At 33.9% G+C, this 138,998-nt stretch overlaps 11 protein-coding genes across 11 annotated transcripts in view; 4 read left to right on the top strand and 7 right to left on the bottom strand.

Moving 5' to 3' along the window:
- Positions 1-6,524: 6,524 nt before the first annotated feature.
- LOC133173184 (A-kinase anchor protein 7-like) lies at positions 6,525-26,360 on the bottom strand. Its single transcript, XM_061308134.1, has 4 exons — positions 26,273-26,360; positions 7,114-7,256; positions 6,927-7,031; positions 6,525-6,791 (listed from the first exon to the last, which is right to left on the bottom strand). Exons 2-4 carry the CDS (start codon positions 7,241-7,243, stop codon positions 6,643-6,645), a joined length of 384 nt encoding a protein of 127 aa, XP_061164118.1. The 5' UTR covers positions 7,244-7,256; positions 26,273-26,360; the 3' UTR covers positions 6,525-6,642.
- A 9,155-nt stretch (positions 26,361-35,515) lies between these two features.
- On the bottom strand, positions 35,516-47,354 carry LOC133173183 (A-kinase anchor protein 7-like). Its single transcript, XM_061308133.1, has 5 exons — positions 47,218-47,354; positions 44,658-44,794; positions 44,400-44,557; positions 36,572-36,685; positions 35,516-35,949 (listed from the first exon to the last, which is right to left on the bottom strand). Exons 1-5 carry the CDS (start codon positions 47,272-47,274, stop codon positions 35,774-35,776), a joined length of 642 nt encoding a protein of 213 aa, XP_061164117.1. The 5' UTR covers positions 47,275-47,354; the 3' UTR covers positions 35,516-35,773.
- Positions 47,355-67,674: 20,320 nt separating this feature from the next.
- On the bottom strand, positions 67,675-78,688 carry LOC133173182 (A-kinase anchor protein 7-like). The gene is made up of 6 exons (XM_061308132.1): positions 78,408-78,688; positions 77,213-77,331; positions 70,599-70,735; positions 69,545-69,702; positions 69,339-69,452; positions 67,675-68,545 (listed from the first exon to the last, which is right to left on the bottom strand). Exons 1-6 carry the CDS (start codon positions 78,673-78,675, stop codon positions 68,370-68,372), a joined length of 972 nt encoding a protein of 323 aa, XP_061164116.1. The 5' UTR covers positions 78,676-78,688; the 3' UTR covers positions 67,675-68,369.
- On the top strand, positions 74,689-76,784 carry LOC133173805 (putative tyramine receptor 2). Its single transcript, XM_061308850.1, has 2 exons — positions 74,689-74,756; positions 75,252-76,784. The coding sequence occupies exon 2, from the start codon at positions 75,265-75,267 to the stop codon at positions 76,732-76,734; it is 1,470 nt and encodes a 489-aa protein (XP_061164834.1). The 5' UTR covers positions 74,689-74,756; positions 75,252-75,264; the 3' UTR covers positions 76,735-76,784.
- Positions 78,689-78,983: 295 nt separating the features above from the next.
- On the top strand, positions 78,984-88,944 carry LOC133172987 (cyclin-dependent kinase 7-like). Its single transcript, XM_061307855.1, has 11 exons — positions 78,984-79,064; positions 79,188-79,247; positions 80,761-80,862; positions 82,566-82,640; positions 83,427-83,537; positions 83,794-83,912; positions 84,113-84,212; positions 86,357-86,443; positions 86,926-87,075; positions 87,912-88,047; positions 88,143-88,944. The coding sequence occupies exons 1-11, from the start codon at positions 79,008-79,010 to the stop codon at positions 88,169-88,171; spliced, it is 1,026 nt and encodes a 341-aa protein (XP_061163839.1). The 5' UTR covers positions 78,984-79,007; the 3' UTR covers positions 88,172-88,944.
- A 2,350-nt stretch (positions 88,945-91,294) lies between these two features.
- On the bottom strand, positions 91,295-93,410 carry LOC133172986 (uncharacterized). The gene is made up of 4 exons (XM_061307854.1): positions 93,086-93,410; positions 92,783-92,998; positions 92,401-92,532; positions 91,295-92,277 (listed from the first exon to the last, which is right to left on the bottom strand). The coding sequence occupies exons 1-4, from the start codon at positions 93,375-93,377 to the stop codon at positions 91,790-91,792; spliced, it is 1,128 nt and encodes a 375-aa protein (XP_061163838.1). The 5' UTR covers positions 93,378-93,410; the 3' UTR covers positions 91,295-91,789.
- A 2,673-nt stretch (positions 93,411-96,083) lies between these two features.
- Positions 96,084-99,864, bottom strand: LOC133173828 (6-phosphogluconolactonase-like). The gene is made up of 5 exons (XM_061308878.1): positions 99,738-99,864; positions 98,043-98,246; positions 97,203-97,345; positions 96,758-96,898; positions 96,084-96,538 (listed from the first exon to the last, which is right to left on the bottom strand). Exons 1-5 carry the CDS (start codon positions 99,862-99,864, stop codon positions 96,413-96,415), a joined length of 741 nt encoding a protein of 246 aa, XP_061164862.1. The 3' UTR covers positions 96,084-96,412.
- Positions 99,865-100,044: 180 nt separating this feature from the next.
- LOC133173827 (parafibromin-like) lies at positions 100,045-108,213 on the top strand. Its single transcript, XM_061308877.1, has 14 exons — positions 100,045-100,207; positions 100,353-100,458; positions 100,700-100,832; positions 101,650-101,705; positions 101,893-101,978; positions 102,177-102,402; positions 102,726-102,821; positions 103,018-103,090; positions 103,393-103,572; positions 105,286-105,373; positions 106,193-106,330; positions 106,648-106,739; positions 107,054-107,195; positions 107,938-108,213. Exons 1-14 carry the CDS (start codon positions 100,077-100,079, stop codon positions 107,972-107,974), a joined length of 1,584 nt encoding a protein of 527 aa, XP_061164861.1. The 5' UTR covers positions 100,045-100,076; the 3' UTR covers positions 107,975-108,213.
- Positions 108,214-110,861: 2,648 nt separating this feature from the next.
- LOC133173803 (xaa-Pro aminopeptidase 3-like) lies at positions 110,862-118,288 on the bottom strand. Its single transcript, XM_061308848.1, has 7 exons — positions 118,186-118,288; positions 116,773-117,518; positions 116,028-116,124; positions 115,710-115,844; positions 114,880-115,064; positions 112,297-112,417; positions 110,862-111,125 (listed from the first exon to the last, which is right to left on the bottom strand). The coding sequence occupies exons 1-7, from the start codon at positions 118,196-118,198 to the stop codon at positions 110,872-110,874; spliced, it is 1,551 nt and encodes a 516-aa protein (XP_061164832.1). The 5' UTR covers positions 118,199-118,288; the 3' UTR covers positions 110,862-110,871.
- A 1,797-nt stretch (positions 118,289-120,085) lies between these two features.
- Positions 120,086-130,154, top strand: LOC133173804 (hsc70-interacting protein-like). Its single transcript, XM_061308849.1, has 13 exons — positions 120,086-120,147; positions 121,458-121,593; positions 121,680-121,728; positions 121,819-121,906; positions 122,574-122,711; positions 122,830-122,914; positions 123,020-123,130; positions 123,354-123,456; positions 124,377-124,493; positions 127,840-128,053; positions 128,662-128,717; positions 128,849-128,989; positions 129,484-130,154. Exons 2-13 carry the CDS (start codon positions 121,472-121,474, stop codon positions 129,487-129,489), a joined length of 1,230 nt encoding a protein of 409 aa, XP_061164833.1. The 5' UTR covers positions 120,086-120,147; positions 121,458-121,471; the 3' UTR covers positions 129,490-130,154.
- Positions 130,155-131,350: 1,196 nt separating this feature from the next.
- LOC133173521 (uncharacterized) overlaps positions 131,351-138,998 on the bottom strand; it is a 17,242-nt gene continuing 9,594 nt past the window's right edge. Inside the window, exon 4 of the mRNA XM_061308505.1 lies at positions 131,351-134,490. Within this exon, the coding sequence (XP_061164489.1) occupies positions 131,413-134,490 (3,078 nt within the window). The 3' untranslated portion in view covers positions 131,351-131,412. The remainder of the gene's footprint in view (positions 134,491-138,998) is intronic.

Here is a 138,998-nt window from a genome sequence, read left to right as displayed (position 1 = left end):
AAAACTATTTTCTTCATTATTCTAAAATAGAATAAAACAAGATGTGTTTGTGAAACACTGATGCTCCCGTATGGCAACTTATAGCAAAGGTTAAACTTTCTCAAATGCAAATCAAATATGTTGATACCCAACGTAAGGTCTTGTCTCGAGGAATAAACCTGTGAAATATGAAAGGCCTAGCAGCAACCATTGAATAGATATGGAAAAGATTAAAGTTTTTTTTCAAAAGTATGTCAAACATCAAGGTCAAGGTCAAATGGTCAAAATCAATGGTGCGAAAGGAAAGGCCTTCTCCCAAGAAATACACAGGTGAAATATGAAAGCCGCAGCACCAATCGTTCAAAAGTTATGGCCAAGGTTAAAGTTTTCCAAAAGTAGTTCAAACTCCAAGATCAAGTCAAAGGGTCAAAGCTGTTGGTATCCAAAGAAAGGTCTTGTCTCAAGAAATACATATGTGAAGTATGAAAGCCCTACCACCAACCGTTCAAAAGTTATGGCCAAGGTTAGAGTTTGGTAAAATTTTGCAAAACTGGGTCAAACTCCAAGGTCAAGGTCAAAAGGTCGTATATGGTGGTACCCAAGGAAAGGTCTTGTCATAGTGAACACTCATGTCAAATATTAAAGCCTTACCCTTGACAGCGCAATAGTTATGAGCTAGGTTAAAGTTGGCTACAGACAGACAGGACAAAAAACAATATACCCCGGGATCTTCCGATCCAGGGCATAAATATAAATAATATTTAAAGTTGATTTGAGACTAGTACATATCACATCTCGTCTTATCCAATAATCCTTTGCACCTCATTTGTGGTGTTACAGTTTGAACGTTTTTATTCAGATATGAGACAGTAAAAGCAAGCTTACATGCCATAACTGATATTGTAGCTGAATTAATGCAGAAGAATATTAAAAAAAAATCTACTGCATTTTCTCTAAAAGCGAAAATGACTTTAAAAAAATGGGTCATGCTCCATGTAAATGGGGTTAAATACTTTTAATTTTGATTATACTATGGGGTCGACTTTTAAACAGAAATAAGTGCCTGTTATATATTGCCCTGAACTAGTGTAGATCCAAAAATCCAATAAGGAAATCCTCTCGAGATGGCATCTTCAGAGTGCGGGTTCTGACATTTTTGACTTTCTGTTCTAGTTATTATGCCTCTTACAGATGAATGCAATTTTCACTTTAGTCTGAAAGAGCGCATCATAGCTCCGGGGCCTGTAATAGACACACTGTGCACTTTGAGAGCGTTTTCTTTCAAATTTCAGTAATTTTGTTTTTAATTGCTTTTCTCTCTAGGCGATTTCGATCGATCAGTTGTTAATTTAAAGTAAAAACAATATATATACAGGCGCGGACGCCGGAATTTTTTCCAGGGGGGGGGGGGGGGGGGGGGAGGAGGTCCATCCAAGTCAAAAAAATTCCAATCCAGAAATTTCTTGACAAGCAAGAAGGCAAAACAAAAACAAAAACCGAACACAACAAAAAAAACAAACAAACAAAGAAACCAAAAAAAAAAAAACAAAAACAAAACAAAAACAAAAAAAAAAACAAACCAAAAAACAAAAACAAAACGAAACAAAAAAAAAACACAAAACAAAAAACGTTAACCCCTTTCCTAGACGTATCAAACCTAAAAAAAAAAAAAAAAAAAAAAAAAAAAAAACCCGGAAAGTCCATTTCCAAACGTAAAAAATACCTACATGTATAAATACCTATTTCGTGGTGATGGTGGCGGGGTCCATGTTTTTTAGGTGGGTCCAAAGTCATTTCTTATTTGCTTCAGTATATACTTTTAATGACTTTGCAAATTCCAAGGGGGGGGTCAGGACCCACCCACCCCGACCCCCTCTAGATCCGCGCTTGATGTATACTCTCAATTCTGCCTATATATTTTACTTACCACAGGTGACATTTAAAGATCAAGTTGATGTACACTAGATTGCATAGAGATACATGTTTAATGTATTGTACTGCATATATCTTATAAAAATGGTGCAAACAAATACAAGTGAAATGCGTTTTCATGGAAACTATAACTGTGTTTTATTGTCTTTCCCCGTGAATCAATCTAATGAAAAATAATGGAAACAGCGGTAATATTCCTTTGAATGACTGAACTACCTGTATTCATTACCTGTGTAGTTGGTGATTCCCATTATAACGATCTTATTCTTCCTGATAACGATGGCCATATCAAACAATTTACATTTTCTCGTCAAAAATGGCTCACTCGGGTATGTTTTCATTAACTCTAGTTTCTTTTATTGAATACGTGGTAAATATTAATTGATATTTAATTGATATTAATTGGATTAAAACAAAAATAAAATGCAAAAGTCGCAAATGCAAAAAAAGTCGACTGAAGTAGAAAAACCTAAACACAAAATAAAGAACAAAGAAAGCAGGCGGATTTATTAATTTATTAAGTATAACCTAAATTATATTTTTGTCAGTTGGTTGTCAGACACCTTTGGGGGCAGTTTCAGACTGCCTATTAGACGTAGAGTTTGTCACACCAAAATCAAAGGTAATACATGTATATGACATTTGTGAAATGTGAAAGAAATTTTAGTTCATATCTCTTTGGATGTTTTTAGAAAGGCATAGTAAACCAGTGTAAAATATGACCATTCTTCTTTAGTCTCAACTGTTGCCTTTATCTGTCATCTTTATTTCCATTCCTACCCCTTTCTTCCTTGGAATAACTTTACAGACGAAAAATTACAATTATTCAAATTAATTATTCAAAAATGTCTTACAATGACCCTCACTCTCAATCAACTTTTCTGGATCCATCACTTAATCATATTTTTATGTGTAAAGATGAATAATCTTATATTTCCTGTCTTTAATCAATGTTTCCGAATGCAAATAAGAAGTTCGTATTCTCAACAGTACCTTAACATGTTTTTAAAATGGTTTCGTTTCTTTCTTTCATCTTTTTAAAAATTTAAACTTTTTAATTTAACATTTCTGTTTCAATCTGATGCGTTTGTATAAAGTTTGATTAAGAGGCGTTTAAATTAACGTTAACTATTACTGTAAGGACTTTATCTTTTGAAAAAATCTATACAATCTTATTGTTAATTTAGAACATGCCCCAGAAGCAATAGTAAATGGACTGGCTACAGCGGAAGTAATTAACACTTTTTTTAAAAAACAAAATCAAAGTTTAAACTTAACTATTCATTTGCAAGAAAGAAAGTCAAATTATGCCCGAAAAAAAGAACGGAATTTGAAGACTTATAAATGATATTGCTAAAAGTAAATTTCAAAAGATCTCTAGCAGTAAATATGGATCACGCAAAAGATCCCTTTGCCAATGATATACCTCACGGTTGATTAGCTCGCTAATTGAACATTTAAACATTTAAACCGTGAAGTGACCATCCTCTGACATGCCTCCGTGGAAATTTATGCGTGTTAATGTGTAGTTCTATTTGTAAGACATTAATCAGTATAGGATTATACCAGTAAATCCTTGTCAGATCTTAGAATGTCCCCTAGAAAAGTCCAAAAACTGTCATCTATATAGTTATTATATACAGATTAACTTACAAGGAATATTCTTCTGTGATGAATTACGGAACAAAATAGATCATTCTGCCAGTTCTATTCTTCGTTATACTACAAGATTACTTTTCAAGTATTGCCTGAACAGGATTTTTTTTCTATTTGTGAAAGAATATATTCAACATACTTTAAGCTGCCTGAGTCTTTATTCCTGGAAAACTTTTAACCCAAAACATAGAGTATATGTCACCTTTATTTAAACGTTTTCTATCGTAAAATAGCCGAAGTCATGGAATTGATATTATCTGGTTAAAAGAAATACTTCAAAATAAATGAGCTTTACACAGTACCCAGATCTGCTTTAAAAGGTCTCTAAAAGAAAATCAACTGACTTGTTAACAAATACATTGCAAAGCTTGTAAATATTGTTTACAAGAAAAGGTGTACTGCAGTGTCATTTAATAATTTCCGAACTATAGTGCTTTTGCTCTGATTTTAGATATTTTGTGAATATCTAAATTTTTATTAAAGCATGATTGCATGACATGCTTTTTCTTTTTAATTAAATAATGATGTAGACTTTAGTCAATTTTAATTAACACTTTCCGTCGACTGTAAATATTGGCCCTGCTCATGGACTCATGTACCAACAGTAAGAGCGTCTACTGATTTTCAAGAAAATACATTAAAACAACTCGCCTCTCTCCAGGTTTTACCCAGGATAAGACTGCTACTGCCAAAAACCTAAATCAGGATAATTATCCTCATTCACCTTGCACTGACGCTTTATTGAACTTTCAAAATTCTTGATATGAAATATATTTAATAACAAAATAATAATTTAATAATTCAATGCGCATTAACAAATTGTTTCTGTTATTAGAAATATTTGTGAGGGTGGCCAAATTGACAAAATTAAATTTTATTTGACAGAAATGTCGATGTTCACAGACATGCTAAATGCTGCGCTTTTAGGGAAAATGGATGTCGTGGTTTTAATTTGGAAGCGACTGAAGGCCCAGAGTGGGTGCATTAAAATTATTAATATGGCATGTAAAACAATACGAGGTTACGTGATAAATATTCCAAATGAGAGAGAGAGAGAATAAATTTAGGAAATTTTTGACAAGAATCCATTTCACTTCTGTTTTTCTCAGCAAGACTAACACTCTTTAAAAAACAACAAACAGTCTTAGTCTACAACAAACAGTCTTAGTCTACAATGACCTTTTTTTCAAATCTTATTTAATTGATCCAGATGAATCGATCAACAAATATATCAGATTTGTCGCAGACTTATGAATTTTTTATGTAGTAAAATGTCAAGGTGGGGGATCAAATTAAATACATGCCGGAAAATAACTTCATAATTCAACAATAATATTTCCTCCTCCTTTTTTTCAAATCACGTACACAATTCATCAAAGTTCTCCGTCATCTTAGGATATTGTGGTTCCCAGAATAAATTGGTTCATGGTTATAAAATGGTTTTACAAGCAGATAATGACCCTAAGAAACTTTTATTTGATTTCGATACGGAAGGGAGCTTCATAACGTCTTTGTATAGTAATTGCTCCGATCAACAAGTAACATATACACAGTTATAGAAATCTGTGTCGTTCATTTCACCTCATTTACCGTACCTAGCGGATTGATTCTATTTCCGTTCTCTGAGAAATAAAATGTCGGGGGTGAAAAAAGAAATAATTGTTAATTCTCATCTGGAAAAAAATCCCGGACGTCGACAGGATAAATTGAACAAAAATTTAATTTAAGATCTTGTTTCATGTCACAATCCACTAAATAAAAATGGAAGGAATTCTATTAGGAAAGAGATTGTCAAAATGATTTTTAAAAAATCCCACGTCAATATCGGCATGAATTACTTTTGGGCATATTATTCATAAATAGGTGTGTTCATTTGAAAATGTTTTACAATAAGAAAAAATAGACAGTTTGCCAGCAATTAGATTTTGATATTAGAGCTCTTTTTGTGTGTTATCGCCTGGGATTTTTCCCCTCCAAGACCTAAAAAACGCACAATGTCATGTTCAAGATGTATTAATTTAAAAAGATTCAATGCGTGGAAAACATTTTTAAACATTCCATACCATTATGTTCCGATTCCTGTCCTTTAAAGTTTTGCACACAATAGATGGTATTTCCCTCAACATATTTTTGTGATCGGCTGCAACCGTTAAAAAACTTTTCTTTATGTGTAGAAGAATAGTAGTACTCATTTGTATGATAGTATAGCATGATTTATAGGAATATAAACATTATATAGTGAATATTCAATTAATATTAATTCCAGTTTGAAATGTACAAAGTAGAAACACGTTCTTCAATTCTTTTCCAAAATTTGCATATAGAATTGTTCTTGTTGTGCGGGCATCATTTAGTTATTTTATACGTGTATTATCTCAATCAGTATAATATACACGTAGCTACTTTGCTCTACATTTAATCCCTATAAATTAACATGGATAGGATACATGTATTATATCATTTTGTTGATTGGTCGATTTTTTACATATCCTACACAAGCCTTAATTGTTTACAAAGATAATCTGTCAAATTGTAACTGCATAAAGACTGTTTTATGTGCTATGCTTATCCAACACAAATTCTACATGAAATATGAGGATAACGAACAGTATTCAATCTCGAAAGTCCAATGAAACGATACAAATTTGGAGAAGAGCAAACACGGACCTCAGAATTTAGAGGTGGGATGTAATAACATGTATTAACTTTATTTGAACTTAGCAGAACAAGAAGATTATAAGTTGGTTTAAAATGGTTTAATTTTAATGATGAGTTCTTTCCTAAGTCTTTCTGTAATTCTAATTTTCATTATTTTTGCACACATTTGGAGATACACACGTATCATTCTTCGATGCTCTGTGAGACATGGATTTAATTTTTTCGTATCACAAAAATATAACTAATTGTGATAAGAAAAATAGATAAGATCCTTAACATAAAAGCATACTAGTGTCAAGTTAAGTTAGTGTGTTAGTGTGGACAGAATGCTAAAAATTTATTGTCTTGGATACTAGAAGTTACGTTATAAAACACAAATCAATTTGTAAATCAATGATCTTCTGTGTCTCCAAACATCTAGAAATAGATTTCGTGTTCTACATGATAATACCCGGACTCTGACTTTGGTTTGGCCATAGAACAAAGCTGGATGCTTTTGGCGTCCTGTTGTCCAAAATAAGCAGATGTCTTCTCCTGATAGTACGATGGCTCGATTCGATTTATGCCTGGACAAACAATTTTAATTATCATTAACTTTTTTTTTTTTTTTCAAAATTTACAATTATTCCAAAATATCACTTATTTACAAAGCATAAACACAACTTTCCTGACGGAACAAAATGGAGGTTAATACAGTATACCTCGTTCCCGACTCCTTGCCGTAATCTTGCAGATAGTTACATGAGGGTTGAATCTTTCATCTGTGACTAAAAAACCACATCTCTGGAACGATTCTCTTAAATCTTCTACAAAAAAATCCCTAACGATTGGGATAATGGTTTAAAACCTATCACATTTTAGAGCTTTGAATCTGAAACATACACTTACCCACGAGGTCATTCAATCTTTGATTGTCTGTTACTGCAGCGTAAACAACTTGGTCCTCAAAGTTTCCCATTGTTGAAACGGTTAAAGTAAGTGGCGAAAAATTCCTCAATTTATCTTGAAACCTGTTCATAGCTCTTTTTGCTCTACGTAAAAAAGTTTAATTGTGTGTGTGTGAGAGAGAGAGAGAGAGAGAGAGAGAGAGAGAGAGAGAGAGAGAGAAGAGAGAGGACTTTCTTTAAAAAGTCGTTTAAAATTGAATCTATTCATAATTCTTACTCTAAGACCCTCCTTTCATTCTCTAGGTGGTATAGCCCCAGTGTTACATGACGAGTCTCTAAATTCTCCATCGTATGGGACAAGTTCATTTTCTTCTCTAAAATGTAGCTCTGTATCCCCTGGATATTCTGTTTTATCTTGAAAGAATGACATTCAAAACATAAAATATTGTAGTACCCTGGTGTCAAAATCATAAGTTATATCTTCAAATTTCAGGAAACGCAGTGCTATACGTTTTGTCAATTTAGGTTTTATTCTGAATCATGGTTAATGGAGCATCCAAAGCAAAATATTCTTTATAAGTGGTTTTGTCTTTCCAATGATGTTCAGTGTAATGCATATTACGTTGAAAAGTCCACAGCTCATTCATCTGTTAAACTGGGTACAATCAATTTTAAAACAGGAGGATACTGACAATTATTGTGATATTTTAGGGGCTTCAACTTTCTCATTTAAAGTCAGTATTTTGCAAATTCTATGGTCGTTATAATGACATTCTTTGTTAAGGTATGTCACTCATTAGCTTTTGAGAGGTCAGAACCTTAACTTCAAAATTATTCATTACTATTATTATTTATCACGCGAACCATTTATTTCGCTTTGAATTTGTATAGAATAATTCCTTAGTCGCGAAAATTAATTATCGCTGATTGATTTTAAACTGACGAATCGCGAAATAAAAGATGACGCGAATAATAGTTGGTTTAGAATATTTGAATTAAGCAATGCAAATTATGCAATATTCAATTTAAAAACTTTTACAAAATTATAGAGAAACAAGATTTTTGTATTCATATGAAGCAGAATTTGTTCAAAATCTTTTAATTGAAAAGAAGAAAACACTTGCTGTGGCTTTCAACTGGACATTTAGATATATCGACGACGTATTGTCAATTAAAGCTATATATGGCGTATCTGAGCTAAAAAATAAAAATACGAGATTGAATGTACATAAACATGATACATGTAATTTACGTTCAAATTAAAATTTTCACGGATTTTGAACTTTTTTGAATAACCTCATGTTTCCATAGTTAAATTGACTTTTAACTGTCTGTTATATCAATGCAGAGTCGGTAAATAAATCGGTTATTGTTTTAATTTTCTAATATCTTTGAAATGCGATTGATTTGAATTGTGCAATTTACAGGAAAGTCTAATCTTTATATAAAGAAATAAAACAAATAGAGAGATCTTTTAAATTTTAGTTAGTCTGAACTTATAAAAAATACGCCATATATGACTTTAACAATGGTTATTTCCATTCTTATGTCGACACGAAATATCACGGTGAGCTTGAGATAAAAGATAACACAGAGTCTGACACATCTGTTTCATATTTGAATATTTTATTAGAAAAAGACGTTAATGATAATCTAACAACAAAGCTCAATGATAAACGTGATGACTTTAACTTTTCAATCGTACAACTTCCCTTACTTATGCAACAATATACCCTTATCACCTGCATACGGGGTATATCTCTCTCAGTTGATTCGATACGCCAGAGCATGCTCTACGTATGAACAATTTCTAAAACGAGGTAAGTTATTGACAAACAAGTTGATGAAACAAGAATATCAGCTGTCTCGTTTAAAGTCATCATTTCGTAAGTTCTATGGTCGATACAATGACCTTGTCAGCAAATACAATCTATAATTAAGTCAAATGCTAACTGACTTTTTCATACTACTTGTTATGCCATTATTTACACACTGAATTGTCAACGGATTTTTCCGTTATTTTCCAGTGATGACAAGGAGCACACGGCGGGTGTGACCGGTCGGCAAGGGATGCTCACTCCTCCATGACACCTGATTCCACCTCTGAAGTTTTAGAGGTCCGTGTTTGCTCTGCTCTTATTTTGTAATGTTTAATGGACTTTTGAGCTCGAATTCTGTTCGTTATCTCCACATATTCCATTTACGGGGGAGTATTTCTTGTTGTGGAAGGATATTTAGAAGAAAATTCTTTAAATCTACACATTTGTTTGATTTATGATCTTGGAAGTAGCCCTGCATATTTATACTATATTTATACTAGGAGAATTTTTTTTTGTAATTAAATGCTAGGAATGAGAAATATAGGTTTCAATCAATACTTTTAAAACAAGTTTTACACATTCAGTTAACAGACTTTACCAAAAAATGAAGATATATTCAAGAAGTCAAGATAGAATTTACATTTTTTTTGCCTGAAAATCGAATATTTTGACCAATATCTCAAAATTTACATCACTGTTCTCAACTTTTTCTTTCGTTATTTTGAATTACACGATACATTCAATCGATTAACATTAAAGCTTGATATAAGAAAATATTTTTATTGATTGATTATATTTAGATTTTTAATACCCCAAATATGATATTTTTAGTGCTGAAAGGTCACACAATAATTTACGCGTATTAATTTGGAGAATTTTTAAAATAATAAATGTTTTCAAACTACTTTACATGAAATAAGATTATATTTATTGCTATGATTACATATGGTAAAATACGTTAAAGGTTAAAGTGATTATCCTAAATGTTTTAATTTAAGCGCAAAAAGGTCAAATTAATTGCAGTAAAATGATCACTGATCCCCAATTGTCTTTGGGATTTTGAGTCATGTTATATGAGCAGTTATCTAAGGTAAACTTTTCAAAAAATCCTTGATATATGCTAACATTTTCACAAAAAATCTTTTCCTTACATTCCCTAGTAAAGTGATACTCCCCAATATGACAAGCTTTTAAATGCATAGTAAAGTCAAGAAGTATTAAGGTATTTGGAAAAAAAAAACTGCAATCTGGATGAAATCTTTGAAATGAATTATTTAATCTATTATTAATGCTGTTGTTGAGTTAACCACAACAAATTTCAGCTCGTCGCTTTACAATTATGACAAATAAATCGCGGAAAATATAAAGAATTGCAGCACTTATCATACAATGGGCGTTGAAAATATGTTTACACTGAATTTAGAATTTTAACTTGGTTATGTCTTTCCGACACTGAAATTTAAAGTTGATCTAAATAGTGCAAGTATGTTTACTAAAAGCAAATGACTGCCACTTCACATGACCAGTCTAGATAGAAAATCTCATCATCCTCAATATGCAGTTTTTATATCCGATATTAGAAAAGTCCTAAAACAATCGCCCATTTTGATTAAAATTGTATATTAATCACAAAAACACCGATATTTCCATTTTGCAACTTTGAACTGTACTGCGTTTCTTAAAGATGAATTATGACGAAAACATATATTAATCAGGTTCAAAAGTCCAATTAAACAATACAAATAATGAGCAGATCCATCACATACCTCTGAAAACAGAGGTGGGATCAGGTGCCATGGAGGAGAGAGCATTCCCTGTCGACAGGTCACGCTCGCCGTGTGGCCCGTCATGATCGGTTAAACAGATAAATCCATACACAGATCAGTGTGAAAATAATGGCCTAACAATTTGTATGAAAGACGTCAGTCTACATTCGACTTCACGACAGATTGTATTTGCTAACAAGGTCAAAGTGCTTTAGACTAGAGTTTTGATGCTACTGAGTTATAAATGCAGAAACCTAAAACGGATAACAATTTATCGAATTGCTCATATTCGACAAGATTAAATGCCAGCATTCTTAACATTTTTGATATTTTATGCATATGTGAATTAAGTTTAATATAGCCTTTTGTAGCTGAAAAGTATGAATCGAATTCCTTCTGCGATGTGAAAATATAACGAAAAACATCAATTTGAGATGGTATGGAGTTGGCAGTATTAGATTTATTGCCTGCCATATGTATCTCTACCCAGGACTCAAATTGTTCTTTTCTCTTTAATATTCACGAAAATATTAACAGCAATGAAGGAGAAACTTTGAGTAGTGTACAAAAACATTTTTGAAAAGAGGTGTTAATAAAATATGTATACAATTTAAAAATCCTCAACTGACCTCAAGACGTTTAAGAAATTTTAAAATCACAAAATTTTACCAAAACCAATAGCATCAAAACGAACGACTTTTCAACACTATATATAACTATTCCCCACGATAATTGAAAGATGAGGTTTTTGGCATCATCGACAACTGCTTCTTAAATAAAATATAGCTTGTAAATCTGCATACCTTGTCACTAGTCATCTTCAAACTTATTTTGTTGAAAATCATTCTGATTCTAAACACAAGTACTCCGAGGTTGATATTTAAAAGGTGCTTGAGTCTCTCATTGACAGTATGTAGGTTTTGGAGACCAGGTCTTCCAATCTGTTAGAATTCCCAGGGGTATTATTGTGCCCCATTATATAAACTTTTTGTATCCATATGAAGGAAAATATTCTTTCAAGAAGCACAGGCGCAGAGCCTTGAATTTTGTCTAGGGGGGGTGTCTACATCACCTCTAACAGATGTCAGAGAAAAAACAAAATAAAAACCCCCACACAATCAACTTCATCAAACTTGAGAAACCTATTTCGTTGTGTGTGTATTGGGGGGGGGGATAGAAAACACTTTCCAAAGTCTACATTTTTTCAGATTTAAATTTCATTACCAAATTCTTTTCAATATCACTTTTAAAACGTTGAAAACAAATCATTATTCCTTTTGCTTAACAAATGAGAAAGTTTTTTTTTTGAAGAAAGTCCACATAGATACCCCTTTCATCATTATGTCATATTTTTAGGTATTTAAGCAGAAGAAAAGTATTGCAGTTTAACAATTTTTACTACATTTTCAACAGTGAAATACTGTAATTTTTTTTTAAGGAGAGTAATATTTTGCTTGAAATAATATCAAAGTGACATTTTGAGACAGTGTGAATAAATATCAAAAGTGTTGCAAAACTGTAGATTTTCCTACCAGTCACGAATACCAGCCAGGTCTGTTCTAAGGCATGTTATGATAGAGAGAGAGGAAATAAACCATCTTGACAGAGACTAAAACTGCTTAAATTCTCCAAATATGTTGTCGAAATCCATGTTTACAATGTTTTCAATCTTATAATCACTAAAGCTATGAGGTCTCAACTTTGTCGTCACAGCCTATGGCACTGTGTTACAAAAAGACAGAGGCAAAGGGAAAAATCAAAGAACATATAATAAACAGAAAATTCAATGTTTTGTAGTTGAATATGGAAGTTATCTCACTGGTGAGACAGGACTTTTTGATAATTTAACTCGTGCTTCGCACTCGTGAAAATATAAAAAATCCTGTTGCACTCCCGAAATACAAAATATTGAATATTCTCTATTTACTAAACTCGATATTTTGTCCATTTACATTTAAATTTTGATTGTCATCAACAATCGAAATAAACAAGATAAGTTTACTGAATTCCGAATTTTGAATAATTATCTGGATTAAGGGAGACCTTAATTATACAGGATACTTTCCTTTACAGGGGAATGTTTACTACCGGTATATAGTAAAGCTTACAGGAGGAAGGTTTGCTTTATAGCAATTATTCCGAGGGGGGGGGCTTTACTTTTTATCGGGGGTGATAAAAGAATTAGAAATACTTCACGAACAATATGTTATGGTTCCAGCAGATCTACGCAAGGCTTGTTGCAATATCGTCTTTGTTTGTAAGGTCTTTATTATAACTGTATTTTAGAAGAACTTGGTTTAAATTCTATGTTTTGAAATCCAAATTATACTCACAGTTCACTTTATAAGGATGAAATTCTTCAAAATCACATTTAGACCGTTCACGGTAGCTCAGTAGGTACAGCGCTCGCTCCGTGATCGGGAGGTCGTGAGTTCGAATCTCGGCCGCGACTGACCTAAGTCGATAAAAAAAATTGGTAGTAACTGTTTCTTCGCTATGCACTCGGCACTTTGAAGTGAAAGTTGCGGTCCTTCGAATGAGACCTTAAAAACCGAGGCCCCGTGTCAAGGCAGGCGTTGGCACGATAAAGATCCCTCATTGCTCAATGGCCCTGAGTGCCGAGTAAAAGTCAAAATTTGAAGCTTTTCACCGGTATATCGTGACGTCTCTATATGAGTAAAAATTTCTCAAATGGGACGTAAAGCAACATACAATCAATCAATCAAAATCACATTTCAGTGTTTAATACTTTTAACATTCTAGTCAAACAAGGTGAGTTTGATCTACCCTACTGGATTACTAGACTTCTTAAAAATCCTTACAAACAAAGATACATTGCCGGGTCCAGCAAATCTCTATCAAGCCCCTATATGTACTCCTTACAAAATATTAACCGTTGTAAAGACATTTCAGACGCACTGTGGTACAGCATATCCTATAAGTGGTATAAATCAGATGTGGATTCTAAAAAACAAACTCCAAAGAACATTTTTAGAAAATTTAAAATCATTTTTTCTAAAGTCAATAGCATCAAAACGTACTTTTCTACACTTTATGCACCATTCCTCACGATAAATAAAAAACTAGGCTTTATTATATCATAGACAACTGCGTCTTCAATAAAAACGGAACTCGGAAATTTCATATCTTGTGATTGGTCATCAACAAAATTACTTTGTTAAAAAACATTCTGATTTTATACAAAATAACTCTGAAGTTGATAATAAAAGGATGCTGGAGTTCCTCATTGACAACATTTGTGAAGTCTTCGCTGGCCAGGCCTTTAAAAAACTGATGCAATTCCGATGGCCACTAATTGTGCTCCTTTATTAGTCGATCTGTTTTCTTATTTCTAGAATTTAAGCAGAATTTATTTTTTAAAAACTTCTACATGAGAAGAGAACACTTGCTGTGGACTTCAACTCAACATTTTGATATATCGACGACGTGTTATCAATTAGCAATAGATACTTACTTTCATATGTGAATTCGATATATCCCAGTGAACTTAAAACAAGCTAATTCAGAAATTTGTGTCACCCACTTAGGGAAAAAAGAAGAGCATGCGCAGTTCGAGGGGGGGGTCACACTGCCCTGTTGCAAATAACGACCACTATTGAAATAATTATTTCAATAGTGGTTGAGAGTGCATTTCAAAACCAAACACAGGTTGTAACCACTATTGAAAGTACGTTCACTATTGAAGTAATTATTTCAATAGTGGTTGAAAGTGCATTTCAAAACCAAACCCATGTTGCAACCACTAATGAAATAACATTCACTATTGAAACAATGATTTCAACAGAGGTTTTGAATGCATTTCAAAACCTAAACCAAGTTGCAACCACTATTGAAGTAATGTTCACTATTGTTCACTATTGAAATATTGAATTCAAAAGTGATTGAAATAATGATTTCGATACCAACACCACATTGCAAGCCTTCTTGAAATTTCTCCAAAATTGAAAATATATTTATATATATGGATGAATTGTTCATTACGTTTTCCAACATCATAAATTAATTTACTGAGTTTAAAATATGATGTGTAAATTTATGTTTTCCTTTCTTTTTTAGAAATTACCATTAATACACGGACATTTTTGATTTAACTGACGTACTTAAATTCAAAAAAAGTATGCAAATGTTATTAATAAGCAAACTTCCGCTAAATCTGGCCGACTCGGTGAAAATCAAAAGGCATTTAATCAATATATGCAAGTTTTAAGTAATTTTGTTATATAGAGTTCGGCTTCGCCATTAATTTGGAAAGGAAAGGATCATAAATACCGATAGTTGTAGAAATTAGAGTACCTACATTAAAAAGAACAAAGAAGACTGATATCTATGTGTACAAACTGTCTGATGAAAATATGGTTATTTTTAATAAAAAGAATAAAGAATAGAACTAAGCTCTCCCTTCATGGGCTTGCCTACACTACAAATATGAATAATCCAACGTCTACTCATTAAGACAGTAAAAAACAAAACGTAAAGGGAAGTCAGTATACGCATTATTTCAATAGTGGATATTATTTCAGTAGTGGTCAGACGTATAAAACCGCTGTTGAAATAATGTCAGCTATTGAAATAATTATTTCATTAGTGATCGTTATTTCAACAGTGGTTGCATTAATACTACCGCTATTGAAATAATATCTACTATTGAAATAACTTTTTCAATAGTGGTCGTTATTTCAGTAGTGGTAGCAACAATGCATACGCCATTGAAATAACGATAACTACTGAAATAATTATCTCAGTAGTGGATATTATTTCAATAACGGTTTTAAACGTGCACCCACTATTGAAATTATAACCTCTTATGTTATAACACTTATACTTAGTTTTCCCAAAAAGTTGATTTTAATGTACTGATGAGTAGAAACTTTGGATTTACTATCCATATTAGTAGTGAAGGCAAGCCCATGAATATAAGCGAGAAATTACTTCTATTCTATATCATTTTGATTAAAAAAAACCATATTTTCATCAGAAAGTTTGTACACATATTAGATATCACATAGATGTCTCCTTTCTTCTTTTTAATGTAGATATTCTAATTTTTACAACTATCTGTTTTTATTATCTTTTACTTTCCCCAATTAATACCAAAGATGAACCTTATATACAGTGTAACAAAATTACTTAAAATTACTAGATCAGTTAAATCACAGATATCCGTGTATTAATAGTATTTCTAGACAGAAATTAAAACATAAAATTACATATCATATTTTAAACTCAATAGATTTATTTATTGTATTGGAAAACATAATGAAGAATCTATCCTTATATTTTTTTCCAATAATGAGGTTATTTCAATGAGGCTTGCAATATGTTTCTGATATTGAAATCATTGTCAGCAACTCTTGAAATAATTATTTCAATCACTATTGAAAATAATTGAAATCATTATTTCAATCACGATTGTAATCTTTATTTCCATAGTGACCATTATTTCAATAGTAGTTGCAACCTGGTTTAGGTTTTGAGATGCATTTAAAACCTTTATTGAAATCATTGTTTCAATAGTGAACGTTATTGCATTAGTGGTTGAAACCTGTAATTGATTTTGAAATGCACTTTCAACCACTATTGAAATAATTATTTCAATAGTGAACGTTATTTCAATAGTGGTTGCAACCTGTGATTGGTTTTGAAATGCACTCTCAACCACTATTGAAATAATTATTTCAATAGTGAACGTTATTTCAATAGTGGATGCAACACTGCCCCCGTATTTGTAGAATTATTAAATGTATACATGTATAATGAAGCAAATTAAAAAAAGCCAATATGGATATAAAGATTTGATTGCTTATTCTTTAATATGTGTGTAGAAGATTCTTTTTAATATACTATATACAGAATATTTATCACACTGTAATACTGTTTTTATGAGTTTGTACACGCCAGACATCATAACATTTTCATTTCACATGTTGAATAGTATCATTTAGTAAATCCAAAAAAAAAAAAAAATAAAATAAAAAAAATAAAAAAAAAAGAGAATCTTTCGGGGATTGAACCCGGGCCTCTCGTTTGCTAAGCGAGCAACATACCACTAGACCATTGAGGCACTTGATCATACAATATATTAAATGCAAACATTAAGTCATATATAATGTTTATATTCACGTTTGATATTGTCAAAATTTTACACAACAAATGTTGTCTAATTTAGCCTTTGCTAAACAGTTCTAATAGATGTAATTAGAATATAATGTCCGGCGACAACCTGTATTATACGTAAAAACTCTCGACATGCCCCTGTGCTAAAAATAGTGTCAAGCGACTTTTAATACAAAAAATATAAATTAAAAAAACGGGGCGGGGCACTTTGAGAGGGGCAAGAGAGGCCATAGGGAGTTATGGTATAAAATTTCATTGCAAAAGCTCAAAAGCTTCTTGAGATATCGCCCGGAAACGAAAGTGTTACACACAGATGGGATGTATGAATTTACGACCTTGAACAGGTTGGGCACAGTTCCTTTTTCGGGGAAGTATTACTATAAAACGGGATTATTCCTCTTTTCAGTAATAAAAAGCATTACTGTATACGGGAATTTTCACTCGTTTACTCACTATTCTCGTGGTTGCTTTGTATAAAAGATTAAGTGCAAAAATATTTTCATATCCTCTAAATATTTATAGTCTATTAAGTGTATGTATGCTCAAAACTACAATATTTATCGCTGCAAAAAGCTGAAAATGAGTGATGAAATATTTCTACGATATAAATTTCTTATGGAAGCTTACCTGTGTTAAAATTGTGAGATTAAATACGTTCAGCATTTGCTAACTCGTTCATGAAGTTATTCGTTCTAATTTAATTTTATATCATTTCTTTTTAAGACATCGTTAAAATAATTTAATACACTGCTTCTTTTAAAGATGAAAATGATTATTTGAAATATTGAATTTTAAAAGATAGTCATTCAAAGATGATTTTAGAATGAATGCCCTTATAAGATTCCATACTTTTCGTATCAATTATCAACAGGGAAAATTAATGTAAAAGTCGTGGGTCGCTGCTGCACGTGAGTTTAAATTCCTATGCATGTTCAAAAGATGTCACCTCCATGAAACCAAGCTATGAAATTTTCCGTATTTGAACAACTAATAATATACTTATAAGGGAATTATTCACATCCGTTTGAAGAATACTCATGATGTCGTACGATTATATCTCATCTTACTCCTGTCTGCAGCACTAAAGGACCGATTTTTTTTGTCAGCGAGGTTGGTTTAATAAAGTTTAAACACATCACATCGTATTTTTCATGCACTTTTTATTTAATAAACGGATTTGGGGCATTATTTCAAAAAAATGACGAAAATTCCCGTATACAGTAATGCTTTTTATTAGAGATTGTTCTATCTGACGTATCCGTATACGTATCCGTATCCGTATACGTATCGAGGTGAGAGAGGCATCTCGATCCCGATGATTTAACCGTTGGGTAACACTTCCATCGTTTCTTGTTTTATTTTAACCTCATTCATTGGAAAATAAGATATATAGTAATATTTCTACTAAAACGTATCAAGTTGCTGTTCACACCTATCATTTTATGGAAGGATTAAAAAAAAAATAAAATTAGTAAAAAAGTAAGAATATTTTTATAAATTTGTTTAAAAATAAAAAAAAGGTTAAAAAAGGTACTTCCCCCTTCTCTCTCTCTCTCTCTCTCTCTCTCTCTCTCTCTCTCTCTCTCTCTCTCTCTCAATATCAGGATATATTATTGTTTCATTCTCGAAGTTACCTTTACCAGTACAAGACATATTCCCCATAATGCATACAGTCAACGCTCGTTATCTCAAACTTGACTGGACCAATTCAAACTTCGATATATCCAAGGATTTGAGTTAACAAAGTTTAAATGTACGAGGTGTCAGAGATCAAACATTCTAGATGAGTATAAATTTGTCTACATCAAGCAGACACTTAAAATTGATTAACAAAGTGGAGAAGGGGGAAGCTGGGCCAAGGCATGGAGAAACCAAAAAATACCAAGTCACCTTTGCAAAACTTTGACAAAAAAAGATGTAGAAATTAATCAAACCTTTAAAAAACCTATTACTGGGTATGTGTGTGTGTGGGGGGGGGGGCAATTTTCTTCTAAACGCTTGTAGATATTGAGCTGATTTTTGGTATGTGGCTTTACCTTGATTAGTTAAAGATCAAGTTTGCATTTCCTCCCGCTTCATTAATTTTTGACGGAATTATGGCATTTTCAATTTTAAACGGGAACGGAACCAGATTACACTTGCCGGTAGGGGACTTGTATTGCTAATGCAATACTCTCAGAATGCTTGTTGAAATTAAGATGACTGTAGTTCTTTGTGTACAAGAGGGATCAAAACTCTGAAAAAATGCTGACATTTTATCAATTAAATGTTTTGTATAAATTTTATTCTTTATTCTGTGTTTTTTATTTTTCTGCTACGTTGAAGAGCCTCTTCTCTTCAATTCTTTAAACTGCGTGTTGAATTGACTCACACTTTTGGGCCAAAATGCATAAATAAATAAATAAAAATAAATGAATAAATAAATAAAAATCAGCTAGATGGACAAGGTAGCATAGAAGAAATAGATATGTCTATTGTTTTGGCATTTTTTAGCCTAGTGTTCTTTTCTTTCTTATAAAAAGAGAGTTAAGATAATAAATACCCTATTCTGAAACAGTTTCTATATCAAACCATGAATTATAATACACATGTACGACAACAAGAGAACTAAAAGGAAAAATCAAATTTAACAATTGCATTTTCATTTCATTACCTATTTTTTTTGTCGACATGAAGTCTTTTCAAGTTTATACTGCTGACAGGACAAAATATAAAGCAAAATCAAGCCGTATGAGAATAGGCACGAAAGTAGCAATTTCAACTCGGGAGGGGAAGGGGAGACATACAGGTATTTGTCAATTAGTTCATTGAAAAAAGAATGAAGAAAGTCAACAGACGCTATGAAAGTATATGCTTAAAAATGCCAGTTCCCCCCCCCCCCCCCGAGAAGGGGGGGGGATGAACTGGCATTTTTAAGCATATACTGGTAAGGGTCTGGAAGCTAATTCTCTTCAGAAAACGGCTACACGGTTTTATTGATTGTATGGATACAACGTCCTTTGCATTTTACTGTGTGTGTGTGTGTGAGCTGGCGGGGGTGGGGGTTAATTTTATGTCATCTAATGTAAATTACAGAATCAATCAATAAAATGTCCTGATGTTAAAGGAGAGAGAGAGGGGGATCCCGATAAATGTTTTTAAACAAAATTGCAATTAAAGTTTTAAATAATATAATGAAAACAAATACATCTATTTTTTAAGAAATTTTCCAGCGAAATGATAGACGTTTACAGCAGCTTAATACATTTTATATTAGAAAAAAAACCCATATGCTATTCTTAAATGAATGGGGCTGCTTTAAAACCAAACAAATAACGATGGAAATTATAGTAATAGTTTAGACATCGGGATCGAGATGCCTCTCTCACCTCGATACGTATACGGATACGGATACTTATACGGATACGTCAGAAAGAACAATCTCTATTACTGAAAAGAGGAATAATCCCATTTTATAGTAATACTTCCCCGAAAAAGGAACTGTGCCCAACCTGTTGAACTTTGACCTTTTGACCTCAAAATCAATAGGGGTCTTCCTTAGGCCACAGGGAGTTGTTGTGTAAAATTTCATTGCAAAAGCTCAAAGGATTCTCGAGATATCGCGCGGAAACGAAAGTGTTAAAACCAGACAGAATTTATGAATTTATGACCTTGACCTTTGATCTTTTGACCTCAAAATCGATAGGGGTCTTCTTTAGGCCATAGGGAGTTGCTGTGCAAAATATCATTGCGAAAGTTCAAAGGGTTCTTGAGATATCGCGCGGAAACGAAACAGACAGACAGAAATACAGACGGACGGACGGACGGACAGACAGACCCAAATTAATTTTCCCCACTTTCAGTAAAAGCAGGGGACAATAAAAGACACCACAAATTCTGCCACACATGTTTCATATTTGGATGTTTTACTGACAAAAGACGAAAAGGGCCAACTAACAACTTAATTGTATGACAAACGGCATAACTTCAACTTTTACATCATCAACTTTTCTTATGTAGTAATATTCCGCTATAACCTGAATATGGTGTTAACGTCTCCTAACTTATTCGATACTCAAGAGCATGTTCTGAGTACGGTCAAATTTAAAACCGAGACAGGCTACTGACAGATAATTTGATGTTACCGGGATTTCAACAACCTAGTTTAAAGACAGTATTTCGTAATATCTGTGGACTCTATAAAGACCTTAATTGTTAACAAATGTAACCTATCATTGGGTTGTACTTTGGCTGACCAGTTTCAAACCAATTTTTAGGCCTTTGTTTTTTTTTTCTTTTTAGCAAAGAGGAAGAGTCGTTATGTGTCATTATCGGCCCTGTTATTGAATAATTATGATCAGGATTTTTTCACAGGATGTCTATAATGCATATTCCCTAAAACAGTTTAAATTTATCCGATACCATTTCTAGTTTTTCGTCAGGAGCCTCTTAAAAATGGCATAATTGTTCACAAAAGACGTACTTACGGGCATGACATCACGATGTAATTTTACGTTATCCATATTTGCTATAGACAACTATCAAATATTTTACGTTTTAAATCTGTTAATATTTTCGAATAACTTAATTTTTTTTACATTAACCAAATTACATTATTTACTTTCTGTAGTTTTAATATCATTATTTTGAAATTATTTGTTACGATATCTAAGCTGAAATATTAATGGAATAAATACATAAAATTTTTAAAGAGAAAAACTGTCAAAAGTTAATTCCCTTGATATAATTTTTTTTAAAGTCTTTATTACAATAACAACAAGAGAGTTTCTTTACACATTCCAGCAATTACACAAAATAATTTTATCTAAAAAAAAAATTAACTGTTCCAAAGATTACAATTTTGCATAGTAGAGGTCTACATAGATTCATGGTCAATAACAGAAAATCAGAGCCAATTACAATCTGGTTACGATGTTTCTACGATTATGAAGGATTTAACGCGTTTACATTTGGATACTCGTACGAATGACTACGATACATATACACGATATTCCGACGACTAATGACGATTTCATACGAACATACATGTTATGAAATGCATATAGAATATATAGAGTTGTTTGAAATTATTAAACATAATATTAAAGTTAGTTGATCATGGTAATAGCTACAGTGTGGACCGTGTGCTGCGATTAAACACGAACAAGGAAGGTATTAGTATCTTACGACTATCTCAACGATAAACACTAAACTGTTGCGATTTTTGAATTCGTACTAAATCGTGACTGTGTGGTAGGGCTTAAACTAGATCTATACTAGGTGCGGATACAAACCAGGCTCCAGGCAACCACCCCCTTTAAAGAAAAAAAAATCTAGGTATAGTTTACTGTCATACTTTGATGACATAAAGTGAAATAACAGTCATTTTCATGTCAAAATAAAACTATTCTTTGGATATTACGGCGAATTAACGCATGACCCCCCACAGGACACTTTTCTTGACCTAGCTGCTAGGAAATAAGAGGTATTAAGAGCTTTTGCCATCTCGTAGCACACCCTCTAACGCAATATCCTGGATCCGCAACTGATACTAGCACATGTGCTACCTCTATTTAAAAAAGATGACCCATCAGTGACTTCAAATTATAGACCTGTATCTCTTTTGAGTTGTGTGAGTAAAATATTTGAAAGAGTGATTTTTAAACATGTATATAATTTTTTTCATACAAATAATTTGTTCTACAAATATCTGGCAGGTTTTTTGCCTGGTCACTCAACTGTGTATCAACTTTTAGAGAAAATCATACTATTGTAAAAAGCATTGATGAAGGGAAACATTGTTGTATGGTTTTTTTGCGCTCTATCTAAAACTTTTGATAGAGTTTGGCATAGGGGATTGATTTATAAACTGAAAATGTATGGTATCTCAGGTAATATGTTAGAATGGTTGGAAAGCTACCTTATCAATAGAAAACAAAAAGTCATGTATAAAAATTTATTTTCTTCCGTGAAAAATGTGCATGCTGGGGTTCCCCAGGGCTCAGTCCTAGGTCCTCTCTTATTTCTGATATACGTGAATGATGTTGCCGAAAATATGATATCTGTTTGCAGACTATTTGCAGACGATAACTTCTACAAGAAAGCTCAAGTGACGTGCGCCTTATTGAACATAACCTAAACCATGATTTAAAAATTCTGGATGAGTGGTCCAAAAAATGGCTATTAAAATTTAATCCAAGTAAAACAAAAGTAGTGTTTTTCAGCTTAAAAAATACAAATCAATTACCTGCATTATTTTTTTGGGAACTGTCAGCTAGAATATGTAACACAACATAAACATCTTCGTGTTATTTTCTCATCTAAGTTAGGCTGGACTGATTACATTGATAGTATTGTCAGTAAAAGCTACAAAAAACTTGGACTTCTCAAGAAACTTAAATTTTCAGTGTCTATAGAGATACTTTACCCAAAATTTACGTTTCCTTTATTCGACCACAACATGAGTATGCATCTGAAGTTTGGTCAGGCTGTTCGTTTGCAGATATTGAAAAACTTGAAAAGGTTCAGTTGAGCGCTGCAAGAATTGTGACAGGTCTGTCAGTATTAGCGTCAAGAAACTCGTTGTATGTTGAAACAGGATGGGAACCTCTTATAATAAGAAGGGACAAAGCTAAACTTTTAACAATGTTTAAAATCCACAATAACCTAGTACCTGGTTATTTAAAAAATATAGTACCAGTAGTTAGAAACAGTGTTTTAAATTACAATACTCGTAATTCAAGTAATTATTTTTTTACCGAAGTGCAGGCTTGAATTACTAAAAAAGTCATTTGTCTCTGATACTATTCGTAAATGGAATTCATTGAGTAATGGAACAAGGGGAATAACTTCAATGGGAATTTTTAAAAGAAAATTGAATAATAATAATGACAAGCCTCCCAAGTATCTGTCATAAGGCAAAGGGTATTTGAACATTTTACATACAAGAATAAGGCACAATTGTATTTTAAATCATGACTTGTATAGATGTAACATTATAACGAATCCAAATTGTTCTTATGGATATAAGGAGGATAGTCATCATTATTTCTTTGTGTGTAGAAAATATCTTGAAGTTGACGTTTAATGTTGAATGCATTACTTGTAATTAATAATGTAAAAATGTTAAATGTGCATAAACTGTTATGGGGAGATGAATCATCTTTGCAGGAAAATGAAAAAAATATTTGGTATTGTTCAAAAATTTATTCAGGATACTGGTCGTTTCAAATAACACTGACGTGTACTTGTATTTACTACCTTTTGAAACTATTTTAATATGGTTATTGACGTCATTATAATCATTATTATATCAATTGATATTCCTCAGCAATAATAACTATTGTCTTTGTTCTTCTACGTTCATGTATAATATTGTAAAATTGTAAATCTTTGTAAATGTTGTATGGCTATTAAGATTTTATGTATGGGAGAGGACTATCTAAGTTCTAGAACTTGTGTCCAATCAATTTGACACATTGTCAATAAAATATGTTCAAAACAAAAACTAATACGGTATCAGTCCTTTTTGTAACTCATATCGATATTTACACAAAGGTATATCAATTATGAATAGCTTGAGATAAAAGATACCACAGAGTCTGACACATCTGTTTCATATTTGAATATTTTATTAGATAAAGGCGTTAATGGAAATCTAACAACAAAGCTTTACAATAACGTGATGACTTTAACTTTTCAATCGTCAACTTTCCTTACTTATGCAGCAATATACCCTTATCACCTGCATACGGGGTTTATATCTCTCAATTGATTCGATATGCCAGAGCATGCTCTACGTATGAACAATTTCTAAAGCGAGATAAGTTATTGTCAAACAAGTTGATGAAACAAGAATATCAGCAGTCTCGTTTAAATTCATCATTTCGTAAGTTCTATGGTCGATACAATGACCTTGTCAGCAAATATAATATATCATTAAGTCGAATGCTGACTGACGTTTTTCATACTAATTGTTAGACCATTATTTACACACTGAATTGTCGTAGATTTTTCCGTTATTTCCCGATAACGACAAGGGGCACACGGCGGGTGTGACCGATCGGCAGAGGATGCTCACTCCTCCATGGCACCTGATCCCACCTCTGATGTCGTAGAGGTCCGTGTTTGCTCTGCTCCTATTTTGTAATGTTTAACTGACTTTTTGAGTTCGGATACAGTTCGTTATCTCCACATATTTCATAATATGTTTTTTTTCAACCAAACACATTTTTTCTGATATTTTGAAACGAATCTATATGAAATTGCTTTAACTAATATGAAACAATAAAACTGAATTATATAATTAATTTATCATTTTCTGCATAAAAGAAATTCTATTTGTAAGAGATCTTAAATGGACCATACATGATAAAATCAAGATAAAATGATAAAATCAATCAAAATGTGACACTAGTGAAAAGAACCTTTTATATTTTTTTTCATTGAAATGATTTGTAACCAGCTTGACCTGTTAAGTCCACGCCTTAGATCTGTACCGCATAACTTTAAGTGACCAAATGATCAAGAGTATAGTGAAAAATAAGACCTCAATTGATGGAGGAAACAGCAAACACTGGATTCTATGTTCGTTAAAACACTGCTGTTTCCACTTTTTTAAAGCAGAACGTGTATTGAAAGAAAATGCCTGTGTTCACTTACTTTTTATCATTCGTATATTTGCCTTCTTCACATTGTACATGATAGGCTAAAAAGACCTTATACATGTATAAATACAACACTGTCTTCCAACATGTTAAATTAAAGATATATATTTTTTAAATTTCATATCCAGGAATAAAAGCATAGAGGCAAAACCGTACATTTTCACGGGGGGGGGGGGGGGGGCACTATCAACTAATAAAAATTCCTTGACGGGCAAATAAAAAAGTTTTTAAAAAAAGGTCAACATGCATTCAATCTCTTATCTGTTCAGCACTCATCAATTGATCACGGGTATACAAAGAGCAACAATAAGGGGACGGAGGAGTTAGCATCCTCTGACGATTTGTCACACCCGCCGAGTGGTCATTGTCATGATAGGGCAAACGGAAAGGAAAAATCCGTAGACAATTCAGTGTTTCTGGTCATTAAAACGTTTGATTGAATAGAAAAAAAATCATAATTACAATTCTATATTTAATGAAAAATGTGACGATAACGAACAGCGATCGATTAAAAATAATCTGCAAACAATACAAAACTGTAAACAGGACACGCACCCCCGAAAATTCCAGAGAACGGATCAAGTGCCGAGGAGTTAGCATACTCTTTTGCCCTGTCACACCTGCTGTGAGCCTTATATATTGATCAAGAAGACGAAACATTCCGTAGTCAAAGAATGAAATAAAAACATATAAATTAAAGAATAAAAATCTTATCTGTAAAGGTGATGATGTGTTATCTTTTTTTTCTAAAAATAAAATAAAAAAATTTAAAAATATTTATGCCAGTAACAAACCTTTCTGTCGGTTACTTGAATTGCCAGAAAATAATTTGGACGTTGCCTCTTTTCCATATTTACAATGTCTAATTCAATATGTGAATCTTTTGAAATAGTCTAAACTGACTGTTTGAGCAGGACTGGAAGTTTTAGTTTTGTTTGAAACAAGATTACGTAACTGAAAACTAGCCAATGAAATCCATTTTCCAACATACAGTGTTGACAGAACGAAAACAAAAATAGTTTGCGTGGTTTCCAGGAAGATGAAAACAAAATTTTTAAAAAGCCTTGTCATGGCTTGAATAAGTACTTAAGGACGACAGCGTGCTCAAAATCTTTTCCCTGAAGCTGTAATTGAAATAGCTCTGGAAAAAGTCAACTGAATACTATGTAATTTTGTATAATTTAATTTTGTTTGTATTATAACCTCTGATTGGTTAATATCCAAAAAGGAACACAAATTATTTCTGTATAACCTGGTTTGGTATGGGGACACACACCCCTGACAACCAGCTGAATCATATGTATCCATACAATCCTCTCATTTCCAGTCCTCGGGATTCATGGAAAATTCCAGATAAATGAATGTACCAAACAATAATTCGATCTTACCACGTGTAAACAAACAACAAGGCTGCTAGGCCTATGTATCAGTTTTTACCTCCCCTCGCTTCCCATCACTTCCGGTACTTCCGTTACTACGGTTGTATTATTGAGCGGCAAATTTGAACTAATAAAAAGCAACGAAATTTTACACCCATAGTTATTTGATGATTTTAAAATTAAATTATAAGGAATGACTCTAATTCTTGGCCAAATTATTCGCGTATAACCTGGTTTGGGTCAGTTTACGCTGTTTTATAATCCGCTTCGAGGATTATAAAGCGTAAACTGACCCAAACCAGGTTATACGCGAATAATTTGGTCAAGAATTAGAGTCATTCCTAAAATAACTAAAAAAAAAAGTCAACTCTTGCTGCTTGTGGAAGAAAACCTGTCAACTTTAGAATTATTTTCATTGTCTGATGCTATGATTAGAGTAATGGTTCAAGGGCTTTATTTGATAATATCTTGCTAAATGATCATGTTCAAAGTCGCTTTCAAAAAAACTTTTTTTTTCAAATTTCAAATCCGATTAATACTTGCCATATGATATCCTTAAATGTATTCTTATAGTGGTCCACTGGATTTTTTTATCTTCAATTTACTCGTTTGACTTCCTTTTCATCAACTTTCTTAAAACAACAGGAAAGAAATTGCCAATCGAATCTAAGATAATGATTAGACAAAAAAAAAAAGACTTATCTTGTATCAAGGTTAAAATATTATTAGTTACAAGCTTAAAGAAAGCTTAGGAGGACCGACTTCGTTGGCGATGTAACAAACATTACATAATTATTTACCCGCCAATGAAATCACTTTTCGATAGAAGAAAATATAAAATAGTGAGTTCTGATTCCATAGACGGAAAACATATTCATAGCTAAAAGTTACTATACATTTGTACTTTTAAGAATGCCAGCTTTAATAGGTCCACTCTAAGTCATCTTGAAGACCCACTTGGCCAATAATAGATTGCATATGTCATGAATCAAATCATTTTATATCAGACTTGTCAGTACCTGTTATAATAAAAACAGGTAAAGATAACGAACAAGGATCGATCTCTAAAATCCTAGAAACATTGATCAGGTAAAGAAGGAGAAGATCAGGTAAATGTAATCTGAATCAGTGATATAGATCTTTGAAGGAATTCTGAATTTAAGAATTATTACTGATCTTTTACAGTACTAATGTCTTTTAGAAAAGTTAATAGGTTGGATCGATAATTTTTTTGTGACCAAAAATTGATATGTCATAAGGGGAAGCATCAATACTTTGTGTTTATCATACCTCATTAGAATTTTTCATTTTCTTTAGAAATGAAAGTTGCAATTTGGTATTTTGAATTTTAATTTCTTCATAATTCTTACTCTGAGACCCTCCTTTCATTCTTTTGCGAACAAAAAGAAAAAGAGAGAGAACGAACCTTTTTCTTAGTTACTTTTCGGATTATAACTTGCAGGAGAATAACTTGATAGTTGCTCTCTTTCCATCTTTTTAACGTCTACTGATTATGTAATTCCTTTCACAATGGTCTTAACCTTTTTCTTGTTGAACAGGGGCTGTTTTACTAAAGAACTTACGACTAAGACCAAAAAATTAAGTTGATTGTAATATTTTACAAAATTAATGATGTTGTTTAAAATTGTAGCGTAAAATTATCTTTGTACCTTTTTTTAAAAAGAATAAAACCATTTTCAATTTGATGTAAATCAGAAAGTTATCAGCAGAATTAAATTTGGTCTTAGTCGTTAGTTCTTTTGTAAAACGGGCCCCAGGTCTCGAATTCCTTAGTTTTGTTGGAATCAAAATTACGTCATTAAAATTTACCAATGAAATACATTTTAAAACATAGAATATGAATAGAGCAAAAGCAATATGACTTGTAAATGAAAGTTAACTATCAAATATTTGGAAACACTTTTTTCTCAGATGTTCATCTACTCAATAAAATGATAAAAGTTATTCAGGGGTATATTTGATATCATCTTGCATCATCAACAATTTTAAAAGCCAATTTCGAAAAACTGTTTAAAAGTTATAATTCAATTGGTATTAGCAATATAATTTCCTTAAATGTGTTCATAGTAGTGTCTCCACTAGTCTTGTTTACCTTCAATCACGTTACCTGTAAACTCAATTTTCCGAAAACAGGAGGAACAATATTGTCCATGGAATCTCGGTGATCGATAAGACATAGTATTATATATTACCCAATAAAGGTGCTATTTAAGCTTTCATATATTTACTTTGAGAATATTAACAAGGACAAAATTTACAATGAATAAATACACTTACAGTTATGTAATAGAATGCAGGAACCTATATTTATAAAAGGATAGATACGCATTGCTCAAATAATGTAATATAAAGGAAAACGTTTGCAAAAGTATATGCATATCTCGCCAAAGAAATCATTTTTAAAGGGGAAAAAATGTTCGAATTCCAGTTTCTCTCACAAATGACAACTTAAACGTATCCACTCAAATAATAATGATGATAATAATATTACTCTCTCAAACTTAATTCACCAATAAAAGATTGCATATATAGTGCAAATATATATTATCTTACACTTGTCATTAATAGTTGCAAAAGAAACCACCACCTATCATACATTTTTCGAATGACAAAAATGGACCTGTGATGTAGGTAGGTTGTATCCTCTAGACAATATTACATAAAAGGAAAAGTTTACTGTGATTTACAACATAATATTGCATATTTACAAAATCTACAAATTGGTTGTTTAGTACCAGTCAGTATACTTCAGTTAATTCCATGTACAGCTTCTTTCTAGGTTTGGTTCACGTTTTTGATATCTCGGAGCAATACAGTTTTCTTTGTGTTTACTAGCTTGCGACCGCCAAAGATATCGTTCAACTTCTCTTTCCTCTTTGTCAATTAGATCAAGTATAAACAAGTTTCCCAACATTACAAGGGTGTGACATTACAAGGGTTTGTATACTAGTAAGATGTATCTCAATAGTCAGGCCAATATACCCGGTAGAAGTTGAATGTTTTTAGTACTTGGGAGTAATTTGCTCTAAATCAATGTCAAATGTGAAGATAACAAACAGTGATCAATCCTATAGATTCAGAAAACAAAACGAATCGTGAACAGGGCAAAAACACGGACCCCTAGAAACAACGGGTGGGATCAGATACCGAAAGATACCGACATGTCACACCCACCTATGTATTTATCAGGCAGACGGAGAATTTCGTAGTCAAAATAATTATAAAAACAATAACCTAAAAAATGGATTGAAGCATGGCAGACAAAATGTGACCCAAAGATAGGTTGTATTTACAAACAAGATCATTATAAGGACCGTAGAATTTGCAAAAAAGCTTACTTTAGACTGGTCGCTGAAACACTCGTAACATTAACTTATTTGTTAGTAGCTGGTTATATAAAGTGAAAGTGTAGAAAAATCCATACGTTTTGCATGTTTTGATGTCATAGACTTTTGAAATATTTTGTGATTTTAAATTTTTAAAAAAGTTCTTTGGAGTTTTTGTGAATCTACATTTGATTTACCACTTCTTGATTGTGCTGTAGTACTACGTATGAAGTTTCGCCTTTTACAGCAGTTAATATTTTTTTGAGTAATAATGAGTATTTGATGGACCCGGAAATGTATCATTGTTTGTTAGAATTTTTATGAGTTTAGGAATCCAGTACTGGAAGGGTAAATCAAACTCCTCGTTGTTGACCAGAATGCTAAACATGCTTAGATTATATTACAATACGAATGTATACAACAAGACATCCCTCAGACGTCGCCTTTAACATATTTTCTGGATGAGTGATGAAGTACGTTATATGAAGGAGAAGGTCTTGACACTCCACAAGAACGGATAAAGCGTTTTAGCTATATATTTTAAAATCGCATTAGAAAATTATAGGATGAAATGCAAACAATCTATACTTCCTTTTTCAGTAGACAAGAAGTCAGAAAAGAATTACTCAGTAGTAAGGCTACATGAAAATAACGACTTGGTTCTAGCTGACAAAGCTTGTAATAACTATATCATATTTATTGTAAGGATCATTATTACAGTTTAGAAGAACTCAGTTTTCATTCCACATCTTGTAATCCAACCAAAAGTCACAGTTCCCTTTCATTGGTCATCTACAAACTTATTTTGTAAACAATCATTCTGATTCTACATATAAGTACATGTACAAGTACTCTGAAGTTGACCTAAAAAGATGCTGGAGTTCCCATTGACAATATCTATGTAGCTTCTGGAAATCAAGTCTTCAAACAATCTGATGGAGTTTCCAATTGGCACTAATTGCACTTCTTTATAAGCCAACCTGATTTTATATTCTTAGAAGCAGAAATAATTTAAGAACTTTTACATGAGAAGACACTTGCTGTAGCCTTTAACCCAACAGTTACATAAATGAAGTTTTATCAACTAATAATGAATACCTCCATTCATTATTCGACTCGATATATCCCAGTGAACTCGAAATAAAAGACACCACAGAGTCTGCCATATCTGTTTCATACTGGATGTTTACGGACTATAGACAGCTGATTAATAATTAAAGTGTATGACAAACGAGATGACTTCACTTAACCCCACCCCCTCCTCAACTTCCATTATTTATATAGTGATATACACTATCATCTGCATATGGTATTTAGGTCTCCCAAATAATTCGATACACAAGAGTATGCTCTGAGTACGATCAATTTTTAAACTGAAGCAGGCTACTGACAAAATATTTGATATTACACAGGTTTCAAAACAATCTCTTTTGTAGCCAGTATTTTATAAATTCGATGGTCGTTATAATGACCTTGCTAGCAAATACAACCTATTATTTGGTTGTATTTTGACTGATATATTTCATACCAATTAATAGGCCTTTGTTTTTATACTAAATTTGACTCATATTAATTCAAATTATTGAGCTGAAGTTATCTTTAAAATAGATAGGAATAAATATAAAAATTGAACAACAAAACAAAAATGCAAGAGTGTCTATGCCTCTTCAAGTTATGTGCCCTTTTTTGGAGAGAATGTCTGCAGGAAAAAAATCCCAAGATAGACTAGGTTTTGACACTGTCAATGCATATATATATACAGCACACGTTATCTGACGCTATTTATAATATCCTCTCTTTAAAGTAAGACACTCTGTCACAGATTGTCGAGCGGATTTATCTTTTAATTAATTAAAATACAACTCAAATGCGTTTGTTTACAATTTACATGTTTAATTAATGATGATACTATATACAAATGTCATTGTTGTTGTTTGTCGTAATTTCCCGTCTCGCCGCTGGCTTTTCCACCTCACAGGCTGGAGGATGGACTCTAGGTTCCAAAGCTGGCTGGCCTATCTACTACACGCCATGGGCGGACTTTAGGCACTAGGTGGCCTCACTGTTGTACAAAAACTCTGACATATGGATGGAACCTCAGAAAAACTGGACCATTACACTGCTAAAAATAATATCACACCAGAGCAAGCACTGCCATGAATCACAAGGGTACATACATGTAAAAAACAAAGATATAAGAGGAGATAAAGGCGTCCTCCTCTCTGGACTGCCGCGTCCAAACTAAATTACACGGACTGGCGGGTTTTAAAGCTGAACACGACTCGTAAATAGGCATACGCCATTTTCGATATTACTATCTAAGATATCAGCACCAGGGTATACTCTTCGCATTCGTTACACCTGACTGCTTTATTGTCACGGGGATCGGCGTGAAATGGCGACTCGTGTTCGTGCTGGTTATCTTGCATTACTTTTGCTTACATTTTATTGCAGTTACGTATATTTGTGTTTGTTTGTTTGTATACTGCACTGACCTGTGCAACTGTTGTAAATCTCTTTGGTATCTTACTATCCTGCATTAGACAGTTATTGTTGTCGCTACCAAGTCCTGTATAGCATACGTCCGTCTACACCGGTGACAATTGATTACACTGAACAGTGACCAAGTGAGCGGCTCTATATATAGGGGCCCTCAGATATAGCGATAGTCCAATCGAAAATGGCGGACAGATTCTTTTTACGAAGTGTGTTCAGCTTTAAGGTCTGAACTGAGGTTCAGTGAAGGATATGTACAGTAATAACACATTTAAAACGAAGGGGTTCCCCACGGGATATTTACATGAAATTTAAAATACATTACCAAAAGTATGTTAGGATGATTTTAATGTGACACTCTCAAACTTATCAATGAAAAGTTCTCTAATTATAACCATAATTAAAAAGATTCAGTGGGATCGAAACTTAATTTGCTGAATTATCTTTTCTTTATCTAAACTGACGTTCTTTATCTCTCGAATGTTCTGTTTTATTTAATAAAAAGGATAAAAAGACAACATGGACGACTTATGTATCAATCTGCTTAAAGGTGCTTAGACACAGATTTGAAGTTAATATTTTCTCAAATTTTCTGTATAATATCACGACTTATATATTGCAATAGCATTTCACACGAAAATATAATTAAAAACTTATTTTATCTGGAAATTATTGGAACTACGAATTCCTGGACGCGTTTGATTAACACATCCTTGCACTTTCACAAATTTTATCTTTATCCATAACATTTAAGAAAAGAAGCGATTTTGTTGTGTATTAATGAAAAACATTACATCTATAATCCAGAAAATTCAGAGTAGAAATGTGCGAAAGCAAACCCCCTCACTAATATCGTCAGCCCGTGCTCAGTATTGTGTACAGAGTTTAACAAATTGAATACACCCGTGAAACATAAACTGTTTTTGTAAACAGGGCACGAGCTCTGTTATTGTTAATGTTTACGATTCACATGTGTGTTCAATTGTTAAAGTCTGCACACACCACTGAGCACGGACTCACAATACTGTGAGTGGGTTTTGCTTTCGAACATTTCTACTCTGAATTTTCTGGATTATAGTTTTAATATTTTTCATTAATACACAACAAAATCGCCACTTTTCTTAAGTATTAAGAATAAAATTAAAATTTGTGAAAGTGCAAGGGTGTGTCAATCAAACGCGTTCAGAAATTTGAAGTTTCAATAACTACGAGATGAAATAAGATTTTTATTATATTTTAGTATGAAATGCTATAGCAACATATAAGTCATGAAATTTTACAGAAAAATTTGAGAAAATATTAACTTCAAATATTTGTCCAAGCACCTTTAAGATAAATATCAATCCCTTTTAAAAACGAATTGGACTTTAAAGAGGGGCATAACCACAGTTTTGGTCAAAAAATTATTTTGTCAATTTTCTGTGGCCTTTACTCACCAAAAAGCGAGCATAATCGTATGTGTTCATTCATACGTTATTTGAGGAAACCAGTCTATTTATCGTGCGGAGACAATGCCATTGCCCCACCAAAAATAAGAATAATAAGCTTTTTTTCATTATGTATATAGCATCTAATTAATTAATTCTTTATACAAAAATATCAATTCAAGTCAGTAGTATATAATTTATAGAGCTTAGGAATTTTGCTAATGAACACACACACACACACACACACAGAGAGAGAGAGAGAGAGAGAGAGAGAGAGAAACCTCTTTGTCGGTTACTTGAATTGCCAGAAAATAATTTGGACTTTGCTCCTCTGCCATATTCACAACGTCTTGTTCAATACGTGAAGCTTGAACAGCCCTTTGACATAGTATGAACTGACTTGTTAAGCAGGACTGGAATGTTTATTTGGAAAAAATTACGTAATTGGAAACTGTCCAATGAAATCCATTTATAAAAAGCGCGAAAGAAAAACTGGTGTTTGTGGATTCCACGAAGTGATATGATTTGTAAATAATTTTTTTTTGTCAAGAATTACAAATATAATATCTCTACTCAGTCGTTTCACTGTAGAGTGATGTCAATTTAAAACACTTTCTTCTTAACACCTATTTGGGTAGTGGAAGATAGCAAATGCATTTAGACTTTTATGTTCAAGCCTTGCCATGGCAGCTTCTATTTAGATATCTCTAGGGGGATCATTTTTTTTTTTACTTTTTGTGGAACAAGAAAATGCTCTTCTTTTACATTATGTAGAACTACAAACATAATATTTTCTTGCTAGAAAAAAACACGCATTATCAAATTTGGAAACTATTTTTCTCATGATTTGATTAACGTATATTTCAAAATAATTTAAGAAAACTGTTTAAAATTTTATATCTGATAAGTATTAACAATACGCTTTTCGGAAATGTTTTCTAAAAGTGACTCTACTTGAATTGTCACCTGCAGGTTACTTTTAAAACTTCCTTCTATTTTCAGAAAATAGAACCAATGAAATCCAACAAGCAATGTACAGAAAACGAAACCAAAAATACTGTGTGAATTCCAGATATTTACAAGTTACCTACAACACTGTCTTTCATCAACGTTCCGAAAACAACTGGCCAGAAAGAAGTGTTAATCTTAGAAAACCAGAAGAAATTTAAAAAAATTATACCCAATAAACTCACATTTAAAAAAAATCTTTATTTACTTTTAGAAAAAGACAACGGAAAGATTCACAGTGACTAATTCCCTTTTTATATATAGCAAAAAAAAAAACAAAAAAACACACAAACAAAAAAACAAACAAACAAAAACAAAACAAAAAACAGAAAAACGACTCAAATGGATTTTTGACTGTCAAATTTAAAAGGAAGTCAGCGTGAATTTTTTGACATTCAATTTTTGTTCTAATAGAATAAAGTTAATATGGATATTCAAATGGTTTGTGAAAAAAATATTTTCTGTATTTTGTTGTCGACATACTTATAAGAAGCAATTCCATTCTTAAATGGCAGTTTATAAAATGCTTGAAGCAAAGCGACGGGAAACCATCCGTACTCTTCAAAGCGACAGGAAACCATCCGTACTCTTCAAAGTGACGGGGAACCATCCGTACTCTTCAAACAGTAGTGCGTATATCAGTTAACTTTCGTGTCGTCAGAAGACTGGAATTTGATTTCATGTTCTACATGATAGTACCCAGATTCTGACTTTGGTTCGTCCATAGAACAAAGCTGGATACCTTCAACTGTCTGTCTTCCAAAGTAGACGGTCTTCTTCTCTTCATAATGCGTTGGCTCAATTCTCTTTATACCTGATCAAAATAGTTCCATATCCATTTACTTCCAGTTTAATAAAAAAAATTGTTCATAATAAATCAGTGTTTGATAAAGAGCCAAAGCAGACCTGTCAATGGAATAGCCAACTCAAGAATTTCAAATGAAATCACCCTTTTCTATGAGATATATACCTTCTCAATTCAACCTGAACAACACCAACGTATTTAATATACACGTAATTTGTGGATGAGTGTTTATATTTTCAGAGGTACATATTTATCATACAACAATCGTCTTACATGCACTAATTCATGACGGTTTAGAGAATCAGTAAAAAATAAAACAGATAGAAGTGAATCTGAAAATTCAATGAAATATTTTAGAACTGCCTTTTCCGGATATACTTTCAAAGCATAAGGTGCATATTAGGATATTTCATATCTATCAGGAATTATTGACGTCATTAATAGTTTTAAATATCATTATTGTGTAATATGAGTTTACTCAAGTTTAAACTAGGGTCATATAACAAAATACTGGTAAAAAAAAAATGTAGATAAGAAGGTCTCTATAGTAGGCGAAAATGCCTATCAATGCGCTATGGCTCTTTAAAGGACAAGTTTCCTGATATTTTTTTATATAATGAAATATACACACCCAATTTTCGAAGTTTGGGCATGTTCTTGGACATCTTGCTAATTGTAATGTGAGGCGTGTATCGGTTATCTGCGGTAGAAAATCCATTTGTCTCAAGAGATTTCCTTACATCTTCTACAAGACGAAACATTCCAAGTTTTAAGGAGAAACAGTTGGTCTACGTACAGTGGCTGCAACGTTATTGTTGACAACTTACACGAACGATCACGTTACACGAACGATTACGCACGATTAACGCACGATTAAACCTGTTACACGAACGATCCTTCACGCACACGATTCTACACGTTACACGATCTTACACGATTGCTAACGCAAACGCACGATTCTTCACCCAAAATGGGTAAAAATATTTAGGAATGGATATTTTCAAAACGAAATAAGACTTAAGAGTTGTTTTAGATTGCAAATAATCATTGATGCAATTCATCAACTTTGGAAAACTGAAAAAATATTCAAAATGGATATTTTTAAACTATCTAAGACACATGTAAGACTTATTTGTTATTTTAGATTACAAAAGAAATATTCATGAAATTCTCCGACTTGGTAAAGACGTAATTTACGATCGATTGCTACATGTTCTATGAGATAATATACATGTAGGTGCATGGGCTGTGAGTTTTGATTCAATTAGGTGTTATGATATGCAGTTAGGGGGACGCAGTACAGTTAAGGCTACACATGAAGATAATATGGTAATGAGGTCATAATGAGGTTTGACGTCATGACAGTTGCTCCGCCCTAATAGATCTATATGATATGAGGAAATAGAGCTCAAAAAAGCTTTTTAATGATGATTGCGAGAATTTGTAATGAATGTCTGTATTTTCATGTTTAAATAAATAAACATTTGTGATTTTCTCTTATATAGTAACAACACGTCTTGAAATAATTCTCTTTTTATTGTGTCGTTTGGCTGCATTCGGCTTCAGCCAAGCGCTTGCACTCGGTGACACGGAATGTTGTTTACATCTTAAAACGTGGCGACAGCAGCTGAGATATGCAGTGGATAAATGCAACAATCAGGCAATCATTAAAGAGAATAGGGATAAAATAAGAGACCCAGGCCTTGTTTATCTTTTTGATGAGAAGATGATGACGTTATTTTGGGAAATCATGGAAAACTGAGACGATCCGCACTACCCTAGCCCTAGGTCCCTTTCTCAAGTTTCTGTTCATTAAGGTGTGTATGCGCATAGGTATTAACATGTAGACATACTATTCTTTACATCGATGTAAAATAACCGTGAACATGTACAGATGTATTATTACAGTCCGTCACAAAATGTAATGAAGTGCCTTGTATGTATGCCCCCCCCCCCCCCCCACACACACACACACAAACACATACATGACGAAAGTTGCACACTTTTAAAACATGCAATGATGTTGTCCTTTGGCATACATGTACAAACATGTTACATAATATAAGCACAGCATGTCATGATATCAAATTATAATTTAGATGCAGTCACACTTACAATGTATTTGTGAAATCAAACTGCACAGTGTACAATGTATACATGTGGCAGTGCACTGTACATACAAGAGTATAAGACCCTATAAATTTTAATTTATACCTCTGGCAATCAAAAATATGTGAATTTTAAGATTTCAGTTTTTACCAGTGCTTCATATTTTAAATTCATCCGTAGAACTTTTATCTATCTGTATCACTAGGCTGTAAATTTGTAGAATTTCTACATTAATGAAAATAAAATATTTGAATTTTCATTTGTCTGACTACATATATATTAAGTCAGTCTTACATGTATAACCGTTTATATGTATAATTCTTTAATCATTGTAGCTGTCACAGAACTGGTTAGAACTGGCATTTACATCAGCCTGAACTATCAAAAGTAGATGCCTCAATTTCTCCACTGGGTATGATCACACTAAAGCATTTCACATTAATTTTATAGTATGTCAGTGTCATTTTTTTTTTTTAAATTTTGTACAGGTGAAAGAATTAAATGTTATCTCTAGTATATTCATTTTTTTTTTTACTTAAATTAAGCATAGCTACCAATTCTATGTTTGCAAATGTCATAGGTTTCAATTTCCCAGAAAAGTTTTGTAAAAAAAAGTTTGTTTCCATTTATTTTATGAATTTCAGAAAAATATAGTATAGAATGGTTTGTATTGCACAATGCAATGTCATTTCATTCTACAATTGTAATCATTATGTATTTCACTCATTACATATCTGTTGTGTTGTAGCTACTCCCAATCAATTTGAACAATTCATTCAGACAGGAAGTGTTTCCCCCAATAAAACAAAAAGGTATGCTCCATATTAGCTATAAACCATACTGTACCATATTCCTAGCAAGATTATTGAAATGTTTTGATAATAAAAAAAAAACAGTAGTTACAAATATATACATGTATATCCTTTCCATGTTACTCAATGCATTGTTTTGAGTATCATTTTTTGAAAACACCAATGAACTTTCCATAATGGTATTTCATTTTGTTTTCAGAATTAATTTCATCCAGAAGAACTGTTTGAACTGTGGACTGTTTGAAATATTTTGCACCTGCCCAGAAATCCCTTCACAGCCTGCCTTTGAATTTGAAAAGCTGTTTTTAATTAAATAAATTTTCTAGATAAATAATACTTTGAATTTTTAACAGTACAATGGTCTGAAAGTTTGAAGGCTGTTAAGACTTGAATATCTTTACTTGCATATATTCTGACAGGCGAGATTTAAGAGAAAAAAAATTATCAATACCATCCAGCAAATATTTGTATTATTGTGATTTTGGATGAAATATTTGGTAAAACCCATGAGCTTCTAGTGACTTCAGCCGCTCTCTGCGTACATTTCACTTCCATTCTGGCTACGCGCCTGTCTGTGTTTTTTGGGTACCAACAAGATCTAAATTTCAGCATGTATATTGTGTTCACCTGTTCTTTAACGGATGTATCTGTTTCTTGATTACAAAGTTTTAAGTATGATTATCTTGTTTGCGCATGGATTGATAATAACTCAAACAAAACAAAAAAATGAGACTAAAGCCCCCCCCCCCCCTTTCCCCTAATGTGATTGTGCTACAATTGTTACATTAAAGTTTTGCAATTTAAGAAATTCAAAACTATCTATAACAATCTCACTTCATCTTTAAATTTTAATTACGGACTTTTGATTTGTTCCAATCAGATCCCCTATGAAAGCGAGTAGCTCAGTAGCCACAGACCTGATCCCCGAAGTTTCATCGAATGTGTAAAAACCAGTGTGAGACAATACCCAAATAAGTAAAACCTGATGTAAACACTGTTTAATAATTTATTTTTAACATGCAAATAAGGTATATGGTATCAAAGGAGCCAGAGGCAAACTGGTGTGGGGGGGGGGGGGTGTTAGATCTGTAGAAAGGAAAACAGGTTATTAAATACAGGAGTACATGTAAGCACCCCAATCCCTTCCTCCTGTTCTTAAAACTTTTAACGTAATCTGGAATCCCTAAACAGTTGAAGGTTTGATAACTAAAATATTCACATAAGTAAAAAAAAAAACAAAAACAAAAACACTAAGTTCTGTTGGAGATATTTTTTTTCTGTGTGTCTACTGGGGATGAATAAATGTTTTATCATTGATAGGAGTTGTCTATTTTTTTTATTACAAATGATTGAATCTTACAATGTTCAATATTGTTAACCATGGGCATTTTCCAATTGATTTACATGATGGATGTTGCGGCAAATTTTAGGCCTATTGTTGGCGAACGGAGGAAATGCGGTAGGTATCAAATACGTCTTGTGTAGCGTATAAAAGAACGAAGATATACAAAACAAAGTAAAGTCACGGATTATTTTTTATGCATACCGTTTTGAGTTAGTGAAATAAAGCCCAGCACAGTCCGTAGGTATTATTTGTTTAAAATTTGCGAGGTACACAAACTCTATAAAGTACCACAGAGTTATCTCCCATGCTGGGTCAATGATGCGTTTGAAAACTATATTTAGAATGAATGTGTTAAGATTTCAATTTTTAATCAAAAAGTGCAAGGGCAAGGCGACAACCCAAGAGGTAGGTTTTTATTTTAAATTCTTTATTTTACTGTATAGTTTTTAAAAAGTGATGCTCATTTCTTTGTAATTCATTAGGCAATTTAAAATTTCCGATTAAATGATGAAAAATACCCTATTTTGGAATACTGGTGTTTGTTTTCAATGAATAACTTAAATATCTCAGAAATCTGACTGAATGAGCATTGGTTTTTCGATAGGACAGATACCAAGGGACACAATGAAACATTGTGCAGTTCAAATATTGTTTGCCTTGCCCTTGCACTTTTTGGTTAAATTTGACATTTCATATTTTGACCTAAAATCGGAGCTCACGTGACTGTAGAGGGTCACATGATGACAAAACATAGGTAATCAGAGATTACAGAGCTCACCTCAACGAATGTTGTCTTTAAGTAAGGTAAAGTCCCACACTAAACTAATAATCTAGGAGTGTGCATCCCTAGATGCAGCATTTATGCAATTTTGGTCTGATAGGGCTTGCAGTTACTTGGGAATAGACTTATCTGAAAACTTAAAACTAGTCACTCATCCAGAAAATGTAAGTCAAATCCAGCATCCGAAGCAAGTTTTGAGATTGTTCGTCCCTTGATGCATCATCAATGCAAGTTTGGTTCAGATAGGCCTTATAGTTACTTGGAAATGAGATCTGCTCCAAAAACCTTAACCTGGTCACTCATCCGAAAAATGTAACTCAGATCCAGCATCCGAAGCAAATCCAGTAGTGTGCATCCTTAGATGTATCATCCATGCAAATTTGGTCAATATAGGGTATATAGTTACTTGGAAATGACATCTGCTCTAAAAACTTTAACCTGGTCACTCATCCATAAAATATAGGTCAGATTCAGCATCCGAAGCAAATCCAGTAGTGTACATCCTTAGATGTATCATCCATGCAAGTTTAGTCAATATAGGGCTTGCAGTTACTTGGAAATGAGATCTGCTCCAAAAACTTCAACCTGGTTACTCATCCGTAAAATATAGGTCAGATCCAGCATCCGAAGCAAGTCCAGTAGTGTACATCCTTAGATGTATCATCCATGCAAGTTTGGTCAATATAGGGTTTATAGATACTTGGAAATGACATCTGCTCCAAAAACTTTAATCTAGTCACTCATCCCGGAAATGTAGGTCAGATCCAGCATCCGAAGCAAGTTCAGTAGTGTGCATCCTTAGAAGTATCATCCATGCAAGTTTGGTCAATATAGGGCTTATAGTTACTTGGAAATGAGATCTACTCCAAAAACTTTAACCTAGTCACTCATCCAGAAAATGTAGGTCAGATCCAGCATCCGAAGCAAGTCCAGTAGTGTACATCCTTAGATGTATAATCCATGCAAGTTTGGTCAATATAGGGTTTATAGATACTTGGAAATGACATCTGCTCTAAAAACTTTAACCTGGTCACTCATCCATAAAATATAGGTCAGATTCAGCATCCGAAGCAAGTCCAGTAGTGTGCATCCTTAGATGTATCATCCATGCAAGTTTGGTCAGTATAGGGCTTATAGTTACTTGGAAATGACATCTGCTCCAAAAACCTTAACCTGGTCACTCATCCAGAAAATATAGGTCAGATCCAGCATCCGAAGCAAGTCCAGTAGTGTGCATCCTTAGATGTATCATCCATGCAAGTTTGGTCAATATAGGGTTTATAGTTACTTGGAAATGAAATCTACTCCAAAAACTTTAACCTAGTCACTCATCCGGAAAATGTAGGTCAGATCCAGCATCCGAAGCAAGTTCAGTAGTGTGCATCCTTAGATGTATCATCCATGCAAGTTTGGTCAATATAGGGCTTATAGTTACTTGGAAATGAGACCTGCTCCAAAAACTTTAACCTGCTCCAAAAACTTTAACCTGCTCCAAAAACATTAACCTGGTCATTCTTTAGCTGAAATTGCAGCATCTGAAACCTTGACTGGTACAATAAAACACACTAGAAGCATCCTCCATGCATCTCTGACTAATATAGGCTATAGAAGTACTTGAAAAGAAAACTGCTCCAAAAACCTTAACCTGGGACGCCGACGCCGACACCGACGCCGAGGGTATTACATAAGCTCCCCCAACTTCGTTGAGGTGAGCTAAAAATACCGATGTGAAAAGCGATGGACAAACTCTTCATAAAGCCATTAAGATATTTTGGATAGAGTTTCATACTAGAAAATAAGACGGTTGAACTTTAAGTGTCTCGTTTTTGGTGCCTTTTTATAGAAAATGTTGCCTTAACTGTACTGCGGAAAAGATTTTAAAAAAATGGCATAAAAATGAATTAAAATTATATCCATCTATCCATTGGTAAATCTCTAAAATCAGTAATTAATTTACAATTCATTCATTTACAGAAATTATAAAAATAGAGTATCAGGGATGAACACTGATAAGAGTATGTGATAAATATGAAATGTTTATTATAGTTCCATACATACAATGGGTGTTATTTCTATTTAATTGTTTGATATTCATTGTTGTGACATGTCGAGGAAATTCGAACTTGGTGTTTCTGCACGTTTACTGTTTAAATGCATATTTTATTAACTAATTTAAACGTTAATCATATTCATTGTAATACTTATTTACCTCTGCTTCCATGAGCATGTATATTTTTGTAGAAAACCACATCTTGTATCCAATACTGTGAAATCGTATGTTTTGACTTTACCGGGAAATCCCATGTTTTTATATTGCAATTCCGATCCCGATCTCGACATAATTTGTATTAAGGATTTCGTATTTATTCTGTACTTTGACTCGAGTACTATTTTTAGGTTACAATGTTATATATTCTAAATAAATATTATCGTATTTTTATTACCATTTGAATGATACCAGTTGTGTATTGTAAATATATAGGTATTGCTATGACCTAGTTACCTAGATACACTTGTTTACATACTTTTTTTTTTTTTTTTTTTAAATCTAAAATAGATATATAAGTACGGCAGCCGTTAAGGGTGTACACAATTGTTGAAAGGTATTTTTTACTTCTGTTTTTTAGTGATTAGAGGTTTAAATTATATTGTAAAATTGTAGAAAGGTGTTTTAACGAATGTTATAGTGACCAGGGATTTTAATTATATTGTAAATATTTTTAAAAGGTAACTAGGATAAATTAAACTTGTAAATATTATATTTAATATTTTATGATCTAAATAAATAGTTCATATTAATTGATATAATATCTGTGTCTTTTCTTACGTTTTTGAATTTAAATAACAAATTCAGCAAACGCAACAGAGTAACCCCGGTATTCATGTCGGTAACATTCGCCGACTAAATAATTATGTCAGTATTAAGAATTACTCATTATTTTTGTAAACTTAAGATATACATTTTTGGTGTATTGATATAAAAATTATCTTGACTAAAATGAGCTGTAAATGTAATGTTCAGAGAAAAATTGTGAAACATTTTAAATTCGTTTATCATTAAATGTTATGATATTTTAAGAAAGTACAATATTGAACGACTTACTATATTGCTTATTTACTAACGATAATTACGTCGTTCAATTATGCAAATCGCGCTTCATTTCTTTAAAACAGACAAGCGAAATGCTTGTTTAAAAAATTACATTCCGATAAAAACTTACAAAACGAAATTTGCACGTTTCTTACCGCACGATCACGCACGATTAAAACCGCAAACGATTGAGCCTGATACACGCACGATCTCTCATGCACGTTTCACGAACGATTCTACACGATTGGTTTGTCAACAATAACGTTGCAGTCACTGTATAACAGAATTCTATACACCTGATTATTTTCAATATGTACTCACTAACGAGGTTGTTAAGGTCTTTTAGTCCTTTATCCTCTGTCACTGATGCGAACAAAACTTTGTGATTAAAGTGTCCCACATCAGAAACATTCAAACTTGGTGGAGTAAAATCGGAAATCTTTAATTCACTGTGAAATCTGTCCAAAGCTTTTGCTGCCCTGCATATATATTTTTAGTTGAGAGAGAGAGAGAGAGAGAAAGAGATAGATTCATTTTGTTTGGTCACTTTACTTTTTTGCAGAGGGTAAAACATCTTACTGTGCGACCCTTTCCTGGTCCTCTAAGTGGTAAACCCCCAGGGTCAAATGGAGGCTCTCTATCTCCACCATCGCATGAGAAAGGTTTTTTTCTTTTTCTAATATGAAGTTTTGTATCTCTCGAACGTTCTGTTTTATCTAAAGATGAGGGAAAAAAATGAATTCTTGGGTATCATTCTGCTTAAGACATTTAGATATATCGACGACGTATTGTCAATTAACAATGGTTATTTCCATTCTTATGTAAATACGATATATCCCGGTGAGCTTTAGATAAAAGATACTACAGAGTCTGACACATCTGTTTCATATTTAGATATTTTACTAGAAAAAGACGTTAATGGTAATCTAACAACCAAGCTTTATGATAAACGTGATGACTTTAACTTTTCAATCGTCAAATTTCCTTACTTATGCAGCAATATACCTTCATCATCTGCATCGATCGTGCCTACGCCTGCCGTGACACGGGGCCTCGGTTTTCAAGGTCTCATCCGAGGGACCCTAAACTTTCACTTCAAAGTGCCGAGCGCTTGGCGAAGGAACAATTGCTACCTACTTTTTTTTTTTATCCGGGGTTCGAATCCACACCTTCCGATCACGGAGTGAGCGCTCTACTGTATGAGCTACCGTGACGATCACAATTTTGGAAGAGGAACCATTGCTCTCATAGCCATGCACTTAGTTCATCGGTGTTAAACCCAGGAGCAGAGAAGATTTTCAGAGAATTAATGCATTTTCACTATATTATCATTAGAGCCCTGCCCTAACACCGGAACCCCTGACCCAGGAGCCACGAAATTTACAATTTTAAAAGAGGCACCCTTTCATCCCAACTATGCATTTAGTTTGTTTGCATAATACCAAAGAGGAGAGGAGAAGACTTTCAAAGCAATAATTCATTTTCAGTATATAATAGATAAGCCTCCCTCCCCATGGAACCTCTGACCCAGGGGCCACATCTTTCAAATTTTGAAAGAGGCGCCCTTGCTCACCATAACTATGAATTTAATTCATCGGCTTAATACCTAACATCAGAACCTCTGACCAAGGTGCCATGAAATTCACAAGTTAGGTAGAGGGCTCAATGCTTATTACAATCATGCTAGCAGTTTGACTGCTTGATGTCCAGGAGTAAAGAAGATTGCATTAATTTGATGGTTTTATCATAACAAAAACTGCATTAAAAAAAAAAAAAAAACTTTGGAATTTATAACCTCGGGGGAAGGCATAATTTTATAAAATTAATGTTGAACCATTTGCATAATGTAAAGATTATGCAAATGGTTCAACATAAATTTTATTATGTGCAAATAAAAATGAAAGAGTGGTTGAGGATGAAAAATATCAATTTCAATTTAGACCATAATTGAAAGTCACTATTGCAAATTTTGAAGAAATATTAAAATATGTAGGGCATGTACGGGGGTATAAATGTAGCTCAGTTATACACTTCCGACCCGTGATCAGCTGGATTGTGAATCTCTCTGGTTGCATTTATACAGGTAAGATATTTGTAAAATGGGTAAAATTTTCAGATGGCTCAATTTTGTTTGCAGGTTAATATATTTATAATTTAATAAGTAATGTTTATTATAATGTCTATCATATTGTGTATTGTGTATCTTTAGTGATTGTAAATATCATGGATTGTTAATTTGTTAAGTGGTCAGCTGGATTGCGACTCTTTCTGATTGCATTTATACAGGTTGGGCAACAGGGCCACTCCCCATAACCTGTGACGCGCTATGGACAGGAAGTAAATTAATCCTTGGAAGAGTAAATTAAAAATGGAGCATCATTTCGAGAAATAAAGGAACATAAATAAACTAACGAACGGGTCAAACTGGTTAAGACCAGGGGGTTAAAGGAGTGGTCCTTCTTGGTTTCAAAACCTCTCCGAGCAAAAAGCGTACAACGATCCTGGAGTTGGCAATCAGATCATTCAGTAACCAGATAAATAATATGAGCGAAAAACAGTTCTCATAATAAGCAGTAAACTACCAGTTTTTTTTAAATCCTCAGGCCCCAGGGGGACAGGGGCGATGAATTTAAAAATTTTTATTCCTTAACCCATAGATGCTATATACCAGAATAGGTTGAAATTGGTTCAGCCCGTTCAGAGAGGAAGCTGAAAATGTAAAAATTTAACACACGACGCACGACGACGGACGAAAAGAGATAGCAAAACGAATTGGATTTTAGGGGGGGGGGGGTAGACACAGTTTTGGTCAAGAAATTATTTGGTCAATTTTCTTTGGCCTAGGATCACGGAGGAAAAGTGAGTAGAATCGTATAGTTGTCAAATCAAATGTTATCGCATTCACTAGTCTACTTATCGTATACAAACAATACAATGTCATTGTCCTACCAAAAATATGAATAATTAGCCTTCTACTTTATGTAAATAGTGACCAAATATTTAATTCTTCAATTTTAATTCCAGTCAATTTTATATGTAATTTACAATTAGAGAGCTTAGAAATACTGCTAATGAATGTGGATCGTAAAACACACAGAGAGAGAGAGAGAGAGAGAGAAAGAGAGAGAGAGAATCAAACCTCTATGTCGGTTACTTGAATTGCCAGAAAATAATTTGGACTTTGTGCCTTTTCCATCTTTACAACGTCTTGCGTGAGCAATCCTTTGACAAAATATGAACTGACCGGTTAAGAACGACTGGAATTTCAACGAAATTACCTAACTGGAAACTGGCCAATGAAATCTATTATATCCAACTGCAATATAGAAAAAGCGAAAGATTACATGAAGTACGAAAGCCTATTAGGATCATTCTGTGGGTAAAAAAAATTATAAGGCATAATAACGTCTTTTCAAGAGGCGTATAAACACAAAAAGGCGTAAAAACGCGAAGTAATAAGGCATTATAACGCCAATAAAGGTGTAGTGACGCAAAAAAGGCTTTATAACCCTTTTAACTTCCTATGATAACACATTTTAAAAAGGCGTAACTACGCCTTTTAAAAGGCGTTATAACGCGAAGTGAAAAAGGCGTAATAATGCTAAAAATGCGTTATTACGCCTTTCGACATTTTTGGAAATGAGGCAGTCTCCCAGAGAATTGATTAGCCAAACAACAGCAGCAACAAACATTTAGTTTATGACACCCACCCCCCTTTCCACCATTTAAACTGTTGATTATTTCAAATGCTTAATTGCTTGTGAAAGCTTTATCGTTAAATCTCAAAAACAAAATAAAATACCCCCTCCCCCCCAAAATAATAGTTTGTCAATAATTACAATTGCATGTTACAAGTATTTAAAAGAGCAATATACATTCTACATATAACGTAAATTGAATTTTTAGTACCATTAAAGCATATACCGTAAGATGCATACAATCTATGCCTAAGCAATAATTTTAAAGGGAAAAATTATGTTCACAATTTAATATTTCTTGCAGGCAATAAAAATGGGAATGACTTCAATTTCGACCTGTTTCTTTGCACCCAACATCCACAGCCGTCTTTTCTAACCTGATGTGTTAGCCCCCCCCCCCCCTTCTCTCTTTCTCTGAATACAGTGCCAATTCTCCGGAACTATACTTCTTACGAATAAATGATATTTGCCCTCTTATATTATAAATGTTTAGTACGGTATACAATTTAGGTGTATATAGCTATTTTTCAGTTGACGATACACTATCAGTTCAAACAAGCAGCAAAATACAAACTTTAAGAACAAACAGTTTTGTTTCAGATCCACGTTACGAATGGTAACGTAAAAGGCTTGCACTTAAAACTGTACAATATTAACCAATTGCTCAAAATGGAAACATTCAATTATTAAACCACAATTCTACTATTCTTCTTGTGAATATTATGTCAATTCAGTTTTCAAATCACATGGATGCAAAAGATATTAAGTAGAACATTTTCAGCGTTGTACTTCCGTTTACACCTCCGTTTACATCTACATGTTTGTTCCAGAAAAAAAATGCCATCCTAAGAAACAGCGTATTTCTCAGTTTTTAAATAATAAAGATTTACTCTCGAATCTGTTAAACAGCTTTAGAATTTAATTTTAATTTATTTTAAAACATGGTAACGTAAATATTTTTATGAGCTTTATAGTATCTTTTAATGTTGTTGTTTAATTATTCCACTGTTAATTAAAGGCTTATTCTACTTTTTGGTTTTAGGTCAATTTGATCCATAGAAAACAGTGTTGTTCTCTTACTTAGTTTGTGAATAAATACTAACACGTAAATATCAATGAATTTTTTAACCACTGGACTTATAATAAAACGGGGGCTATATTTGATAATTACAGATAAACAGTGACTTTTGTACCATTCCATATTATAGCATAAATGTTCTTGATGTTAAAAGTTACAACTTAACCCTATTGCGTCATTTCAACAAACCTTCAAGTCTTTTTAAGTTTCCAAATGAGAAAGTATTAGCTTTGCGGCGACATCAAAAATTGATAAATATATTAAAATTTTAAAAATTTGTGACACACATACAGTACATGTATGTGTGAAGGGTGTGATGTTCAGATAATATATATAGCTCAAATGTAGGACAATGTTACTAAGAAATAGACCTTAAATGATTTCAAGCTTCTTCTATGTTTAAAATAAAAACTACACAATGATCGGCGATAGTAACGTAAATATCGATTTCTTCTATAAAATGTGATTTTCTCCTAAGACAATCGTTCAAGTTAAAACAAACAATTGTTGTATTTTAATCAACAACCAACAATGGTTCATACAGGGTGTTTCAACAAACATGTCCCAACTTTGGTTGTCTATATTTTTGAACAATGAGAAAATATTTACAAACAACAGCTGTATTTTATAGCATGTTTTCCCTCAATTTACAATATAAGCACAATATACTATAACGCCATATTTATTTATTTAAAGTATTGATAACATCATCAAAGTCAGGAATTCAGCTTTTTTTAAGGAGAACGATACAAGAGATCACTATATTGATACTGGTAAACTGCTCTATGCAATCGGAAAATCCCAATACTAGTGCATGGGGTTAAGAAAAAGAAATACCCAGAAGAGAAGTATCTTTCTAGGAAACAGATTTTTAGATTATGTTCAAATTTGAGTAATATGGGACTTCAGAGACAAAATGAGGCTGATGACAGAGAAATGCAACAACCACTAGGAAGATTTTATAAATGACGTTAAATCGAAAACTGCCTCTTATATCCATGTTTTAAAAGGCTTGTCTTACAAATGAATGATCAAGCTTTATTTGAACTGTAAACTGCCCCGACCCAGGTTATACAGCGTAAATTGGGTAGCTATTAAATCCATTCCTTATTTATCAAGTATAGCCTCCTTTTTTTATTATAAGTCCAGTGGTTAAAAAAATCATTGATATTTACGTGTTAGTATTTATTCACAAATTAAGTAAGAGGACAACACTGTTTTCTATGGATCTAATGGCCTACACTCAAGCACAAGAATTGGCTTTAATTAACAGTGGAATAATTAATCAACAACATTAAAAGATACGATAAAGCTCATAAAAAATATTTACCGTATTTCGTTACCATGTTTTAAAGTAAATTAAAATGGCGTTTATCTCCATTCAGAACAATCGTTTATGCCCGATCGATCAAGTATTTTTTCTGTCCTATAAAATATTTAAAGGAAAGAAACCTTTAAAAAAAATAATAAATGACAAACACGCATTTTTTAAAAGTCGCACAGAATCTAGTAGGAATGTTGTGAACTTCGTAATGGCGTACGGTGTCGCATAATTTACGTTCCGGGTAACTTAGCGTTCCGGCCGGAACGCTAAATACCTATAATATTGGTTCCGGGCTATAATAAACGTTCCGGCCCGCGTAAGTTTGGTTCCGGCCATAATAAACGTTCCGGGCATCCAAGCACCCTTTTAAAAACTTTATTTATAATTAATATTTACAAATAATTTGGATTTTTTCTTTCTCTTAACGGGTTATACGATGCAGCAGGATTTACACGTATATCGATTTAGAAGAAGTCCCAATATACGGTCTTAATACATGTACCAATACTATAATCCATGGAATTATACGTAATTATGTTGTTTCTTTGTAAACAAAAGAACGCGAAGGTGTGAAACTTGTTTACATTGATATACCCCGTCATGTTGTTTTATGGCTCCCTTCTATCGATACAATGTGCATTCATGCGAATCGCTGTATGTCACTTCCGCAATTTTAAATGAGTTTTAGGCAAAGGGCACCCCGATCAGCTGGTAATGCTAATAGATGAATTATATTTAGGATTAAAAAAAATTATTGGATAATATTTTGATATCTTTATATATATTTTTTCAAACACCCATTGCTTTTTTGTAAAGCCAACTATATAATTAAATCACATTACGTGAATGAACATAATAGGAGATGTGTGGGCGACGGACTTGCAAAGGTGTGAATAGACATTAATTTCAGCGGGAAATTTATAAAGTATTAAATATGAAGAAAAGCAATTTCCTGTAATAATTCAGTAAAAAATTTTGTGGATTTTTTTTTCTCGGATAAAATTTATTTTTTAAACAGTCAATGTAATGCCAGCAAAATATGACGAACTTTAAAATTTCTAAGATCCCGATTCTAGCAAAGGTTTCAAGGTCACGGCTAAAAACTATTGAATAAAACTCAGCTCATTTTTATTTATACAGGTAAGTACACTTATCAGCATTTGTAATAATAACTCTGAAGAGGAAATGTAATACAGATTTGTATTTTACAATCCTGAGAAATTAATAGTATTGTTAAGCCTGCGCAAAATCCTACCCCCCAAACACCCCCCCCCACCCCCCAACAGGGGGCAGAAAACTTAGCCCGACTGGCTAACGGAAGAGGCATAGATATAATTATATTTTACTTAACAATTTGCTGAATGCAAGTATGTATTTTAATTTCCGCTTTAATGTCACATTTTTCGCAAAAACTTCCATTTTTCCCCGCTAAAATTTTATATACCATGTATTCAGAACTCAGTTTTCAAAAGGCATATCTGAATGATATATATAAATAAACGAAGTTTCAAAACAATAATTATTTGGGAAGAAGAAGAGATTATTCTGTAATTCTGTTAGAACATGTTTTCCGCTATAGAATGCAGTGGAAAATGGAAAATATCCCCCTCCCCCCGTGAAACTAAAATGCGGCGTGTAATTTTCGTCAGTTTAAAACTGCACAGCTCCATTTCAAGTTAGACGAATTAGGCTTTCATCTTATAATCTTGAAAATGAGACAGGGCGTCATAATAAAATACTTAGGGAGAGTGGAATGTGTAGAATGTGTTCAAGTGAACATGCGTGGATCTAAAAATATTTCATGGGGGGGGGGGATGTTGAAGATGAAATGAGAGTTGTTATAACTACGAACGAAAACTTTAACTGGGAGGGGGCAGTGGTGAAGTAGAGGATGAATACCATTTTGTTTTAAATTGCCTGCATTTTGAAAAGCTTCTATAAAAATATGTCGAGAAGTATTACTGACAGAAGTCGTCTTTTTTTCAAATTTGTACAATTATTAAGTACTCACAAGGTCCATGATCTCTGTAATTTTGGGACATATATCCATTATGCCTTTAAGTTGAGAAAAAGTTTTTTCTTATATCATATGGTAATTCTCCATGATATAATTATATATTACGATTGAGTCATCTATAAAAACTACCATACAATGCCATTGTGTATTATTTTGCATTGTTTGTTATTGTTGAAATGCGATAAGATATATGTCTAAAGCAATTGATAATAATATATTTTTAAGGCTAAAATTGAAAGATTATGTGTCAAAGAAGGGTTACATACTCACATTAAATACTGGAATTGTTTTAGATTAATAGTTAAAAAAAAGTTCAAACGCTTTAACGTAAACACATCAGGTAAAGTGAGTCGTAATAAAAAACAAAATGCGTTTGTGAAACACTGATGCTCCTGTACGGCAGTCTTTTGTGAAGGGTAAAGTCTCTAAAGTGCAAGTTAAACTCTAAGGTCAAGGTCAAGAGATCAAAAATGTTGTTTTCCAAAAAAGGACCTGTATCAATGAAAATACCTGTGAAATATGAAAGCCCAAGAACCAACCGTTCAAAAGTTATATATGGCCAAGGTTATAGTTTTTAAAAAGTGGGTCAAACTCAAAGGGTCAAAATCAATGATACCCAGGGAAAGGACCCGTCACATGAAATATACATGTGAAATATAAAAGCCCTAGGATCAAATGTCAAAAGTTATGGCCAAGGTTAAATTAAAGTTAATTCTTTTTAATAGTTCAAGCTCCAAGGTCAAGGTCAAAATTGTTGGTATCCTAGAGAAAGTCTTGTCACTAGAAATACACCTGTGAAATTAAAATTACATATACTCTGGCTATTGTAACCTGGAACGTCTATTATAACCGTTAACTTGGTCCCGGGTTATTTTATCTTTGTTATAAAGAGGGAGAAAATGAACAGGTAACAAATAACTTTGAAATTACTCTTATATAAATATTGCATATAGTTGAATGCACCCCAAGAAAACCATTGTCAATCGAGGCGCAGCCGAGGTTGACAATGGTTTTCGAAAGGTGAAAATTTTAAATGTTAAACGCAACTACATGCAATATTTATTATATTATACTGAATTTTTATACAAATACATGTACACATAACGGTGTTGCATGTGCGTGGCTGCATCATTCAGCGGGTAATCGTGTTTTTTAACAAAATAATGTTTCTCGACGAATCAGTTTTAACTATTTTACATGAAAGTATAATATCAGAAATTGTAGCCCGGAACATTATTTGTGGTTCCGGGCTACTTCATCTTCGTAATAAAGTGGAAAAGAAACAACCTAGTAACAAAAGATGTTTGAAAACACACAGCAATTGTAACCAACGTTAATTATGACCATAATTTTAGTTCCGGGCTACTTTATCTTCGTAATAAAGTGGAAAAGAAACAACCTAGTAACAAAGATATTTGAAAATACTCTCAGCACGTCCAACCCAGAAAGTTAATTATGACCATAAGTTTGGTTCCGGGCTACTTTATCTTCGTAATAAAGTGGAGAAGAAACAACCCAGTAACAAAGATATTTGAAAATACTCTCAGCAATTCTTACCCGGAACGTTAATTATGACCATAATTTTAGTTCCGGGCTACTTCATCTTTGTAATAAAGTGGAAAAGTAACAACCTAGTAGCAAAGATATTTGAAAATACTCTCAGCACTTCCAACCCAGAAAGTTAATTATGACCATAAATTTGGTTCCGGGCTACTTTACCTTCGTAATGAAGTGGGAAAAAAACAACCCAGTAACAAAGATATTTGAAAATACTCTCAGCAATTCTAACCCAGAACGTTAATTATGACCATAATTTTAGTTCCGGGCTACTTTATCTTTGTAATAAAGTGAAAAAGAAACAGCCTAGTAACAAAAGATGATTGAAAATATATAGCAATTGTTACCCGGAAGTAGTATAAGAAGCCTGGTCCGCTGGGTGTTTTGGGTCCGGATAGCCTCGCTGGCTGGGTCTTTTGGGTCCGGGTCATTTAGATCCCAAAGGGGCGAAAGATCCGCCCCCCAGATCCTGGATAGGCGGGTCAATTGAGTGCACTTTTTTGCCCCCCCCTCCGATCCTGGATAGGGGGGTCAACTGAGTGCACCCCCCCCCAGATCCTGGATAGGGGGGTCAACCTAGTACACTAGGGGGATATAGGGATATAGGAATTTAGTACACACCCCAAAGGCAAGACATTACTTTTGTACTACGTCTTGGTATTGATTCAAATCTGTCATTATGACGTCATGGCAATCACAGCAGCAAGCCTGTGTAAGCTATTTTCTGAAAACCAATACACACATTGAGTATAAAAAAAATTATAACACAGTAAAATTGGAATGATTTACTCAAATTATACATAATTTTACTTTTTCTTCTGTAGTTTCAGTGGCTGCTGCTTCTTCTCTGTCTGGGTGTTAAGGTTTTTCCTCTTGTTGTTCACAGTAATGGGGATTTTTCCCTGGTCTGCCTCCATTCCTAGATTACGAATCTCATTCCTCATCTCTTCTCTAAACTCACGAAGCTCATGCATCACCACTTCTCTAAACATACGCATATCATTATCAATTTCCTGCATTATCGTGGTCATGTCTTCTAAGATATCACATATCAAACTTCTTTCGTTAACTCCAATAAGATTCTGTGTCTCTGGTAAGGTTGCAGGTGGATTCATGGAATTTTCCTCTGCCATCTTAAACGTCTGTCTAGTACCAAGTGTTAACTGAAGACTGATCCTTATACTCCCGGCTCTGCTTTATATACCCTTGGGGGAAATCGTGTGCAAAAATATGTTTTACTTACGTTTTTTTGTACGTCTTGTGTTCGTCTTGGCAGCGATTCAAATCTTTATTGTGACGTCATGCCATTCATTCACAGCCTCTCCAGCTACATGTTTTGACACACCAAAAACCAACATGGTTTGTACAATGAAAAATAGTAACACTGAATCTTTTAAGTTTTAATATACGCCATTTATTAAATCATTTCACTGGTTTATTTAATAGATACTGGGTATAGACTTGGAACTCTGGTAAGTTTGACTTACTTTTCTTTACATTTTCTATGAAAGTCATCTATGCATTTAGCCATGATTACTGTGTATTTCTTAATGTGACCTGATGCTTTAACATTCATGTAAACACTGCCATGTTTGTTTAAAATATACTAGGGGTCCTCAATAATGTTCATATTAATTCATTTGGCATGGAAATAAGAAGTAATGATATAATCTCATAATTCCTGATTTTGGTATGCATTAACCATGATCACTGTGTATTTCTTAATGTGACCTGATGTTTTTTAACATTAATATAAACACTGCCGTGTTTGTCTAAAATATACTAGGAGTCCTCAAAATGTTCATAACATAAGTCCTTTGGCGTGAAAATAAGAAGTTATGATATAATCTCATAATTCCTTATGTTGGACCAACATTCTAAATATTCTTGTGAGCAGGGTCATAGTATCTTACAAAATCCAGACTGTAGTCAATAAATTGGTATGAATAATGCAATTTATAATAATTGTGTACATGCTTTTACCAAAAAAAGTGACATTCTCAGTTGTTTTATCATATCTCTATGAAACTTTAATCACAGTGACCTAATATTAATCACTCAGAGCATATTTTGCCTCTTATGCAATTATATCTTATTTTATATAGATCTGTTTAATTAAACATGCATAATTTCTTGTTTTATGTGTCACTCATACTTGAAAGTTTCATACTATCAGAAAATCATATTTTCAATACTTTGATTTGACTACACCTTAAGTTATATCCATACTCCAGTGTCTGACAGTATGTGAAGGATAAAAAGGAGAGCAGATTATGAATGTATGAATACACTGTACAGATGATGTTTATCAGTTGAACAGGTATACAGAAAGCAGTGGATGACAGTTCAAATATCCAACCTAAAAAAAAAACCCAGAAAGTAACACCAGATAATCTGTCTTAACATATTTTCTAACTTAAAAGCTTGACTGCACATAGAATATCATGCTTTATTATATTTTTAAAGTCTTCAGATTTTATATCAAAAGAAAATCTTTTAAAGTAACAGAACTATACCAAGGAAAACAAGATGTGTTTGAGAAATACAAATGCCTAAGTGTGACACCATTGTAATGGGTTAATTTATCTGACAGGATGTTGTCCAGATGACCTTGTGTTAGGGTCATGACTCAACCTCTGGTGTGTTTGAGAAACATAATTGTCCCGAGCATGGCCCACATTAATGAGAAGTAATGAGAAAATTTTGATATTGACCTTGTCAAAATGACCTTGTGTCATGACACACCCTCTGTTCATAATATATAACTTTGTAAACTTCTAATATTTGTTTATAACAAAGATATGGACTAAGACAAAAATTTCACACTGCCATTTGTTTTGACTTTGACTTTGTGAAAAATGACCTTGGGCCTACATCATAACACATAAACTGATTGTAATATACCTTTGTGTCCATAGTGAGTTTCCAATGTTTTTTTATTACAAAATTATGTGTTCTGACAAAAAGTTCATAGGTCTATTTGCTGTGACTTTGACCTTGTTAAATGACCTTTGGTCAAGATAATGATGCACACTCTGGTCATCCTTTGTGTCAGGTCTGAAGTCTCCTTGTTGTTTACTTCAAAAGATTTGGCCAAGGTACTAGTTCAAATAACCAAAGAGACAGGATGAAAACAATATATTGACAGATCTTAGATCTTAGGAGCATACAAATTAAGTGATGTAAGGAGACATAATACAGGGATAAATTACTAGATAATTGATGAAAAAGAACCAAAAAAAAAAAATCATAGAAATGTTACTAAAGGGTACCTTTTATGAAAAAAAAAATGTCATGCTCTTAAGTTCTTTTAACACATAAAACATAAGAAAGTTCACCGCAGTCCCCATGCACTCATAAGAAGATCCTTGGCAGCAGAAACACCAACAATTTCTAATTCCATGCAATTAGATCATCTTACACCAGCTTTAAGGTTAAAACCTTCAGCCTATAATCTGAGTAATTTTTTTAATAGATTGTGGGCTTGTTATATAAAAAGGTGAGGGGGAAAATTTCATTTTCAAACATGAGTCTGGAGAAGACAGAAGGATTAATCATGGAACCCAGAACTCAACTCTTGGAAGACATTAAAGTTCATTATGAGAACAAACATAAAGAAGATCCAGGCAATTATTATATTGCCAAATTTAAAAAGGACCGATTTAGAAGAGCCACTAATTGGATATTTGATTTAACTGGGTGCCACCATGGGATATAGATCAAATCATTAGAAGTGATTATTAATACCAGATCTTACAAAAAGAAATGCATCCAGAAACGGGAAAACTTCATCATGTGAGAGGATTCAAATGAAACACTGGACCCATGAGAGATACATGTATAAAAACATTCATGGCCTAACCTATTTTGATATGTCTCACAGCACACCAGAATTGGAAAGAACACTTTACATGCAAGGTGATCATTATGAAGAATATAGGACTTTGAAACCTGAGAAGAGAAACTGAAGAGAGAATTAATTCCAAGAGATTGTAGATTTACCTGAATAAATCCATTAAAATTGAGCTTGTTGTTTGTCTAGACTGTGAATCGCTGCCAAGAATGATGTCATCATACAAGGCTAGAAAAGGTATATAAACCAGAGTTGAGAGTATAGGATCAGTGTTTTAGTCAGACTCAGCACTTCAAACTAGACAGAGGTTAAGATGACAGAAGCAATGTCGAATCCTGTTCCACCACAGAAGGTAGGAGAACTTGGTTATGCTATACAGGACACAAGGGATCCTATTGGGCTCTATCAGATGCAAGAGGCCATGAACAAAGAGGACTTTGGTATTCTAACCACCTTGGATGGAATTATTAACAGTATCCATGTGTTAACCACCACCTTGGATGGAATTATTAACACCCTGTATGACCCGTTTAGAGAGGTGGTGACTAATGAGATTTGTAATCTAAGTGAGAAAATGGATAGGATGGAGGCGAAAATGAGTAGCATCCAAGTGAGAGGCCCTTACAAGAAAAAAGAAGACACAGAAGTTAAGAAAAAGCCTAAACAGAGTGACATTAAAGAAGTAGAAAATAAAAAAAGTCCAGGAAAACAAGATTAAACAACAGGACAAAAACCTGATTCCAACCACTGTGAGGGAAAATCATAACAATGAGAATAAGAAGCAGCCACTGAAACTCCAGTAGAAAAAGTAATTATGTACATTTTTTAATTTGAATAAATCATCTTAAAACTTTTCTGTGTTATTGTTTTTTCGGTTTTCAGAAAATAGAGAGAGAGAAGCTGGCTGGCTGTATGAATGACACATGAGGTCACAATGGGTATACTTGAATCGCTGCCAAGTTTTTTGTATGTATTGCCTGTGTATACTGAAGACGCACAAACGTAGATCAAACGTCTTGTTTAATACTAGATTCAAAGCACTAGTTTGACCCCCCTATATCCACCAGATGTACTAGCTTGACCCCCCTATCCAGGATCTTGGGGGTGCACTCAGTTGACCCCCCTATCCAGGATCGGGGGGGGGGGCAAAAAAGTGCACTCAATTGACCCGCCTATCCAGGATCGGGGGGGGCGGATCTTTCGCCCCTGCGGGATCTAAATGACCCGGACCCAAAAGACCCAGCCAGCGAGGCTATCCGGACCCAAAGCACCCAGCGGACCAGGCTTCTTATACTACTCCCGGAACGTTAATTATGACCATAATTTTAGTTCCGGGCTACTTTATCTTCGTAATAAAGTGGAAAAGAAACAACCTAGTAACAAAGATATTTGAAAATACTCTCAGCACTTCCAACCCAGAAAGTTAATTATGACCATAAGTTTGGTTCCGGGCTACTTTATCTTTGTAATAAAGTGGAAAAGAAACAACCTAGTAACAAAGATACATGTATTTGAAAATACTCTCAGCAATTGTAACCCGGAACGTTAATTATGACCATAATTTTAGTTCCGGGCTACTTCATCTTCGTTATAAAATGGAAAAGAAACAACCTAGTACATGTAACAAATATGTTTGAAAATACTCTCCGCAATTGTAACCCGGAACGTTAATTCTGACAATAATTATGGTTCCGGACTATTTTATCTTCGTAATAAAGTGAAACAGAAACAACTTAGTTACAAAAAAGTCTGAATTTATTTTACTATTATCTTTTTATAAGGTGGAATACAATGAACAGGAAACAAAAATGTTTGATATTAGTCTCAGAAATTGTAACCTGGAATGATAATTATTTTTAATTAAAAAAAAAATTAATTTACAATTTTACATTTTTGCAGATGCTATAATTTAGACTCCTCCCTTTTTTTGGAAGGGGGGGGGGGGCTCAGATAATTAACCATGCAACAATTTTCTTTTTTATTTTTGGAGCTGTTATAACCTCCTTTTTTTCAAATTTGGGGGAGGGGGCTGAGATTTAAAAAAAATGGAGGGGTGTTACATTATTGCCGCTTGCCTTTTGCCTACATGTATATATGTATTTTGAATTTTTTTTCTCCACAAATTTTGATATTCATTAAACATAATGGTATGTATAAAACGATTAAGTTTTAAAGTGTCATAAAAATTGTCATTTTTTTTTTATTGTGTTTTATGTATAAAAAACACCAAGGAATAAAAGTTATTTCCCAAATATCTTAAGGGGTGGGTGGGTAGGATATGCATCGAAGTTACAGAAAAGTCCATTTCAAGGCCTTTAAAACATAAAAAAAAAATCATTTAAAATTTGCTAAAACCTTGATTTTACTAAAATATTTGAGCTAATTCAGTTTACCTCACTGCTATTTTCACAATCAACATTGCTGGTCTTTACTTTTCATATTTCAACCTTGTTTTTTTTTTCTTCCTACGGTCTTTAAAAAACAAGAACAACATAATTTTCATTAATTACTTGTGTTTGTTCATTCTAAGGGAATAAACCATATCGTTATGTTTTCATGTTTGTTTCATTGCAGAATAAACCACATATTCCTGAAATAGCCATTGTTAATTTATCACAAAACTATATAACTATCTTCATCAGTGAATTATATTTTTTATGTTTGTTTATTTCTAATGGAATATAAATCATATTTTCATGCCAAGTGATAATATCTATGAGGAATGGAAGCCATGTATTCGAGGCTCGACATAGTGGAATTTGCAACACTTGTAATATCATTTAAACAGAGAATGCATCTCTGTAAATACATATACCATTTTGTATTTAATTCTTTACATTATCAGATTATAAAATTAAAATTTACTGATCACATTTATCTTTGACATTATGCTTCTTTCTAGGCTTTTGTAATCTCAGTCTAGTTTATCTTCTGTCCTCTTGACCCTGTAAATACCGGGTCTGCGTGCATTCAAGCGAGAAATTCACACCTGACATGCACTAAATAAACAAAGGGACTTAATTTGTATGCATTAGATAAACAAAGCCTTTCTTGCGACCAAATTTTATTCGGTGTATATGTACCAGAAAGCGTATTTCACGATCTTTACTTGGACTATTTAATTCATTTATTTTTAAAAATGGCTGTACAAAAAGGCATGACGCCTTATAAAAGGAACATTGCGCCACGTGAGAATGGCATGCCGCTGCACCATGCTTAATCCTCAAGGAAAAAACTACTTCTATGATTCAGTGTAGAATGAATTCTGGCAGATAATAATTGAGAAATACCGCGATTCGAAGATTGCAGCCATGGCCGGAACCAAACTTACAGTAAAATCCGGAACCAATATTATGATTTTAAGGTTCCGGCCGGAACGCGAAGTATCCGGAACGTAAATTATGCGACAACGGCGCCACTGAAGATGTGTCATTTGTAGTACATGATATTCACTGCTGGAACAGATAGAAGACACACAGGATTTATGTAATTAATTAAAATAATAAGGAAGAAGAATTTAAAATTCCCATATTTATAAATGTTTACGAAGTTAAACTTTAGTAATTCGTTCTATTTAGTCGAAGTCCCGAGTTGTCAATGGCTTCGTCTTCGGTGACCTCTCTCCAATTGTCGGCATATTTTCTGGTTATTTCTCTCTGCTAGACGTTCATACATAAAAGATTGATCGCCCAAAACCAAAGGAATATAATTGATGTCAAAATTTCTACCGGTCATATTGTGTATTCTATTTAAAAATCTATTCAATATATTTTTTCTTACGATAAGCTTTACGAGTTCTATTGACCATTGACACCTATGACGTTTCAGTACCACGTGACCCCTATCTAATTAGTGGAGATTTTTACTTCAAGGACCCTATATTACGGGCGTTTATCGTCTAATTACGGCCGTTTTCAACATTATTTCACAATTAAACGATAATTATATGTTTCAAGAATATAATAGTGTTTCATTTTTAAGAAATTTAGATACGTGATAAAAACCCTTTAAGCTGTTTGAACAGATTTGCAGGTGAAGCTTTATTATTTAAAAACTGAAAAAAACTGAGAAATACACTGTTTCTTACAATGGTATTTTTTGGAACAAAAGTGCAGAGATGCAAATGGAAGTGCAAAGGTGAAATTTTTTTTACTGAATATCTTTTTCATCCGTTTGATTTAAAAATTGAATTGACATAATATTATTCACAGGTAGAATTATGGTTTAATAATTGAATGTTTCCTTTAGAGCAATTGGTTAACTTTGTACTGTTTTCAGTGCAAAACTTAAACGTTATCATTCGTAACGTAAATCTGTAAAAAAAAAAAAAAAAAAAAAAAAAAAAAAAAAAAAAAAAACTGTTCTTGAAGTTTGCATTCTCTTGCTTGTTTGAACTGAAAGTGTATCGTCAACTGAAAAATGGCTATACACTTAAATTGTTTACCATACTAAACATTTAAATGTATAATATAAGAGGGCAAAGTTTTAAATTTCATCATGCCCATTAAATTTTACATTAAAAAAGGACAATTTAATTTGAATCGTTATTAGACAAAGTGTTTGTTAAAGGTGCATAGACACAGATTTAAAGTTTATATTTTCTCAAATTTTCTGTATAATATCACAACTTATATGTTGCTATAGCATTTCACACGAAAATAAAATTAAAAACTTATTTAATCTGGAATTTATTGAAACTACGAATTTCGGGAGGCGTTTGTTAACACATCCTTACACTTTCACAATTTTTAACTTTATCCTTAATACTTAAGAAAAGTAGCAATTTTGTTGTGTATTAATGAATAATATTACATCTATAATCCAGAAAATTCAGAGTAAAAATGTGCGAAAGCAAAACCCACCTCACTTAAGTATTGTCAGTCCGTGCTCAATGTTATGTAGTTGTGTACAGAGTTTAACAAATTGAATACACCCGTGAAACGTAAACTGTTTTTGTAAACTGTTGTTGTTAATGTTTACGTTTCACCGGGTGTGTTCAATTGTTAAACTCTGCACACACCACTGAGCACGGACTGACAATACTGGTGAGAGGATTTTGCTTTCTACATTTCTACTCTGAAATTTCTGCTTTACAGTTTTAATATTTTTCATTAATAAACAACAAAATTGCTACTTTTCTAAAGTAATAAGGATAAAGTTAAAATTTGTGAAAGTGCAAGGATGTGTCTATCAAACGCGTCCAGAAATTCAAAGTTTCAATAACATCCAGATAAAATAAGATTTTTATCAAATTTTCGTATGAAATGCTATAGCAACATATAAGTCATGAAATTATGAAGAAAATTTGAGTAAATATTAACTTCAAATCTGTGTCCAAGCACCTTTAATGAAATTGCATATCTCCCAGAAAGAATTGGTAAAATAATATGATGGTGTCATTCAACGCCTATGAATTGTAATCATATATCAATTATAATATAATTATTTATAACTTTATAATGATATTATTTGTAATGATAATATATATTATAATCTAAATTCAATAATTAAATTAAAAATGCTTCTTGAATAGGGTTGAATCGATTAAGCGTTGAAGAACACAGAGGGAAGAGACAAGCTCCCGACAGGTCAGTATTACGTTACATCTCCATATCATTATTCGTAGGAAATATAGTTCCAGAGAATTGGCACTGTATTTAGAGGGGGTGGGGTAGGGTGGGGGGGGGGTTATTCTACTTATTCCCACTTTTTGAAAATCAGGTAGGAAAAGGTAAGATTTTATGTGGGAATAGGTGGAATTTTTGTGTAAACAAATAATTAACTGTATAAACATGTAATTACCGTATAAACAGTGATTATTAAAAACCTGTTGGAATAGAGGACAGGTAAATTGGCTTTTTATATAAATTAGACTTTTTACTAATAATTTTAAAGAAATATTGGAGGTTTTTAAGCGAATTAAATCATATTTTTCCTGATAATCCATTTTTAAATGCATTTTTTTTCATATATCTTTTTTTATGTTCAAAATTCAAGATATTAAAGTGTTTTTTAAACACGATTTTTATTTTCTAAAATATATTTAATTGAAATAAATCATTTTATCATAAATCTATTTATTTTCTGTCTTAAAATGTACAAAATACAGGTAAATCTTAGATTGGATGTAATTGGTCTAATTATTATAAAAACAAATTAACTAGTATCTAAACATCTATTGTTATTTGCAAGTGGGAATAGGTGGAACTGAGATTTTTAAAAAGTGGGAATAGGTAGAAGACACCGTGGGGGGTTACCACGTCAAGTAAAAACAAAAAGACGGCCGTGGATGTTGGGTGCCAAGAAAACGGGTCAAAATTGAATTCATTCCCATTTTTATTGTTTGTAAGAAATATTAAATTATGAACCTACTTTTTCCCATTACATTTGTTGCATAGGCATAGGTGGTATTAAAAAATTCAATTTACTTTATATGTAGAAGGTATATTGCTCCATAAAAATACTTGTAACATGCAATTGTAATTATCAACAAACTAGTATTTGGGAGGAGGGGTATTTTTTGTTTTGTTTTGCAATTTCATGTTTCAAATTCACGAAATATTAAATTATGAACCTACTTTTTCCCATTACATTTGTTGCATAGGCATAGGTGGTATTAAAAAATTCAATTTACTTTATATGTAGAAGGTATATTGCTCCATAAAAATACTTGTAACATGCAATTGTAATTATCAACAAACTAGTATTTGGGAGGGGGGGGGGTATTTTTTGTTTTGTTTTTGAATCTTTCGATAAAGCTTTCACAAGCAATTAAGCATTTGAAATAATCAACAAATTAAATAGTAGAAAGGGGGGGGTGTCATAAATTCAATGTTTTCTCTTAGATATATCAAACCTTGACTTTGCAATTCGATCCTTTGTCAAGAGTACAGAAAGGTAAATTTACAAAATTCATGAATTTGAAATATTATATTTTTTTTCCCCGAAGAGACATTTATTTTTGTTTGTTATCTATATATGTGGGATATTTACGTGACATTAAACAAACACTTCGCAATTAGGTAATCTTAACTTATAATCAGATTTGAAACTGTTGTTAAAATAAAAAGAAAATAATTTCCTTGAAATAAAAATTATGTCTTTTTGTTTTTACTAATAACCGAATTAAGGACTCTGCATCCCTTTTACAAATGTACTTAAGCTGTTTCATAAATGTTTATAGTTAACAAAATTTGGTGTGGGTTGTCTTAATTATGTAATATTTTTAAAATTTCTTTCATTTCTAGTTTTATATTCATTTTCAATCCACCTCAGCTACTCTAGAACACACGGTGCTACTGATTGACCCAGAAGACAAATAATTTCAACTTCGGAATAGTTTGAAATTTATATATTTACATTTCCAATGTCTTTGTCCGAGATAAAATTACAAATTGTAAAAATACTTTATTTTTACATAAATCTACTGGTTCATCGATAGGCGCGGTTAAAAAAAAATCACGTGCGGGGCGGGACAAATAGAGACAGAAGCGGGGCTATTAGCACGGGAATTTGCAGAATCAGGAGCATGTAAATATAAGGAATAACTGTCAGATTTTTTGGATTCATGACGATGATCAATCGATTGGCTTGCGTGATAATTTTATCACGCAAGCCACTCGATTGATCACATCATGAATCCAAAAAATAAGACAGTTATTCCTTAAATAAATCAGAATTTTCTGTCAAGTGTTTTTAAAGAAATATAAAGGGACAAATATTTGATTTCTGTTTGGTATATGTATGTGTGTGTCGGGGGGGGGGGATCTTGGAATTAAATAAGAAAGTTTTCTTTTAGTTTGGAAACCCCTCCCTGTAACTTGTGTTTGTTTGTCTATTTTTCAGAGAAAGCAAAACTAAAAAAAAAAAAAGTAACCCCTTGTCATCCTAGAAATAAATATATTTTGTCATGTGAAGGCATGATTTTTGACAACATCCCTCCCCCTTCTAGAATCAAATGGCCGTCCCCCGAAAAAATAATCTCTGCCTTCTATTACTTTTACGTGTCCTTAGAATTATAAGCTAAAAAAATCATATAAAGATGAATTTCAAACAACGTGTATTTGTGAATTGAAATTATTTGTCTTTTGGATCATACATTCACACAGGTTTGAAAACAGCTCAGGTGGATTGAAAATGAATTTCAAACTAGCATTTCAATCCAATGTTTTCTTGGACGTCCGTGTCGAATTGTACCCGCCCATTTTATTGTCTATATCATTAAACATTTTGACTGAAACAGATGGAAATGACGTAAGCTGCATATTTCCAATTTTGCCAGTTAATGTTCTGCGGTCTTAATAACTACATACTTTCATGTTTCAAATTCACAAAATATTTTGACTTTTCCACAGGCCGATTTGGCACTATAAATTGAGAATGCGTGACGAGTCAGGTGCTCTTACCATTGAGTTTCCCAGACCGATATACACCACCCAAACCATAACATTCATCCCTCCTTAAATTGTCTTCGCCCTGGAAGACACAACTCAAATACTTAAGCCCCTGTCAGGAATTTCACCTGCAAGTCCAGGTATGGTCAACGCACCAAAAAACAGAAAATGTATGGTTGGACCGGGAGTCGAACCCGGGACCCATGCAGGTCAACTACTGAGCTATCATGGCTGATAGCCACAGCATGAATGTTGTGTTGCGTGTTGATTTTCTTTTCTTAAAACATGATATGCTTAAGAAATAAACAACAATGTTAAAAAGTTCTGTGGGAAATGAACTTGGTTGGTCACGTGATCAAATCCCGTGAAGCCAGAAGGGCTTCTCAGAAGATTTGATCACGTACCAACCAAGTTCATTTCCCAGTGAACTTTTTAACATTCAGGGATCTACATTAACAGTTGTCCGATTGCCCGGGACAAGTAAATTCTCAGTTCGGGCAAGTGAAATTGTCGACGTACCTGTCCGATCGGGCAAATGAATGTTTCTCATACAAATGTACATATTTATTTAGTTTACATTAATTTATAAATAAAACAATAAATTGAACACTTGATTTCCGCCACGCACCTGACTGACAATGTTTTTGCATTCGAAATTCCTTGGTAGCGTTTCTGGATTATACCGCTCATTTAAAAATCGGGTTCGTTATTTTCTTTCATAGTAAATACGCTCTACCTCTGACAAAATTTTGTTAACTTCTTATAGGAAATTAGATTATTTATTCAAGCACAGAATATAAGTACAGTGTAACATGATGTATCCTGATCAAGATAAAGTGCATGTTTCGTAGCATCTTCCTTAAGCATTGCTTCACAGTTATCTCTGAAAATCACGAATCACAAAAGGATCCTACCGAAAATAATTTTTAAAAATAAGAATTTTATTAAAAGGAAACGGAGGGTTATTGTTGCATGCCAGTGTGAGTTAACAAGTTAAATTTTCAAGTACAGCGGTATACATTTCTGTACAAATGCACCATGCATCGACATTTTTTTCAGGTAGCTCAACTTGCCAAATTGACAGTAGTGTATTTGGTCACATTTTTTTTCTTATCATAATTATTTACATTAATTAATAATTTTCTTCTCAAGTTCTTTCCTAGTTTTGGGCAACCAAGTTTAGCATTCGGACAAGTCAAGTCAAAATTTGAGATCACTTGCCCGAAGGGCAAGTGAATCTGAAAGTTAATGTCTATTCCTGACATTGTTGTTTATTACTTTTGAGACGAATTTTCTGAAAAGAAGTGCATTTATTACACGAACAGCCCGCCGTATTGCTATGTTGTGACGCTCAATGACCTATTTGTTGAACGAAAAAAACATATATGTTTCAATAATTTTATCTTTTTCATCGCTTTAACGGTTAGAAGTTCCGAAACCAATGTCACCGGGACAGAAATATGTAGACAAGATATCATCTCGCTGCGTGATTCGGTCACGCCATGACCTCTGATTTTCTCTTCAACAGGTTTATCTAAGAAAAATATTTGCAAATGTAAATAAAATCAAATGACCTGTTTGATCTTGAAAGGAACATACAGATTTAACAAGTAAATGTTGTCTTTTTATTTTTTGAGTTTTGTCTTATTCAGTTACAAATATCGAGATTAATAAGGTTATCAAATGCACCTCAGATTTATTATGAATTACATAAAGTATTAATTAGAATCACTGTCACAGTTACTTTCCTTTTTTTAATGCTACGTTCTAGTCAAAAGAGACGGCGGAGATGTCTAGAAATTAAAACATGTCTTTAAGTTATTACCAATGTCATAGGGTTTTTTTTTTTGGGGGGGGGGGTTAGGTCCTTTGGGGGATGTGCATAGAAAATACTTTGTCACTACATACGATGTTCGAATATCTGGCGCTATTTCTAATACCTAATCTCCGGAGTGTTACATTCTCTAACCATCCGTTGAAGAACCCCTTAATCAATTTCATAATTAAAAGGATTTAACTGTGTTGATCGTAAATTCGCTGATTTGTCAAAAGAACACTTGGATTTAAACAAATCCGTTAAACACTTTCAGCAATTTTTGTCGACCTACAGATCTTTGGAAGCAATTTCACACGTACTTGGCAATTTAAGACTGCTGAAAACAGAGTGACTGGAAAACATCCATAATCACAGAAGAGCAATTCGAAAGGAACACATGGATCTGAACTTCCCTTGAAACAATTTTCTGTATTTGGGTGTCGACATACTTAAAAGATTAAAGAAGCAATTCCATTCTCAAATGCCAGTTTGTAAACTGCTTGAAGCAAAGCCACTGCAAACCATCCGTACTCTCTTAAAAGAGATATAAGTATATCAGTTATCTTCCGTGTCATTAGACAGCTGGAATTTGATTTCATGTTCTACGTGATAGTACCCAGATTCTGACTTTGGTTCGTCCATAGAACAAAGCTGGATACTTTCAATTGTCTGTCTTCCAAAGTAGACGGTCTTCTTCTCTTCATAATGCGTTGGCTCAATTCTCTTTATACCTGATCAAAATAATTCCATATCCATTTACTTCCAGTTTGATCAAAATTTATTTATAATAAATCATAATAATAATCAATGTTTGATAAATAGCCATAGTTGTCTTGCAATCAGCCAACTCAAGAATTTAAAAGGAAATCACCCTTTTCTATCAAATACATACCTTCTCAATTCAATTTGAAGAAAGTCAAACAAGAGCCGCAGAGACCACAATGCTCACCTGAGCCACTATGGCTCTTCATTCTTAACAAGAATGGACAGTTTTTTTTTCAAAAAGAATGAGCACATACAGGAAACTTAATGAATTGTTTGAGGAGTTTCCCTAAACAATAAGGTATAGAATTGACAACATAAACAAAAGGTTTACATCACAATCATGTTTTAAATAACATTATAGAGTATAATATGAGTTTACACATGTATAAACTGAGAAAATAACAACATATTGGTTAAGGTACATCAATACTCTGATAAGAGAGATAACTCTTAATGACATAAATGTTTATTATGTCATGTTGAAATGTCTTTTCTGTCCAATTTTGCACTACAAGGCATGCTATAATTGTTTGTATTTTACTTAAAAAATACATTTCTTTTGGAAAATCATAAGAGTTAAAGGAACATTTTCTATGAGTGAGCAGAGGGTTTATGAACCTTAAATAACAAAATATGAGTTAAATAATGTAGATAAAAAAGCACATCTATAGTAGGCTAAAATGCCTATCAATGCACTATGGCTCTTTAAAGGACAAGTTACCTGATAATTTTCACAATTATACAATGAAATATACACACCTAATTTTCTAAGTTTGGGCATGTTCTTGGACATCTTGCTGATTGTAATGTGAGGCGTGTATCGGTTATCTGCGGTAGAAAATCCATCTGTCTCAAGAGATTTCCTTACATCTTCTACAAGACGAAACATTTCAAGTTTTTGGGAGAAACAGTTGGTCTACGTATAAGAGAATTCTTTAACCCTGATTTTTTCAATGTGTACTCACTAACGAGAGTGTTGAGGTCTTCTAGTCCTTTGTCTTCTGTCACTGATGCAAACAAAACTTTGTGCTTAAAGTGTCCCACATCAGAAACATTTAAACTTGGTGGCGTAAAATTGGAAATCTTCAGTTTACTGTGAAATCTGTCCAAAGCTTCTACTGCCCTGTGAATAAAATTCTTAGTTGAGAGAGAGAGATTCATTTTATTTGGTCACTTTACTTTTTCTGGAGTATTAAGGTATTCAATGTATAAAGAAGGGATTTTGAACAACTTTGAATTGTTTTAAACTAGTTAAAAATACATTGCTAGATAACGATGAAAGTGAAATGAGCCAAATTCACAGGACTGATAACAAATAAGAAGCTGATCATTTTGAACCTGAAAAGTTTTTGAAGAGTTATCTTCCCTTGATGAAAAGAAGAAAATTTTAATTTTGTCAAAATATCTTTGGTAAATGATTCATTTTATTTCATATTTTAATAAAGAGAGGGTCTATGCATATTTTCACCAAGAGATATGTATAAAATTCACATTACTTTTTACAATATCTTAATAAAACATGCGCTGCCCATAGACGTCAATGTAAAATTTAAGGTGCAATTAATTGGACAGTAGTTAAAATTTTGTAAATTCCTTTGGTGGGGTATGTTTATTTCATAACACCTTCAAAATGTTGCCATGATTAATCATTTCGGACCATACATTTATTAGGCCAAAATAAAAAATACCTTTGTTTCCCATAACGCGACCGACCCAATTAAATCCCGCCGACTGAAAAGTTTTTTTTCAAGAAGATTATTCAAATATTTTTTTTTTTAAAGTTTATCAACTTTTATAAAGTACAATTTCATGAAAACCCGTTCTTATCAGAAATTCAGAATGTATTTTCAAAGCTGCTGTCAGACAAAAAAATTATTTACCTACCTACCTACCCAACTTCAAATTTAAGGGTCGGGTTAGGGGAAACAAAGATATTTTTAATGATGGCCTTAGGTACAAAATATGGTCGTTATACATTGAATACCTTAAACATCTATTAGTAGAGAGTATTTATCTTACTGCGCGACCCTGTCCTGATCCTCTAGGTGGTATACCCCCAGTGTGAGATGGAGACTCTCTGTCTTCACCATCGCGTGAGAAAGGTTCTTTTCTTTTTCTAAAATGACCTTCTGTATCTCTCGGACGTTCTGTTTTATCTAAAGAATACAGATAAATAATATGAATACATTATTCTTAATTATCAAGAAAAATAACAATTCTTTTCAAATATCAGCACATAATGTCAAAGTATCAACATTTAATGTCAAAGTATCAACATTTAATGTCAAAGTATCAGCATATAATGATGAAACATCATCACAACATGAATATTATCCGTTCCATATGAATCCAGGATTCCAATTAAGAAAATGGGGAGCCCTAAACTTTTTAAATGTTTAAGGAGAGATAAACACTTTTTTTTCCAAAAATCATGAAAGAAACTCCCGAAGTCGACGTTAGAGAGAAGAGTGAACGGAAAGAGGCAAGTTGACGACCACGCTAACAAACCAACCCTGTTTTCTGCAGACCAGGAAAATCAGCTGATGGGTCACATTTTAGATATGGCTACCTGTGGATTGGGATTGACAATTGAAGACATTTGTACAACTGCACACGTCATGGGAGTAACTTTGAAAATTATTAACCATCCTTTCAGTAAAATCAAAGCAAAAGCAGGATATTATTGGTATGAGGAGTTCATGCATCCTCATGCATACCTTGCCATTAGAAAGCCTGACGGACTCTCAGCAGCACGAGGAATTATGTTAAACAAGCATGTCGTGACGTCCTACTTCCAATTGCTAGAAAATACAATAAATATAGGTTGAAGTATTTGACAGAGATTCTCTAATTTACAATGTTGATGGTAGTGGAATTAAAGAAAGAAAAAATAGAACATCTGAGCAAGAGTCTACTGATGTTGAAATTGATGTTGATGCAGGCCTGACGTCTAGTTCTGTTGTTCGTACAGTTCCATGTGCATCGGGCGGTCCTTTAGAACTAGTCTTCTAAAGGTCCCTTCGTTCGAAAAGAAGAGAAAGTCATCTACAAATAAAAAAATCTCGAAGAATCGCATCAGCACGATGTCTTATAGCAGTTGATGTGATAAAGGAAATTGAACACAAAGAAAACGAAAAGGAACAAAAGAGAATCGAGAAGGAAAAACCATAAGTAATTGCGAGACATAAAGAAGATGAAAAACAAAAAGAGAAGGAACTCAAAGAAGTCGGGAAAAAGAAAAACCAAGGGAAACGTAGGCAAGGAGTATGGAGAAGACTTCTGCAACTATTGTCATGGATATTACTATGACGACGAATCTGACGACGAAAACTGGGTGAAATGCTCTGATAAGGGTTGTTTTGTAATTTATGGTTTCATGAGTCTTGAACTGGTTGTTTTGGAAAAGGGATTGATACATTCAAATGTGATGAGCGAAAAAATGTTTAATTGTAAATGAACTGAATGTTTGTTCAATGGAGTATTACAAATTAATAATTTTATCTGATAAATATTCTGTGTAGAATGAAATAGAGATTTGTATTCAGCTTTTGTAACGAAATCTTATGAATTGTGGAAGTTGCGTAGCAGAACAGAATGTGACTACTTATTTTGCAATACTGTAGCAATATTTCAGAACTGAGCTTTTATCATCTTTGAAAATGATATTTGTCTGTTTGATTGTTAAGAAAGTAAATTATAAAGTCTACTTCAGTCTGATTATCAAAAATAGCAATCGCGCAATGTTGTTGAAGAGTTGTCCAAGTAACCCCAGCATATAGGGGTAATTAAGTCCATTTGAACGAGATATAAATTTTGTTTAATTTTATCCTATGAAACAAAACTTGCACAACGGTTTTCTAACACAAATATACAATATTGTTTATATGAAATATGAAAAATCACATCTTATTTTTGAGAAGTTTGGAATTTTTATGAAAAATGTCCCATTTACCCCAATTTCCCCTACTATTTATTATATTAGAAATGTACATTATATATGAGAGAGTGAACACTTTATAATGCTTGACAGCGACATGAATTTGAGAGTGCTCTCTTAAGTTTTATAAAATCGAAGTAAATAACTCACAAAGCACATAACAACAAAACGATTTTGGCCAACAAACACTCTCTTATGGGGAAAACTGCACTGCAAGCTCCACGAAAGATATTCACTTTGCGCATGATTGTGATAAGAACTTGAATTTCTTACAACCATGCAGTCCTGGTGACGCAAGTCATAACCTATTTATTATCAAACTGTCGGTCTATTCTTTATTCAACATCACCAAAGCGTGTACTTGACCATGTGTACACAATCATGCAAGGAGATCTCTTTAATCCCAGTATTATTAGCATTTATGCATCCTACCGGAAATCGACTCCGACTTTACAACACTTCTGTGCCCTTCTGCACACGGTACCCGTTACACCAACCTTGACCTGTTTTAACACTTTACAAAACAAAAGGAAGAAAAGATAGAAAGAAAGGAAATTAAATAAACTGTAAATGTAATCTGAATCTGAGATAAATATCTTTGAGGGAAATCCGTCCTTTTAAAATTTATAAATGAGCTCCTGTGGTGTCTTTTAGACAGTGTTACAGGTTGGATTTATAATTTTTGTTCGTTTCCTGACACTGACGGAATATTGTAGTTCAAATTTCTTCACAGGGAGTAATTTACAATAAATTCAAGATGTTTCAAAAACTTTTATCGATCATGTTGATAGAGTCAACTTTTTTCCTCATTCTATTACATTTTTCTGATGTTGTAAAGGGAAAATCCAGAAATGCGTTATCTCTTCTTAAACCTCCTCCCATCCCCAATAACATCTAAATAACATAAGAATTTGTCCAGATACAAATTACGCTCCAATACATCGTCAAATCAGGACAATGACCCATAACTACCACTTTTAATTCAGAAATCATTATATAGTTAGTGACGGGGTACGAGAGCAACGTATGATTTGTTTGGACCTGAAGGTGAAAAAGTTGCCCAAGGCCATAGGCAAGGGCAACATTTTCACTTTCAGGTCCAACAAATTGCAACAGGTTGCCCGAATCCCAGTCTATAACTGTTTTGTTAACTTATACTCTTCGCTTAAGATATCGACATAATACAATTTATTAAAACACTAATTTGAAATTTGAAGACTTCTGAACAGATTTAGTCAATATATAAGCAATAACATTATAAGCAACATTTTGCTTTAACAATAAAAATGAAACAATAACAAAGAATGAAAAAAAAATAATTACAAAATTATTATATATCACAGAAATTATTTATCACAAAACATAAATTTCGGCTGTCGGAGAAAACTATGACGCCATCATTCAAATAGCATACAATATATTCTTGCAGCTGTAAACTTGGGCTATTTCCGTGTCGCCGATATTGAACAACTACTAATTACCTGTGACGTAACCGTGACGTTGCGGTCTAAGAATTCTTATTTTGGACTAATAGACCGGTCAACATCGAAATTGTTAGACCGATGCAAAAAACATTTAGTTTGTTGGACTTTTTATTGGTAATAAATATATAAATATTTAAGAGGGTATAACAATAGTTTTTATTGTCTTTTAGATGCGACAAGAATCGTGCTTGCTACTGTGATAACACACTATTATTAAAACTTATATCAGTTGGTGATAACGCTATTTTTTACACGACTTTGTCCGGTCCGTAATTTTGACCTATTTATAGCGGATAAACCAAAGGGGGTATTTCTGAAAATATCAAGGTCTTATTGTTGACTTCATTTGAAAATGTTATCCCATTTACGTCAGTGTTTAAAGGTCCCAAGGACGTATTTAAAATTCTGCAAAATTGTTTCTATGGAGGCAGTGCCACCTGTTTACTCAATTTTCCAGCCCAAAAACAAACACTGTATGAATTAAGATTATAAAAAACTTTCGAAAATGGAAAAACTTTCGAAATCGAAATTTTCAAATTGCATTTAATTAAATGCGTGTGACACATTTTAGATATCAAAATAAGCATAAATTTTAAAACGATGCTCAGTAAAGAGCGGAAGTGACTGCGCTGAGTTAATCTCTACGACTTCTGGTCGTCTTTAACTACGACCTACTTATGGACATGTGAAGCTGACATTATATAAAGCCTGATGCACTGTCCTGTCGTCTGCATACTCTCCGAGATCTGGCAAAAGGTTAGATTTGTTTTGTTAATTAATTTAGTCCAATGTTTTAAATATGTTTGTATATTCCTTGATGAGAAAACTTACGAAGTTCAGAGATAGAATTATTATACTTAAATGCTCTGTATGTAAAATGCTTGAATCATAATATTGACAGAGAGGGATCACAACATCCTAATGAAAATTCTTATTTTTTTAATGTATATGTTTTTTATAAGGAAAAAATCAAAGAAATTTGGGATTAAGACAAATTATATGCAACCATTTTTAGTGCGATATGTATTAGCAGTAACAATTTTTTTAAATACGAATTTAGTTTGATTTACTGATGTTCAGAGTCATAAACCGTGCATATAACTCCATATGCTCGCTAAGTGACGTCAATCCTACATTAGCATGATTAGGTTGACTTTTTAATTCAAGATGCTTGAGTCAATGTTAAATTGAATTTTAAAATGTGTCTTTAAATGACCATGTTCACATTTGTCTCTTGTGTCTTAATTTCAGATTACACATTACAATGAACATTACTGTTAATTCGTCGATGTGGACAAGAGCAGTTTCAAGGATCGGTATCCTGAACAATGATTCACTAAGTATGCCGGAGGACTCTGTCGATATATTGCAGTCGGAGCTCTTGCCGTCCCTTATTTATGTCTCGTGCCTCCTTCCAATTGGGGTCACCGGGAATGCCCTCGCCTGTTGTGTGTATTACAAGAAATGGAGGAAGAAACGCAAAGTTTCTACGCTGTTTATTCTGACTTTGGCCTTAACTGATTTAATTAACTGCTTGGCCACTATGCCGTTTGAGATTGCATTACTGTTGAATCCTTTATATTTTGATTTCCCAATTCTCTGTAAGATCTCTCGATGGATGACATATTTCCTAAACTGTTTCTCCACGCTGACCCTCCTGGGTATTGCCTTTGACCGACTGTTTGGTATAAGGTACACGTTTAAAAAAGCTCCATTTGGAATAAAACGCTGCAAGATATACCTTGCATGTTCATTGTTGATTGCTATGTTAACCACTTGGCCAGCATTAATTCTGTTCGGAACATCCACAATGGTTCATCACGATACTCCCTCCAAAACTTGTCTCATTGACGATGAATATGCTTCAAACAAAATGGCCATCAAACCTTTCTGGCATGGAATTTACCTTATTGTGTCTATCTTTGTCGTAGACAGCATTTTGATCATCATCTACAGTTTGATTGGATGCACGATCTACAAAAGGCGAATCGGCCCATCCGGTCTACGAAGAAGCGGCAGATTCGCTTCGTCATTTTCATTCAAGAGGTGTTCGATAGACTCGTGTTCTTGTAATTCAAAGAACAATTTTAACTGCCCCAGCTGTAGACAAAAGGCAAAGTGTGCATTGACAGACATAGATGAAATTCTCGAGGACGATGTATTCGTTAATACTGCTACAGGTCCGCACACAAAAAGTAACTCCAGCTCAACTGAATTCTTTAGCAACAGCTGCAGTAGTAACAATGGCCGATCCAGCAGATATAGCGGACGATTTTCACCAAAACGAACGTCGCCAGTAAAATCACAGCAATCCTTCCGCTTTAGCACAGGATCTCCAGAGAAACCTTTAAGGTTTTCTTCAATAAAGAGTTCATTGTCTAGTCAATCTTCCAGGAGGAATCTGAGGTTCGAATCGTTTTCAAATGAAAGCTTGAGATTCGGGCCGCGGTCCAGAACGAGGAAGACGTTACTGATGCTGGGCGTGGTGACGGCAGTGTACATATTGACGTTTCTCCCCTACTGTGTGATTGTTATACTTAGATATACATCCCCAGGACTGTATTTAACAATGAACTTGGTACAGAAAAATCTCTACCAATTGTTTATTAGATCTTACATGCTTAGCATGTCTACAAATTCTATAATATATAGCTTTGTGAACAATCATTTTAGGCAAGAATGTTATTTAGTGATAAAATCACTATTTTATATGTATCGTAAAAACCATGACTAGATCAAATGTGTACATTGTATTTTATTATGTAACAGTAAACCAATAAAGAATCTTATAAAAAAATCTTTGAAAATTTAATAAGAAACATCAGGACAACAGTAGACATGAAACATACAAGTATTTCCCTACTGTGTAGGTTTAAGTTTATTCCCAACATTGTCCCCCTGGGATAGATGGGGACACAATAGGGTGTCAAGGAGTATACATTTTATAGGAAAAAACTAAAAAAAAAAAACTTCTCAGAAATAAACTTAGAAAATGATATATATAACAGTACTTCTTTGTGACTTGGCACAATATTATAGCACTTTATGTCATAGAGAAAGATACTACAGCAAATATAAGCTTAAGATTAATACTGTCACAATTATATCTGTATAGTGTTAACACCATACACTGCTCTCACCCCCCTCCCCCCCTCCCCTTTCCAATCAACTTACACATGAGACACAAACACACTTTACTGAACATTACAAACCTCTTCCTCTGTGACCTGAACTGCTAGGAAGTAATTTGGAGCTGGCTTCTTTTCTTTCTTTCTCTTTTTCTCTCTCTGCTCCTCTTGATTTGTTTCTGTTTTCTTCTCTCTTTTTCTCTCTATAGACATGTAAGAAAAAACTCAGTAGATGAAGGATTTCATCTCATATGAAGAAAAAAGATAGTTAAGGTCTCCAAAAATTAAATGAGTAAGTACATGGATCTACTACAATCAATAAAATCTTCACAAAACAGCATGAAAGAAGAAAAATATCTACAGGTACCTGTACTAGTATGTGTTTAAATAAAATTTTACATTTAGTGATGATAGAACATTAAGGAACTCTTAGATCTGGCAGTTTTCACTATAATTGTTATTTATAACAAAATCAGTTTTAAACGTCTGGACTGTTTCCTTTTTTTAAGTTTTAAATTAATACATACACTGAACTGAGTATTCACATTTACTGAAGGTCAAGACAGTTAAACATCCTTTAGTGCTCACACAGGATGGTATGTATTTTACACATTTTACAGACAATGCAGGATGTTCCGTCATTTTTGGCAAAGAAAATATTTAAAACTGATAGTTTAAATTGAAAATATCATAAACAGCAGCCTAATTTGTGGGGGTTTATGGAGTTATATACATACATGTACAATAGAGCACGTGATAATTCATGCATTAACAGAGCAGGGGATGTAGCAAAATTCTTCGGGGTACAGCTCTACATTGTTTTTGTATTAAACACATTTGAACCTTAAAATGTTCAATTTCAAAATTTTTAAAAGATTTTTGTCTTTGCCTACTGTAACATTAGCGTTATGGTTTTATATTTTAGTCTTTGAACAAAGACTAAAATATAAAACCATAATGCTACAGTTCTGCAGCTACTGCTGCAGTTGACCTATAAATTTTAAAATACATGTACTGAAATGATGCCAATATTGATAAAGGATCATGATGATGTTTCTATTGGAAAATTGACATACTGAAACATTTAGAAAGAACATTTAAACAAAACGCCAATGAAAATGAAACTTTGGATACAAAGATGGTAATTATGAAAAAACTGAAATAAACTCACCGAGCTAAAAAGATTCAAGAACTCATTTATTACCATACGATATTTCATAGAAAAATATTGTAAATTGACCCTGATCATTAAAAAAGAGCCAATTTTTAATTATCATACTTTTTTCTGCATGCTCAGAATTATTCTTTTCTATATCTTCTTTATCGTGTGAATGCAGTGAAGCATATTTTGTAACACGATTTGTCAGCTGTTGGCTCAAAATTCGGGGTTTCTTATCACAAAATTTCCTCTTTTGTAGGTTCAACATGACGTGACATTTGCTTAGCGAATATTGAGTTTGATTTTTCTTCACTACATTGCAAAAAGGAGATAACACAGGCGAAAAAGCAATGAAGAATGGGAAAAGTATATTTCCCATTTTCATCATGTTTGTTTACAATTTCCAGCTGACATATTTTTACGTTTTGATAACTCGTACCAGAACATCTATGATCAATTGTGTTATTAAATGGTCCTTAATTTCTCAATTCATCACTATTAGATACAAATAACTAGAATCTTTATTTTTTATAAGTTTTCTGAGATTCATATCAATAAAAGAAACCTTATTCTGCACGAATGAAATATAGCCGAATTTTAAAAGTTAAAGTTATTTGCAGGAACTTGCAATGTCATAGTGATAAATGTGTTTTTAAGGTTTCTAAGTAAATTCTAGCATTTAAAGTGTCATTTACACATTGATTTTTTTTATTTTCCAAAATGATGGAAGACAAGTCCCGGCGGTATGAAAAAATAGAATTTTTAGGCGAAGGACAGGTTTGTTAAACAATATTGTGCTTGTTACTGGGTAATATGTTTAAATTGTACTCTAACTGAAATTAAAACATGGTGATAATTTAAAAAAATGTTTTTATACAGTATGTTTGTGTTATATTCTAGTTTGCAACAGTCTACAAAGCAAAGGATTTGAAAACTGGGAGTATTGTAGCAGTCAAAAAGGTATCAGTACAAGTTTCATTTTTTTGGTTAGTAATTTGGTTTCTAAAGTTAATAATTATTTTTATTATATACCCAACTGTTTGTCACTCAGTTTTACTGTTGAATTTACGCAATCACGAGACGATGTGATCCGACGTTCCGGATCACCACACTGTGGTTTTCTGAATCCATATCACCCCTCTCTGAAACTGATGACGTAGTACACAGATAAATGACGTTTTTATTCTCGCGCATCAAAAAGTTCCTTGACAAAATGGTTTGTTTAATGGATAAAAGTTATGTAATTGATCCAAAAAGTTTTTCTTTTATCATATTTTGCTAGTTGTAGAGGGGTATATAATAAATTATCATTATAACAGTAACTTGATCCGAAGAGCCGTATCACGTCTTGTTGACAGGCGCAGATCATCAGATCAAACTCGACGCTTCGCGTCTCGTTTGATCTGATGATCCGCGCCTGTCAACTTGACGTGATACGGCTCTTCGGATCAAGTTACTGTTATTATACATATATTACATGGCTTCGAGGGCAACATACCAGAATATTTGCCCCCGAGGTGACAGGAAAGCCCTGGAGTGTTATGTCGCCCGATGCCGAAGGCAGAGGGCGACATAACACTCCAGGGCTTTCCTGTTACCGAGGGGCAAATATTCTGGTATTGTTGCCCGAGAAGTCATGTAATATATGGTATATAACATTTTTAAAAAAACCAAAATCGGACATATGTATTGAAGACTATGGACCTGTGTAAATATCTGGAAAAAACATGCAAATTGTTTTTTAAATAGTTGATTGGTGGGTACCAATAGTTTCGATAATAAGGCTAAGGAACATTAACACTATTGTTGTTAAAATGATAACGGGGGACGGCTGAAAGTTATGAAGGCTGATTTCTCTTCCTCTATAAATAATTCCGAAATATTCCGTCTTGTTTCATTGTAGAATGTTTTCAGCACGCTGACACTTGTGCTTATAACTTTTGTTGTATTTACGGAATTTTTCTCCTCAATCAAACTATCTAGTTCCTCTGAATTTAAATGAACATAAAAAACGTAGACGTTTTCCAGACATTTTCATTTTCGCGGAACTGTTTATGTTTGCTTAGCAACTGCCTCTGTGAATTTCGAACCCGATTTAATTAATATGCAGAATGATTACACGCGAGGGAATATAACGGTGTTCGGGAGGGCAACATAACTGTTTCCGGTGTAATATAACTATATCCGGCGTGATTCAGCAGTTTTTCAGGGCATATGGATAAAAATATCATATTTGTGATATAATGGGAAAACTTCTTCAAAAATGTTATATAATAATATATATAGATCACAGGTATGGTTTATAAATATGTATACCTATTGATATGTTAAAAAAGTACTTTTTTAACATATCAATAGGTATACATATTTATAAACCAAGACCCAAGTACCTGTGATTTAGATGTCTCTACAATTTGTACATGCATCACTTGAGTGAAAAATATTCGAATGCAATGTAAAACCTTTTTTTCAGATTAAAGTTGGCACAAGAGCTGAAGCTGCTGATGGAATAAACAGAACTGCCTTACGAGAAATCAAATTATTACAGGATCTTCATCACAAACACATTATTGGGGTAGAGGGGTCTTCAAGAAATTAGAGAAATCAAATTATTATATACCCAACTGTTTGTCACTCAGTTTTACAGTTGAATTTATCATTATAACAGTAACTTGATCCGAAGAGCCGTATCACGTCTCGTTGACAGGCGCGGATCATCAGATCAAACTCGACGCTTCGCGTCTCGTTTGATCTGATGATCCGCGCCTGTCAACTTGACGTGATACGGCTCTTTGGATCAAGTTACTGTTATAATAATATATATTTATTACAAGATCTGCCTTCCAAGAAATCAAATTATTCGAATGCGGGTGGTTTCGCCCTGATTACCTGTTCGCTCTGAGTGGTTTCACACTGTTTCCCTGTTCACCCTGAGTGGTTTGCCCCGAGTGGTTTTCTTATAACTAACAGTGTGCTTGATGTTTATTTAAGTAAAAGTTGTTTGATTAATGAGTGTTTAGATAAGATTAATATAATTATTGAGCACTTCAATTAAATTCAGTTATGAGTTACCGATCAATACTAATAAATATTTCCAGTCCGATTTTCACGACAGATCTATGATACACACTTTTCTTTTTAAAAAAAATCACGAACACAGGGAAAAAAGAACTTAATTCATCTGTGTTAAAATATGCAAAATACATGCTTAGTTTAAGCGTTTCAATTTTATTCCAACAATCTCCATCTTTTTTTTCAAATTTTGATCTAAGTAGATTTACTTCATTATAAAAACGTAAATCAAATTGGTGTGCCGTCTAGATCGCTTTAAATATATACAATAAAAACCCACAAATACGCAAAAACCACAAACATAAACATTGAAGATTTGTTATAGCAAACTGCCAAAATACACACGTGGAAAAATTTTAATAACAGGTAACAGATATAATCGGGGCGAAACCACTCGCTGTGAAACCACTCAGAGCGAACATGTAATCGGGGCGAACTCATCCGTTACAAATTATTCCAAGATTTTCATCACAAACACATTTTAGCGTAAAGCTGTACAAAAACCCAACAGGTTATTTTGATAGTAAGAATATTTTAAACATGAAAATCTGCCCTCTGATTAAAAAGTCATATAGCTGCAGAGACTGTCTCTCTGATTCTCAACCAGAGAGCTACAGATCCAAACAATGTAAAAACCTTCCATTTACGCTGCTGCCTTTTTTGTTGCTTGCTTCGGGTATTATTTCTTGTATTATTATGCATTCCCCTGCCAAAAGCATGGTATTCTTTGATTAACCACATATTTAACTAATAATCTTGTTACTTTATTTACCTATCAATGGTTCCAAACAGCCCTTTATGACTTTTGAATGTAAATTTTAAAAATTTGCATTCCAGCATTTGGATCTGTAGCAGAAGCTCTCTGGTTTGTCTGTCTGAATTTTCTCAACCAGAGAGCTACAGTTTCTGCAGCTATAAGTCATATGACAAAAAAAAACAACAAAAAAACGCACATGTACCTCCTTTTGTGATGGATAAAAATTACTGTTCATAAACAACGTACACCTGTATGTAATATTATATTGATTTGAATTTACTGACATAAATAGGAATAGTTAACAAGTAGTGTAACCTTATCATGCTTATGAGAATACATTTATACTCATTTTTTTCATATTCTTAGCAAAGTGTACATGAAAGTATTTCTACATGTAGATTTTTGATGTATATAACATTATGTTAATGTTCTTATGTTTACTTTCTCAGCTGCAAGATGTATTTGGATTGGGACATCGGTCCAATGTCAACCTGGTGTTTGACTTTATGGAAACAGATCTGGAGGTAATTTTTGTGTTTGGTTCAATATGCATTGTATAGCTCACCTCAAGGAAGTCAAGGTTATACTTTACTCACAGCGTTGGCATCAGCATTAATGCAGACATTCCAGTCAAAGTTTTAGGAGCAGGTCCATTCACAAGTAATTATAAGCTTTATGGTGACCAAACTTGTGTGGTTGATGCATGTAGGGATGTGCACAACCAGACTTGCTTCGAATGCTAGATTTGACCTACATTGTCTGATTTTCTGGTTGAATGACCAGTTTAATTCTTATGATCAGGTCCAATCCCAAGAAACTGAGCCTTAAGGTGACAAAACTGTATCCCTGATGCACCTATGATTGCACACTACCAGACTTGCTTTGGATGCTGAATTTGACTTTCATTTTCTGGATGACTGAAGGACCAGATTAAAGTCTTTCAGGCAGGTCTATTCCCAAGTTACTAAACACCCTTTGGTGACTAAACTTGTATAGGTGATATTTGTATGAATGCACACTACAAGACTTGCTTCAGATACTGGATCTAACATACATTTTTTGTATGACTGAACAGGTTTAAGATTTTGAAGCAGGTTCATTTACAAGTAACTAAGCCCTATGGTGACCAAAATTGCATGGATGATGCTTCTAGAGATGCACACTACTAGAGTATTTTTTAGTGTGAGATTTTGCTTTCACCGAAAGATAACCTTTGTTGAGGTGAGCTTTGTAATCTTTGCTTGTTTTTACTCCTGTATTGAGTCAAATGATAGTCACCTGGTGACAATAAACACTTTTCTCTCTCTCAGATTATAATTAAAGACCAGAACATCGTAATGACCCCGGGCCATGTGAAGTCATACATACTACAGACTCTCTTAGGACTGGAATATCTACATGTACAATTTATCCTGCATAGGGTAGATCAATCTTTTTATATGGCTAATATTTCTTAAAAAATCCCTAAAATGGGTAGACTCATTTATACCATACTAATTTTTATGATATTCATGATTGATTATCATGTGTAATTTCAGTATAAGTACGCAGTGTGTTTATGTCAATACATGTACATGTTTACCATTTTTGTCATAATCCCAAAGTAATATAACTCTCTCTTAAAACAGTAAAATAATATACTGGTATGAGGATAAAAATATTTCAAATCTACTGTAGGATTTGAAGCCAAACAATTTACTGATCAATGACCAGGGGGTGTTAAAGATAGGAGATTTTGGATTAGCCAAATTTTTTGGATCACCAACAAGAGTGTACACACATCAAGTGGTTACCAGGTACAACGTTCAGTAAAATTCTATTGAAAAGAAAGAGATTTCAAAACTTTACTATTTTGAATGCTTAAAAATTTTACACTTTTGCTTCAAATATTGAACTACATGTTTGTATTTAAGTGAAAATTTTAATTCAATCTATTTGAATTGCATGCATTTTCAAACTACAGTGTTCATGTAATTAAAATTGACCGCTATTATAGGTGGTACAGGTGTCCTGAGCTTTTATTTGGTGCACGACAGTATGGGACTGGAGTAGATATATGGGCCGTTGGATGTATTCTGGCAGAATTACTTCTGAGAGTAAGTTTTCAGAAGTTGTGGGTTCTGCATTTTTGCAGTGTATGTAAATGTTTGAAGATGTGATAGACAATATAGAAATTTATCTGAAATTTGCCCAGATTGTGCAGATTATTTTTTATGCCCCCATAATCAAAGATTCGGGGACATATATTTTTTACTCTGTGCGTCTGTCTGTCTGCCTGTGTGTCCGTCTGTCCGTCCATTTGTCTGCAAAACTTTAACCTTGCCCATAACTTTTGATTGGTTAAAGCTATGGCAATCATATTTCACATGTGTATTTCTTGTGACAAGACCTTTCCTTGGGTACCAACATTTTTGACCTCTTGACTTTGACCTTAAAGTTTGGCCTACTTTTGCAAAATTTTTCTGAACTTTAACTTTGGCCATAACTTTTGAACGGTTGGTGCTAGCACTTTCATACTTCACATGTATATTCCTTGTGACAAGATCTTCCCTTGGGAACCAAGACTTTTGACCCTTTGACCTTGACCTTGGAGTTTGGCCTACTTTTGAAAACTTTAAACTTGGCCATAACTTTTTGAATGTTATGGGTGCTATAATTTTTACATTTCACATGTATATTTCTTGTTACAAGGCCTTCCCTTGGATACCAACTGTTTTGACCTTTTGTCCTTGACCTTGAAGTTTGACCTACTTTTGAAAAACTAAAAACTTGACCGCAACTTTTGAACAGTTAGTGCTATGGCTTTCATATTTCACAGGTGTATTCCTTGTGACAAGAACTTCCCTGGTGCACCATTAATTATGACCCTTTGACCTTGACCTTGGAGTTTGTCCTACTGTTGAAAACCCCCAGCCATACCTATTGAACAGTTGGTGCTAGGGCTTTTTAATATTTCACAGATTTATTCCTTGTGACAAGATCTTTCTCTTTGGGTACCAACAATTTTGATCTCTTGACCTTGGAGATTGACATGCATTTGAGAAACTTTAACATTTGCCATAACCTGCCATACGTTGGCATCAGCGTTTCATAAACGCATCTTGTTTCTTTATACATTTTAATTTTAAGGTATACAAGCTGCTGTTAAATAATTCTTTTGTATAAGGGGAAAAAATACCCAAGTGTTTATCTATTTAGGAGAAAAAATAGAAGTCTGCACAAAAAATTAGACCTCAAAGCCATCTGTATTCATAGAATGCAGGTGTAGGTGCAGAAATTAATTGTGAATATTATTTCTCATGAATATTCATGAATCAGAAGTACCTGTATGTATAATTTTCTGCAGATGTGAGGGGAGCATATGCTGTTCAATGTAAATGTGTAATTCTACCTTTATCTGTATTGTAGATATACATGTACCAGTAAATGTTTGAAGGCATGATTCATTGTTTGATGAAGGAATCATATTTAAATACATGTCATGCAATCCAGGGTAGATAATTAAGACATACTCAACAAAAATGGCATGATTTTTCTAGCACAAATAAATATTGGGTAAAGGAGATTCAAGGTCATCCAAACAAAGTGTCACACCCATGTCAGGGGAATTGTTTAAATTCATTTTTTAAAGTTTTCAAATATTCTACTTTATTATATACCCAACTTTTTGTCACTCAGTTTTACTGTTGAATTTATGCAATCATGTGACTGTGTGATCCGACGTTCCAGATCACCACACAGTGGTTTTCTGAATCCATATCACCCCTCTCTGAAACTGATGACGTAGTACACAGATAAATGATGTTTTTATTCTCACGCATCAAAAAGTTCCTTGACAAAATGGTTTGTTTAATATATGAAAAGTATGTAGTTGATCCAAAAAGTTTCCTTTTATTATATTTTGCTAGTTGTAGAGGGGTATATAATAAATTTATCATTATAACAGTAACTTGATCCCAAGAGCCGTATCACGTCTCATTGACAGGCGCAGGTCATCAGATAAAACGATAAAAAGAGACGCTTCAGTCACTGGATCTGACAGAAATATTAAAACATACAAAAACTTCCTTAGGCATTGTACTTATAATTTAACATTTTATTTAATGCCCATGAACATTTTATTTATCATGTTTATGCCAGTACATGTATTTACAAAAGAATACATTTTGTTCTCACACATTATGTACAATAAAGACCTCATGTTTGACAGAAAATGTAATTTCTGTGCAATAAATTCTAGGTGCCATTTTTGCCAGGAGAATCAGACTTGGATCAGCTTAGTAAAATATTTCGAGCACTTGGTACACCCACAGAAAAAGACTGGCCGGTAAGTCATTTGTAGGTCCCTTAGTGTATGTAACTATTTACTACATGTAGATCTTCTGTACATCCTTTAGCATTTGTAACTACAGTAAAACACTGTTACAGCAAAAACACGAATGATGAATTCATGTTTACAGTGAAGTGATTTATTCCTTGTAGTTTTAAAACATATACTTAATGGATATAATGAATTAAATTTAAATTTATAAAAAAAAAATGCTAATCCCTGGAACTTTGCTATAAACCTGTTTTACCTAAATATAATCTGCACTTACTAATTCAACAATTAGCATCTCCCTTACACTATACCGTGGTCTGTAGAGCATAGAGAATATTTGTCAGCTGTGTGAGTAGTCATAAGATATGTTATACATATATGACCTTTATAAAAAGTCCCTCACATGAGTGCTCCAATGTACAAGCTGTAGATCCCTTTTGTTAGCAGCTCTGATTCCTAAACTTTATATGCTTTTTTTTTTTCCACAGAAAATCAAAGCATTACCAGACTTTCTCCAGTTTAAGTCATTCCCTGCCATTCCATTAAAGGAGATATTTATAGCAGCCTCAGATGATCTTCTTGAAGTGTTGTCCGCAATGCTGAAAATGGACCCCTTACAGCGCTGCACATCAACTCAGGTGTGACCACTTCCTAGCCTTCATTTCTTTTTGTTCTTTTCTTAATTTTTAGCTCTTCTGGTCAGAAACCAGTAGAGCTTATGCATTAGTAAGGTGTCTGTTGTCCGTCCGTCTGTCTAGCTGTCCGTCTGTGAACAATTTTTCAATTGCTACTCCTCCTATAGATTTACTTGGTACACAAGTAGACTATACTAAGATACATAATTCTCTTTTCAGTTTTTGATTATGACAAACAGTGTTGCCATGGTTACTAAAAATAGAAATATCTGTGTAATTTCTTCTCCCCCAGTTTAAATCCAATTTCAGTCAGAATTGATACACAAGTAGACTGACTATACTTAGATAAATAATTCTATTTATTGGTTTTTGATTAAATCAATCAATGTTGCCATATGTTAGTATGAATAGAAATTTCTGTGAAATTCTTTCAAAGCATCACTCCTCTTACAGTTTGGTCAGACTTCAGTAAGACTTGGTACACAAGTTGACTATACTTTTATATTATGAGTACAAATCAGTAGAGCTACTGTCTTGTCAGAGAATTCTGGTTTTAATTTTCTTATTGCCTTTCATTGAAACCATTCATCACTGGATACACTTTACTAGGAAATAAACAGCAGTGAAGTTGGAGGATTTTTATACATGCATAATTGTATATAATTATTCAAGAGACAATGCTGTGATTTGCTAAACTAATTATTGCCTAGACTAAGAGAGTAACACACATTTCAGTTTTATTGTAAAAAGAAATTGGCAAATTGACAAATGCAGTCTTTTCTATTAAAAGATTATTGTGTAGTGTAGTCATTACTGATATCAAGAATTTTGTTATGCAGGCTTTACAAATGGAGTACTTCAGCAACAAGCCTGGCCCCACCCCTGGTCCCCAGCTCCCCCGGCCTGGCAGTAACAAAATTGTCCCTCAGAAAGAGGAAAGCATGTCTTTAAAAAGGAAAATACAAGAACAGGGAGGTAGGGATCTGAAAATAGGAAACATTGTACATATGTTTACTTACTGTGTTTAATGCTTACGTTTAAAATGTCCCTTTACTTTTTACTTTGTACAGGTGGACTTATAAAAAAACTACAGTTTTAGTAGGACTTCTTGAAGAACTCAGTGAAAGGAAGAATTTATATCTAAACCTGTGAGAAACACCTCAGTGCTTATCACAAGAGTTATACATACCTGTATGAGGCTTTCAGTGGAATTCGAATACAATCTAGTAAACGAGTGAAATGTCTTTCATATTCACATGTTAACTCATACAACATCTTCCAACTCAGGAACTTGGAGAAACTGTCCATATTTGTGAAATGTACATTCTGATATGCCTAAGTAAAATGTTACACAATGTGATGCTTACAAAATGATCAGTTGGTGCTGTGTGCCTGAGGAACACTACGTGTTTGAGTGTTTGCTGAACTGTTTTGGAAAAATGTGAAAAAGTTTTTCTTGTTTGAGTTTTTAACTGTAGTGGAGAACGTGAAGAAGTTGACAGGTGTTTGTTTGAGTGTTTGTTGAACTGTAGTGGAAAATGTGATGAAGTTGACAGGTGTTTGACTGTTTGTTTGCTGAACTGTAGTGAGAATGTGATGAAGCCTACAGGTGCTTGTTTCAGTGTTTGCTGAAATGTGGTGGAAATATGTGAAGAAGTGTTTGTTTGCTGAACTGTAGTGGAGGATGTGATGACGTTGACAGGTGCTTGTTTTGTTATCAGTGTTAGGACTACAAGTACACAGTGATGTGTTAGGACTAGGAGTCCACAGTGATGTGATAGGACTAGGATGCTGTGATGCCATCATTTGTCTGCCAGCAGATTGTTGTTGTGTTCATTTTTGTGTACTATTAAAGTACAATTTATAATAGCATTAATTGTTTGGATTTTTAGCTCACGTCAACGAAGTTAGGGTGAGCTTATGTAATACCCTCTATGTCGGCATCCAAGGTTTGGATCAGATTTCTTTTCAAGCACTTCTATGCCTTACATTAATCAGAGATGCATGGAAGATGCTTCTAGTATGTTTCATTGTACCAGTCAAGGTTTCAGATGCTGCAATTTCAGCTGAAGAATGAACAGGTTAATGTTTTTGGAGCAGGTTAAAGATGTTGGAGCAGGCTCATTTTCAAGTAACTATAAACCCTATTTTGACCAAACTTGCATGAATGATACATCTAAGGATATACACTTCAGACTTGCTTCAGATGCTGAATCTGACCTACATTTCCTGAAGAGTGACCAGGTTAAAGGTTTTGGAGCAGGTTTCATTTCTAAGTAACTATAAGACTTCTATTGACCAAACTTGCATGGATAATACATCTAAGGATGCACATTACCAGGCTTGCTTTGGATGCAGGATCTGACTTAGGTTTTCTGAATGAGTGACCGGGTAAAGTTTTTTGGAGCAGGTTCATTCTAAAGTTATATTGACCAAACTTGTATGGATAATACATCTAAGGATGCACACTATTGGATTTGCTTTGGATGCTGAATTTGACCTACATTTTCCAGATGAGTGACCAGGTTTAAGTTTTTGTAGCAGTTTCTTTCTAAAGTGACTATAAACCCGATGCTAATTAACTTTGCACTGTGGATACATATATTGATGCACACTACCAGAGTTGCTTTGGATGCAGGATTTGACTTATATTTTCCAGATGAGTGAACAGGTCTGACTAATAAACTATTAGGCCTATCTGAACTTAACTCTCATGGGTGTTGCATCAAGTGATGCACACTACCAGAGTTGCTTCAGATGCTGGATGTGACTTACAAATTTTCAAATGAACAAAGGTGGATCCAGCCCCCAAAAGGCAAAGTCCCACGCAAGGGGAGATAATCAAGAAAAGACAAAAATAGGGTGGGGTGATTAAAAAAATCTTCTTCTCAAGAACCACTGGGCCAAAAAAGCTGAAACTTATGTGGAAGCATCCTGGGATAGTGTAGATTTTCAATTGTTAAAATCATGACCCCCGGGGGTAGGGCGGGGCCACAATAGGGAATCCAAGTTTTACATTGAAATATATAGGAAAAAATCTTTAATAATCATCTTCTCAAGAACCACTGAACCAGAAAAGCTGAAACTTATGTGGAAGCATCTTTGGGTAGTAAAGATTCTAAACTGTTCAAATCATGACCCCCAGGGGTAGGGCGGGGCCACAATAGGTATTACAAGGGGGAAATCTGGTAAAGAACAGCATGGCCAAAGTTACTCAGGTGAGCGATGTGGCCCATGGGCCTCTTGTTATATATATAGAACTCCTAAAATCAAGGAAAAAAACATCTCTTTTTTTGTAAGAATTTATCAGGTCCCCCCAGACCCCCACCAGGGCTTTGCCCTAGACCCATTGGGGGCTTCAGTGTAGCCCACAGATCCCCTGCCTTCTACTGTGCCCCCTCCCCTATTATGAAATTCCTGGATCGACCACTGATGAGTGACCAAGTTAGTTTTTGGAGCAGGTCCAATACCAAGAAACTATAAGGCTATCTGAACCAAACTTGCATGGATGATGCATCCAAGGATGAACACTCTCAAACTTCAGATGCTGGATTTGACTTACATTTTCTGGATGAGTGACTAGTTTAATGTTTTTAGATAAGTCCAGTCTCAAGTAACTGCAAACCCAAATTTGCATAAATGTTGAAGACCAATGCACAAAGATGTGTTGTATCCTTTTGTAGTCAATGAAGTATTGAATTATTGTTTTTTGATAGACAATCTCATAACTGCAATGATGTATGCAACAAATTGAGTATCGCATGTTATAAAAATTTGATTGCACACACCTTTGCAGTTATGAGACTACATCTTTCAAGAAATAATAATAAGCATTAATAATTCAATGCAGAGACTTCACATTTTAAACTCTCTGCCTGTTTGCCAGATGTGATTTATATTTCATTTAAATCTCTGTACATGTATTATCCTTTGGGTAAGTTACAATTAATGGAAGAGCTATTGCATCAGCTACAACTGTTACACTGTTCAATGCGAGTCTGAATTTTGATTTTTGCTTATGATGTTCCACTTGCACAGCTTTTGTTTGTTGATGTCAAAGTAAAACTCATACACCTTTTGATCCCGTCATCCTTGTTATGGTGTTTTGAGTAAAATGTATGTAGAATATAAATGTGTACTAGTAATGTTGGATTTCATTTACATCATACAATGTATACCAGTAACACTTTGAAATAATTGAAGATATTCTTTTATTTTAGAAATGCCAGAATTTGTTCAGCAAAATTCTTTTTTTTTTTATGTAGTCTATTATTGCACTAACAGATTCATAATTTCATAATAGTAGCCCCCTCCCTATCCTGGAGGCCATGATTTGAGTCGTTAAATTTACATAACAGGATGAACTTTGTACATTTACATATATGTATTTATAAGACTCTCTCATTTATTGGAGGTAATATACTAGTACTTTTCTAAGTCCCTCTGTAAAATATGTAATAAAACTTTACTGAAATCCCAAGTAAACATAATAGATAACAAATAGATGGGAGAGAACAAGAAAGAAGTACACTGGCATATGTTATATTGTAAAGAATGTGCATGTTCACAATGAAGGACATTTATAGTGTGTGAAATGTGAATATTGCACTTTATATTCCCTCAATTCAATCACTTCTACATAAATAACAACAATGTCCATCATGTACCAGTGAACAAAATTAATCATAGGCATTTTAAGGTTTATAATACTGTATTGCTAAAAATTCTCTGTTCCCAACAGCATGAGATCATTTGAGGGAAAGAATTCTTGACTGACGATGGGAAACCTTCCTACACAGGACTTAAGTGAACCGGAATAAACTTCCCATTTTTCCCGAGATAAATTTCTGAAGTTTGAATGCACTTGTTCTAGTTTTCTTGGTTCAATATCTATCCCTGAACAAAACAGTCTATAATGAAGCACCATCCAAATGATGATAACAGATGTTATGTGCAGACATTTATCCTGGAAAAGTGGTAGAAGCACACTGCACAGAAACACATCATTTACTGCATCATACATAAGAATTCTGAAGTCACTAGAACTGATGATAATATGAGGAATCAAATGATTTCTAAGGCTTGGACGATGGTTCTTTTGAATTAATGAAAACACAATTGTCTCGGCAACACTCTTATCCACCACTGACTGAGTACTGGTAATGTGGACTCCTGTTCCCTGAGAACCATCCTCTTCACTATTCACTGTAAATAAAGACAAAATGAATACATGTATTTAAAAGCCTTTCAATCACTAAATGATCTTACATGTAGGTTTAGTATGCATATTTTCATGAATTGCTTCTCTCCTTCAGTTCATATCATTACCTCTGGTTTTCTTCATGGTAGGCCTAGATTCTATTGCCACTGGATTAGTAATGGTTGCAATACATTCTGGTTCAACACTCTCAAAAGATGGAAACATAATATCAACAAATCCATGCCACACTGCCTCATGGCCTGAAAATAATGAAAAAATCCTAAATAACTGGTATATGTGTAGTGATAAGAATTTAGAAAATTTTAGTCTAATGGACTACAGTCTAACATAAAACAGTGTCTGAAATTGAATAAGGTATCTTGTGGTAAAAATAAGTAGGGATGCCCTGTATATGAAACAAGTGCCAGGTGAGTTATACAATGTTTTCATCTTGCCATTCTCAGTTCATTTTGATCATTATACAGTTTGTCAACTGCCTAGAACACAAACCTATCCCTGTGTTCCCAAACTTTGCTATTTTCATACAATGGTCCAGTTGGCAACTACATCTTTCTTTCCCATTAACTTTGGAATTGATGACACAGGACTGTCCAGGAGCAAGCCTCCCCAGAAGGTGTTCCCCGAGTGCAACTGTCATCTCTACATCAGAAACCTCACCATTCTGAAGCTGATCCAGAATGCTACTTAGACTTTTTTCGTGTAACTCTAAAAATTAAAGTATTGTTGTTTTCACATTCATTTAAACAAAACGCATAATAAGAATTACTTGTCTCTTAGGGATAAAAGTCTTACCTTTCTCGTTTACAAATGAATTTAACACAGATAATGCTGCCTTGTGTTGTCTGTCAAGGCTTTCAAAAGACTGGTTTCCATCCTTTACCTCATTTATAAACTCTATTCCACGTCTAAATATGTTATTAAAATTTTTGACTAACATGACTCTTCTCTCATCTGTAACGCTGTTTATGTCGCATCTAGCATCAGAAAAGATGAAACTGTCTTTACAGTTGCAATTACTTCCGAGTCTGAGAATTGCAAACCTCACCGTTTCTGGCATATACTGAAATATGCTTGGATTCATCATAGTTTATCTATAGAGTGACATCGTTTTCGATTTTAGAATCTGTGCCATTTTTCGGAAGACCGAACCCGATCTTTATGAAATATACGACGATATGTAACGAACAGTGATCGATCTCCAAAAAAAAAAAAAAAAAAAGACTATGAAAAGTATGGAATTCCATATACGACAGCCAACTGCTTACTGCCAACTGCTCACTGCTTACTGCCAACTGCTCACTGCTTACTGCCAACTGCTCACCTCTTACTGCCAACTGCCACTGCTTATAGATTTTTTGTTATCTTTAATACGCATGCTTATTTGTACGAAAGCCTATTGGGATCAAACTACGGTAAAAAAAAAATTAAAAGGCGTTATAACGCCTTTTTAAAAGACGTTATAACGCGAAAAAAGGCGTAATAACGCCTTTTGAAAAGGCGTTATAACGCGAAAAAAGGCGTTATTGCGCCTTTCCAAAAGGCGTTATTACGCCTTTCTAAAAGGCGTTATTACGCCTTTCTAAAAGGCGTTATTACGCCTTTCTAAAAGGCGTTACTACGCCTTTCCAAAAGGCGTTATTATGCCTTTTAAAAAGGCGTTATTACGCTTTTAAAAAGGCGTTATTACGCCTTTCCAAAAGGCGTTATTACGCCTTTTAAAAAGGCATTAATACGCCTTTCAAAAAGGCGTTATTATGCCTTTTGAACGGCCATTATTATGTCTTTGACAGGCCCGTGCTTTTAAAGTGGGGGGGGGGGGGGTTCCCATAAAATTGACAAGCAAACAAAAAAACAAGACCCCCCCCCCCCCCCCCCCCCCCGAAAAAAAATAAACTGCCTAAACTTGAGGGGAAACTTTTTCTAATTTTTCGGTAAAAATTTTTTAAATGCAATGACTTGCCAGAGTTTAACCATAATGCAACAAAATGTTAAGGGACCAAGCAATCAATAAATGACTTTTTATATTTAAACTATAGCAAGACTATTCTCCCAAAAAGTGGGGTGGGGGACCCCCCCCCCCCCCCTCACATTCGTACTACCGGCCTGTTTGAAAAGGAGTTGTATCCAAAAATGGAAAGGCGTTATTTTAAAATAGTAAATATATGAAAGATTGAACCAAAACCATCTTTATTTATGCAATATTTAGATTATAGTTTTAATATTATAAATTATATTTATAAATATAAATATAAATTATATTATAAATATATTATAAATTATAGTATTTTCTATATTCCTGCACATCTCATATTTCTGACAAGACCTTACATTTGGTACTAACTGTTTTATCCTTGACCTTGGGTTTGACCTACTTTAAAAAAAAGTTTAACCTTGACCATGACTTTTTAATGTTTGGTTCTAGGGCTTTTATATTTCACATGCATATTTCTTTGACAAGATCTTCCTTTGGGCACTATTGATTTTGACCCTTTTCCCTGGAGTTTGACCTACTGTTATAAAACTTTAACCTTGACCCTATATAATTTGAATGGTTGGTCCTTGGGCTTTCATATTTCACAGTTGTATTCCTTGTGACTCAACCTTTCTTTGAGTACCACCATTTTTATCTTTTGACCTTGACCTTGAAGTTTCACAGACTTGCATTTAAGAAACTTAAACCTTTGTCTCGAGGTGCCATACGGAGGCATCAGTGTTTCACAAATACATCTTGTTCACAACATATTTATGGATCTCTCCAACAAATCTATGTGTGCTTTAACTAATTTTAAAATTTAAGGACACATTTCTGTTAATATCTTAAAATCATTGTTAAGGGGTACATGCTTTGATGAAGATTAAAGAATATCTTTACCAAAAGGTCCGGGATGGTTTTGAAACAACAACTGTGGATGCTTACATGACAAATAATGGCCTTGCTGTTCTTGAGATGATTTTAAAGAATTTTTCTGTATATTGATTTAACACTTTGATCCCTTATTGTGGCCCCTTTAATCCCAGGGGACATGATTTCAACATATTTAAAAATGTACTACCTAAGAATGCTTGCATATTAACATGACTAATCATGGCCTAGCTGCTTATGAGAAGGTTTTATGACTTTTTCACTTTATATTCCAGTTTTAAACTTCGATACCTTTTGTTGCCCCCTAACCCCAATCCCTGGGGCCACAAATTTGAATCTGCACTACCTGAGAACATTCGCATATTAATATGAATAATCATGGCCCTGCTTCTCTTGACAGGTTTTTTTTCCCTACATATTTCCAAGTAAACTTTATTCCCCTATTTCGGCACCCCTGGGGGCCATGATTTGAACAAATTTTAAATCTACACTATGACAGGAAACTTTCATTCTTTTCTGGTCCAGTGGCTCTTGAGAAGAAGATTTTTAAATGACCCCAACCTATTTTCTTAATTGGTTTATCCTTAATTATCTTTGAACAAACTTGAATTCCCTTAAACCAAGGATACTCTGATCCAAGTTTGGTTGAAATTGGTTCTGAAGAAGAAGTGAAAATGTTTAAAGTTGAAAAAGATGAGTGAAAAGTTTACAATGACAGCAACAACTATGGCAATTAGTTTCTTGACTACTGATGCTTTGTTCGACCCATTGTCTTACATAAAATTAAATTGTTCTGTGAGATTTCCGATAGTAGTTCCTCAGATGATTATATTTAGAACAATGTTACAGTACATCTAGTTATATTAGGCATGATCCAGGTTTATTTCTGAGGTAAAATTATCATGTTACACACACACAAAACATAAATACATGTAGTGACAGATTATTTTAATAAAATGTACATTTTGTAACAAGGAATTTAAATACATGTATCACAGTACAGTGTATACTAAAAAGACAAAAGAGAAATGTACACTAATGCTCTCTGAACGTCATGTGTAGAGGGATGAGGACAATGAACTTTTTAGTTCCACTCAACTTTCGCACACAGTGTTTGTTCATTTTGAAGTTTTATTGGCTGACATGACATCAGAGATCTGTTTAGATATTAGACTGTGTTTTGAGTGTCTGACATAAGAGATCTGTTTAAATAATAGATTGTGTTTTGATTTGCTGACATGACATCAGAGATTTGTTTAGATATTAGACTGTGTTTTGAGTTGTGAGGCAGCAGCTTTGTCTAATAGCCAGACCAGTTCCCCATTGGTCGGACGAACTCTGGCAGCAGGAAGGGGATCACCACCATTGCTCTCTAATACTTTCTGAAATACATAATTCAATAAATAATATTATCTGTGGTGAAACTGCCATTGAGAGTTTGATATCAAAATCTTGATATAACTGGCGTGAGAATATCCTAAATAATCTAAAGGAAAATTTGTAACTTTTAATTATTTGATACCTTTATTAAAAGGAAAAATATTAAACATTTCAGAATCATGAAGAAAAAATGAAAAATGATAAAGGATGAGTGATGATACCTTTACAATGTCTGCCTTTCCAGCTCCACACGAAGCAAATATAGCACACTGGCAATTATTTATCAAAGGAAAAGTCATGGTTACTCTTCTGGGGGGAGGTTTTGGTGAGTCACTGATGGGGGCAATTATCTCATCTTTTACCTGTAAATGTAAGCAAGTAGAATCCCCTCCTACACTTCACAACACACATACCTTTCAAAACTAAAGCTTTCACTGGGAAAGGGGAAGTTCATTGCAACATGAAATGTATGAGAAACATTTTGATAACCTAGTTTTATATTCTTTTTTTTTCAAGTCTATGCCCCAGATGAATTTGATGATAAACTGATGAAAAGTACTGAAAGCATGTAAAAAATCATAATTTCTGGAATGTTTCTCTAGACTGACTGTGATTTATGCAGACTGATTTCACATTTTGAGTAACTTTTATTGCATGTGTACAGACCTGTAGAAGAGAATGACTGGGAAAGAGTGAACATGTGTGTCCATCTGGCCCCATTCCAAGGAGGAGGAGGTGAAAACGAGGAGTAGCATCTACCCCAAATACCCCCAGGATCTTATCTCTGTATTCCTTAGCTGCATCTTCCACTACAATGCAGATCCAATATAAAATCATCTCTAAATTCAATTTTATAATGCAAATCAGTTATCAGGACAGCTGTTCTTAATATACACATTACAATAAAGATGTTGATTTCAATGTCATTGTATTTAAATGAGCTCTCAATAACAGGAAACTAACAGGGGAACCACAAGGAATATCATATGTTGTGCTAAAAAAATAGATGGGTGAGCCAATAGATGGACGAAGAAAGTGTCTTCTTGCAGTGAGGAATATCTCTATTCTTAATATTCTAACACTGTTCTCCTTTTAAACTTTTCACATCTCAGTGATAAAATGTATGAAAGACATATTAATTAATATATTACCTTGAAATTAGGGTTGTGCAATTGAATTCGTACAATGGTATATCGTGATGTTTTATTGAGTGATATATATTGTGATACGGAGACTAGAATACCAGTATTTGGTACATGATTATAAAATCTGGAAATTATTCATTTATTTATTCAAACTTTTGAATTCAAAATTCATTTCAAATCATAGTAACTGTAAAAATTGTGAAAATATCATGATATTAACATGATATTTTGGGAGAGAATAGTGATATTATATAGTGAAATTTTTGGCAATACAATGTACCCATCTCTACTTGAAATATTAAGCAGTAAAGGGAATGTATATAATTTTAACATTACTTTATTCAATACAAACATGATTTACCTGGGATGTCAGGGTTGATAGGAAATATGTTTTCTCCAGGAAGTGGTCCTCCATTGTCTACTAATTTAGATTTGTAGATGGTATAGGTACACTCAGGATCTGTGTATGGAACATGTCTCTCATCACAGAAGAACACCTGCCATTTACTCCAGTCTGTCTGTCTACCGGGTAAACCATTACACAGAAACTTGGCCATACTTCCTCCTGAAATAAAGTTTCCAAATTAAAACAATGGTTACTTAAATAAGTTATATTCCTCTCATTCAGCCTGTAATAATTTACCTGAGAAAAAAAATAAATTGAACACTGTTTTTCAATCAGTTTTGATTTGCATAACTTAAATAATTCTCTAAACTTTTGAAATTTACAGAGTATATATATATAGAGCAGCATTTGTTGCTTTGTTCAGAATAAGAACTTGTATATACATCCCTGCATGTACAGGGCTTCATATCCATTGTATCTAAGTCTGCTAAAAGGACCCTGTTCTAATTGAAAATTTACTCTTTTTCCCCCAAAGTTTAGGTAAAAATTCCCAAATGACAAGCAAATTGAAACTTTCAGTGCTCTTTTTCAAAAATAATTTGAATTTTGAGATAATAATACCTCATAAAGATGTAAATAGGGCATAAGTCTACAATCTAATTCTTTAGTCAACAGTGAAACATTATACAAGTCATCAATATTTCCAAATTTGTCACTTTTTCAATTTAAAATTCCCAACTGAAAGCCCCAAGGGTACAGGATCCAGTGCCAAAAAGGGTCAATTAAGCCTTGACATAATTTGTGACAGCATGCACATCACTAGGACATCACTAGTAATAAGCTTTCAATTAATTGTTCAGTAGTGTATACAGTAAGGCCTTACACCTACTTGCCCCAAGGTAGTTCATGAGTTATAATCAGTAGATTGGTGGACTTTAAAACTGACAATTCTAAGTTCACATATTCACATAGTCAGTAGATTGGTGGACTTTAAAACTGACAATTCTAAGTTCACATATTCACATAGTCAGTAGATTGGTGGACTTTAAAACTGACAATTCTAAGTTCACATATTCACATAGTCAGTAGATTGGTGGACTTTAAAACTGACAATTCTAAGTTCACATATTCACAAAGTCAGTAGATTGGTGGACTTTAAAACTGACAATTCTAAGTTCACATATTCACATAGTCAGTAGATTGGTGGACTTTAAAACCAACAATTCTAAGTTCAAGTCACATATTGAAAACCCCCAGATTATCAGTTGAAATTAAATATCACTACTTGATTGGGTAAAAAGTGACTAAAGTCATCCCAAAGAGCATATGCGCAATTAGCAGCTTTGTTAGCTTTTTCCTTTTTTTAAAAAAAAAATTATACATGTTCTTATAATGGGATCACTGAATTGAAATGTCATTCAATTTATGGATCCTCTATCTTAATGCAAGATTTCAGTGACATTTCAATAAAAAAGAAAGTCTGGCAAACACTTTTCGGAAAATGTTATGCATTCATTTACATTCCTCTGTCTGTTTGCTTACAAAAATTGAAAAATAATCTTATGCAATAAAAAAAAAAACAACAACAATGTTGTAGAGTAAATTTGAATTAACATCGGGTTCGGAATGATTCTCTTCCTAGTTTAATTGAACTCTGTAGTTTTACTCATTTAGCTGTATAATGCAGACAAAACGTTCGTTTTAAGCTACCTGAAAGTCCAACTGTAAATTTTCCATCTTTTTCAATTGCAGAGTTTGCCTTGTCAACCACTAGGTCGCAGAGTTTAGTCGATACTTCAGTTTCCGATTCCAAGACAGTCACCATAGGCGCTGCCATCTTGAATAAATCTCTAAAGTTTTGCACCAATTATAGAATTAAAATTTGGTGACATTGTGTGCTACTTAATAGTTTATTATGGATTCCAATTTTATTTGGGCTATAAAAAATGGAGAAATTGCATGAATTGATCGTGAACTGATTAAATAAAAACTGTGAAGTAATGTTGTCAGTTAGAGATTAATCTTTCATTTCCGGTTAAAACATTAAACATGGCTGATGTCTTGAGCAATTTGAGACAATATAACATCAACAAAAAGGAGATAAAAGAAGAAGATGATCACGTTGTATTTGGAGAACTTGCGTGGCCCAAGACTGTCAAGACAAATTATGTTATCTATGGGTAAGGAAATCCAATTTTGAGATAAAGGCGAAGAGACTGCAAACCGAAATAAGCATATGCAGCTGATCTAACGTTACATTTTATCAGCTTAATACTAATTTTCATGACATAACTTTTTAAAAAGCAGTTTGCTTTTCATTTTCAGTACTGGTAAAGATGGAATTCCCAAGGAATATTATACCTTAGACTGTATTCTATTTCTGCTGAAAAATGTGCAACTGCAGCACGCACTTTATGTCAGAGAGGCCGCAGTAAGTACACTGTACCCTATAATACTTTGTCAGGATAAAATCAGCAAGTGAGGAATTGTTTATAGTTACTTCTGTATGTCAATATAAAATGTTCTCTTCTGGAAGACAAAGAAGTATGAAAACTGTGTAACATACAGTTAACTAGATTTAAATAAATTTGCATATGTTAAAAACTCAGTAACTTATTAAGCTCTATAAAATTCTAATGAACTATTAGTTATGTAGGATTATGCTTTTGTAGGCTAAAGGTGTACCAGTAGTGCGTCGACCAGACAGAAAAGACTTGCTCTCCTATCTAAATGGAGAAACATCATCTTCAGCAAATATTGACAAAAGTGCTCCCCTGGAAATTCCCTTACAAAAACCTCCTCAAGGTATTTATATGTATTGCAAAATGAAGTTCTTTATAAAAATAAAAAAGAAATAACTTTAAAAATTGGACCTAATATGTTGATTGTGCAACAATTGGGCAAGCGCAATGGTGCAACCATTGGACAAAAAGCATTTAATCTACTATTGATCTACAATTTCTGTTTTTTTTTAAAAAAAAAAAAGAAAGTTACATATTTTGAACTTTTCTTTGGTTATTGTGAGAACATGAGTCAAAGAACAGTACTGCAGTTATGGAAAAATGGTCTGTTTGTGGTGCATTGTGGGTCCAGAGGTTACTGCAGAAAAAAATCATTTGGATCAATGTGAACAGTCTGAATTTTCTCTTCCCAAGAGGTTTTGCTTTAAGAGTTCACTATTGATTGATTTTAGCCATAAGTTTTTCCATGGATCCAGTGTATTTTAGTATATCCTATTAGGAAATCTTTTTATATCACAGAACTTGTGGATTTTATCCTTGAACAAAGCGACACCTTACACCGCAGAGCTATACAATTTTTTCAGCTTCTGGATAGTCATAGGCTCGTAGAAGACATGCTTTGGCACAAAATAAAATGAGAAAAAGATCATGAAAGTGTACAAAAATGAGAACAAAAGTTTGAAGAAAAGGAAAAAAGTTATGAGAGATTAAGTCCTAAATGCTTCATCCAGCTTGTTGAAATGGCTTATAGTCTCAAGAATATTTTCACAATTTCAACTCAATGAATAAAGTTGTATGCATGTCAACATTCAGAAATGCTTTTTTTTCTTCACTGAATCATAATATTTTAGTTTTTAAAAGTCCTATTGTTTATTTGATAGCCAAGAGAGGAGCCACAGACACACATGAGGGGGACAAAAAGAAACCAAGACTGGAGGTAAAATATTCTAACAAAAATGGTAGTAAAATATTTTCTGAAAGAAGAAAAAACTTTTTTATTTATTTCCTTATTTTTGATTGCCATTTTCTTATTCATGAAAATATTGTAAAATTCATGTATGAGAATTAGGAGCAAATAAAAAGAAACAAACAGTGTCTCATTCTATGCAATATTTATTCATTAGGAAAAACAAGTACAGGAAGCCAGATTGAACTGGATCAACAAAATTGACGCACCGAGGGAGCATTCTGTCCTTCCAGCAGCTCTAGCGTATGTCCTTATGTAAAAACATACAGAAACAGGGAAATATTTGTCCCAATATGTAAATTAGAAATGGGGTAATTAAAGATGTGAAATAGATTTCGATGAATGTAGAATGGGCAAATTATTGTTTTATATGTTTTATGAACAAAAATATCATGTTTGTTTGAAATGTTTATTCCGTAAAACCCAATCTGTTCATTGTAGTTCTTCCTCCTTACCAGAAGCAATGCCTCTGGAAAAGATTGCAGCCATCAAGGCCAAAAGATTGGCAAAAAAGCGAACCATGATTAAAGTGGATGAGAATGACATTCAGTCTGGGGCCTTGGAACAAAGAAGTTTTGTGGATGCTGAAGTCGATGTGACTCGAGATATCGTCAGTAGAGAACGATTGTGGCGAACTAGAACAACCATTCTACAGAGTCAGGGAAAAGTATGTGTGATAGGCTTAAACATATTTAACATAAATCATAAATGCTTGGAAATTGTGTTTATGACAGCTTTTCATGAATGTATAGTACTATATATGGATATTAATCACATTGACTTTAGACTTTTTTCAACTTTTATGATTTAGTATCACTTTTAAAATAAGCTATTTTTGGACTAAACTGCTTTGAACATAGGCCATTCAGTTTAAAGAGCTTAAAAATAAGACTAATGCATGAATAGAAAGCTGCTAGATAGTAGAATCAACTGAGACTTTAATGCATGTTACTAAAGAAATATGTCCTAATTTGTATTCTTACTATTCAGCAATTTGCAAAGAACATATTTGGAATTCTCCAGTCTATAAAGGCTAGAGAAGAAGGCACCCAAAAACATCACCCAGCCCCCCACACACCATCAGTGGTGAGTTCAGCTTGAGCTTCTTTCAAGTATTCTCTATATTAAGAACTGAATCCAGATATTTTGTTAAATTGCACATTTTTTTCCCAAAAGTTGTAATTAAAGTTTATGAACAGTTACATTGTTATTCCTTATTTTTAAGGCCCTAGCCTGACCTCCACAGTCAATTATTGTTACATTGTAATGTCTTGTTTTTAAGGCTCCAGCCCGACCTCCACAGCCAGTTGTTGGATATAATAGATACAATCAGGAATCATTCAAAAGCAAAGAAGGTATGAATAAAAACAAAATATATTGATGTTTATTTTAAATCCATTCATAAATCTCTTAAATCAAAAGTAATATTGTCATGTTACTCTTTTAATCACAGAAATAAATTTTATCTACATGTTCATGTATATTCTAAATAGTTTTAAAAAGATATGAACTTTGATATACATGTAAATTTTAAGTATTTTTTTTTGGGGGGGGGGGGGGAGGGGAGGGGAGGGGGTGTCTGTGTAAATTGTACTTGATCATATTGCCAGGACCTTCATAATCCAAGCATTTTATTTATAAAGTATTGTATTCACAGACACCGGAGAGTTCCAGATTGATACAAACAGATCTTACCATGGGATGACCCTCAAGTTTGTGACAGAGGGTGGACCATCACAGAAGAAACGGCCTGAGCCACAAAGACAGCAACCACAACCACTGCAACCAATGTCACGGCCAGTCTCACAGGCCAGGCCTCCACCCAATCAGAAAAAAGGTTAGTAAAAACCACAACTAACACAGACAATGTTACAACCTGTATCACTGGCCAGGCCTCCACCCAATCAGAAAAAAGGTTAGTAAAAACCACAACTAATACAATGTCACAAGCAGTCTCACAGGCCAGGCCTCCACCCAATCAGAAACAAGATGAGTTTGTGAAACACTGTTGCCCCGTATGGCAACTTATAGCGAAGGTTAAACTTTCTCAAATGCAAAACAAATATGTTGGTACCCAAAGTAAGGTCTTGTACCAAGGAATATACCTGTGAAATATGAAAGCCCTAGCAGCAACCATTGAAAAGATATGGAAAAGGATAAAGTTTTTCAAAAGTAAGTCAAACATCAAGGTCAAGGTCAAAATTAATGGTGCCCAAGGAAAGGCCTTCTCACAAGTAATACACATGTGAAATATGAAAACCCTAGCACAAACCATTTAAAAGATATGGCCAAGGTTAAAGTTTTTCAAAAGTAGGTTAAACCTCAAATACCCTGTCAAAGGGTCAAAGCTGTTGGTATCCTAAGTAAGGTCTTTTCACAAGAAAGAAGAAATGGCCAAAAGAAATGGCCAAGGTTAAAGTTTTCCAAAAGTAGTTAAAACTCCAAAGTCAAGGTCAAAGGGTCAAAGTTGTTGGTATCCAAAGGAAGGTCATGTCACAAGGATTACACATGTGAAATATGAAAGCCTTAGCATCAAGCGTTCAAAAGTTATAGCCAATGTTAAAGTTTTTCAAAAGTAGGTCAAACTCCAAGGTAAAGGTCAAAAGGTCAAAGTTGATGGTATCCAAAGAAAGGTCTTGTCACAAGGATTACACATGTGAAATATGAAAGCCCTAGCATTTAGCGTTCAAAAGTTATAGCCAATATTAAAGTTTTTCAAAAGTAGGTCAAACTCAAAGGTCACGGTAAAAGGGTCAAAGTTGATGGTATCCAAAGAAAGGTCTTGTCACAAGGATTACACATGTGAAATATGAAAGCCCTAGCTTTTAGCGTTCAAAAGTTATAGCCAATATTAAAGTTTTTCAAAAGTAGGTCAAACTCAAAGGTCACGGTCAAAGGGTCAAAGTTACTGGTATCCAAAGAAAGGACTTGTGACAAGGATTACACATGTGAAGTATGAAAGCCCTAGCACCAACCGTTCAAATGTTATGGCCAAAGTTAAAGTTTAGAAAAATTTTGTAAAACTGGGTCAAACTCCAAGCTCAAGGTCAAAAGGTAAAATATGAAGGTACCCAAAGTAAAGTCTTGTCACAAGGAATACACATGTGAAATATGAAAGCCATAGCTCCAACCAATCAAAAGTTATGAGCAATGTTAAAGTTTTTGCGGACAAACAGACAGACAGACGGAAGGACAGGGCAAAAACTCTAAACCCCCGAATCTTTGATACGGGGGCATAAAAAGGTTAGTAAAAACCACATTAAGTTTCACAGAACAAGCATATTATATAACATTGCATTACTTATCACGTATGCAATAATACTTGTCTTCAGATCTTGTGAATCCTCCAGGCATTGTTTATAGTAAAATAATTGATATATACCTGATATATACAAACATTGTTGAGATGTTAAAGAAATATGTTATATATATGTATGTATTTTGTTGAATATGTATTATGACGATAAAACTAGATTCCTTGCCATCACCATAAAAAGATCCTAATGATTTCACTCTGTTACTTTGTTGTAAGTTTGGAAAATATTTGCAGGATCCAGAACCCCCATAATTATAATTCCTGCAGCAACAACATCACTCATCACAATGTTCAACGCAAAAGACATATTACAGGATCTGAGGTAAGAAGTATATTTGAATTTCTGATGTTCATGGAATAACAGAATATGAACAGAAGTATTTTATTGATGATGATATAAGGTTAAAATTTTCTGATCATGATATAAGGTTAAAGTTTACTGATCATGATATAAGGTTAAAGATTACTGATCATGATATAAGGTTAAAGATTACTGATCATGATATAGGTTAAAGATTACTGATCATGACATAAGGCTAAAGTTTACTGATCATGATATAAAGTTGAAGTTTAAGATTGTGTAAGGTTCTTGTTTGTTTCCTACTACTGGACATTTATACAATTTTCTAGAATTCTGCTAACTCCAGATATGTATACAGGAAAAGTCATATTTCATTGATAAGTGTCAATTCCTACATTTTGCCATCTTCCATTTAATTTTAAATCGATGTGTCTAAAGCATTAATTAGAATTACAGATAGATTTGTGTAGAGGTATGATGAATGCACAAACATATCCACTAAAAATCAAATAATACAGCCTTTAGATGTCTAGGCACTGAGCAGTGTATTACAGTAATACAGCCTATAGATGTCTAGGCACTGAGCAGTGTATTACAGTAATACAGCCTATAGATGTCTAGGCACTGAGCAGTGTATTACAGTAATACAGCCTACAGATGTCTAGGCACTGAGCAGTGTATTACAGTAATACAGCCTAAAGATATCTAGGCACTGAGCAGTGTATTACAGTAATAAGCCTATAGATGTCTAGGCACTGAGCAGTGTATTACAGTACATTTCATTCTTTTTGTACTTATTTTTTTTTGCATCTGAGAAATGTGTACATTTTTATATAACAGATTTGTCAGCACAGATGACAAGAAAGCCCAGGGTACAAAGAGGGATAATGAAGTATTGATTCAGCGGAGGAAGCCAGGGGGGCTAACTGTGCCATATAGAGTAATCGACAACCCCTTAAAGCTTTCTCAGGATGACTGGTAATGACCTCTCCTGATTTATCTGTTAGTTGGAAGTGTGGATGTTACATGTTACTGAATAGCCAAAAGTCCATCCTCTCATCAAGTCAAATTTTTGGCAGTGGTGTGTCTAAAATTTAAATTCATCACCATATTGTATCATGCATGTAGTTTTATGTCCCTTTGTTTTCATGAATTATCAGAAGTACATATGATTTAGTGTATGATTTCACTAAATTTCAAACTAGTTAAAATATTAATTTTATGAAATTATATTTCAGGTAGAATTCTTATTTCACAACTAAACTATATTAATTGTCACTGTTAATTTTTTGTAGGGAGAGAGTTGTTGCAGTGTTTGTACAGGGTCCTGCATGGCAGTTTAAAAACTGGCCCTGGAATGGAAATCCTGTGGAAATATTCTCCAAAGGTAAATTATCACGTCATGTTACAGTATCCCTGAAATTAAATAATTCACATGAAATATCCTGGGGGGTTTCAGAGGATACATCTTTGTCAAGTGATTTTGACTTGTAAAGAATCTTTGATACATAGGGTTGTTTTCAAATTACACTTTCTTCTCATATCAGAGATCTCCTGTAAAAGAGAGCAGAAAAAAGTATGCCAACTTGCTTATACATTAAACTGGCAAATCTGAAGCACAGTATACTATAGTATCTGCATGTAAGAGTTTGTAAACCAGGAATTGTTAAGAATCTGCAAGAAATTTTTGGTGATTTGCAGTGAAAGCCTTTCATTTGAAATGGGGAGAACTTCCCTTGGAGGCCAATGTACAGAAATGGGCTGTGACAGTTTTAAATCTGGATAGAATGAGACGACATCTAGACAGAGCAACTCTCAACACATTCTGGGAAGTGTTAGACAAGTAAGTTTAATACTTTGTTAGACATGCAAGTTTACTACCACGAAATATTGGAGTAGTAAGTTTACTTCCACAAATTATTAGACAAGTACTTTTACTTCAACAAAGTGTTAGACAAATACATTTATGTTTACTACCACGGAGTGATAGACAAGCAAGTTTACTACCATTTTCACGCAAGTTTATAACCACAAAGTGTTGGACTAATAGGTTTACTTTCACTATGTTTTAGACAAGCAAGTTTATTAACACAGAATGGTAGACAAGTAAGTTAACTATGTTAAAGCGATAGACAAATAAGTATGCTGTTAGTTTATTACCAGAAAGTTTGAATAATCAGGTTCATCCCTTTTTTGTCCCAGTTCAATATTTTATTAATTAAAAAGTTATTCTAAAGAAGCTCTTATTGTTCAGTATGTACATTTATGACTGCTTATACATGTACAGTCAAATCTTCTTATCTTGAACTTGATGGGACCAAGAAAAACTTCATGATATTACAGAGGATTTGAAATATTGAGGGTAAAATAAAAGAAAAAATGCTTGGGACTTCCAAATCACTTTGACATTTTTATGATATTTGAGATATTGATGTTTGAGATAACAAAGTTCAGCTGTATTTAGTAGAGATGGGAAGAAAATGCCGTTTATACTTTCTTGAATGTAACAGATGAATGAATGATAAAAATATGGATAATCTTAAGAGCTACCAGCTATATAAATTGTTCTTGTTGATTTTTTGCAGGTACATGGCAAAGGAAAAGCCTCACTTGCGATACTGAAAATTCAAGCTTTCTCTACGTTTCTTCATTTCCTACTGTAGTTTGTACTGGTAGGGAAAAAAGACAGTGCTGGTTTATTGCCATTTATGACTGTAATGTTTGTATGTTTGTGTGTGTATGAGAGAGAGAGTGTTATTACAAAAATAATGTAAATAAAATAAAATGCCCTCAGATTTAAATGTATCAAGTTTACAGTGTACATACATTTGAAAACAACCAATAAAAGAATATAAATCAAATGTGGGTGCTGTTATTTTAGACTCAGGTACAAACATGCAGTAAACATGATTATAGTGAGCTTCTGGAAACTTTCAATATTAAAAAAGATTAAAGTTTTTCAGAAGTATATCAAACATCAAGGTCAAGGTCAAATGGTCAAAATTAATAGTGCCCAAGGAAAGGCCTTTTCCCAAGAAATACACAGGTGAAATATGAAAACCGAAGCACCAATCGTTCAAAAGTTATGGCCAAGGTTAAAGTTTTCCAAAAGTAGGTCAAACGTCAAGGTCAAAGGGTCAAAGTTGTTGGTATCCAAAGAAAGGTCTTGTCAGGAGGATTACATATGTGAAGTATGAAAGCCCTAGCACTAACTGTTCAAAAGTTATGGGCAAGGTTAAAGTTTTCCAAAAGTAGGTCAAACTCCAAGGTCAAAGAGTCAAAGTTGTTGGTATCCAAAGGAAGGTCTTGTCACAAGGATTACACACGTGAAGTATGAAAGCCCTAGCACCAACTGCTCAAAAGTTATGGCCAAGGTTAAAGTTTTTGAAAAGTAGGTCAAATGCCAAGGTCAAGGTCAAAGTTGTTGGTATCCAAAGGATTACACATATGAAATATGAAAGCCCTAGCACCAATAGTTCAAAAGTCATGGCCAAGGTTAAAGTTTGGTAAAATTTTGAAAAACTGGGTCAAACTCCAAGGTCAAAAGGTCAAACATGGTGGTACCCAAAGACAGGTCTTGTCACACGGAATACACATGTGAAATATGAAAGCCATAGCTCCAACCAATCAAAAGTTATGGGCAAGGTTAAAGTTTTTGTGGACAAACAGACGGATGGACAGGGTAAAAATTATATACCCTGAATCTTCGATACGGGGCATAAAAAAGGCAATTCATTAAAATGCAGTTTGGTAACTTTCTAAATTTGCAGCCTTCCATCAGCAATTCGTGGCAACCCAATATGAGTGAAAAAATTTTGAAAGGGACATAAAGCAAACACGTTGTGTTTGTGAAACACTGATGCCCCTGTATGGCAACTTATAGCAAAGGTTAAACTTTCTGGAATGCAAATTAAATATGTTGGTACCCAAAGTAAGGTCTTGTCTCGATGAATAAACCCGTGAAATATGAAAGCCCTAACAGCAACCATTGAATAGATATGGAAAAGGTTAAAGTTTTTTCAAACTCCAAGGTCAAGGTCAAAGGGTCAAAGTTGTTGGTATCCAAAGAAAGGTCTTGTCACAAGGATTACACACGTCAAGTATAAAAGCAAAAACTTCAATTGTTCAAAAGTTATGGCCAAGGTTAAAGTTTTCCAAAAGTAGATGAAACTCCTAGGTCAAGGTCAAAGGGTCAAAGTTGTTGGTCTTGTCACAAGGATTACATATGTGAAGTATGAAAGCCATAGCACTAACCCTTCAAAAGTTATGGCCAAGGTTAAAGTTTGATAAAATTTTGAAAAACTTGGTCAAACTCCAAGGTCAAGTTCAAAAGGTCAAATATGGTGGTACCCAAAGAAAGGTCTTGTCACAAGGAATACACATGTGAAATATGAAAGCCATAGCTCCAACCAATCAAAAGTTATGGGCAAGGTTAAAATTTTTGCGGACAAACAGACAGACAGACGGGCGGACAGGGCAAAAACTATATACCCCCAAATCTTCGATACAGGGGGATAAAAAAGAAACCATTTGCAAAATTCATTCAAGCATGAATTGTTATAAAATAGGTTTCACTTGACACAAAAGTGTTGTCATACGGCAAGTTAACTAATTAACAGGAACTTTGCAGACACACTTGCATTGTCATTATGTTTACAATGTTGAATTTCTACCTTAAAAATAATATCATTTTCATGATTTGAACAATCATGAAATATTTTAATTGTGGCGGTCAGATGGGTTTGCTTGCCAGTGGCCAGATAGCTCAGTTGGTAAAGCACCTGACTGGAAATTCAGGGGGCCTAGGTTCTAATCCCGTTCTGGTCCATCGCATTTTTCTTCTTTCCCATTACATAATCTTCAATGACAGTGGCATTCCTCATCACATTTGTTAAAGGGGTCAAGCCTTGTTATTGTTAGCTCTACTGGTCAGAGGCCAGAAGAACTTATGAAGAGACCAGAAGAACTTATGAAGAGGCCAGAAGAACTTATGAAGAGACCAGAAGAACTTATGAAGAGACCAGAAGAACTTATGAAGAGACCAGAAGAACTTATGAAGAGACCAGAAGAACTTACGAAGAGACCAGAAGAACTTATGAAGAGAGACCAGAAGAACTTATGAAGAGACCAGAAGAACTTATGAAGAGAGACCAGAAGAACTTATGAAGAGACCAGAAGAACTTATGAAGAGATCAGAAGAACTTATGAAGAGACCAGAAGAACTTATGAAGAGACCAGAAGAACTTATGAAGAGACGAACTTATGAAGAGACCAGAAGAACTTATGAAGGGACCAGAAGAACTTATGAAGAGGCCAGAAGAACTTATGAAGAGACACCAGGGGTATGGCATAATGTCATCTCGACTTCATCAAGGTGAGCTTAAAATCTCCTTTTTTAACATTGATGTTCATGTGTGAAAATTTAAGGATGTTTTATAGTTTTCTTGCAATACATCTGTGATGATCAGATGAGTATAATTAAAGAAAAGAAACAAACAAATTCTTCTATATTTCAGTATTTAATTTTGTACATAATTCCAAAGATAAGGTATAACTGCCTGATATAACATATTTTGTGGTAACTGTTCAATGATTTTACTACAATCATTGTTGTCCATATCACGAGCCAGAGGGGCGCGATCACGAGGAGACACATTCTGGGATAAATTGACTGGTCCGTCTTTTGTCACTAAAATATTTTCTTCTAATCTCACAGCTATTCCACGTAACTGTGACAACTTGTCTGGTACATACTCTGGCCGTAAATATAAACCTGCAATATTATAAAAATTATTAAAGTAATTTTTGTTTGTTTATATATATCAAGGACCATAACACCTTAATGAGTAATTTTGGTACTGGTTACTAAATGTATTTTGAAGAACTTCGTATTTCCTGTTAATTGCAAGTAACCTCTTTCTTGAAATCTCAGATTTCTTATTTATTTGAACTCTGATTTTCTGGTAGATATGGAACTAAAATTAGCAGACTGAAATCTCCAGTAATAATATACAGGAAGGTTAAACAGTGATGTAGTTATTGATCACTCTAATTCATATTTGTGTAATGTTGACACATACAAGGGAAGTTCCAATATTTTTGGTTCAAATGATATTACAGCACCAAAACAAAATGGATATATAAATTATTTATTGCATTCTTTCAAAATCATTCACCGTTCACGGTAGCTCAGTTGGTAGAGCGCTGGCTCCGTGATCGGGAGGTCGTGAGTTCGAATCTTGGCCGCAACTCACCTAAGTCGATAAAAAATGGGTAGCAACTGTTCCTTCGCCATGCGCTCGGCACTCTGAAGTGAAAGTTGCGGGTCCTTCGGATGAGACCTTAAAAACCGAGGCCCTGTGTCAGGGCAAGCGTTGGCACAATAAAGATCCCTCACTGCTCAATGGCCCTGAGTGCCGAGTAAAGGTCAAAATTTGAAGCCCTTCACCGGTATATGGTGACGTCTCTATATGAGTGAAAAATTCTTGAATGGGACGTAAAACAACATACAATCAATCAATCAATCAATCAAAATCATTCCCTTTGTATTTAATACAGAGCTGAAGTCATTTAATCCAGTCAAAAAACTCCTCAGATACTGAAAAATAGCTGAGTCCAAAGTTGACCAGTATTGAAATCGCTTCCCATTTCTACAGTTAAGTTACATACTTGCTAAGACCATTTCTCAGTCTACCTGGTTCTATAGTTAGGATACATACTTGATAAGACCATTTCTCAACCTACCTGGTTCTATAGTTAGGATACATACTTGATAAGACCATTTCTCAACCTACCTGGTTCTATAGTTAGGATACATACTTGCTAATACCATTTCTCAACCTACCTGGTTCTATAGTTAGGATACATACTTGCTAATACCATTTCTCAACCTACCCGGTTCTATAGTTAGGATACATACTTGATAAGACCATTTCTCAACCTACCTGGTTCTATAGTTAGAACAGTGCCTGCCTGTAATTTCATGTCCTTAGATATTAGTGGTGTATCATGCAGATCCATTCCTAAATAGTGGCCAACTTGGTGTGGGCAGAACTTATGTGCTCCCTAAATTAACACAAAGAACATCAAATACATTACTATACAATTAGAAGCCCTGACCTTGACCAATTGTCTTGTATACTTCAATAGTTATGATCCAGTTTAAAAGTGCTAAGAAAAAAAAGAGATTTTAAAATAATATATCAATACTTTCTTGGATTTTGTAGTCAAATACAGGTTTTCAGATGCTGATGCAATAAAACAAGCAGAATTTTTGGGGAGTACTCAAATTTGGCATTATAAGCAAAAGACATTGCTAAAATTGAATATTGCCATCAATTCATTCCTAAATTGAAGTCATGATTACCTTTCTTGGCAATATAAAATCATTAATTACTTCTCACTTAAATATATACTGACTTTTAAACCAAAAAAATGCCAAATTTATGAAGCAAATCTGGGCAAGATAAATTAAAAAAAAATTCAAAAATGTAATACTTAAAAAAATCAACAATTTAAACAAGAAGTCCAAGAGCCACAATGCTCACCTGAGTCAGGTTTGAATACCTGAAAATATTTTTGGAGTAATAAGAGTTTTGAAAGTTTCTTTTGCATAGATAAACTCTGACCCCCAATTTTAGCCCCACCTTAACCCCAGGGTCCACAGTTTGAAAAAAAAATTGAATCCACACAACTTGAGAATGTTTGCATATTTATACAACTTAGTTCTGCTCTGCTACACTTGAAAAAAAGATTATTAATTTTCTTATATATTCCCATGTTAAACTTTGATATTTATTGTTACTACCCCCCCCCCTCCCCCCAGTCAAACTTTTATCTCAAATTTGAACAAACTTAAATATGCACTACCAGAGGATGCTTCCTATTAATTTCACTATGTAGGCCTGCTGTTCTTAACAATAAGATTTTTTCCCCTATATTTTCTCACGTAAAACATGTAACCCCACCATACCTTCAGGGGCCATGATTTGAACAAAATTGAATCTGCACAACCTGATGATGCTAGCATACAAATATTACTAATCATCACTTTCATATTCTTTCCTTTGTAAAAATTTTATCCACTATTCTGCCCCTACCCTACCCCCTGGGGCTTTGATTTGACCAATCTTGGATCTACACTTTATCAGAAAGCTTTTACATAAATTTAATATATTTTCATACCCAGTGGTTGTTGAGAAGGAGATTTTACAAAATTCTACCAAATTCTTACTTATTCCTACTTATCTCTCTTGAAAGAGAGTGTGGCTTTTGATTTGAGGGAACTTGAATCCCCTTTAACTAAGGATAATTGGCGAGTTTGGCTTAAATTAGCCCAGTTGTTCTGGAGAAGTTGAAATATGGAAAGTTTACAGACAACACATGACAGATGGATGCTGGATACCAAGCTCACTTGAAATTTGGCTAAGATGGTCTAACAAGGGCATTTTGGCACACAATGCTTACCTAAGTCATATTGGCCATGCTTTTTTTAAAGAAATTTAAAAAAAACCTCATTACAGACATGAACAATTGTTACCCCTTATTGTAGCCCCACCCTAGCCCCAAGGGATTATGATGGAACTGAACTTGAATCCACAAAACATGGGGACCCTTCAATATCAATATGACTAAAACAGCCTTACTGTTCTGGAGAAAATATTTTTTTAAAGATTTTATTCCTCTATCATGTTTAGATGAGACCCTAAAAATTGAGGCCCTGTTCAAGCAGTTGCTGGCATGATAAAGATCCCTCACTGCTAAGTGGTCCTGAGAGCCCAGTGAAATCTAAATTTGAGCCTTTCACCAGCATCAAGTGACATCTCACATAAGTAAAACTTCAAATAATATCAACCTATATATTCTATTCCCATGTAAACCTCTGATCCCCTAATGTGCCTCCTCCTACTTTTGAACATGATGCTTGCATATCATTATAACTTATCATGACCCTGCTTTTCTTGAGAAGAGGATATTTAAACATTGTTTCTATATGTTCCCATGTAAAGCTTTGATATCCTATCATAGCCCCACCCTACCCTCTGAAGCCATGATTTTGAACGAACTTGAATCTGCCCTATCTTGCAAATTGATGTGACTGATCATGACCCTGCTGTTCTTGAATCTTGAGAAGAAAATGTGATTTATTTTCACAAAATATTCCGCTGTGAAACCTTCTACACTGTATCTCAGAAAGCTTTCACATAAGTTTCATCTTTTCTAGCACAGTGGTTCTTGAGAAGATTTTTAGGACATCCAACTGAGTTTTGCTTTTTCCTGATTATCTCCCTTCTAAGAGGGTGTGGCCTTTCATTTGAACAAACTTAAATCACCATCACCCAAGAATGCTTTCTGGCAATTTAGTTAGCCCTTTGGTTCTGGAGAAGTCGAAATGTGAAAAGGTGATGACCCAGACAACAAACAAATTTCAATCAAAAAATCTCACTTGAGCCTTTAGCAAAGAATGTTCCAACCAAGTAAGAAACCTTACACATAATGAAAATTCTTGGAAATAAATTATGCACTACCTCTAGAAATGGTTTTCCCTTCACTCCCAAGTTCATCAGTCCCAGCACTTGAACATATTCACCGATAATTTTCATCATTTTCCTGTAGATGTCGTTAATGCTGTATTCAGGTGTACACATCTTGATGCAGGTGTCCTGTATCAACTGCACAAGCCCTATGATGGTTTCTTGTTCAAAAGTTAAGTCTGTGGAGATGAAACAAAATGTCAATGTTAACCTTGCTCTCTTGGATAGTTACTTGTATCTGAGGCTGTCAGATAAAGATTTCTGTTTCTTATGTAAAGACCTAAAAATTCTTGAAATAGGTCTAAATTTCTCAGTATTAAACTGATCTATAAATTTTGTGTATCTCAAATTTTGAGGACTTGAGTGATGTCTGTGTGTACCTGAAATCAAGGACTTTGTGTGTACTGTAATGTTGAAGACTCAAGTGATGTCTGTGTGTACCTGTAATGTTGGGGAATCGAGTGATGTCTGTGGTGTACTTGAAATGTTGAGGACTCTAGTGATGTCTGTAATGTTGAGGACTCTGTGTGTACCTGAAATGTTGAGGACTGTGTGTACCTGATATGTTGAGGACTCTAGTGATGTCTGTGGTGTACCTGAAATGTTGAGGGCTGTGGTGTACATGAAATGTTGAGGACTCCAGTAATGTCTGTGGTGTACCTGAAATGTTGAGGACTGTGTGTACCTGAGATGTTGAGGACTCCAGTAATGTCTTTGGTGTACCTGAAATGTTGAGGACTCTAGTGATATCTGTGGTGTACCTGATATGTTGAGGACTGTGTGTACCTGTAATATTGAGAGTTCTAGTAATGTTTGTGGTGTACCTGAAATGTTGAGGACTCTAGTGATGTCTGTGGTGTACCCTTTGTATTCACAGCCAGCATCAATCAGCAGTAACTCCTCAGGGTGAAGTTTATTGTTGTTCTGAACGTAGTGAATTGTGTTTCCTCTATTTCCTCCTTAACAATAAAACAATCTGAATACATATGTCTGGCAACAACCAAATATTTTTAGGTGCACTGCAATTAAATCTTTATATATGTAAAATTTTTATCCATTGTGCTTATTTGGTTACAGTGCATGAACACAAAAAATCACTAAAGGATGGCTTTAACCCTTAATGAATTAATTGATCTTGATACCTGCGACGACAGGGATGTATGCTAGTCGACCTCCATTTAACTGACAGGTATACTCCATCACTGCCTGAATTTCATATTCTAAAAGATTTTCTTTCTTCTGAAAAAAGAAATTAATGAACCCATCATATTTAACCTCCATGACCAGTAGCTAGTATGACTATGACTGATAAATCCTCAACTGACACAAGTAATTAAAAGTTCTAAAATTCTTATCCACATTACGAGGTTAAATTTACATGAACAGTAGCTAGCATGACTGATAATTCCTAAATTGATAATAATAATTAAAAATTATGACGTTAAAAATGCAATGCTTTTTATTGATGTTAACTAAGTGGTAAATTTTATTATTTCATTATCGAGACCATACATACATGTACACTTAGTAAAATGTGACAGGAAGCCACTAAATTGTCATCTACATATGCATGTACATGTTTATTGTACATGGTCTGTATCTGAGAATTTTTTTTTTCTGGCTGCACATTAGACTATTTTAAGTCAGTTTTGGTATGAAAACTACACCTTAAAGTTTAAAATGTAAATAGACATGATAGAAGAAATTACATCTAGGTTTTTCTGATGAATGAGGTTACATATACTTTGAGGCCGGAATACAAAACTTCACTGTATAAAGTTTTACTCTTTGATCTTGTGTAAACACATAAATCAAAATAAAGAAAAGCAACAAAACAAAGAATAACACAACAAAACAAAGTCGCAGATATGTCAGAATTCAACTAACCTGACTCCTTGATTTCCATTCATCAATCATATGATGCACAGATTTAAATGCTGCTTCAGTAATTTCCATACTCCTCTTCATGAGTGCAATCTCCGCCTCTGATTTGACAACTCGGAGCGACTGAACGCAGTAGTCGTAATTTTCTAGCTTTTTATACTTCCCCTGTCGTATAAAATCTGCCATGACAGTTCTGTGGATGTCTGGATTAGCAGTCTTTTGATAATTGTACCACAGAGTGAATTTACTGTTATCTTTTACATAAGTGGATAAGAAGCTGGCAATGTCTTTAGTGAACCTAGCTTCATTCACTCCGGTAGACTCCACAATAGAGTCAAAGCCTTCAAATCTTCCATCCCAGATCTCATCAAACTGGAAACGCTGAGGAACAAACAGTATAGACTTAAAATCCTCTACCCCTTTTCCCTGCTCCGTGAACATAAATAAAACACAGTTGGCCTCTAAGTAGCCACAGAGATAGTTGAATTCTGTATTTTGTCTGAATGGATACATGATCCTGTCACTGTAGAATGCCCGCGGAGCAGCAGGAACACAGACAAGGTGACTACGGTTACTCTTCATGTGTTCACTATCCACACACAGCTGTATCAGGTTCCTACGCCTGCTTTTGTATTCCTCCACTGTGATGTCTAATGACTTCTCGGGAACTTCCTGAAGTTTTGCCGACAAGAAAGCACTCAGTGATCTTCTCTGTTGTGTCAAGATGTTGGAAATCAAATGACATCTCTCTGCACAAAAAGAAAATAAGCCTATTGAAGCTGTCACAAAATAATAAAAGGATATAGGGTAAATAAACCCTGGCTTATGAATTATTATAACTCAGTTTAAACTGAACAGGACAAATAGCAACTTGAGCTAATATTTGTACATTTTATACAGACTTAGAGTGAGGGAATTACATTTATGTAAAACTGTGGAGAACATGGCTCAGTGGTCATAGGAGTTTGGCCAGTCCATTGCAGGTTAACCCCAGCTGAAGGCAGTACCCATTACACAACTCAAAGGTTGCTGGTTCAAGCCCCATTGTAGGCACTTGATGTTTTGTGTTATCCTTTGACAAAGCACTTTATCTTTGTCTTAGTCCATCCAGCTGCAATGGGTACTGCCTTCAGCTAGGGTTAACCTGCAATGGACTGGTGTCCCATCCACTTAGCACCACAGAAATGGGTCATCCACTTAGCACCACAGAAATGGGTCATCCACTTAGCACCACAGAAACTGGGTTATCCACTTAGCACCACAGAAACTGGGTTATCCACTTAGCACCACAGAAACTGGGTTATCCACTTATTAGCACAAACCTTATGAGCCTCATGGCATGTCGAAGGATATAAATTTTTGTATAACTTTAATGTATTAAAACTACCTTTTTTGTATTAAGTTTGAAAGTCTTACTTAGTGAGCCCATTCTGATTATAATCGATGAGGCTATTTCTTGTCAGTAGGAATTAACTTTTACCATTCTTCTACACATCATAATTCCCAAGACAGCAGTGTTCTGCAAATAAAGAAGCTGTAAATTATTATGGTTATTTACTGTAATTCACTGCAATTTACCGCAATTCATGGTTATTTACTGTAATTCACGGTTATTTACTGTAATTTACATTCAGATCTTTAAATTTGTGTCATTGACTGTCTTATTGAAGGAAAAATACACAAAAAATATTACTATGTACAATAATACACGCTTAGAGTCAAGGATGAACAGTTTTGATTCTTGTAAACCTGATTTGTCATATATATACCGGTATATATATTTACGTGTAACTGCCTGAAGAGCCTAACATGGCAAAAGTGCTTGCAGTAAATATTTTGTGATTTTTTAAATTTTTATTACACCCAATAATATATATATATATATATATATATATATATATATATATATATATATATATATATATATATATATATATATATATATATATATATATATATATATAATTCATAATCATGTTTAAAAGCTATAGGGAATGAAAATTATAATTACTTTGCTATGAGCATGAATTCATGATAAGAGTATGTGTTGTAACAATGTTTTACTGTATATATAGATATTATATGCAATATAGTTGTGCACTGCTTTCCAACTAAAATAAAATGACAGCTAGGTCATAATCATGTACAAAATCATTATTACTAGTGATATCTGATAATAATTTTGAACAATTTTCAATGAACTAATTGATATACAGGTACCACATTTGTTTTATGTTTAGATGTTTTACTGACTCTAGATGATAATGGCCAACTAACAACTAAACTGTATGACAAATATTACAAGATGACTTCAGCTTTTCCATTTTCAACTTTCCTTATTTATGTAGTAATATTCCACTAACACCTACACTAATCACGGTGGGTGTGACTGGCTGACAGGGGGTGCTTAGCCCTCCTAGGCACTTGGTCATACCTATGGACTTTGTTTTGTTTGTATTTTTTGAGAATGATCACTGAACATTCCTAATATTTTCACCCTTTTCATTGATATAGTGTTAGATTGTACAATTGCCTGAGTAACTATTCGTTCCCCTTTTTTTCTTTTCTATTGCATGAAATACTATGTGAGTGACTGAGTGATGCTGTAACTGTACGGTGTAACGTTACCCCTTTGTCTCTACACATCCGAATTTCCTCTATATCGAAACACAAATTTCAGTAATACCATTGGTCTTCGGAAAGACATTGCTATTCAAACTCAAGTATATTATATAATATTTTTGATTGACAGCTTAAGACGGGATATTTCTTTTTTAACTTACATGCTACTTTCACAACACATGTCAAGGTTGTTTTTTTTTTTTTGAAAAACGGTTGCGAGTGATTTCAACACTCTGCAAGTTCGTACCTGTATGTATTACCAGGAGAAAAAAAACTTTTTATTTATATAAAAAAAATGAAGACATTTCATACAATATCTCAACTATACAGCTATCATTACGATGGTGCATTAATGTTTCAACTTTTCGAAGTATACGGGACGCATTTTTATTATAGATGTCAGAGATCCACTGTCCACCAAATCGAAGGGGGTCGATTCCTTTGAAGCACCGATTTACGGTAATAATAAACAAAGTATGATGGAACGTTAGGACAAAAACAATAATTTTTTGATTTAATAAAAACAAACAAACTTATTCATCTTAGTAATTTGAATAATGAAAACTAATTAAATTGTACATTACATCATATATTTTTTTAAACTCAACGAAAATTAACACATTATAGGTACCACACTACAAAACTTGGCACATAATTTTCTGTCTCTTTTGATTTTCCGTAAAAATATCTGGAAATTTCTGCAACGCTGAACGCCGCAACGCGTGCAAACTTTGTTCGTGTCCTTGTGTAATTAAAGTAAGTTATCATCGGTAATAAGTGGAAAATATGTATTGCATTTTTCTCTTTTCATATAGCATAATTCGTTAATTTGGTACTTTACGCACATGGAATATTAATATTACTTTCAGTTTCCACTATTTGCTACTGTGAACAGGACTGCTATTTTTTTTTTAAAAGACGTAAAACATTTGACATTCTCTTTTCTCACTTTTTAGTTATTTTAGTTACATTCACATGTTTTATCTAGGTTTTAACAATGTTAAATCAATCAAATATCTGAAAAATTCGATACAAATATGAAATCAAAGTCGTGTTTCAGATTGATGTTATTTAAGGTTCATTGATACTCTGATAAGAGAGATAACTCTTAATGATATATAAATGTCTATTATTCCTTTATAGATTTATCAAGTTAAAATGTCTTTTTTGTACAATTTTATTTTGCAAGCTATACTTAAATTGTTTGAATTTTACTTATAAAATGCATTTCTTTTTTGAAAATCACAAGCATTAAATCAATATTTTATATGAGTGAGCACCTTAATCGTATTTTGTTCAATATTCTAAAAAACTGTACTTCACATACTTGTTTTAAATTGTAATGGTTTGGGCAGTGGCCATCGGCCTGGGTAGCTCAGTCAGTAGAGCACCTGACTAGTGAAGCAGAGGTCCAAGGCTTGATTCTTGGTCCAGCCTTATATTATCTTTTCCTTTAGCCTACATAATTTGGTGCCGTTGACCACCCCTGGACTTGCAGGTGAAAGTCTCGCCAGGGGCAATAAGAACTTGGGTTGTGTCTTCAAGGGCAAAAACAATTTAAGGAAGGAGGAATGTAATGATTTGGGCTATGGATATCAGGCTGGATAGCTCAGTTGGTAGAGCATCTGACTAGTGATGCAGGGGTCCCAGGTTTGATTCCCAGTTCAGCCATACTTTTTCCCCTTTCCCGTTACAAAATGGGCTTTGCTATCAGGGGCTATCATCATCTAGTTTGAAGAAAAAAAAGAGAGAGCGCACTTCTAGATCATATATATTAATTACTCGTATATTCACAGAATGTGTTAAAATTTTATATTTCTGCAAAAATAGCAGTCAGTTGGGTATTCTACATGTATATACAAAAAAGGAAATAATTTATCCAATGGGCATGCATCGGACAATGTCCGATGGATGATTAATTTGTGTCTGTTGCATTGTTTTTTGGTTGTGCTAATTTGTTTTAAAATGTTCATATATTAACTGGATGAAAACCTTTCTAGATTCAGTCACTAAACCATAATTTTCACCCTCATTCTTTTGATCTTTTTGCATGTGGTCCATTTCAGATTGAACTGTGGCCATGAGTGCTGAACGAATGTTGCAGCAGATTGGACTTCTTAAAGAGTTTGTAAAACTCTGTACGGGTGACCCGGACATATTACATCAAAAGGAACTGAAATTCTTCAAAGATTGGCTGGAGAGGTGTGCTCAGATTAAATGATTAAATCTCAGATTGTATTCTTTACTTTTGATTAGTACTACCTGTAATTTTATGTGCTCTATTTCAGTATGGGTGCAACCATTCCTCCCCCAACAGAGCCAGAAGAAACTCCCAAGGTGAGATGTTCATATCTATTGAAATGCAATGCATGTTCTAATGTTGAATATTAATGTGACATTGTTAATAAATGTTCTTAGTGTTTATAGCAACCTACAGAGGAGAAAAAACCAGAGCAAAAGCCGGAACCAACACCAGCCCCTGAGCCAGAACCAGAGAGTGAGGAAAGTGATTTAGGTAAGGGACTGAGGTTCTATCAGAACCAGGAAGAATTTCAAAGTGATTTAGTTAAGGGATTGAGGTTCTATCACTACCAGAAAGTAAAGAAAGTGATTTAGTTAAGGGATTGAGGTTCTGTCAGTACCAGAAAGTAAAGAAAGTGATTTAGTTAAGAGATTGAGTTTCTGTCAGAACCAGAGAGTGAGGAGAGTGATTTAGTTAAGGAATAGAGGTTCTATCAGAGCCACGGAGTGAGGAAAGTGATTTAGGTAAGGAATTAAGGATCTATCAGAAACCAGAGAGTAAGGAAAGTGATTTAGGTAAGGGATAGAAGATCTCTCAAACCAGAGAGGGAGGAAAGGGAATAAGGTAAGGGATTGAGGTTCTATCAGAAACAGAGAGTGAGGAGAGTGATTTAGGTAAGGGACTGAGATTCTATCAGAACCAGAAAGTAAAGAAAGTGATTTAATTAAGGGATTGAGGTTCTATCAGAAACCAGAGAGTCAGTGAGGAAAGGGATTTACCTGAGAGTAGGAGAAGAAGGAAAGGGATTTATAAATCATAGCCAGAGAGAGAGGAAGATGTTTGAGTTTACTGACAGAAGTCTCACTGTTAAGAATTTGAGAAATAAGAAAAGGGAAGTAATTTGTAAATTTAATTCTGATTTATTTGTTCTTCATTACAGAGCTGGATAATACAGGTGTGATAGAGGACAAGGACACAGAGCTGCCCGAGGATGGAGATGACTCTAAAGAAGTTACCGAGGAGATGATGGACTCAGCCAATGAAATGCGAGCTCAGGCAATGTCCGCTTTCAGTGAAGGTAGTAATCTTGTAAATTTTCACTGATAAAAGATTTTCTCCGTCACCATATTTTTGTAGATGGGAAATGCTGATATAAAGTCTATAAACTCAGATATACTTTATTTTCTGAATTTTAGGGAATTTTGATGAAGCATTAAAGTTGTTCACAGAGGCAATCAAAATTAACCCCCAGTCTGCTTTGCTGTATGCTAAAAGAGCAAGGTAATCCCCATAAATTGTTGGATACTTTATGTTACATGTAATGGATAGTTGAAATTGTACAGCTGTAAAGATGCATTAATTTATGCATTAATTATTATTTTGCAGTATTTTTATAAAACAGAAGAAACCAAACAAAGCGATACATGATTGTACAAAAGCTATTCAACTGAACCCGGACTCTGCCCAGCCTTACAAATGGAGAGGACGAGCCTACCAGTAAGAAACTCAAAACAGCTTAGACTGAAAACTATTTATGAACAATGTCCTTTAAGAGCAATAGAAGTAAAATTTTAATAATTATAACCATCTCTACACCTTTCCATAAGAATATTAATTAAAATCCTTATGTTAAGTGGAATGAATACAGACTTAGCAATTCATACAGATATATCAGGATCATTGCTTAATGTGTTTATCAATGATTGTGTTTACTGAACAGTCTACTTGGAAAATGGGAGGAAGCCTACCATGACCTCACCATGGCAACTAAGCTAGACTTTGATGATTTAGCCAATGAATGGCTGCATGAGGTCACTCCAAACGTAAGTAGTGCAGAAACAGTTTGTAAAGAAATTAAGTAGGGATGGCAATTTGTAACAGGTTAACCAATTACTCGGTCAGAACGATGGCAATCGGTTAGAAAATCTGTAATCGTTTAGTTGGAAAAAAAAATAACTTGTAAATTTTAACGTAAATTTCTTATAATTCATTTTCGGGAAAAGAGAAATCTCTGCATTAACGTTGATATTTCAGCGTTCTCACATATCCAAGCTGACTTGGATGTAATTATGGTTCTCGGGATTGAGATTGTGGGGTAATTGGCCATGGTCATTTTGTGTTTGAGGTGTTAATTACTGTTAAAACACCATATCGTTTCCCTGACTGTCATGTAATTCTTTAATGATATTAAATCACCGTTGAATTAGTATGTTTGTCTTTTGCAGTTGTCCATCAAATAAATTACTAAATAAACATTGTAAATTCAGTGACGTAGTTCAGACTTAGTTTTAATTATGGTGACAAGGCAGAATGAACTTATGTGACATCTGCTCTGGATATTATCTGATTTCTCAGGCATGTTTCGTGGTTTTCTTATATTTTTTCTTGTCTATTAAAACTGAAATAAAATATATATGCATGTAGTTTTCTTACCAAGAATCAAGACAAATAGAATGATTTAACTTCTAGTGACTTTGTTAGTCTTCTTGTGTATATGAATAGAGATACTTAGGGGGGGGAAGTATATCAAGAAAATGCATATTTTGATACGGTTAACTGGTTAATCGGTCGGAACGTCTTGCAGTTAACCGATTAGTAATTCTGTATTCGATTGCCATCCCTAAAATTAAGGATACACCATTATAATTTCCTTTGCATATGTGTAGAATATGGCTTAAATTTTCTGTTTTATGCTTGTGCTCCAGTTCATACTTTTTCAAAAAGAAAATGTTCGTACGTTTAGGCAAAGAAAATCATGGAGCACAACAGAAAATATGAGAGGAAAAGAGAAGAAAAAGAAATAAAAGCTAGAAAGGAAAGAATGAGAAAAGCAAAAGAAGAGTATGAACGAGCCAAGACAGTAAGTGAGGAGCTTAAGCAATCAATTGTTCTGTATAAGAGGGGAATTTTAAGTTGTTTAGAATGGTGGCTAAGGCAAAATATGAAGGGAGTATTGAAGTATTGGGTGGTATGCCACACCAAAATTCTATTTAATGAATGTTTAAAGTATCTCTTTTGACAAATGAATTCATCAATAAAAGACCAATATAAGCTTTTAATTATTTTTTATCAATTGTTTTGTACTTTTTCACAGAAAATGGATTTTTTTTTAAATAATCATCCGGGAACTTCAAATTTGTTCTTAAGTAATGCATAACATAAAAATCTAATAAAATGTGTCAAGGAGAGTCTGGTAGACATTTTATTTTTTTTAAAATAAAAAATTATTTATGAATATGAAAAACGTGATTTATTAATTTTTTTTAAAATTTTTGGATGGAATCTTCAAAGAATGTTTTAACATATTGAAAAGAAATATTATAGAAGATAATGAATTGGATTTCTGCATGTCTCTTTATTAGGTCACCTGAGTCACTCAGGTGACCTAGTGCTATCCGTTCTCGTCTGTCAGCGTGCATTAACATTTGAACATTTTTAGCTTCTTCTCTGAAACCGCTTAACCAATTTCAACCAAATTTGGCATATAGCATCTATGGGTGAAGGGGAACAAAAATTGTGACTTTTATGGTCCCTACCCCCCTGGGGCCTGAGGGGTGGGGCTAAAACCACCAAAAATAATGCAATCTTTAAAAATCTTCTTCTTTACTCCTGGACATCAAGCAGTCAAACTGTTGGCATCATTGTAATAAGCATTGAGCCCTCTACCAAAATTGTGAAATTCATGGCCCCAGGGTCAGGGGTTCTGGCCCCAGGGTGGGGCTATATAGATCATATAGTGAAAGTGCATTATTTCTTTGAAAATCTTCTTCTCTGTTCCTGGGTATTAAATAAGGTAACTAAGTACATGGTTATGAAGAGCAAGAGTGCCTCTTCCAAAATTGTGAAATTCATGGCCCCAGGGTCAGGGGTTCTGGTGTTAGGGCGGGGCTCTATAGATTGTATAGTGAAAATGCATTTATTCTTTGAAAATCTTCTTCTCTGCTCCTGGGTATTAAATAAAGTAACTAAGTACATATTTATGATGAGCAAGAGTGCCTCTTCCAAAATTGTGAAATTCATTGCCCCAGGGTCAGGGGTTCTGGCCCCAGGGTGGGGCTATATAGATCATATAGTGAAAGTGCATTATTTCTTTGAAAATCTTCTTCTCTGCTCCTGGGTATTAAATAAAGTAACTAAGTACATAGTTATGATGAGCAAAAGTGCCTTTTCAAGAATTGTGAAATTCATGGCCCCAGGGTCAGGGGTTCTGGTGTTAGGGCGGAGCTCTATCGACTATCTAGTGAAAATGCATTAATTCTTTGAAAATCTTCTCTGCTCCTGGGTATTAAATTAAGTAACTAAGTACATAGTTATGATGAGCAAGAGAGCTTCTTCCAAAATTGTGAATTTCATGGCCCCAGGGTCAGGAGTTCTGGTGTTAGGGCGGGGCTCTATTGACTATATAGTGAAAATGCATTAATTCTTTGAAAATCTTCTCCTCTGCTCCTGGGCATTAAGGTGATAAACTAAGTACATAGTTATGATGAGGAGGTGGGCTCCTTCCAGAATTGTGAAAGCCATGGCCCCTGGGTCAGGGGTTCTGGTGTTAGGGTGGAGCTCTATTGATTATATAGTGAAAATGCATTAATTCTTTGAAAATCTTCTTCTCTGCTCCTGGGTATTATTTAAACAAACTAAGTGCATGGTTATGATGCATAAGGATGCCTTTTCAAAAATTGTGAATTTCATGGCCCCAGGGTCAGGGGTTCTGGTGTTAAGGTGGGGCTCTATTGATTATATAGTGAAAATGCATTGATTCTTTGAAAATCTTCTTCCCTGCTACTGGAGATTATTTAAACAAACTAAGTGCATGGTTATGATGCATAAGGATGCCTCTTTAAAAATTGTGAATTTCATGGCCCCAGGTTCAGGTCTGGTGTTAGGGCCGGGCTCTATTGATTATATAGTGAAAATCCATTAATTCTATTAATTAATCATTAATTAATCCTGTCTGCTCCTTAGTGTTGAGCTGATAAATAAATTGCTTAGCTATGATGAAAATGGGAGCTTCGAACAGAATTTTTAAATCTCATGGTCCTAGGGTCAGGGGTTCTGGCATAACGAGGGGGGGGGGGGGGGTTCGATGATATAGTGGAAAATTGTTAATTCTTTGAAGTCCATAGTTATGATGATGAGGGTAACTTTTCCAAATTTGTAAATTTCTTGACCTTTGGTCTTGGGTTCTGGTGTTAGGGTAAGGCTTTGTTGAATCTGTAGTGAAAATGCATTGTACCAGTGAAATTCTTCTCTGCTTCTGGGCATATCGGAAGCAAACTGAGTAAAAGTTTAAATGATATAAGTAAGCGTATTTCTACCAGATTTTTGAACATCTGGACCATTTGTCTAAGCATTCTGGTCCTGGGCAGGGCTCTATTAATTTGTATTCTACTGAGAGAAGTTATTCCCCTTTTCTATTCACCTCTGATAATAAATCACTGTAAATAATGTATTTGAAAGGTTAATAGAATAAGATAATTATGCAAGAATGTTTATCGTATAATTCAAAAAGTACTTTCGTAGTTTTAATAATCAGGCAGACCTGTAAGTAATAGATAAATAAAAATGAGACAATAATAACTTATCTCATTAAAAGTTCTTCAAAGACCATAAGAGAGGTCAATGCTAGAGGTCTTAATATGGGTTTAAAAATAGTACAGAAGCACTAATAATTTGTTAATAGTCTGCATGGTGATAGTGTTAAGTGGGGGACAGATTAGAACTTAAGTTATGTGTTGATACTGAATACTAGACTAATTATTTTGTTGATCCTGATCTTCGTACTTCTCTTGCTTTAGGGCAACAAAGCTTCATCTATCAGTGTATTTAACTTCTAAATTGTTGTATTATACTCAGGTGACCATTAAGGCCCTTGGGCCTCTTGTATTGATGACAGCTTACAGATCAAGTTCAAGTTTCTTGTTGATTGACCCATTTTTACAAAAGTTATGGCACTTAGACTTTGAAAATTTCTAGAAATTCACTGTTTTCCGAAGTCCATTTTTTTGGCTCTGCTTGAAGATAATGAGTTGATTTTTGAAATATCTCTTGATATTGTTGACTTACATATCAAGTTGAGTTTTGTGATGATCGACCCAGTTTTATGAAAGTTATGGCGCTTAGACTTTGAAAAACTTGTTTTCAGAAGACTCGTATGCATATTTGTTATGCCTTACTGTATAATATTGATTCATTAATTTTTAATGCAGAGTGCCGGTAGTGGTGGTGCAGGAGGATTTGGAGGAGCAGGAGGATTTGGGGGTTTCCCAGGGGGATTTCCAGGTGGCATGCCTGGTGGTATGGGTGGTATGCCTGGAGGAATGGGTGGTATGCCTGGAGGAATGGGTGGTATGCCAGGAGGAATGCCTGGAGGAATGGGAGGAATGCCTGGAGGAATGGGTGGAATGCCTGGAGGCATGGGAGGTAACTTTGTAACACATTTGAAAATAGTTCAGTTGCAAGGGCAAAGAATTTATGATTTTTTTTTTCAGAAATGTAAGGAAGTGCTATATTTATAATATATAATATTATTTACCCTGTGTGTGGAAATGCATGCTCCCTTTTAAAGAATTATCAATGGACAAATTCAAAACTAGTTAATATTAACAAAGGGCAAATAACTGTTACATCTAAAAACAGCTTTTCAATAGCTCACCTGAGCCAAAGGTTCAAATGAGCTTTCTGTTTGAAATTTGTCTGTTGTTTGTTGTCGTCATCATTTTTGTAAAGTTTTCATGTTTTCATCTTCTTCTCCAGTACCATTCAAGTTTGTTCAAATGAAGGGCCACACCCTCTTCGAAGGGGGGATAATTAAGCAATTGTGAAAATTGGCTAACTTGTATTCATTTGAAAATGGTGCTTTATCATTATTTATGCACCTGGGTTAAAACATCATTGAGAAGAATTCCTTAGCACACTAAATAATGCAGTGAAACTACAGTTTAGCATTGTAAAGGATGTAAGCTTGTGTGTTCAAAATGTTTTTCAATAAAGTTGCGAATTTCAAGTATTTTCTTGATTTTCATCTACAGGCATGCCAGACTTATCCAATATCATGAACGACCCAGAAATTGTACAGGCTTTCTCTGTAAGTCAATAATTTTATTATTTTTACATGGTATGGTGATGCAGCCTCAAAAGCATGTTTAAATATTTGCTAGATATAAAGCCTTTTAAAACATCCTTCTTTGCTGTGACAATGATCCGTTGTTTCTATAGGACCCAGAGGTAGCGGCTGCCTTCCAGGACATCAGTCAGAATCCCCAGAATATGATGAAATACCAGAATAACCCCAAAGTTCAATCTCTCATTAATAAAATGGCCGCCAAATTTGGAGGCAAACCACCAGGTGGACCACCGGTAAGATTGGTCATTTTTTTGCTGTGATTATTATACCCCTAGCTTGAAAAGGGGGGATTGTTTAGTGATGGCGGAGTCCATGCGTCCATTACACTTGGGAATTAACAATCTCTTATCTGCAACTCCTCATACTCCAGTGAATGCAGTTTTAAGTTTGGATTGGAAACATAAATGTATTTGGGATTTCCCATAGCAAAACATGAACACTGCCATTCTTTCTATAATATTGGGGGTATCCATCTCTTATCTGCAACTCCTCCTATACCACTGATTAAAATTTAATGAGACTTTTGTAGAATTTTAATCACATAATGCCATTGTGCACCTCCAATTTAAGTTTTCATCAGACAGATATTTGGGCTTTCCCATGACAAAATTTGGATTTTGCCATTATACTCATATGGAGATGGGAGGGGTATCATTTTGTGAGCTCAGCGCTCACAGTACCTCTAGTTTAATAAGGACTGTACAATATTTTACTATCTATATTGCAGATGTAAAGTCAAGGAACTGTTGTGAAGAGAGTATGAAAGAAGAATGAAAAGCAGAAGCTGTGACCTGTAAAGTCAAATCTGTATTCAGTATAATTATGTATATAACCATGCATGTTCTGTATTTCAGATCCTAGCAAATTAATTTCTTTTTTTTATTCCTGTTTATCCAAGCTTGTACAAAGTTTGACTGTGTGAGCTGATTCAGAAAGTTCACTTAAATTGATCAATCTAGTATATGCAATTAACTATTTGTAGTTTTCTTTTGAACTTGGTTGTTCTGACGCACTCATGTATAATCATACTTCTCACTAAAAACTGAGTCTCCATTAGATTGTGCATCTTATGTTTGAAGTTACATTTTTAGAATTCCCCTCACAATTCACGATGCAAATTCCATAAAACCTAGATACGCACTTTTTAAAAAAATCTTACTTAATGGTAAACTTGATCAAGTTTTTTTTAGAGACCATTCCAAAATAAAGTACCTACATTTTCAGTTGCTGCACACTTAATCGTCATCAAGTATAGGTGACTTGTCTGAACACATTTACAAAAACATTTTGTATTGTGAATTGTTTTTGCCTACAAGAAGGGTGCAAGTTCTGTGTTTATCAGTAGTACTGGTATATGATGGTTTATTTGTTTTCATTAAAGGTATGTACTAACTGTAACTGGTGTCATTATTTGTCTATGCTACAGACTGATTTCATGTATGTGTTGCTAAATGGATATTTGTGATGAATTCATCATCTGTAATGATAGAAGCTATTCGAGTATGATATAAAGTGGAGAAGTTTTGTCTCCAGTGTACAATTTTTTGGGAGCACACGTGATCACATCCGTTTGCGCATTTATGACAATCCAAGGCTGTTGCAACACGAGTGCTTTCGCATCCCCTTTAAGAAAACACTTGAAAATATATTTTGAAACAAAATAAATTCATTTTTAAGTAATGGCACTTTATTTTGTTTAATAAAAGAGACACTTTATTAATGTACCAGAATCCACTAAAATGCTACCCATTTATAAACAAAACAATCAAACTCGGAGTACGCAGTAGAGATGTTCCTACCAGACTCACCCCACAGCTCCTGAGTACGGTCCTGCAATCAAAAACTCATTTAGTGGTGTTCAATCATGAATTAGCTCACTACCGCTTGTGATAAAATATAAATCTGGGTGATAGAAGGACACACTCTATAAGAGCTCTATACAGACCTCGAGGTAAAGATAATTCTCAAGTTTTCAGAAATTGTCGAATTATCAGCAAAGTAAAGGAAAGTGGTGAGGCCGAAGATAGATTAATTGGTTTTGAAATCTTCTTGATTCAATTCTGGATTCAATTTGATGCCTTATATTCTTTTATTCTGAGAAAAAAAAATCATATTTATATTTTGAAGAAGAAAAAGTAGAGATTAAATGGCTAGAACTTTGTGGTTCATACATTTCTTTTTCGAGCCGTTATTTCTTTAGAGTACAATTATAATTTTCTCCCTATGGAAGTGCCTACTCTTCTAAGGTCTATATTGCTGGAGTGGAGAAATATTTATTTTATGGCTTGTGTCAGAAAATATTTGATGTCAAGTTCAATTGAAACTGGAGCACAGGTTTGTGATCGTTATATTTTTTGAACCCGGATTTGTACAGCGGATTGAAAAAGCAAGTTTAACACACGATTCACATCAATGATTAAGGCATTTGTCTTTATCCTACACAATTTCAGAAATATTTTAAAACCTTATTAACATCCATTTGATGACTCTTATCCGAATCAATCATCCTTTATTTTGGGGAATTTAAATATTCTGACATACTAACTCATGGTGGTACTAAAATACGCGATGTATTGCATAATAAACCACAAATATTTCAGAAAATTAAAATAATTTAATGTCTATAGGAAATTTCGTTTTTGTGAATGATTTGGTTCTAGGAGTACGCATCCACTTTAATCTCAGGAATCGGGACTTTGATATCGGGATAAGACGGCGGAGCCTGGAGTTCCATCTCGTATCCCGGGGATAACATGGAAGCCGACTGCAGACTTTCCGCCGAGCCGTAGATCTGCCACGGAATGGACGTATCAGCCACGCTCAGATCTATAAAAATGTCTACAAAGTTTTCATCCACTAAAGACAGTCGGCTCGAAAAGTCATCCACACCAAGAGTGTTCTTTCCTCCTGCACTTTCACTAGCGTCCTTTACAACACCATTTTGCTCTTTTTGACGTTTTTCGGTATATAACTTTTTCTCTATACCTTCTTTCATGTACTTTTCTAATTTATCGTTGACAGTCTTTTCTCTGCCCTTGTCGTCTGCGTTTCCCTCAACTTCTTCTAGTACATTACCGACACTCTGTTTTCTTTCCTTGCTTGCTTCATCTACATCTTCGGGAGGTTCAGGTTCAACCTCGTCCTCCCGTTTGAAAACAAAGTCATAAATTGGCCAGTTTTGTTTAAAGTCACATATTATTTCATCAATTTGTCCCTTGAAACTCAACGTCTTCAGATTCAGTTTTACTGATTTCCTTGGAAGCACATTTTTCAGAAGCATTGGCACAAATCCTCCCGCCAGAGTTGCTAGTGTCTGATTTGTGGACGAAACTTGATGAACATTTCCGAAAGCCATCACGACAATCATCACAAAGAAAAGGAAGATGACGATTATGAGAAACTTGCCGGTGGCGCGTAGAAGATTTATATACACCGGACCCGGAGCACCATGCACTCGGATTTCACAAACCCTTTGGAATAATCTTAAGGGAATTCTGGGAGTATCAAAAGAATCCAAGAATAATAAGAGATGACCAATCTTCCATGAAGGGTCTTTTTTCTCAAATGTCAAAGCAGTCGGGATTTCATCCACTGCTTCAACGGGTTTAACCTGAAACGCAACATTTTCTTGCATATTAGATGGAAGACTGGCTACGGTTTTGAGATCTTCAACGCGATCCATGATATCTTCCACAACACTCTTATCAAACGTAAGGTAACTTTCGTACACGTTGCTGTAGCAGTCGTGCATGTACACAATCACAAGAAGCGCCATGGAGACATATCGGAGTGTGCTTCCAGCGTTGATGATGATTCCCATCATCGTGAAGGCCATGACTTCTACAATCAAGCCCACCGCCTCCACGATGATCAGGATGATGGCGTAAAGGACTGCTAGACAGAACAATCCGACCATCCACTGAACAAGAAAACGCCGGACAGCATTTAACTTCCCGTACCCCCACGTCATGGCATGAGTTTTCGTTTCTTCCAAAGTTATTTGGCGGCTATGAACACTTTTGTCAATTTGTGATAATTTTTTCCGGACCTTTAATAGCTTTTCTTTCTTCTTGCTGATAGGTTTGTCCGGATCCGATTCGTAATCCTCACCATTAAACTTCTTTCTAGCATGAAATAATAATCTGTATGACAAATATATGGTAGGTATACAGTATAGAGCAAAAATAATTCCACATATAGGTGCAGCGACAAACGAATACAAAGGAGCAAGTATTATTGCTATTAGGCCACATTTTTTGAAAGGCCACAAACCAACACGTAACATCACCTGTAGCACACTTGTTCTTGACACGTTTGCCATGTCCTGCAAGGAGTCTCTGGAAATTGATTTCAGTTTGTCCCTGACTGATTCGTCGGCGAAGCCCAAAATTACCCCCGAGAGAAAATAGAACACGTAAGTGGCGATGAAAACTCCATGGGTCGGAGAAAAATACTGAATGATATTTCCTCTATAGAAATCAAACTCTTGTTTCAGATCTAAGTGATTGATTACTCTCTTCCGATACAAGACTTCGTCCTCCTCAAAGAAATAATAAATCAACACACGTACATAAAACGGAAGCGGAACTAGTAACAGAAGCAGCACTTTGACTAACGATTGCACGCACATGTGCCACGTGCATTTGGTCTTTATCATTGGCTCCAATGACGCGTACACGCTCATGTCACAGCATTCAGCGAACGGATCCAGCCTTTTGATTTTACAGCGGATCAAGTTGTCATACAGCGTCCTGAACACTCCGGTCGGCGGATCATTGTCCGGAATGATCCGCTTTCCCTTCACTTTGATCCTTAGTTCGGGAACTGTAATCGGAACAATTTCATCCATAGGACACGTTTCAAGCTTCTCCCGAAAACGCCTCCAGTCAGCTATATCCTCCAGAGTCAGTCTCTTCTTGTATCTCACTGAGGTCTGAGTACTCTCAGTCACAAAGAGTTTGAGCTTGAGTTCTTTCGAAAGTTTTACGGCGTACTCGGATGCCACATAAGAAGCATTGTACATCTGTGTGGGCATTATTAAAGGAGCAAAGCAAAATACAATCAGCTTCACAAACGTAATACATATATACAGAAGCAGAATCCACCCCTCCTGAACCTGGTCAGTGCAGGTTATACTGTTGTCAGGATTCTGACCACAACAACGATTGATGAAGTCTGCGTAACCATTGTTGTCAAGCACAATCTCGTTACAAACGTATACTGTTCTTTCTATACGTGTTTCGAATTGGATCTGTGAACTAGATTTTTCATTTAATCGAAAGTTGTCCAAAATTAGATCTCGTATCAAAGCAACCCTTTCGAGGGCCGTTATGTTTCTGAAACAACCGAACGGGCGATCCATCAACACAACGTTGTGATGCTCAACACCAATAGTCAAAATGGACATGGACAAGACGTCGTAGTGAAAGGACAACATTAGCAGCGTGCGTCCATGCTGCGTGCGTGTTCGATGCCAGCGCCATGGCTTATAGTTTGACGTCATATCCGTCCTCAGTGGATTTAGAGAATAATTGAACAATTCAAAGGTAAACTCTGATAAAACAATCTTGGGGTCGTCTAGGAACTTGGCGAATGATGGGTCTTTAAGACTGATGACACACTGGTCTGTTGATGTTTGTAGTGGATCCTTTGGGACCTCGCTAGTTTGGAGTGCATGACTGACCCCCAGTAGCACCAGGGTGAACCACGTCCATCTGTATACTTCCATGGCTCTCTGTAAAATTATTATAAGATTTTATATATACATGTATATACATAAATTATTTAAATAAAAGATTATTTGATTCAAAACGGATAGCTGCTCCAACACAATCCATATCTATATATCGGTTAAAAACGACTTTATTAAATTAATGCATGCTCCAGGTCGGTGAATAACGCAAAACCTTATTAATACATGTACTAAGTTCTTAAATGATCGGTTGCCACCGTAGCGCACCAAACGCTTTAAAAAGGAAGGCGTAACCGGTTATTCAAGATAATTCATAATTTCAAATTAATCTTGCCATTTAAAAAAGACACCAACGAGAAAATAATTTAAGAATCAATCAATGCTACGAAAATTATATTTGAAATTGATGGTTATACATGAAAAAATATTGATTGCATGGTTTTACAAAATACTTTAGTATATTACTCACTTTATGCATACCGTTATATTTCACGTGGTTCTGTCATCTTAACTTGGTGATGAATTGTCCTGATCTGCAAAATGAATGATAGAGGATTAGTTTGTCACTATTTAAACACGGGTCTCGTATTCTCCAGTTCTAGTGGTAGAAATATTATGTCACTTGCACAAGCAGGAACAAATTAGATTCTGTTGAGTATTATCTGCATGGGAACATTGTGCTATTTTATTGTAAATCAAACCTGTTCAGAGAATCTCCTCATTGACACATAATAAATCACTCCTATTGCCGAAAACGTAAAGTAAAAACATTCCATCTAACCCCTTCATTTTCTCTGTTAAGTATTGCATGATTTTGAAGCCAATTTTGGTGATTTTTGTTAGTTTTGGTTGCCATGTGTTTTATTTATTTTTTTTAATTTGCTTTGTTATTACCGTACCAGTGTTTTACCGGTAAATCTTTGTCAACATGTTGGTAAACAAGACACTCCAATTTCACATCGCGGCAAGGTGTAACTGCTATCTTATAAACTCCATTCAAATACATGTATGTAATTAGATACATTCCTTTATGAATGTTCCTCCAAACTTAAAGGCCCTCTATTATAAGGAATATATTTTTGGACATTGAAAAAAAATTATATCCTCCAAAGATGAAGATACTGAGTTTTTCTATTTCATATTCAACAGTGAGTACAGGAACAAAAGACAAAGAAACATTGATGAACAGGAAAAAAGGCTAATTGTGAACCAGCATTTTATTTTGATAATTTTTATGGAGTATCTAAACCAGTAAAAAAAATCTTTGGATAACATTCAACTTGACCTTTAAATATGAGGAGAATGCCTGAAAATACAAACTTCAGTTCATTTATCTTCTTAATAATATGATTACTAATTGAGTAATATACGCTAAATTTAGTTATCTTATTTTATATTGAAGGGCAAATTACCCAAACTTCATAAAAATACTGTAACATAAAATCAGAACTTTTTAGTGTGCAGTATATAAAGGACCCTTAACATCTTAATTTAGTGAAACGTTAGAGAAGGGAAAATGATTTATATTTTTATATTATTATAAATTAGTATATAAATAATTGACTGATCCAACATTCACATAAGCACACACACTGCAGTGTGGACTAATCTTAATTATTTTGCAAGTTTTATTTACAGACTCGGTTAGGAAAAAAATGTGAAATAACAGCATGCATACCCCGAATGTGTTAATTTCAGGAGGTTCTGCTAACCATCTCGGCTTGGCGACTTGTCCTGATCTGCAAAACATATGAACGACAGAGGGATTAAACCGTCGGTAGTCTTATAAAAATATTATGTCATTTACAAAACAAGGAACTGCTTTATATGTGCACTGTGCAGGCGTTGAAAAAAAACTGCAATGTCACCAAGAAATATTTTTTTTCTGGGACCATCTTTCATTTGGCACAATAAATCACTGCCGTTTCGCTTAATCCGTCATATCATGTGCAGCATTATTAAAAAAGAACTATAAGTATTCAAATATTTTATTCAAACAGGATTGCATTAATTACCGTTATTTCCTTTTTTTTAGTTGAATCTCACTTTCTCATTTTTATTTAAATACTCGATCTATCTTAAATATCTGTGGGGTCTCAAATCTAGTTGTTGATGAATTGATCAGTTAGTTTGCTAACGTTCCGTTAGAATTCTTCCCACTGTTTATCACTTAAAGAATTACACCTGTACCCTATCAAATAGACAAATGCGTTCTTTACAAAGACTCAATTACAGGTACACTCTTTCATTTATTTAATTCAAAATAACTACATGTAGCTCGATTTAGCGAGAATAAAACAGTACGTATGAGATTGTGTTTAGGTTTGAAGTATCCCATCCGGAGGTCAGGCATTATATGACCTTGATATTGGGGACAAGTCCTGTCAAAATCAACATTGAGTCATTTAAGGGATTGAGTTCTGATTAAGTTAATTAATGGCTACAACAACATTACTGTCTGGACTAGGTTAGGTATTGCTCAGTGATCTTGTCCCTATATACGTATGAACTTGAGTCAAAGTTATGTAACTTCATTTGGAAAACAACATACTACATGTAATATTGAATTCTTTCCAATCAATGGTTTTAGAGCTCTTCTTTCTGTGAGCTTAATTGACCTTTTTCATAAAATAACCACTTTTAAGTCATTGTCAAACATATAAGTGTTAAGCTGGATCTAGGGAACATTTATGATAGGACAGACAACGATGACAAAAACACACTGTTATTTGAAGATTCATAATTTAATTAACTGTGGATTGTTTTGAGTTTTTTGCGAGTATAATATCACCTAGAATATATATTTCCTTAAATACGGTAATATTTTTGTCAATAGTGTATAATTTTGATAAATCAGATGATTGATGTATAGTGCGAATTCAGAAAATTCTATTAAATGTTCAACTATTAAAAAAGTCTTATGGTCCCAAGCAACCCAGGAATCACTTTATCACGAAATAAAATTGTCTTTCCAATTTGTTCAACTTTCTTTATATAAAGTTATTTTATAAACTGACCAAACAGTGCAGTAAATGCACGATTTCTGTCTCTCTGTGAGCCGCCCACGCAGGAGAAACATTAGTGTGCCAGTATTAAACATACCAAAATAAACCCCATTTTACCAATGTACTTTACTGAAACTGCTAATTATTTAAATTGATAATTTCATGGGCTCTTTGTTGACAGGAATACCTTATATCTTTAGATAACGTCCCACTCGAGTAAAATTTTCAAATATTCTTTGCAGGGTGTAAAGATTTTTCAGGCGAGATTCTGTGCTCGTATTTACTTGGATTTTCAGGTTCGATTTAGAATTCCAAACATCGGGTTATGTCAGGTCATTTTCCACTCAATGGGTATACAGTCGACCACACTTTATCATCGCTTCGTCAGAATAATCATAAACTTATAAGGCATTCGTTTACAAAACCGAATATTTAACATCAGGGTTGATACAATTGTCTTTTACTTATTATTGAATTACTAGAAATTCATATACGAGTACACAACAATTAACGACACAGTTTACAAGGCAAAGTATCTTCAAAGTATTTATCATTACTTCGATATACCTATGATGTACTGTATATTTCTGAAACTTTTGTAGCATATTACAACCAAAACCAAGAGACTAGAAATGTGAAACGATTGATTCGTTCAAACAATGTGACATCAGGGGTATGATAAAGTTTGCACAATAGCTAAGATGCAATGTCAGTTTCGGATTTTGAAGGGGGGGGGGTTACCCTACCCCAGCTAAAAAAATTCTGTAAAACTTATGATGCTAAAACCTCATATTAAACACAAGTACTAGTATTATGAGATTCTGTCATTTAAAATTCGAAGAAAAAAAAAACATCGGGAATGCATGTAAACCGAAAGAAAATTGAACTACATGATTATTTAAAGTTGAGATATGAAGACTATCCGTTTGTCAAGTTGTTTTTGAATTAGGGATACCTTCTGTATTCTCTCATTACTATAAACTCACATGAGAAGTAGCTTGATTCTGTATAATTTATGCACTATTTATGGCTTTATATAAATGTTTAAAATTGATGTACGACGTCTCTAAGTATAGACACGTGGGAAGACTTTGTTCCCATCTCTTTATTTGAAAAATTGCGTTCAACTCCAATGCATCTTAAGGACCAATTCAATTTGAACCACTTTATTAATCTTATTTATAAATACTATATAGATTTAATTTATTGAACACCGTCATTGATCTTAAAAACATAAAAATATTAAATTCTCCTCGCCCTGTGGTTCTATAAAAAAGATCGCCGAGATTTTCACTGATGAATTCTTCGGGTACAGTGACCCTTTCTTCCATGAATATGTCCGACTGTCCTTATAAATTTAAACTTGTTTCTTAAATGTTTCTTTTGAACTTTCAAGATCTATTTTAACTCACTTGACAACAGAACTTTATTTTCAGCATTTTGTGATTATTTTTCCGTTCAAAAAATCGCGGAAAACCCTTAAAAATTGAAAAGGTCGTAATTCCGTCAAAAATCAGTGAAGTGGAACGAAATGCAAACTTGATC

The sequence above is a fragment of the Saccostrea echinata genome, unplaced genomic scaffold (assembly GCF_033153115.1).
Source record: "Saccostrea echinata isolate AGI-Se365-2 ecotype Australia unplaced genomic scaffold, CSIRO_AGI_Sech_v1 ptg000056l, whole genome shotgun sequence".
In the NCBI taxonomy this organism is placed as follows: Eukaryota; Metazoa; Mollusca; class Bivalvia; order Ostreida; family Ostreidae; genus Saccostrea; species Saccostrea echinata.
The sequence above is the reverse complement of the archived record's forward strand: the minus strand, read 5'-3'. Positions and strand labels throughout refer to the sequence as shown.

What these genes read in the sequence shown, in the direction of transcription:
- LOC133173184 (XM_061308134.1), bottom strand. Translation starts at nt 7,243, where the DNA reads ATGAACAGGTTTCAAGATAAATTGAGGAATTTTTCGCCACTTACTTTA. An exon ending in AAGATTGAATGACCTCGTGG is followed by an intron (nt 7,032 to 7,113) that starts GTAAGTGTATGT and finishes ATTTTTTTGTAG; the next exon opens with AAGATTTAAGAGAATCGTTC. An exon ending in GGCAAGGAGTCGGGAACGAG is followed by an intron (nt 6,792 to 6,926) that starts GTATACTGTATT and finishes TTGTTTGTCCAG; the next exon opens with GCATAAATCGAATCGAGCCA.
- LOC133173183 (XM_061308133.1), bottom strand. Translation starts at nt 47,274, where the DNA reads ATGGAAAAGGCACAAAGTCCAAATTATTTTCTGGCAATTCAAGTAACC. An exon ending in AGACCTTAACAACCTCGTTA is followed by an intron (nt 36,686 to 44,399) that starts GTGAGTACATAT and finishes TTCGTCTTGTAG; the next exon opens with AAGATGTAAGGAAATCTCTT. An exon ending in GCCCAAACTTCGAAAATTGG is followed by an intron (nt 35,950 to 36,571) that starts GTGTGTATATTT and finishes TATTTTGATCAG; the next exon opens with GTATAAAGAGAATTGAGCCA.
- LOC133173805 (XM_061308850.1), top strand. Translation starts at nt 75,265, where the DNA reads ATGAACATTACTGTTAATTCGTCGATGTGGACAAGAGCAGTTTCAAGG.
- LOC133173182 (XM_061308132.1), bottom strand. Translation starts at nt 78,675, where the DNA reads ATGATGAAAATGGGAAATATACTTTTCCCATTCTTCATTGCTTTTTCG. An exon ending in TTCTGAGCATGCAGAAAAAA is followed by an intron (nt 77,332 to 78,407) that starts GTATGATAATTA and finishes ACATGTCTATAG; the next exon opens with AGAGAAAAAGAGAGAAGAAA. An exon ending in GCCCAAACTTAGAAAATTAG is followed by an intron (nt 68,546 to 69,338) that starts GTGTGTATATTT and finishes TATTTTGATCAG; the next exon opens with GTATAAAGAGAATTGAGCCA.
- LOC133172987 (XM_061307855.1), top strand. Translation starts at nt 79,008, where the DNA reads ATGATGGAAGACAAGTCCCGGCGGTATGAAAAAATAGAATTTTTAGGC. An exon ending in GTATTGTAGCAGTCAAAAAG is followed by an intron (nt 79,248 to 80,760) that starts GTATCAGTACAA and finishes CCTTTTTTTCAG; the next exon opens with ATTAAAGTTGGCACAAGAGC. An exon ending in ATCACAAACACATTATTGGG is followed by an intron (nt 80,863 to 82,565) that starts GTAGAGGGGTCT and finishes TTACTTTCTCAG; the next exon opens with CTGCAAGATGTATTTGGATT.
- LOC133172986 (XM_061307854.1), bottom strand. Translation starts at nt 93,377, where the DNA reads ATGATGAATCCAAGCATATTTCAGTATATGCCAGAAACGGTGAGGTTT. An exon ending in GTTTGGGAACACAGGGATAG is followed by an intron (nt 92,533 to 92,782) that starts GTTTGTGTTCTA and finishes CATTATTTTCAG; the next exon opens with GCCATGAGGCAGTGTGGCAT. An exon ending in TACCATGAAGAAAACCAGAG is followed by an intron (nt 92,278 to 92,400) that starts GTAATGATATGA and finishes CTTTATTTACAG; the next exon opens with TGAATAGTGAAGAGGATGGT.
- LOC133173828 (XM_061308878.1), bottom strand. Translation starts at nt 99,864, where the DNA reads ATGGCAGCGCCTATGGTGACTGTCTTGGAATCGGAAACTGAAGTATCG. An exon ending in ATTTACAGTTGGACTTTCAG is followed by an intron (nt 98,247 to 99,737) that starts GTAGCTTAAAAC and finishes ACTTTATTTCAG; the next exon opens with GAGGAAGTATGGCCAAGTTT. An exon ending in GAAAGGCAGACATTGTAAAG is followed by an intron (nt 96,539 to 96,757) that starts GTATCATCACTC and finishes TATGTATTTCAG; the next exon opens with AAAGTATTAGAGAGCAATGG.
- LOC133173827 (XM_061308877.1), top strand. Translation starts at nt 100,077, where the DNA reads ATGGCTGATGTCTTGAGCAATTTGAGACAATATAACATCAACAAAAAG. An exon ending in AAAAGAAACCAAGACTGGAG is followed by an intron (nt 101,706 to 101,892) that starts GTAAAATATTCT and finishes TTTATTCATTAG; the next exon opens with GAAAAACAAGTACAGGAAGC. An exon ending in AAGCTTTCTCAGGATGACTG is followed by an intron (nt 106,331 to 106,647) that starts GTAATGACCTCT and finishes AATTTTTTGTAG; the next exon opens with GGAGAGAGTTGTTGCAGTGT.
- LOC133173803 (XM_061308848.1), bottom strand. An exon ending in TAGAGTCCTCAACATTTCAG is followed by an intron (nt 115,065 to 115,709) that starts GTACACCACAAA and finishes TCATCTCCACAG; the next exon opens with ACTTAACTTTTGAACAAGAA. An exon ending in AGGGAAAACCATTTCTAGAG is followed by an intron (nt 112,418 to 114,879) that starts GTAGTGCATAAT and finishes GTGTTAATTTAG; the next exon opens with GGAGCACATAAGTTCTGCCC.
- LOC133173804 (XM_061308849.1), top strand. Translation starts at nt 121,472, where the DNA reads ATGAGTGCTGAACGAATGTTGCAGCAGATTGGACTTCTTAAAGAGTTT. An exon ending in TTCAAAGATTGGCTGGAGAG is followed by an intron (nt 121,594 to 121,679) that starts GTGTGCTCAGAT and finishes GCTCTATTTCAG; the next exon opens with TATGGGTGCAACCATTCCTC. An exon ending in AATGTCCGCTTTCAGTGAAG is followed by an intron (nt 122,712 to 122,829) that starts GTAGTAATCTTG and finishes TCTGAATTTTAG; the next exon opens with GGAATTTTGATGAAGCATTA.